The sequence below is a fragment of the Agelaius tricolor genome, unplaced genomic scaffold, assembly GCF_023055355.1.
Source record: "Agelaius tricolor isolate 1412-34295 unplaced genomic scaffold, bAgeTri1.0.p SCAF_1, whole genome shotgun sequence".
NCBI classification, from domain to species: domain Eukaryota; kingdom Metazoa; phylum Chordata; class Aves; order Passeriformes; family Icteridae; genus Agelaius; species Agelaius tricolor.
In genome coordinates, this window is record NW_027269261.1 from 89,019,539 (window position 1) to 89,163,717 (window position 144,179).

At 40.5% G+C, this 144,179-nt stretch overlaps 2 protein-coding genes across 2 annotated transcripts; both read left to right on the forward strand.

Annotated features, from left to right (window-relative positions):
- Nucleotides 1-14,040: 14,040 nt before the first annotated feature.
- LRRC1 (leucine rich repeat containing 1) lies at nucleotides 14,041-83,591 on the forward strand. Its single transcript, XM_071442676.1, has 14 exons — nucleotides 14,041-14,560; nucleotides 29,744-29,861; nucleotides 44,042-44,120; nucleotides 47,256-47,345; nucleotides 61,044-61,100; nucleotides 62,704-62,767; nucleotides 63,517-63,591; nucleotides 65,324-65,468; nucleotides 68,125-68,243; nucleotides 69,231-69,314; nucleotides 77,572-77,687; nucleotides 78,639-78,811; nucleotides 80,332-80,468; nucleotides 82,306-83,591. The coding sequence occupies exons 1-14, from the start codon at nucleotides 14,402-14,404 to the stop codon at nucleotides 82,462-82,464; spliced, it is 1,575 nt and encodes a 524-aa protein (XP_071298777.1). The 5' UTR covers nucleotides 14,041-14,401; the 3' UTR covers nucleotides 82,465-83,591.
- Nucleotides 83,592-91,480: 7,889 nt separating this feature from the next.
- Nucleotides 91,481-113,395, forward strand: LOC139603234 (protein scribble homolog). The gene is made up of 7 exons (XM_071454283.1): nucleotides 91,481-91,489; nucleotides 91,763-91,966; nucleotides 94,111-94,347; nucleotides 96,126-96,215; nucleotides 96,885-96,962; nucleotides 98,679-98,774; nucleotides 111,799-113,395. The coding sequence occupies exons 1-7, from the start codon at nucleotides 91,481-91,483 to the stop codon at nucleotides 111,949-111,951; spliced, it is 867 nt and encodes a 288-aa protein (XP_071310384.1). The 3' UTR covers nucleotides 111,952-113,395.
- Nucleotides 113,396-144,179: the final 30,784 nt, after the last annotated feature.

Consider the following 144,179-nt stretch of genomic DNA (forward strand, 5'->3'; position numbering starts at 1 on the left):
AAGCCTAACTAGAGAGGTTTAGGCTTAAGAATGGTTCAGGATTATCAAAATTGACCTGAAGCCCTCTGAGAAATGGTCCAGGCTGTGCTTGGCTGCAAGAGCACTGGCAAAGTGGGAGAGAGTTGTCTTGCTGGGGAGTTTCAGGGCTAAACCTCTCTTTTGCTGTTCACAGTTCTGGGTCAGTTTCTGACATAGTGGTATAAGCCTAAAGCACCTCACTGTCTAAGTGGTTTAAGCTTGGACTGGAAGTGTGGCCTGAGTCTAAAAACGTGCAACTGATGAAAAGTATATAGAATTGGTGCTTCTCCCATGGAATTGGGAACTGAAGTAGTTCAGAGAGCAGATTCAGCTACTGATGGTGGCTGGATTGGATTCCAGTTGCATCAGCTTGCATGAACTGTCTATAATGTGCCTGCATGAGCATTAGTGCTGGCTGGCACAGCAGAGAGCAGGGGAGAAGAGGACAAGGCTATAGTATCACAGGCTTAAATTGCAATGACATTTTGTGCTGGAGTGAGCTGAGCAGCAGGTTACATCTGTCCAGGTGGAGAGACTTAATTGGTACAACTACAATCAGCCTAGACCAGAAAAAAGAATTGGGAGCAGAAGGTGGAGACTGCACCATGCACTCCATGTTGAAATGGATTGATGGAGGGTGGGAGGAGGTCTGGGGTGCTCTTTTCCTCTCTGTTTTTAAGCACTTGGCTTTGCTGGTTCAGAGGTATGAATTGTATGAAGCACTACCTGAAAAATCTTCTGGGGCATGTAGATACAGTCCAGAGTGACATTTGTTCAATGAGCAAGGTAAGGGTTTTTCTTCTTGCTGGCCTTACCCAGCTCATCCTGGAAACTCAGCACAGTTTTGCAATTGTGAGCTGTGACATTCAGTTCCAAATGAAATTCAGTTCCTAATGTTGGGTGAGATGTTTCTTATAGCAGACAGTGATATTATTCATGTTATACAGGCTATTCCCCAGGGGAATGCATGGCCTGCAAATGTGCAAAAGCTCTAGTGGCCCATTTTCTACTTTACTTTTTTCATATTTTCATTCTGCTTCTTCTGTGTTCTGTACAAGGCACAATATTCTTGTCCTAGAATGTGATATTGTTGACTCATGTGTTGCTGCACTTTCATGGCAGGAAAGCATGAATTTGATCTATTATTATTATTTTAGTTCTTCTCCTACTCTGTGTATTTAGAATTTAGATTAATTACTACAACTGGTCTTTAAATATTATTGTAGTATAGGAACTAGGTGTAAATATTCAAATTTCTACTTCTAAGGCTAAATTACTAAAAGCATGGTGTACAACACTTGCTGTACAGATTGGTTCCAAAGGGACTGGCTAGGTGCTGAGGGTTTCTAAAACTCCCAGCCATGTTTACTCTCTCTTGGTAAATAAGAGACCTAGAGACCAAACTAGAAACATGATGGGATTTGGAAGCTTGCATTTTATTAAATTGTTTTTACTATTTTGTTTGGTTTTTTTCAATGTAAATATCAGTATGAGCCTTATGATGACAGGGAAGCAGAGAAAGAAAGGGTGAAACAATCTGTTTTTGGTATTGCTGAGTTATTTGAGCTTGCCTCAGTTTGTTACAACCATGAGCCCTGTAATTAAATAGAATTCATTCCAGCACAGAGGATTTCTGTAAAAAGCCTTTGCTCCACACACACCTACTTGAGGTCTCTGTGAAGGGCAGAAGTTTGGCATAACTGGTGAGGTTCTACCCCAGACATAAATCCTTGATGAAAATCCCAGTTATAATATTCAGCCACTGGATGTCCTCATTTTCAAAGGTCTGCAAAGGTTGATCAGCTGGAAAGCCACGTGTTGTTGACAGTTTGCAAAGCATTGCATAAAAATATTCTTGCATAAAAATATTCTGTGTGTATTGGGTGTTGCTAAACTCCAAGCTTACCACCCATGTAGTAATGGAATCAGTTTCACTTATCAAGATAATTGAACTACTACTGGATACAGAACGTGTATTCTCAAATCTCTCTTTCTTTTCTTTTCTTTTCTGTTATTTTCTTGGGTTTTTGGGGGCTTTTTTAATGATTTAACAGTAATTTATGTAACACTTTGCTTTGCAGGACTTGCATTCCTAAACACTGAGAAGTAGACTACATTTCTTCCTTTTTCCAGTGCTACCTTTGCTGGAATTTACTGCAGTTTTTACTGTGGCTTTGGACAGCAGCTTTGTTTTTTAAAGTTCTTGTGAATTCTCTAGGGCACATCCCACTGCTTGCAGGAGTCCTGATTGTCTGATCCCACAAAGGCTTTGCCAGGGTTAGGTAATCACATTGTGCATGTAGCTACACCTGCCCGCAGAGCTTAACTTTGCTTCCTCTCAGAATCATAGAATGGTTTGGATTGGAAGCAACATCAAAGATCATCTAGTTCCACTGCCCCTGCCATGGGGAGGGGCACCTTTCACTCCACCAGGTTGCTCAGAGCCCCATCCAACCTGGCCTGCTTTCTCCTGCAGCTCATGAGCCTTCATCACCCATCTTTCCTTGGCTGCAGGCATTTCTCAGCCCAAACTTCCCCTGCAGCTAAAGCTCTCATCCAGCCTCCTCATTCTTGCAGCTCTAACAGCATCATCCTCATTGCCAAACATTCCTGTCTTCTGATTATGATTTTGCATTGCATGTCAGACATCCTCCAACAACTTATAAAAATCTGAGCTGGCAGAAAGATTGACAATGGCCTCTCTGTAATGCGTGTGGGCTTCTTGTTTGTTCATGAAATGTGGAAAATGCATTCATGAAAATCTGTATTGCTGATGTTTTCAGTTTGAAATTGCAAAGAAAAAAGGTGTACTTCTCTTAGCTTTCTGCCTTTTATTTCTTTAATTTAAGCTGTTCTTAAACCACAGTCTACCAAGTCAGCAGCTTGTACTTGCTAACATTTGTTTGAAATTGTGAAAGCAGGTTTTACTGTGAGTGGAAGACAAACTCAGAAAAAAAAATTGAGGCTAGGCTTCTTTCCTTCATTAGGGAAACTCACCTTCTGGTATTAATGGATACACTTACACTAGATACCTACCTACCCTTCATGTACCAGTTTTGTTCTTACCAGGCTGGTGCCTAAGGCACATCTCCAGCAGGAGTCAGCCTCTGTAGCTGCTGAAGTCTCTCCTAAGATGACTGATGCCAGGTATGCATTTATTTATCTCCTCACTCAGTAGTTCAGCACCAAGTGAGTGCTTCAGAAAAAGAGATGAACATGTTATGTTTCCACACACTGTTCTGCAGGACTGGTAGATGCTCATGGAAAGTTGCTCACCCCCTTTGCATTCTTTCATGCAGACTGTGGAAAGGGAGTCATGCCCAGAACTGCTCAGGTGAGCAGAAACCTGGGGTGCTCCTGATAGGAGTCTCAGTCCTGGAATTTGCTCCAGCTAAGTAACTGTGGTGATTTCTGGACTCTGGAACAAGAGTTCATGAATTTCTTTCAAAATTCATGTGAAACATTCAGAAGATGGAAGACAGAGAAGAAAACACCATGGGCAGATCTGGATGACACAATTCTTGTCACAATTCTGTTACCTTAATCCCAACTATGTGCTTATGTTTCCATAATGGGGAAAAGAGCCAAGGGTGCTAGGAGCAGATGGCTCTGCAGACACAGTGAGGAGCAAAGAGCAGCTTCTGAAGGAGATGGGTGTTGCAGGGCTTCTCCTATCCCAGAGCTGCCAGCAGCTGAGTTGCCAGGAAATGGTTGACTGGAAATGAGCTCTCTCTACTCTTGGAGGCTAACTTGGCTGTGGGAGTGAATCTGAAGTCATTTCCCTGCCCTAGAAATTGTGATACTCTGAAATTTGCTCATGTTAGGCTACATGATTGTCTCTCAGAAAACACAGCTTCTAAACTGCTTAGGAACTGGTGATAGCCTGCAGACTGCTCAGCCTTCTCCCTCTAGGTGAAGACTTACTGATCCCTTTTTGTCATTCTGAAGGGCATTGTGGGCCATGCGAGCAGTGGTGGCAAAAACAGGTGAAGAAGAAATGGGATTAGAGGCCAACACCTCTGTACTGAGGTTGGACACTTCTGCTTTTCCCTCTGGGGCTCATGGTCATCCTTGGAGAGCTGAAGCCTGCTGTGATTTTGCAGGGATCTACCTACTCTTTCCTCTTGTGGCTTTTGAAGAGTTCTTTGGAAAATGGTGGGTGCTGCTTTTAGGGATTGTAAAACCAGAGATTTAACTTGGAGTGATGAAAAGAGATTAAAGGTTTTGCAAGCAGCAAACCCTAGATTTATAGCAAACACAGAGGATTTTGCTTCCTCAGGACAAAAGCCCTGATGCAGCTCCAAATCAATAATTGATCTATTTCCATACAGATACGTCTGCACTCATTCAGGCTAGGAAACCTTATTCCTGGGTGCAAATTTTCCTTTTAAGCAGCTTGTACTCAGGCTGCCTACATATGTATCTGTTCATCAAGTGGGCAACACTTAGTCCCTTCTACAAATGAGCCAGGGACATTTTTTTTCTACAGGAAGCCAAGAGTAGGACTGACAAACCAGATGGAAGCTGCTGAACTGTTACACAGCTTGTTAGGGAAGTGCAGAGCCCTTTAAAGCTGAGGCTGCAGCCAGGATTTTGTAGCCCATGCAAACTACTTACTTGGGGGATTGCTGCCTCTTGAGAAATGGCAGCAATCCCCAAAGTAAGTAGTTTGCATGGGCTACAAATCTGCCTCAAAATAAGCAGCATAGATGCAGCCAGTAAGGCTGAACTCCAAATAAACCCTTTTTATTTCAGCTGTAATATGGGATGACACAAACATAGTGTGACTCTCCCCTGTTTGGTGCTCTGTATCCCAGATCCCTGACTGTGCAACCACTCCAAGCTGTGGGTCACACATCTATAGACCTTCTATAGATAAAAATTCCTGCTGTGTTAACAAGAGATCTGTGAGGAATTTTGGTTTTGCTTCAGCTGGTTAATGAACCAGTGTTTTGCTCCAGCTGGATGCTTAATGCAGCACCTGGACAGCCCAGGCAACACGATGCAGTCCATGGAGGATTTGTGGGATTTTTAGCTGCTAAATACTAGGCTTGTTACATGCACATGCTGCTGGGCCTTTGTGAACTGTTTTTTTTTTTTTTTTTCCCAAAGGAATCTTGGACAAGTTTCATGATTGTGGCACCAAAAGGCCCATTGGTGGCAGGAGGCTGAGCTTGCTGCTTTCTGGTAAAAAGGCTCTTTTTTTTTTTTGTCCAAAGCAAATGGTCACAGCAGCAAAACCACTGTGCATCTTTTCAAGATACACATAGTGTATTGTCTGCTAAGTGTATTCTTAGAACCAGATGATCATTTCAGCTGAAACTTTGTTAAAATACCTGAATCTGAGCCAGACATGTAAGGCAGAAGACATTGTCCTGACAGCTGGAGTTTGGGGAGGTTGCAAGCAAGTAGAAACTAGATCTTACAGAAGGAAGTACTGGGCTAGTTAATGATGGAGATTATAATCTCTGTGCATTGCTCCTGATGACAGAAGGACAAAAGGTGCCCTTCTGCTTCCTAGGGAGGTTTCCAGATTAAAGAAAGGGCCTTTGTTTTTGGTGAGGGGGATTTTGGCTGAGGAAAGTTAGCAGGTAAGCCAAGATAGGAAACCTGCAGCAGCTTGGCATTGTGTTGAGGTAGAAGCTGCCTATTTGGTGCTGAGTGTATCTCCAGGAGCTAGAAAGGGCAACATGCTTTTGGTTTTGGCTTTATTTATAACTGTTGTGTACTCTCAACTTCCCTCTTTTCAATTTCCAGCCCTGAGATCAATTAAAAATACAGCATAAAGCTTCCCACCTTCCAGAAAATAAATGATGTGATCTCATGGTGGGTCCTGTAGGAGATGCACAGGGTTGGAGATTGAAAAGAATCAAGGAAAAACTGCATCATACAGCTATATCTGTATTAGGCCCAACATCTTTATCCTGGGATCGGATTCCTGCTGAGATTTTGCTTGAGAGCAGCTTGTCCTTCCTGCTGGGAAGAGACACAGGGTGAGCCACAAGATGACCATGGCTGTGCTGGGAAAGTTGGAGGAAAAGCAACATACAGGAAAGGGGGCCCTGGGTGTGCTCTGTTTCTTTGGGGTAGCCCATGACCTAGCAGCACTTCTATCTGGAGACAACCCCATCTGTACAGCTTTTAAACCTGAGAGCACTGATGTATCTGGACAGCCTAAACCAAGGAAGCCCATGGTAGGGAGTGGGAGATGAGAAGTCGAGTCCCTGCCACAAGCAAGGAGCCTGGCGCCATGCACAGCAAAATGGTATGGACAGCTAGGCTGCAGAATTACAGCCAAAATTACAAGCTGCTGCTTGCCAACTGTGTGGCTGAAGGAGCATGCCAGAGCAGACTGGGTTTCCCTCTCACCCCTGTCTGGCCTCCTGTCAGCCTACGCCTCTGTGCAGTGCCTGGACAAGCACTAAAAACTGGAAATAGAAATACAGAATTAAAAACTGGAATCAAATGTCCAGGCCCAGGGTCTGTGTTTCTGTGATGGTTGGAAAACTGGTGGGCATTTCACAATTAAAGCTGAGCAGTATCCACAGTGGGTGGAGGTGCTTCCATGCCAGGATTCCCACAATGGGCAAAACAAGATGTATATGTATATAGCACCTCTGGTGTCAGCTGGAAGAAGCCTATTTCTTGAAGCCCCATGCCCTTTTCTGGTCCGCATATTTTCAAGTAATCTCATTTCACATTTGCAGTCATCTCAGATCTTCTCACAATCAAATTGATTTCAATATTTTCTTCCAACGTAAAACAGTCTTAACTGAGCACATGGTACCTTGGAAAACCTCTTCTCTCCTAAAATGACCAAGGAGAGGCAGAGTAGTTCTCTGTGGCGGGATGTACAGTGATCATCTAGCTGAGCTTCTGGGCTGGTGGAAGTTCCTTGCAGTGAGGAGTTTGCTGAAGGGTCACACTCCAGCCCACTTTGCTTTCCATTTACTCCTGTTTGCCGCAGAGCTTTGGAGGTGCGTGCATGGACTTCCGAGTTCACCGCTGTATCTCTGTTTGCCAAGTGTTTACTTGACCTAAATTCTTTTGAAAACCATCATTTGTGACAACTTAGCACAGGCTCTACAGAACTGGGTAGCTGATTAATAAGCCCTGTGAACTGGACTCACAAGCTCTGACATTTTATCAACAGTACAAGCAGGGTTTTTCTAAAATTTTATTTATTTTTAGTGCTACTGATTTCTTAACCTATATATTTTTTCTAACTGTAAGATTGACCTGTTGTATATATGTCCTAAATTGTTAGTTCACCTTTCAGTCCTCAGCATAACATCTCTCCAGAAAGGGATTTAATTCTGAAAACAGTTGTGATTCTTACTGAATAGCTACATCATACCAGGTAACTCACTGGATTCGGATGTCTGCTTTTAATGCTAGTTGTTACTGGGATATGATTAAAGGCAGAAATATATTTTACCTGGTGCAGTGGCTTACTATACTTTTTTCCTTTTGGTATTCCAAATAATTACTATTATATTTTATTTGTCCTTGGTCTAATTCCTTAAATAAGCAACTTTCACAGTTCAGTTCCTCTTTCTCTGAGGAGAAGTGTCAGAAATTTCTTCATTCATTTTCCTGAAGATAAATAACACTTTTATAACATGACATTTTATAACTTGAATTTTACCACAGATTATTATTTTTTTATTTATTGAAGAACAGCTTTCCAATTAACATGCATTTATATGAGCCAATATAGGAAATTAGTGAAGGGTAGACTTAACATTAAACTTGCATTTCTGAATGCTAAATATGGAATTGTGTGTATGCAATTGTTGATAATACCCCATTTGAATTGGGCATTGAATTCCCTTCCAGCTGAGAGGAAGAAAGTAAGAAAGCACATATAAAAAAGCCAAAGTTAAAAAAAAATTACAAGCCAGTCAAAATACTCTTCATTGCTGTAAAATTTACATTAGCCCTGGTACTACCTGCTTCTTCCTCCTCTCCATAAAACATGCTCCAGGTCCATCAATGAGTCCACCGAATGAGGGGCTGTAAGAATGCTCCTGATGTGGGTTCTTGACATGCCAAGTGGTGTTCCTTGTCGCCACCCTTGCACTGGTGGGAGCCACCAGCTCAGCTTCCCTCAGAGAGATGTGACCTCCTGACCCTCGCAATGCTGGAAGCCCATGGGAAGCCAGGGGTTTCTCATCATTCGGCCGTAGAGGTCATGAAATGATGATGAGATTTAATGCCTACCCAAATCCTCAGGCTGGGCCGATGGGCAGCAGGGTCACTGACCTACCTTGTGCTTGTATCTGCCTTTTCTCCTTCATGCCAAATCCAGCAGTGTGGTTGTTTCTGCTGGCCATAGGAAATTGAGCACCAAACTACATCCAGTCAAGGATTATTTAGTTACATCATGGTGTTGATATTAAAAAATAAACATGGATCTGAATGCATGTTGCTACTTGCTGTCTTCATGGTGGTTGGAGGAGCAAAATTTGCTGTGCAAAGTTGTATAGAACCAGCTGAAAACAGCAAAAAACTGAAAAAAATGGTTGGGACCCAGAATCTACCCATCTGTTGCCACAGCCAGCCCAGCAGCTGGGAGGGGAAAAAAAAAGAAGGAAAAAGGCAATCCTGGCTGCCAGACTGTCTTTTCCTTATTTGCATGAGCACATCTATTTGTTCTTCTGGCCAAAGAAGATGAGGGATGTCAGCCCTTGAAAGTTGGTGTGAAATATGAAACTACTGGATACAATGCAACCGCATATGACTGGCCACTCCTTAAAAACCAAACTGAAGCAAGAGGGATTAAATCAAAGTAATACCTCATGTGATTACAGCTCAAATAAAAGCTGACGTTAACGTGAGTGATTTGTTTGGTGGTGGGGGTGGAGAATTGAGGAGATGCTACAACTTCTGCTCACAGTGATTGCTATTTATAACACTGTAAAACCACAGTGAACGTGTTAAATGCGCTGCCACGAGCGCGTGCCGCTTCAGCTTGGTATTATGGCTATAATAATTCATTGTGGCTCTTAGCCCTGCCTTTGTACTAGTAATACATTATGTGATCCTGTATCAGTTATTCTAGGCATACAAAAACCTTGTAGATGTGGTGGTACCTGTGATGATTAAACCATAATTTGTAACTGTAGCTGTGTAATAGGTGTGGGAATGCTTTACAGTCACATCTACCTGCTGTTTTTACAGCCCTCCTCTAAACAATTTACATAGAAACGAAGAACAAATGACACCAGAGTCCTCAGCCAGCAAAACTGAGCAAAGAGAAGTATGTCAGTGCTAATTACCTCCAGCACCCTGCTGGGGCTGCCTTCAGCAGCTCTGCAGGCTGTGATACAGTGGGTTCAGTAGTATTCCTGTTTAATTTGCTCAGAGATGCTGGGGAACTAATCTTCCAGCAGAAATCCAGTGCTAGCTAAATTACTTTCCCCCAAAACTTGTCCTGTTAGCTATAGTACTTGGGTCTTTCTGTTTTTATACTCTTCTTGTTTTGCCCTGGATTCTCTGTGCCATGTAACCATATCTCTTTATAGCAAGGCTTAGAAATCTGGGGGAAGGAAGAGGTCCTGAATGCAGAAAGAGACTTCAGGAACTTGGCCTGCTTTATTTTTATTTTATCTGTATGGAGGTTTTTTTGGGGTTGGGGTTTGGTTTTTTTTTTTTGCATTTTTTTAGTTATTCATTGTACTTTTCCTAGCGCTAAGTGGATTTTGAACTGAGCTTTATGAATTACTTAAACTACGCTGATGCAAAATCTATTTCTATCCATTCTTTATGTTTTCTTTATATCCAACAATGCACATTACTATTAAATTCTGATTATTTTGAGTATTACTGCTTTCCCTGTAGCAGTACTAACCTCCTCTGCACTCACTCAAGCCCATGGATATCCTTGCTCTAGGCCTTCTTGTAAGAATCTCAACCTGAAACTTGGCATTCTTTGCTTGAATTGCCTTTTGACAAGCCAGAAAGCAATTCTGTCTGAGCTGTGCTGGGAGAGCAACAGCATGACCTTGCTCTTGCTTCTTTCAAATCATAACTTCCAGGAACACTCCTGAGATCAGTCCAGCCTTATCTGTATTTCACATTTCATTGTCTGAGTTCTTTGTAAGTCACAGAAACCTAATTTTTTGTTCAGGATCACTCAGGATGATGGTATCTAGTAAGAGAAATTGAGATTTTCAGCACTGAAGCTCTTGGCTATATGCCCAGACCAGGCTGGAGTGACTGAAGGATGGCTCTTTGTTTGATGGACTTAAGACATTAATTTTTTTGGTCATGACCAGTCTCCCAGGTTTCAACTATGAAGTGACTGTGTGTATAACTGGTACCCCTGGTGTCATTCCCAACAGAGAGCCCTGGAAGCACTGAACTGTTCAGCAGAGTGATCTCTTGCACTCAACACAGTTCTGCTGGCAATGCCATGCAGGAGAGTTTGCTCACCTCCTGCTGTGTATGTCCTGCAAATAACCAGCTGCAAACTTTGTTAATGAGCACCGTAACACCATTTAATGGGGGCAACAGGGACTGTCACAAACCCTGATGGGGGCTCCCTGATCACAGTGTGAATAGCATCTGTTCCCCTCTGAATCAGAGCTGGTAGAAGTCTGACCTTGTCTGCATGAGACTGAAGAAAGCAGTCGGCTGGGAAAGAAGCACAAAGCTGCTCCCCACACTCATTTACTCCTCCTGCAGAAGAGGTGCTGGCTCTACCTCTCTTATCAAATGGCAGCTGGAACCAGGTAATCCTCCTGCAGGACTGTGAGACCAGCACAACTTAATTCCTTCTGCATGTGAGCCACACCTTGGCTTGCTGTGGAAATGTGTAATGCAGCAGGACTGCTTCTATCAGAGAGGGCAACACTGCTCTGAACCCCCGGGGGGCACAGTGCCCCAAGTAATAAGGTTGTCAGGTATGTGTTAGTATGAATCCTGGCAACTTGCTGTCCTCCTTTCTCACAACTTGCATGCCTGGCTATAGCTTCTAGTTACTGTATTGTATCACAATTCTCTCATCTCACTCTTTTTTCAAGACCTCTCCCACCAAAACTTGTCCCCATATGAGATGTCTTCTTCATTTAGGGAAGGTTTTTTATTGCTGCTATTTCCTAGTGCAGAAGAACCACAGATACCAGTAACTTATTACACTGACCAAAGCTGAACAAGTTTGCTTGCTTGAGAGGTTGCTTTCTACAGTGAGAATACTATTTTCCCAAGAATGATTTGCCTTTTGACTTCCTCAGTGACTATTTCCACACCATAGCTTCAGGCTATACTTTCACCTCTGCAGCGGGCCAGGGGCACTAGCACTGATTTATTGTCCTAAGCTTCCAAGGATTTTATCAAAATTCTATGACACTAGCTGTCCAACGTAGAGAAAGGAAAGATCTTTATCCTTGTATTGAGTGTCAGCTGGTGAAGGCAGATCTCATAAATAAGTATTAAGCTTTCTTGCAATCACTCTGTCCCCTGGACTCCCTGAGACTCATGAGAAGTGTGCAAATTTTGACTCATTATTCATTAAAGTATACAGACTCACCCGATTGTCAGTCACCCTCCTGTTACTGCCTAGACTTGTCACAGTGAGGCCTAGTCATGAGACACATGACAGCATCTGCAGAAGTGACATCTCATGTCAGATTTTGTGTCCATGTCATGGAAGAAAGGTTTAAGCTGTTTACAAGCATCTGAGACAATCAGTGTAGTGCTGGGATCTGAAGTCCTCTTTGTCTGGAGGGCATGCTGGGCATTTCTCCCAAATGGCACAGAGGACGGTGGGACAGAGAGCAGCATAAGATGGTGAGAGAACCTTTCCACTGAGGCCACTGCTAGAGCTCTTGCCTGTTGTCATATTCAGCTGTGGGACAGTGTGGATGCTTCCAGACAAGCAGAAGATGGACACAAGGTCCTGAGGTGCCTCTGACCAGTCTGTTTTTTAGAGTTGGAGTTCAGGAGGCAATGTGTTCATCCTTCTGTTCAGCAATTAAGCAAGTCATGTTGTTCTCCAGTTTCAAACGCTTTGATTTATCCCATTCCCGTGGTGTAGTCCTTTGTAGTACTGCATGTCCTAGGTAAACTGGGGGTAGTCAGCAGTAGCCCTCCCTTGTTCATGTGCCCTACTGCATGGCTCCTCTGTAGTGTCACTTCTTCAGAGAGTTCCCTAGGAACAGAGGCCCTGAGGTTGCTGAATTTAGGCAAAGCAATCTTGGCAGCAAATCTGCTGTTGGTCACAGAGGCTTGTGAACAGTTGGAGCCTTATATCTGCCTCAGTATTTGTTCAGTTGATCTCTGCTGAGCCTCCACATTCCCTGCATCTGGTTCAATACCTTCAGTGTCAAATCTTGGGTTGAAGCTGCCATGAGAAGATTGATTTTCTGAACCTAGCTCCTCTGCCTGGAATCAGGGAGGACCAGTCTCACCAGCAGCTGCAAGAAGTGCATCTGAAGTGCCTGGCTGGCCCTGGCTGCGACCCACTAATTGTGACAGAGATGGTCCTCATCTCCACATCTGAAATCTGCTGGGCAGCTTCCTGCATCCCTGTCTTTGCCAAGCTCTGCCAGAGCACAACAGGTTGGTTTGATTTATCCTGTTGAAGTTATCTAATCTCCTGCTGCGGGGCTGGGAAGGTTCAGGAGTGCTGGTGTGTGCCTGCCCTGTTTCTGAGCACATGTGAACGCATTTGTGAATGCTCTTTTGTAATTACTGAATATATTCATGGAAGGAAGAAACAATTGGTTCTGACAGCTATTTTTTAAAGATATTTATAAGAAAAAGATAACATTTTTAAAGTTTCTTGTTTTGTAGGTCTGCAAAGAGTAACAGTATGTAAGTACCTAAGATGTTTTTAAAACCAAAAAATAGGCAGATCACTCCAATTCCCACAGAAATTTAACAAGTGCAGCTTGTAGGATTTATTAGCTGATTTAAGAAGAACCTAACAGTAAATACATTACAACTTTGTAAGATTAAGTATTGTTGGTACCATGCAGGGATTGAAGAACAGAGACAATTACAATAAACTCCCTCTTCCCTAATCCTGTATCTGCACCCAATTATAATTATGCAAGAAATTAGCAATATTTCAAGAACAGCGCTGATGTTAACTCCCTCTTTTCAAAAGTATTTTGTGTTGCTGTGTAGATTACAAAATTGCTATTACGCAACCAGAAAGACGAGATCCTTTAAGGCTGTTTTGCCATCAGAGCTCAGGAGCACCTCGCCCCACTCACAGGGCTGTGGAGTGGGACTGCCGGAGCCCAGAGCCGGCGGACGCGGGCAGAGGACTGCCGGAGTATTTGCCTTTGTTAACCCTTGTGACATAACGATTGCCCTTTTGAAAGTGGATTAAAAACCCCGTAATTCAGAAAGCCTTGAGGATAGCATATATTTCTGCCTTTTCTTTTTTAATGTTAGACCAATGCAATTTGAGAGGGAAAACATTACTCACGGCCAGGTACCTAGAGTGCGTTTCATACATATTATTGTGCTACTTTCCAGACAGAGTTCTAACAATTTAAAAGAAATTGTGAGCGTGGTCTGCGCACTCTCCCGCTCGGTGTTCCCGGGCGCTTCAGGTAGGGATCGGCATGTCCCAGAGTGGGTAGAATGAGCGTCCCGAACCGCTCCCCGCCACTCCCGGGGATTGCGGACGCCGCCGTTCCGACAGCAGCAGCCGCCGCCCGCCGCGCGGGGCGCTGGCCGAGCCCGCCCGGGGCGGCTGCGGGCCCGGCGGCTGCTGGGGGAGCGGCGCCCCGCCAGTCCCCGGGGCGGAGGGTTGCGGTGCGAGCCCCGCTGCCGGGCAGCACGCTACGCTTCCAGCCGGGAGAAGCTTCCAGCCGGCGCTGCTTTTCTTTCCCTTGGCAGAAAGTTGTGCGGCCGCCCGCCCCCGGCTGCCCGGGGCGAGGCGGCGCCGGGGCGGGAGCGGGGGGGTGTGCGAGCGGCGGGCCGGGTCCGGGCCCGGGGCGGGGCAGGGCGGCAGGGCCCGGCCCCGCTGATGTCAGCCGGGACGGGGGAGGAGAGGAGGGGGAGCGGGAGCGGCCGCCCGTGTTCCGGGTCAGGCGCGGGAATGCGCGGCGGCGGCCGGCAGCGCTGCGCTCGGCGCCCCGCGATGTCTCTGCGGAGAGGGCAGCGGCCCGCCGAGAGGCACTAGGGGGACGCCCCCGGTTCCGCCCCGCTCCGGCTCCCGCCCATTGTTCTCCCGGGGCCGCCGCGCTCGCCCGGGGCTGCTTCCCGCCGGTGGCGGCGGCGCGCTGGATGCGGCTTGCGGCCGCTGGCTCGCCGGGACCCGCGCTGCGCGGCGGCGGAGCGGGCAGCAGCTCCCGCGGCCGGCGGCGAGGAGGGGGCGGCGGTGAGCGGCGGCGCCCGCCCCGCGGCCCCCGGCGGCGGGGCGATGTTCCACTGCATCCCCCTGTGGCGGTGCAACCGCCATGTGGAGTCCATCGACAAGCGGCACTGCTCGCTGGCCGCCGTGCCCGAGGAGATCTACCGCTACAGCCGCAGCCTGGAGGAGCTCCTGCTGGACGCCAACCAGCTCCGCGAGCTGCCCAAGGTGAGCGGGAGTGGGAGCGGGGACCCAGGTGAGCTGCCCGGCAGGTGCCCGCCGAGCTCCCGGTCCAGCGCCCGCCCCGAGGCGGCGGTGAGGGGCTCCTGGGGCCGTGGGTCTGTGGTAGCAGCCCTCGGAGTTAAAGGAAGAGCCGGAGTTTCAGGGTAGCGTTTCCCCGGAGTTTGACGGGAAATGAGCTTTCATGAGCAAAACCTGGAGGTCCGCGCCTTGCAGCAGGACAGGTCCTGTTGGAGGGCAGGGGGGTTGGTGCCGGAGTCGCAGGACATGAGTGAATATTGTGATTAACATGCACGTCATCGGAATTACGAGACCTTGGAGGATATTCAGCCCTCCCCTTTTTTCCCCTTTCGGTAGATACTATCTGCTCCGTACATGGGAAAACCAAAACCCTCCAGCAGATAACCGCGTTCCCGTTTCTGCTTTCTACTCCTGGTAACTTCGTTGTGCAAAACACGAGAGACGAATAAGCCTTTTCTGTATCTCGATCTAAGTCCCGCGCAGTTGTCAGTGTTTTGCTTCTCACTTGAAGCTTGTACTCAGAGTTTTATGCATACTGTATTTTTGGTGTTATTGTCAAAGAGGAATTCACGTTAAATTCAACATGATTTTGAGACCTTGAAGTGGTACCTACCAGTGTCCCTCTCCGGGTGGCACTTGCAGATTTTGCCGGAGGGACTCCATGAGAGTGGCTCCAGCGAGGCACTGCGGCTCCACAGATGCGGAGGGAGTGGGAGGCATGCTCCACCTCTGACTTGAGGACCCCCGAGCTTTTTCCCCCTTGTTTGTTCCTTAAACTTTGGACAACTCAGAAACCTTTGTGAGTTGTGGTTGGTAGAGTTTGACACGGGAAGTGTTACCTGGAACCTACGTCTTAAAGCTATGTGGACTCTTACTAACTTGGAATCCAAGAAACTGAACTCACTAGCCAGAAAATTTTTCAAAAGCACCTTTGTTTGTACCTGAATCAAAGTTGCTCTGTTCATACCCAGACTTAAACAGCCTTACTTTTTCCTTTTTGAAATTCAGTGCACTCACATACACTCTCTTTTTTCAACTCTATATAGTAAGAGTAATCGTGGTGGCTAGGTTTTCCTTCAGACACTAGTAAAAATAGTCAGTTGGACTGATGTGTTAAATTTGGCTTTTTCTTTTGAAAAACCTAGGCACAAGTTTGCATCTTGTTGTGACTGAACTCTTTATCCTTCTGAAGTAGAGCAAAACTGGTTTGCATAGCCTGTGTGTGGGTGCTATTTTTACTTCCAGCAGTTTTTGCTGGCTTTGTGCACAGACCAAACTCAGGAGTCCCTTTGTACAAGATCTTTCTTATTAGTGTTGGCTTTCAGGCTGGTACACATCATGTTACAGGGATATTTAATGTGTGTGTGACTAAAATCCCATTGACACCCATGGCTCTTGGATTTTTAAAAAAAGTAATAAATTCACCACTGACTGGTTGCTGTGTACAAATGTAAAGGATGATGTCTGTTCATGGTATTACATGGTACTAATTTCTGTAAATAGAGTGCAGCTATTTACTGTTTCTCTTCTATTCCTTGAACCATAATATATGAAATAGCCTTTTTTTGCCCTGTGAGGCTTAAATAGACCACTTTTTCCCATTAGTTGCATGTGACTATGCATTACATCCCATACCTGTAAGAAATAGCTGAGGGGGTTAAAAAACTCCAAAAATCAGCCCAGGCTCCTTGGCATTGTGGTGGAATCAAGCAGAAGTTGAAGTTAGAAGGTTTTTTTTTTTTTTTTTTTTTTTTTAATGTGCATGGATCATGTTACAGGAGTGCCTGAATATACTGTAGGAATATGTTTGTGGGTTTTTAGCTGGACTAGGAGGAATCTGAAGAAATACAACCACAGAAACATACTTGTATCTGTCCTAAGTACTTTGTGCCTTGTCAGCAATGCAGGGAGGCATTTTTATTGGGGCTTCCTGCACAAACCTATGAACTTTCCTTGTCAGTTCCTTATTAATGATTTCTGATAAATGGAATAACAGCACCATCACCTCATGTAAGTGTTGACTCTGCAGAATTCTGAGGTACAAAAATAGAGCTGCAGTCCTGAATCTGAAACTAATGTATTGAGGGTAAAACTGATGGGAAGAGCCCTGTTCAACTTTTCTACCAGCAGATAGTTCTGAAAGTTCTCCTCTTGGAATCTGGTTGAGGAGAATCATGGAAGATCTCTTAGTGGAAGGTATCTACAGCATACAGTACTCATTGCTGTTGTATTTAAAGGGTAGTGTCAATGCAAAGTACAGATTCAGAATTGGTAATCAGTGCAAAAAGCTGGGGTAGACCATACCTCTGGTAGAGAAAACATGGGGGAAATCATCAGAGTGTGTAATTAACAAACTGTTGGGTCAGCATAGATAAAAGTGGTTGTTACATCCTTAATTTAGTGTAATTCATTATATTAGTTTGACTTTACCTCCATTAAGTTTCTTTTCTACATACATAAAGGCAGTAATACAAAATCAAGCTAGATTTTGGCTGAGTTGAGGCCTAAACAAGTCAGGAGAATTATGTAACTCTCAGTGGCTGGTTAGTTAGGTGTTCTTCAGTGCTTGATGAAGTCCTGAAGTTCACAGTGATCTGTGCCAATTCCTGGTGAATCACCTGTGGGCTGTGCTGATGCCATAATATAATCCTTCAACACTGATAAGGTGTTTGTGCTGCTGAGATGGTTGTGATGCCCCTTAGGAAATTGCTGCTGTAAAGCCTCACCTTGGCAGAGTGAAGAAGAAACTCCCTGTAAACTCTGTCACTTGCAGCAGAAGTTGCCATGGATGGAGGAGGAGACCCCAACTCTGCTGCTCAGCTCTTCATTGTGCACATAGGTAGTTCAGATTCACTTCCCCAGTGTGGGCAGCTGTGGTCTGAAAGGTCTTCTACAGCAGGCAGGAGGTCTTGTAAAGCTTCTCTGAAATCAAGTAGATACTGGTGAGTTCTTTTACCAACTTTGCCATGGCTACAAGACTGACAGTGATGATGGCTTTATTTCTAGACATCCACTTTACATCCACTTGTATTTTGTTTTTCATCCCTTCAAATGTACAGCTTTCTGAGGGAGATAAATATCAGCAAGTGGCATGATGAAATATGTGGATCTGCTGCATTTCTCTCAAGCTGATGAGGCAATTTGTGTTGGATGCACATGCTTCCCTCCTCCCCCCCACTTCTCTCTGCTCCCATTTCTATCAAGTAGCTATAAAAGGTGTCCTTGGTTGGTTTGATCCAATACACCATTAAAAGAATATACTCTAATACATCCTAAAATCTCCATTTTTGAGATACAGAAGTCGTCTTAGGCTTTGTTTAATTTGTAGGCTTTCCTAGCATACTTAAAACCTCTCTTATTCTAGAATAAGCTAGTAGAACATGGCGTGTGTTAGGGTGTTAATGAAAAAACCCAACAGAAGAAATACACATAAGAATCCTATCAAAATATGGAAGACAACTTAGAGAATTGCTGTAGCATCTTGAAGGAAAATGACTAGCAGGACTCAGCACTATTGCTGAATTGTGTGTTATGAGAGTCATGTGAAATATCCTCAGGAGAAACAAGGAATACACTTGAATCATGTTGAGGGAGTTACTTTGCTAGTTTTATTTCTGTTCTGTAAGCTGACCAAAATGCATGGTAGAATTCTTTTTTCCAAGGGGAGAGGGTAGGAAGGGTTCATCTGGAAAATACCTGAAAAAAAATGTCAGAGGAGCAGAGAAAGGTGCCCCTGTTATTTCTACTCTTCCCCATGTTTGCTTCCTTGGGCATTAATATGTGGACCAGAAAAAGAACTGTTTCTCTGACCCCCTTTTCCCTACAAATGCTTTTTTTTATCAAGTTGTATCTGTCAGCATTTTAAGAATACAAGGTAATAATTTTTGTTTGTAGAGTAACTTAAAGGTTTTTTATATAATTTTGTTGCTGCACATTTGGTTTCCATGTCAGTAAGTGAACCTTTGTCAAGGTTTCCTTAGCTGCTCTGCTGGATCCCATGATCCATTCTTTGCTCCATTCCCCAGTTACATGATGCAGAACTTGTTCTTATATTGACAGTGACCTTTTTCTGTCTTTACCACTGGTGTCTCAGACTTCTCACCCTGAATGTTCATACTTTCCCACCCTCCCCCATCCTTCATGTTCCAGGATCTTTCTTATTTCTTCCAACCCAAAGAGCTCTGTCTACCGTCTGTTGCTGATGCTTTGCTTCCTCTCCCATCGCTTCTGTGCTGGGTTCTTGACTGCCCTTGCAAACATCTCTTTCCTTTGTACTCTGCTCTTTCCCCTTCCTGCCTGCTGCCTCCCAGGTTCCCTCCTCTGCTCTTACCCTTCTTGCAGGATAAGCCAGCCTGGTGGGATGTGCTGGAGGAGCAAGCTGTATACTATTAAGCTGCTGGTGGTTTTCCACAATAATGAAGTCTCTCTGAAGCCTTTCTCAGCAGATGTGGCTGTTTTCCCACAGAACAGCAATTTCTAGCTGTCAGCATGCTTCTCGCCACTTCTGTTTTACAAGACAAATTAAAGAGCTGCACCCTTTGGTCTGAAAAGGATGGGCTATGTATAGAGTTGGTGGTGAAGTGTAGCTCACAACTTGCTTAAATAATTCCTTCTCCTGTGTTGGATCCCATGTGCCTTCTGTTGATTATTTTGTGTATCTGATTTTATTGGAGAAAAAAAAGTGGTTGCCAGTGTGCATAGAGCGATTTAAAAATGTGGTTTGTGTGGTTTTCTTTTCTAAACCCATAGCATTTTTGTTTTCCTTGGGAGTGAAAACTTGATGAATTTTTCAACTCGGGCTGTAATGTGCAGTATATCATTTGCTGCACGTCAAAAACTATTCTTCACTGAAGAGTAGGCTTTCTGGCAAATTGCTTTGATAGAAGAAAATAACACATTCTGCATGATGCGTTTCAATAGCTTTTCTAATGAAAAGCATCAGATAAAAGTAAAATGCTTTCAATTCTATAGATCAGTCTGTAGTTGATGAAATGGTGTTTTCTATTCCAGTACATTAGAATTTAAGGGCAAATACATCCTGTCAACTTAATTTCTCTGTGATTCAAATTTGCAGTACAAAACTGAATCCCTGCATATTTCTTTCTCCAGTGATAGAAAAAAAAAATCTTAGGAACCCTTGAATGCAGTATTATATTTTGGCCTTTGTATTAAATCACAGCGTTCTTTGCATTGGTGGGTGGTGGAAATAGCTTATAACACTTGTTTTGCTGCTGTTTTGTATTGCTGCTGCTCAGTTCTTTAACTCAAAGAATAAAGACCACTTTCCCATGATACTTCTAGCAGATGTTGTTTATGGAAAAACTCCAGTGGCAGAAAAAATTTCAAAATTTTTTTCTATGCACTTAGTTTAGCCTAAGAGTGTGAGGAAGTTTTTTTTTTTCCTTTGGGGAATGATTTTTCTGTAGTGTTTGTAAACCTAATGTAGTGCAGCACCGAATCATTTCACATCTCTGAGCTTACAAATTATATCTGTCATCTGTGATTTTTCTTCTTGGTGTTATATACTAAAGCTTCTCTGTAGAGTTACTAGATAGATGTGAGACCCTTTTCCCAAGAGACCTGTTTAAACCCTGGCCTCTTCCTGTGCCCCAGTTTCTTTGTTAGAGATGCTGCTGGTCTGCTCTACTTGACATTCAGCACTGTCGGTATCTCTATTATGTGTGCTGTTGAAATCCAGGGTGCTGTTATCTTACTAAAATCATGTGAAAGCTCCTTAAGAAACAGTCCCACTGTTCTTCCCATACCATACCTTTGTCTCAGGAACAAACCTGTTCTGAACTGAGTTTCACTGTTCTACCGTTGTTTCTGTCATTATGCAACCATAAGCCTGAAAGACACTTGTTTGGTCAGTGGCCAGTAATCTGTGGAAAGACATGATTATCGTACTGTACCTCTCTTTAAATTTGTGTTTATAGCTGCTTAAGTTGTACATATATAGGAACTTTATTTCCTTTTATTGAATGCACAGATCTCCTTGAGTTCGGAGACGTGGTGGGATGTCTCATGTGGCTGGAGTGCTACAGTGAATAAACACAGGCTCTTTAAGGACAGGCCAGGAAAGCAAGGATGGGGAGTTGCCCTTTGGATGAGAGAGTAGCAGGGATTTGTGAAGTTTTTCTTTGGGATGGATGATGGGCCAGCTGAGAGCAGGTTGGGATTAGTGTATGACATTGTTTTGGGTGTCTCCTGATCAGGATGAAGTAGTAGATGATGCCTTCTTCACATACCTGGAAGAAGTCTCATGTTTGCAGGCTTAGGCCCTCATGTGGGTCTTGAATGACATGACAGCTGGAAGGACGACACATCAGGACATAAGCAATCCAGGAGTTTTCTGAAGTGCTTTGATGGCTTCCTAACACAGCTGCTCAAGGATTTAATGGACAGAGGTGATCTGTTGGACCTCATACTTAAAAAGAAAAGGCAGGTTGAGATGTGAAGATCAGGGTTGTAGTAGCTGTACTGACCTTGGTCACCTTGGCTGTAGTGACCATGAGATGGTGGAGTTCTGGGTTCTGAGAGGAAGGAAACAGAACAATAAGCAGCATCTTGAGAAAACAAACTTTGGTATGTTTAGGATTCTCCTTGGAAGAAGTTGGTAAAAATGATGTTTATGCTACCATTCAGCAGGACAGGGAGAGGCTGGAGAAATGGGCAGAGAGGAATCTCATGAAGTTCAGTCAAGAGAAATACACCTGCACCTGGAGAGAAATAACCCAGTTCTCCAGTACAGGCTGAGGGCCGACCATCTGGAAAACAGTTTTCCAGTAAAAGGCCATGGGTAACCTGGTGGGCAAGTTGTCTGTCAGCCAGCAATGCTCCTTCATGACAAAGAGAGCCAACAATATCCTGGGCTGTGCAACACAAAGCATTGCCAGCAGGTGATCCCTGTCCTCTGGCTAGCATTGGGGAAACAGACCTGGAGTGCTTTGTCTAGTGCTGGGTATCCCAAATGAAGAGACTGGACATACACTGTAGAGACCACAAAGACTATTAAGGGCTTGGAGCATCTCTCAGGAGAGAAGGCTAAAGGAGCCAGAAGAGTTAAGCCTTGAGAAGAAAAAGGCTCATGGTTGTACATAAATACATGTTAATCAGCATGAAACCTTGCTTGGGGTGCCCCGTGACCTTACAAGAGGCAGTGGGCAAGGGCTGAAACACAGGGAACTGTCTGAAATATGAAAATACTGTCTGAAATATGAAAATACTTTTTACTGTGAGGATGGTCAAACACTGGCATGGGTTTTCCAGAGAGGTTGTGCAGTCTCTGTTCATGAAGATGCTGTAAACCTGACTGAACATAGTCCGAAGTGACCTTCTCTAGGTGGTCCATGATTTGAGCAGGGGGTGCACGAGGTGATTTCTAGAGCCCCTTCCAACCTCACCTGTTTTATGATTCTATAGAGGGCATATCAAAGATTTTGCCCATCTTTAACTTGGGTGGTTTTAATGATAATAATGATTTAATTGTTGTGGTTTTCAAGGTTTATTCACCCTCAAATGTTTAATTGTTTTACTTTCTACATTGATAATGTCATGGTGTTTTTGCACATCTTGCTGTAAATCCTTAAAGAAGTACCACTGTATGATTTCAACAACCATGTATTTACAGTTAGGGTCAGAGAGAGAGCTGTGCCACTGGGTGAAGCTGAAGCAGACTGTGCACACACAGTAAAAGTAGTTTTATTGAAAGTTTGAGATTTTTTCAGTATGACAATGCTATTTAAAATACTTGCTAAGAGCACTGGTATCTTGAGACTATGTTACCTTTTGTAACCAGTTGTCATTATTGTCAATTAGTACTATCATGCAGTATATGCTTGAATTATTAAAATCCATAATAGTTTGTAGAGAAGCAACATTGGATCCTTATATTAACATACCTCTAAACATAGAGCTCTGTGTTGAAGGCTACAAAGAAGTTTATTGCCAGTTAAGTATGTCTAGGTTTTCTCCTCCTGCTTTCCAGATTTCTCTGTTGTATTCCTTCACACTTGAAGAAATACTTTACCTTTTGACATCAAATGAAAGACCACAGTCTGATGGGAGGAAAGTCATTGTCTTCCCTGTTAGTGTCCCTGCAATTGTTCAGAAGATTTTTGAAGTGTGCTTGGTTTGAAATATTTTCTAATGGCAGTTTTTTGTAGTAACAACTCAGCTCTACTGATTTTTGACCTGAGTTGAAAGTAATTAAATACTTTCAATACGTTTCAATACCTTTAACTTTTTTTTGTAAGGTGTGTACTGTTGTAGTAAACTGGTAGCATTCCCTTCTCTTTGTGATGTACATAGATGAGACAGGGTTTGTGGGCAGAGATTATACATCTGTACCTCTAAAATAAGTTTTGTGATTATATATGAGTTATTTTTCTAATTATATTTGTTGGTCAAAAATAAAGACATTACCTCCTGCCAACAGTCTTGTATACTAGAAAAATGCATGCTAGAAATTCATTAGAGAGATTAATGTGGGCTTTAGTTGTTTTTTTTTTCCTCCAAATGGCAAATGCATTTAACTGCAATGAATCTGTATTTCATTGTTGTAGATGTTTTCTGGCCTCTCTTAAAGGCAGAGGTAGTCCCTCTCACCACTGTTCTCTTACAAACACCTCTAGCATGGAGTGCTCTTTTACCTTTGTTGCTTCTGCTTAATTGATATAAAAGATAAAGTAAATCCTTGTCTGCCAGGAACAGGGGGAGACAACCTGGTCAGTGCATTGCTTGGTAGGGCAGCATTTTGATTCAGTGCTGCAGTGTATTGGTTTTTGAGAGTGGACAGTCCCCTATTTGTCTTCTTTTAAAGGGAATGGTAACAACTGAGAGTAGGACCTGCAATTGGCCCATCCTTGTCAGTGGTTCAGAAAATGGCAGATGCTTGAAAATGGGGTGTCAGAAGTGTAGCAGGTCGATGCTGAATATCAGCTTCAGTGAGACATTGGTATCATTTTTGCTCTGTCTTCTCTAGGCCTTCCCCCACAGCCTGGCTTACCTTTCTCTTGGGCTTTCAAGTACCCATTGGAGGGAGAGGCAGCAGTTGCAGCATCTGGTTCTGTTTAGGATATGTGCCCATGAACTGTGCTATTTCATTAATATTTTTTTCTTGTTGTGAAATCTAGTAATTTTATTAATGTTTTGTATGAGCTCCTGCTTTTATGTCCACCTCCGTGATGTTTTTCACTAATATTCATGATCACAAAGTTGGTAGTAGAATGTTGCAAGACCAAAGGATAGCTTGAATATATTCTGCATACATGGTTGGGTGTGTGAAACAATCTTTCATCATGCCAAGTATATATAACAGTTCTGGCTTTGCTCATGGCACAAGTGAAGACAGAATTAGAGACCTCAGCTGCATGGAGTGGTTGTCCATTTGCCAGCCTGCCACAGAACAGGCAGGCAGAGGTCTGTGTGCTGCTGTCCATCACCAGCTGCTGCTGCATCTCCTCCTCATGGCTCCAGAGGAAGTCCATCAGCTGCTGCATTGATGCAGTCATCAATTGCATGATGACCCTGCTGTGCTGCACTGTGAGTTCATCCCTGCCCTCAGAAATTGTTTCTGTATCTAAGGGAGTATTTTATTTGAAAATTAAAGGGTGTTGTGCCCAAAGGATCACATGGGATCCATGTTTGTGAAACCCTGTTGCCTTTGCCAGCTGTCCTTGCTCACAGGTGAGAGGAGACAGAGTGACTTGAGGAGTCCTGATGTTGCTAGCAGGCTTTGTGGGAGATGCCAAACTGAGAATGACCATGCTAGGCTTTACTGGAGTCTCTTTTCACACTTCATGAATCCAGAGTAGGATTCAGCTTCCTCAGCATTTTATTGTGCAGCTAGTTTGGATGTGCTTCTACAGGAAAGGTGTCTGTTTTCTGTGCTCTTGCTGGTTTTCCTCTGCGCCTCCCCCCCGTGCTACTGGCAGAAGTCTCTGGGTTGGATTTTAAGACAATGATGTACAGGATTGTATCCTAGAAAGAGTTTTTTGCTCACAGGTTAGTTGTGGATTTTGACTGAGGGTGATGTCTTGAGGCTGGAGTGGAGTGCAGGGTATATTACAGCTTGCTGAGCGCTCCTGACTGGGATGTCCACTGGCTGACTGGAATAGAAGTGATATTTGAAATCCCACCAGCTGGTGAGTGTTGGGCACTGAGTGGCCTATCTCCTTGGAAGCCTTAGCACTGAGTGACCCCTATTGATAGTCTGTCAAAGGCCTTTCTGTTGATGCCTTGGACAGAAGTGGAGTGGAGAAGAATAAGGAAAAGCTCACCCTTCTCTCTTTGCCTTTGCCCTTCAGGCAGATTGGGAATGTGTGTGTATGCTTGTGCCAGAGCCTGGTTATTAAACCCATTCTGAGGAAGTTGAATGCTTGGAATCACTGGTGCTGCTTCACTATGGGATTTAATCCTTGTTTTCCTCATGGTGTCCTGAGCACCAAGCAGTGTGTTCACCTAAAGTGGGTTGGGCTTCTGTTGAATTGCACTAAATAGCATGATATTCTTACAGGCTTCCTCTGCTGCCCCTGAAGCCAAGCAACAGTGCAGACAAAACAGTAACTCCTAGGGGCTAAAAGCAAGGGGCTAGGGACCTTGTTGGGGAGCAGCTATGTTGCAAGGTTATTTCATGGATTTGATTGATGCCTTATCTCTTGTTCACTGCTTTGCTTACCAAAATTACCTCTTCTACTTGTGTTTGCCTGAAGAAAGACCTCAGAAAAAGATCTTTCTGAAGCACTATAAAAAGTGTGGGGAAGGATTTGCTGTAATTTCCCTTATCCGAGGACTGAAGGAGCACACATAGCTGGTGATTGGAAGTAAACAAATGAAATGGTGTCCCCATTGATTTTTGTTTACAATGCAGGAGAAGAAAATGGAGCCTGAAGTAAGATTTAAAACAAGGATGCATTTAGGAGTTAAACTGTGTTTAAATTGCTATGTACCACTTCTTAATTCTAAAGCACAGATAGCCTTTAGTTGGTCATTTGTAGGTTTGGGAAATGGGTGAAATAAATACAGACATACTTACGAAACAGCACCTAATAACATACTCTTGTCTTAGAGCTTACTTAATTCATTTAAATATAATTCATTTTAATATAATAATGTAGTTGCCTGAAGAAGCCTTAAAAGCTGAGGCAGCATGTGTATGTGGAAAATCCATATTGGCATCTGAGGGAGATCTGACATAAGAGCAAATGCTTACAAATTCTTAATCTTGTCAGCAACAGCTCAAGTGCTTGCAAAAAAAAATCCTGAAGCAAAAAACCACCAAACCCTCATCTTATCTGGTGTGTGTGTAACCATGAAGCAAGTTAATTTGCAATTTTCTTTCTCCTTTACATCTCATTCTAATTTCTACTGCTTATGCTAGCCCATTGTGAGAATTACGTGGTGGATTCTGCCTAAAGAGAATTTTTAATTCTCTTTGCTGCTAGTTGTGGTCACAATAGGTAGTAGTAGCCTTTTTATGGAAATGTTGAGCTTAACACAGTAAGCATTTAGTTATGCTACCTGTGCCAGGTGGGTTTGGAGTGTGACATGTCTCTAGACTGCAAAGGCTCTAGCAGCTCAGATGATGCTGAAATGTTGCTCTGCCCCTTAAACAGCATTAGCTGCAAATACATCTTTGTTCCCTCCTATGCGTTTTACTTCAACTGTTTATTGTTTTCATGTATGTCCATTTATGTTTTTTTTTTATTCCCATCAGCTAAGATGCTGAATTTTCAGGGAAAATTCTCAGGCATGAGTATTTTTTCTTTCAGCAGACCCATTGAAAGAAATGCAGAGATATGTTGTCTTGTCCACTTGCATGGAAGAAAATATCCTACTAGTTTGGCTTAATTCTCTTAACTTTTTTTTTTTTCCTAGAATTGAGTACCAGTTGTAGTGTATTCTTAAAAAAAAGGTATAAAAAATGAGGGCTGTGGGATCACACTGTCTGTTTATACTTTTCAGTGAGTCATGCACTTATCTGTTACTTTTTTTTCTTCTGTTGGCTGACATCGACCCAATTTTGTCAGAATGAAGTTTTTTTTAAATATGTGTCTGGGTGAGAGAGTCTTGGTTAGTTTTCCAGTGAGAGAAGGGATCTGTTCAAGATGTATATTCTTATAAAATCCATATAATAGAAACCTCTATAAATTCTTTGATAGGAAAAGCTTCAGTTGAGGGTCAGGAACTGGTACTAAATAGCAAGTTGTAGGCTCCTTCAGTGCTTATGCTCGTGGCATTATTTTTCTCATTGAGGCACTATTAATTAGGCTGGCTAAACTAAGCAGCATTAGAAGTGTTGCCAAGATACTCATAGAGGCATTGGGTCTGCAATCAAAACCAGCTATTAGAGCGTGCTGGGTGGATATGCTGCTCTGGCCAACAGTCCCATTGCACTTTGGATCATGTTAGAGCTTATCAAATAGAGGCAGAACTGTGCTAGAAACATCAAATTAGGAACACGTTTCTTGTTGGCATGTATTTTAAAAATCTCAGATGTTTATACACATACGTATATATACATACATATATATATGTTTATGTTTGTTGAACTCTATTGAGTAAGCTTTTAATTCTCTTCGTTCTCTGGTTTCCCTTTATTCCCTTTGTGGCCTTTTTGAAAGGTAAAACATATATGGCTAAAAGGAATTGCTTGCCTCTCCAGCAGCGCTTCAGAGCACTAATGATGTGTCTTAGAGAAAGGAAGAACACTTAATGAAATGGGAGTAGGATGCACTAAACATGCAAGAGTGATTGAGTCCTGTAGTTTAAAGGAAAAAAAACAAACCAGAAGTTCAAAGAAATGCCATTCGTGTAACTGCAGTTTGATTTTATCTAGGAAATGGTGTCATTCATTAAAAATTGTTATGCAGATGGAAAATAAACCTTCCAGTTAATTTTTCTTTTAAGTAGTAGTCAGCTGAAGGAAAAGGAATATCTTTAAATATTGTGTAATATTGCTTGTTGCACACGTGCTCTGCACATTTAATAAATATGAACTGCATTGACACGTGGTACTGTGGGTGCCCTCAAACCTTCCTGTGGATATCCAGCTCTTTGGATGACTGCTCTGTCTTTTAACCATGTTCCTGCTGTCTTTGCTCACTTGCCATTGAATATCTGTCAGGGACAACTGTTGCACAGATAAGATTTGTAGGAGAACATCAATATTTATAACTTTCATACAGTTTAGCAGCTAGACACTGCTTTGAGAAACACATTTTGGCAAGTATTTACTTTGGAGTGTTAGGACAGATTGGGATCTCTTCTGCAGAGTGTACTCCTGCTATGTTTTCACAAAAGTGTCTTTAAGTGCTTTTCTAAGCTTCTGATGGATTCTTGGTTTAGGCATATTAATAAATATTTAGAGAAAGGGCTACATTTGTTTTAAGGTAAGAATGGTAATGATATGAAAATGCAGTTATGGATCTTTTGAGGACAATGAAGGATTAAAAAGCAAAAAGCATTTGTGACTATTTTAATTGGAACATAAGTTTTTAGGGAGCTAGAAATATGGAATTACAGAGAATTTTACCTTCCTTTTAAAATTTCAACTGTATTATAAAACACTTAATATGGGGGAGGGTGGAGGAGTGCCATTCTGACTCAAAAATGCCTTTGAAATTCCACATTCAAATCTGTTGCATCTTTTACTGTCGAGTGTTTATAAACTTTTTAAAGCTCTATCCTTCTTATCCCCTAAAAGGAACCATGTTTTTGAGGGAAAACACATTTGTTTCAGATGTGGTTTATTTTTCTGTGACACAGTGTGTACTGAAAGATTGATGCAGAAGTGCAAAACTTGCACTTAACCTGATTTATGATCTTGACCACTCAAAATAAGATTGAAAACCTGTATTGTAATACAGATTGATGAAACTACTTTTGCCTTGTGTCCTAGTCAGATGCCTTACTGTCCCTTTTTATGTCAATCTAAGTAATATCTGAGTGACATTTAGAGCACATACTCCATCACTTAAATAAAAAAAAAACCTCAAGAAGAGTTGCTAATTTCCTAGAAGGGATTGTAGGTGATGAAATGTAAGTGGGTATCCCAAATTCACACTATCTTCCAGCTACCCCAAGGTTGGCAAAACCATGGGGGTCCAGGCATGTACACATGCTGTGAGGGTGAGATGCACATGTTTGACTGCTGGGTCAAACTCCCTGTGCACTCCAGGGGCACAAAACTCACTCAAAATTGGAGGAGTCTGTTCAGTTTTGATCAAGGTGACTTGTGTGTGAAGTCATTTCATTCTGCACAAATCCTCACCCCATGAAAGGCCTGCCTGGAAGAAAGGAAAGTAAGAGCTCCACAACCTTCTTAGCAATGCCTACATCTCGATATGTTTTAAATGATCCTTTTTCCGTCACCAGCTGCTCCCAGTGCCTGGGGTTGACCTGACTTTCAGCTTGGCCTGTTTGATGGTTATTTTGTCTTGTGTGCTGCCAGACCCCCTGAGCCCACAGCTGGGGTCAGGCAATGATAGCACTCTGCACTGTGTGCCGAGTTCTCACATGGACAGGGCTGGGCTGGGTTTTTCCTCAAGCAAAGGAGACCTGAAATGCTGCCCAAGTTTCATTAGTCCTTCTGAAACTGGGCCATAGAACAGAGGGTGTTTGAGGCTGGAAGGAAAGCCTGCCTGGGGGAGGCTGGTTCTGTAACCTAGTTGGTTTTGGTGTTCACTGCTGAAGAAGACCTTGTCAGCCCCTCTTCATCACTTTTCTGGATCTTGTTCTTTAGAAGTCTCCCTCTGCATTAACTTCCTAATGAGCCCTGGTGTGTAATTAGGATGCTTTTAATTACTCTGCTTGGTAGCCTTGCCCCATTAATGACTTTAAGCTGGCACTCTGGATTTTGCTGGTGTCTATCTGCAATGATCTTTAACAGCAAGCTTTATGGATTATTTTTTTTTTTAACATGCATTTTCATTTTATATAGAATACAGGTTATAGTTTGTCTGCATGTGAAAATGAAAACAAAATGTTTGTTCTGGTTCAGATGTGAAGGAGATCTGCATAACTAATGCCATGCAATAGCTTTGATTAGCTCACATTTTGAAAGTGATTCTAGTTACTCCTCATCATTTATCATGCCTATATGTGAGTTATGTGAATATTTTCTGAAATGCAATTTTTTCTTTCTTTCAGCCTTTCTTCCAGCTTGTGAAGTTACGGAAACTTGGACTTAGTGATAATGAAATCCAACGGCTCCCTCCAGAAATAGCAAATTTCATGCAGCTGGTGGAACTTGATTTGTCTCGAAATGGTAAGCTCCAAGGTTAATTTGTTTGATTCTATACTGTCCTATGACATGGTCTAGAAAACTGTGTTAGTAGGGTTTTTCTGTCTCAGAAATTGTTATCTATGTCCTACAGAACACTTTCTTGTCTAATTCATGGATTTACCTCTAGTTCTAGAGGGAAGGAGGGAAAGAGGAGAAGGGAGTTTGTGGTATAAATACAGTAATAAAATAGTGCTTGGCTGTAGTTCTGTGTTTCTGAGAGCCTGTTTTATTTTTCAATTTAAAAAATGCTTCATGTGGTAGTTTCATATGTCTATCTGTCACAATGTTGACTTCATTTCCCAAGCTCTCTGAAATGCCTGGCATTTAGAGATGGAAAAAAACAGAAAAAAGAAGACGTTGAAAAAAAATAAAGCTGCTTTCTGTCCTAAAAAAAGGACTGCCTGTGGGTTAGAAGTCCAGTTCTTTATCTCTGCTTTGGTCTTTACCTGGGATTAGCAAGAGGCAGGGTGCTGGTATTTCTAGTTGTACTTTTGGAAGAAGAATCAGGCTGTTTGTCATCTGCAAAGATAAATGCAGAAAAGAATGCTAGGAGATCCTACCTTTTAAAATGTGTTGTTGGAGACAACACATTTTAAACAACCTTTTAAAATGTGTTGTTGGAAACAACATGGGTTGCAATGCTTGCTGTGTATATTGTCCTGCATTGTGATGGAGTGAAAACATCTTTTTTTTTTCTGTGGCCTGGTGAACTTACTAGTTCTACAAGAAGTTCAGGGGCTGGTGGGTCACCTTTAAGCAGTCTTTTGACCCAGTGATCTGAAACCAGTGAATCTGTGTTACCAAATTAGAGCAACTGTCAGCTATTTTTGCTTCCTTACATGCAGTGGATGTGCTCAAAATGCTCTCTCAGCTGTGATGGAAGGGGTGGGAGCGATCAAGGTTGTGTAACCTTGTAAATAAATGAGGGTTGTAATTGAATATTCAAGAAAATAAACAGTGTAACGGGGAGCCTTTTTTCCTTTATGGTTTAACTTCACATCGACTCTTTGTGACTGAAGAATATTGTTGGTACTTCACCTTTCTATGGCGTATTTCCTTTATTTGTTTTGGTGCTTTAAAGTCTATCTCTATCTGATAATATAATTGATGAAGCGTGATGAGTCTCCAGGCAATTGCTGAAAAAATTTCTGTGAACCATATAATTTTATGCACATTTGGAAAACCTTTTAAGAGAAGAAAACTGGAAAAAAACCCCAGAGACGGAAGAGACAGATTAGTTAAAACATTTTAGAAATATATGAACATTAGTTGATGTGGTATTTGGCTACTGAGTTTGGCTGAGTTGGGTGCTGTCAGTGACAGACCTCATACAAAAAGAAACCCTCTGTTGGCTTAGTAATTCTCTTTGCAAATGAATAACTATTTGGAAAAGAGCTGGTGGATCAGAGCCATGTGAACTCTTGTCAGCCTGGCTTGGAAGTTGGCTGGAGAACTGAGCTGTAACAAGAGCAGATGGTGTGAATGTTTATGGCTGGGTAGATGCGTGTGTCATTAGAAGTTACTGCACAGGGAAGTATTTTTTCCAGTAATGGGTTGAACTAATGCAGGTGGCAGGGAGCAGTTCCTTTCCTATATCCAAGGTTCAGTGTTAATTACCCATTTTATTGCATTGCTTTCTTTTCTCTGTGGTTCATTGCAGAAGGTGACTGATACCATTTCCCTCTGCTTAATTATGTCACAGTTACTGCATGACTTGACTCTTCAAATTAAAAATGCACCGTGCAATGTGGTGCAGGGGGGCCGTGGTGGAAAATAACTAGTCTTACTTTCCACTGTTTGGCCATTTTTATGATTGTCTCATGGTTCTCCAAATCAAAAGGCATGACACACCATCTGGGATGCTGCAGGGGGAATTCTCACAAAAGGTTTTTGAGCTTTACAGTACTTTAATTTATTAGCTTTGTATTTTGAATCCACCTCCCAGTATGTCTCATTCTAAACCTGCCACAGGTTTGTCCTGTTCAGTTGTTTGCACTCCAAAAGGTTTTCTTTTTCTGACTGCCCAAAATTACTTAGAAAAAAAAAAATAGGAACTCTTCATGTCCCTTTCAGGCAGAGGAAAAACAGCTCTGCTTTTCAAAATGCAGTATGCTGCATGAATAGGAGAGTGTGATGGTGACATCTGAGCTTGGGAAATAAGAGATCATTGTTCTGTGTTTTTTGTTGTTCTAGTTGTCTGGTTTGGTGCACTAATTGCCTTCAGTTCTGGCCATTCTGTTTCCTTAAGAGCTTAAAAATGCAGATATAAATTCATTTAATGTTCTCTGCATGGGAATAGCTTTTTCTATTTTAACCTCTCATCACAGAAGGAGAAAAGGCTTTTGAATAAACTGAGTACTTCCATTTCTGCCATAATAAAATGATAACATGTCTTCCTTTCTCCTACTTTATAATCCTTTGGCCAACATATGAACATATGGCTTCCCATTTGAAGCCACGTGAGATGATGGGTGTGTTATAGGGATGGACTTGGGTGCCCTTCCAAGCTGTGGTGGCCAGTTGTGCTTGGAGCAGCTGTGAGGTGCTGCATCTAGAGGAGGGATCAGTCTCTGCTGATCTCTGCAGGTAGCTCTGTGTATGTGTGCCATACAGCATTATGTGCCATGTAGGTAGCAAAACTCTGACATGTGTCTCTCTTAAATTCTCAGGTGTTCTAAAATGCCCAAGACATATTAGTATATATGTTAAAAATGTGCTACAATAATAAATTCTTTAAGCAGTTTCTTGGTTAATGAGTGAATCTAGAACTACAAACATCCTTCAAAGAGATAAAACTAAAAAGTCCTGAGCAGATGTAAATTTGATGCTCCCTGTGTATGTGAGAGAAGTCTGGGGAAGGTAAGGATAGCCTCAGTGGTGCATAAGGAAAAGGATTTGGGAAGGCTAGCAGTCATATATTCTTAAATTTTTCCTGGAGTATTTGCATGTTGATGCTATTTCTCATGTCCTGGAAGGCCCATGTATTCATGCAGATTTTCCTAGGAAGCATCCCTACTGTGCTTTTCTAGTCTGGCTGAGGCTGTTATTTGTGCTAAGGTTGAAAGGATGAATCAAGGACTGGAATATAAGAGGGCAGAGAAGCTGTGCTAAGAAAACAGCGTAATGATGGTGAACACTTTGAAGGTTATTTGGCAATCCAGTTTATCTCTGCTTCTTGGTATCAAGTTGTTCAAAAAGCTCATGTGCTCATTCTAAGGCTAAAGAAAACAGACTCAGTAGGACTTCAACAGTACATGCCTGAGCTTTTGACTTGCTGGCAAAGCATGTCTGAAACTCAAGAGTGTTCCCTGAGGAATCTTCTGAGATAGAAACTCACCTGCTGTGTGTCTGAAGCTACTGCTGGTTCCCTCACACTCCCTGGGGTTGATTAAATCTTTTCCTGGATTCTTATACCACAGGTCAATTCTGTGAAGACACTGGGTCACTGAAGCATTCTTGCTTGATGACCCTGAAGTTTGGGTAGGGCTCAGGTGCTTTGCATGGAGCTCCAGTGCGAGTGTTTGCTCTGCATGAGGGAGGGGAGCACTGCTCTAAGCACAGTCACAAGTGCCTGTGTGCTATTTTGCTCCCCGCAGAACTCAGACATTTCTCTCAGGTAAGTCCTGAAAGACCCTGTGATTTATAAAGTGCAGTCTCCAAAGACAGAAACATGGGCTCGAATGTCTGCAGTTCTTTCCTGGTGCCTCGACTGGATCTTCATTTAGCTTTCCTTTCTTCGAAAGGCATGCCCTGTGTTTCAGATCCCTGGGAGCTGTAACAGGTTGCTACCCGTGCTGCTTATCCCCCAGAGATTTCCTTCAGTGACTCCATCCCCCCCTTTTCTTCTTGCACAACCCCTGGAGGCCAGATTCTTAAAGCTTAGGGCCCTGCTATCCCGGGTTCATTAAAATGTTGATGGCTTTTCTTGTTCTGTAGCTTCTTCTAGACAGGAGGGGCAATGCCTAAAGTTTCTGCAGTTAATTTAATGCATGCTGATATTCAGGATTATGTATACTATGCATGTATGCTGTGTTCTTGCAGAGGTGGTGCAATCCTTTTTAGTATCCCTCTTCTCCAAGAAGAGGGATATTGTTTGCCTTTGATAAATAATAAATCCTCCAAGCTCCACTCATGTGTTTTTGTCATGATACTGCATGTTCCTTAAAATGCCCTGAAGGTGTTAATTTAACTGTTGTATTCTTACTTGAAAGAAATTTCTATCCTGCACACGCTTTCTCTTAACAGGTGTGCTGTGGAACCCAGGTCTTTTGTTCTTGATGTCATACACCTTTCATCAGCAGCCATTGACAGATTGTCAGCAGCTTGTTTCATTCAGCTCTTTTAGCATAAAAAGAAAATCACTGTGAGCTAGGATAGTAGGAATTAGGCACTGGAGTGGCTTTCCTATCCTTCCCAGCTTCAGCAGTGCCATTTGAACCGTCCTGCTGTCCACCCCTTTCTCTGGTGCAGGCTGACCCTGTTTCTTTTGTAGGAGAGGAGCTTCTTGCGCTGCTGTGTCTGCCTGTGAGTTGATGTCTATTTGTGATCAAAGCCTGGCAGGCTTTTCTGCTGCTCCTCTTGCTTCCATTGAATGTGTATACCAAGGACTTGGTCATGCTAGCCCATAGCATTGGTAGTTGCTCTGTGCTAGCAGTTTTGCACTGGCTGTCTGTAGTGACTTTCCAGCTGGCAGCAGGTAAGGGGACTCAGATGGTGTGGTCTTCTGTGGAACTGGTCTGTACCCTTGCAGTTTGGTGTTATGTCCAAGCCCCAAGACTCAAAACCATGGAAGAGATGCAAGTGTGAGTGCAGTGGGAGAATGAAATTGTTTTTTATCTGATTGGTAGATAGGTTATTCCTGTTCTGTTTGCTGATTCAGCTCTTGGTGGAGCTGAGATCCATTACTTTGTGAATTGAGAAGTGATGGGTTTTGCTGTGGCACCTACTGAGGAAGTCTGTGTGTGGGGACATCTTGTTAAGCTATATTTGGCTCTGCATGATGCTTGATACCAAACTCTCAACATGGTTCTTTACTATGATAACCAATAAGAATAATACTGTTTGTTTAATGTGTACAGTTCATATTTTATACCTACCACAGAGATGAATTCTGGCTACATGATATATTAGTTGCTACCCATTTTTATAGTTTCTGATTAAACTGAACTTACAACTGTATTGATAGCGTGCTTGTTCTGGACACAAGTCTTGCAACATGAGGATATTCTCATTTCAAAATCCTCTCTCCTCATAGCTGCCATATGCTGTCATTTACATGACAATAATTATAGATTTAACCAAAGATAAATCTGCTAGTTTAGGATTACCATAACAGTAGAGATGGTTCCTCACAAGCATGTCAATAATCACTACATTGTGTGAGGAAAGACTACATTGCTCCTATGCAAGGTCTGTGCAGGGTCCAAGACTTTGGAAGTCAGTCTCTAGAAGATCAGTATCCCAAGTGCTCCATGAGCCTTATTCTTAAGTTTTCCTTGCTTCCACAATGGATTTAGAAACTTATATTTGTTCTTTTTAGTCACTTTACAACCTGATTGAAAGTCTCTTTAGAGATCTTGGTCATCCTCATGACACCACATGCATTGTGTGGTAGATAAATTTTATTCAACAAGTAATTAGAAGGCCAGGTGAGTGGACCTTGCTGAAGGGTGGTGTAGAATCTTTGCTTTGCTGTCTGAGACTCAGCTCACTTGTTTGAATCAGTGCCTGCACATCAGTGCTTTCCCTTCTTAATTCAGCCACCTGCTCTCCAAGGTATGCCTGTCATCAACTGCAGGATCCTTCTGTCCACAAAGTGAGTAAGTGTTCCTCTTTTCTTCTCCCCCACTGAAAACAAGATAACCAATGTTTTTTCAACCTAGATATTCTGATGAAGGAAAGGCTTGAACACTTGCTTTGGTTCAGCCTGGGCTGGTGGTCCAGCTATTTTACAGTGAAGAGATAGTAGGGAGAAGAGAAGTAGGGAGAAGCACTTTTGAGTCTTCTGATCTTGTCCCACAGCCTCACATGGACCCTGCTCTCTTGCCTGGAAGCTGCTGCTGTTGCTTTGTGCTCTTGCCTGGAGTCTGGCTGTGCACCTCTGCTGCGTTTCCACAGCATCTGAGCAGAGACTTCCTCCAGGAAATTCTCTTCTTCTCTGCCTGCCACCAGCTGCCTTAACATGAATGTGCTGATACAGGTCTGGTGGCAAATAGCAAAACCTAGGATGCTGAGAAATAGATGGGAATTGATGCTTTCTTTCTCAGTGGACAAGGAAAAAACCCCAAGCCAGCAATCTGTGCTGTGGAAGGCAGTGTAGTTGACATATGCATCTATTTTGTTAACATATGCAACTCCTGGATGTTGCTTGTTTGCCTTCTGAACTGATTTGTGTCCAAGTGAGTGCTTACAGACAAACAAGATTTGCTCTCCTACTCCTGTATGGACATGTCTTATCTGATACAAGAAAGCATCCTGTGAATGCAGTTGCTGCAACCCTGGTGTGTACACCTGAAAGTGATGGAACACCCCACCAGAGACTGTTGTGTTTTGTATGGTGGTAGAGTAACCTAAGTCTGCATATAGTAACTGCATATAGTCTGAATAGTAACTGGTGTTTGGTTTTGCAGGGATTTTGGGGATTTTTTTGTGCTAACGAAAGTAAAGCAGACTTGGAGATAAGAGAATTTTTTGCTTTTTTAGATGGTTGCTTGCTAACAATTGTGTTGCATGTTTGAGTTTTGATGTTTGGGTTGGGGTTTTTTTGACACATCTGATTTCTTGTGATGTACCTTTTCTTTGCATTATCTCCTGTTTCTCCCTTGAGGTGAGTTTAAAATTTGTGCTTAAAAACATCATCACTTTAATGTCTTATACATGAGGTTTAGGGATCGATGTACAAAGGAGCATATTAGGGAAGAAAGAAACATCTACTGCAAATTACTTTTGGACTCTGGAGCTCTGCACAGTGCCTCAGACATGTAAGAAATTCTTACTTACTTTGAAGAAGTGATGTAAAATGAATCTGATTTGTGAATCTGTGTCACTAAAATTAATTTCATGTCAGTAGGTTGGAGGAAGATGAGAGCTTTATATGCAGCAGGAGAAGTAAGGTGAGGAGAGAAATTACTGGACCATGTCCTTGCACAGGGCTTCTCATCAAGGAGAGGGAAGAAGCAGCAAGTGCTGACTGTGATTGAGAAAGAGAAGATAAATGAAATCTCATGATAGAATAATTTAATTAGAGAAGTCTAGAAGATGTTATTTTTAAATGGATTGCAGAAAAGTGGATTTTTCCATCGTGGCATGTTCTGCCAGATTTAAGTGTTCTTTCTGATGAGACTTTGCTAATGCATTTATGTGTGCATCTAGCAATAGTGCCTTCATACAAAGCCAAAGGAAAGCTGTGGAGAGGAGCAGGCCAAGTTGGAGGCAGAAACCTTAGGCCTGCCTCAAGTGTCAGCTGGAGTGTTAAACATCAGACAGTAGATATAGGAGTGACATAAAATAAAAACTTAATTTTCTGAATAATCTAGATTAGAGATGCTAAAATGGTAATCTGCAGTCAAGTTGTTAGTGCTTGTATTCACAGATTTGCTTGGGTTTCAGTTTCTATTTTATTGAGAATGTAAGATGACATGACAATGAAGTTAATGAAGAATTAGTCTGGAATAAATTTCTCTCATCCACAGCTTCATAGGTACAATACTAGTTTTCACATTTCTTACCCTCATTTCTCAGACTAAAAGTATTTAATTCCTGTTATCCTTGAGGTCCAAGGTGGAAATTCTTATAAAAATATCTCCATTAGCTCCTCTGTTTTAACTCTTGACTGGCATATATAAGTAAAAAGGTAGAATACATAAATTTGTTGTCAAATTGGGCTCTTGCACTTAATTCACCTGGAACTATTTTTTTCCTTGTGATCTGGTCTTCCAGCTCTTCCCTCTCTCTCCCCCCCTTCTTTTTTCCTCCTGTTTCAAATTTACAGCTCCTGATCTCTGTTCCTGTTGCTTGCTGCAGCTGAGAAGGATAGTCTGTTGAATTACAACATGCTATCTGTTCAAAAATCCAGCTTGTTCTTATGTCCCTGCACAGTTTTCTTTCAAGTAACATGTCCAATATAAATGTATGTGTGAAATGCTGTTTTGTGAGGACTTTGTCCCTGGTGCTTCTGGTGTTTTGGAAAGGGATGTTTCCAGAAGCAGTGAGGAGGACAAATGAGACATGTCTCTTCAGTTTCTTGTTAATTATTCAGTAAGGGGTTTACTTGAGAAAATGCAACCTGAACCTCTTGGTGAATTTTCCTTAAAGCTTTAAAGACAGGTCTTGAAAGAGCTTTATCTCTTGTGTGTTGTATATCCTCAGCTTCAGAGCCTGAAGAGGAAAATGTTACAAACCTGTTAAAAGAACCACTTAATCTCAATAGACTTTGCAAGAACCACATTCCTGTCACATTGTGCCCCAAAACTTGTAGCACTTCATTGCAAGAGGCTGATTACTTCTGACTTCAGAGCTACTAGCAGAGCCTCCTGGTTTTAAAAAAAGGGAAACCTGTCTGATCAATGAGACTGTCATGATATCAATATGGAAGTGGGGGGAGAAGATGAGTAACCTTCCTCCATCCCTTCCCCCTGCAGGATCAGACCCTTGGGAGCTGCATTTGGCTGCTTTTGGGAGGGTAGAGAGAAGTGGTGGGGACATTTGTGTCACAGCAGCCTGCTCAGCTGGGCTTTCCAGCTGGAGAGCCCTTCAAAAAAGACAAACAATGCTTGCAGCACAAATTCCCACTTGAAAGGTATTTGACAAAGTGAGCAGTTTCCTTCCATGTTTAATAGAGGGAGGAGAGGTGGAGAGCAGGGCTGGAAAACGGAGCTTTTCCAAGAGCAGGCTTCTCAGGGATCCTTCTGAGAAGGTGGGTGGCACAGAGGAGCCCCCCTGGAAGTGACAAGAGAACCTTTAGGCTCCTAAAGCATTTGAGCATTGTGGTGCTTAATGCTTCGATGGACCTTTGGTGTGTGTGTGTGGGTGCATGTGTAAATACCATAGTTGATAATGTATATTATATATGTGAAAAGAGGGGGGATGAGAAATAATCTGTGTATTGAATTGGGTGGATGAGACCTGGTTTGCTGCTGGTTATCTCTCCTGAGGGGTAATGCTGCATGGATTCACAGTCTTTGAGTCTAGAATGGGCTTCTTTGGGTATAAATTTGGTGTAAACTAATGAGCTGTTAAATTACATTTATGAATTACTACTAGTTGCTAAGCAGTTAAAGGTGTTTTATGTAGAAGTTCTGTATATACCTCTTGGTGCACTTTCCACTATGACCAGGTAAATCAGATCTGTTCAGCTGATTCTGGCTAATCAGATCTGTTCAGCTGATTCTGACTGGGGTGTATGCAGTGTGCCAGCTCCAGTGCTCCTAACACACAGTGCTCTGTGTTGCCTTCATAGCTGGAAAATATGACTGCATCCAGTAGTTGCTCCCTGAAGGACTCTTGAGCGTGGTAAACTCTCCCTGAGGAATGTGGGGCATCTCTCATATCTGAGAATTCAGCAAAGTTCTTGCAAAAATATTTTTTGACCTCTACTCTTTTACTCGAGAGTCACTGTTTGAGTAGCTCTGGTCTGGCAGCCCTGTCACAGCCCAGGACTTCCCTGGCCATTGGTGTTGTGATATTGATTAGGTGTTGGAAATTATGTTCAGTACTGCAGGATGTATAAAGGATGCTGGCTGTACTGTGGCCTTTGTGTAGATGGAATATTACCAGTTCTTGAAATTTAACATAGAATGCTGGAAAAATGTGCCATACAAAAATTTTATCAGTTTAAAAATAACCCTCCCGGCCATTAGAGGAAGAAAAGTGGGGAAATGTGGATTGAGTGATGTAACTTGTAAAAATCTTCCAAAAAAAAGGGGGGGGGAGGAAAGGATTATCATCAGTCAGAAGGATTTTTTGAAGTAATTTCCTTATCTAGGCAGTACAGAATTCCCTAGTGTCAAACTTACTTCTAAAGTTACTTGTACAGGGCTTGCTAAATTGTTAGCAAATTCTTGTGCAAACTGTGACAATAAACATATAAACATCTGAAGAGGTGCTTTGAATGGAGAGGGGGACACATGCCCTCTTGTATACATGACTGCTGAGTCTGATTTTGATCCACTGCTGCTGCCACAACTTCATTTCTGCTGTCAGTGTATCTGTACTGTCACATGTCACAGGGCTTATGTTTGGTTTATGGCTTTATTATTAGCAGTGCTGCACAATCTGCATACCAGGACATCTGGGGCAGCGTGTAAATGCAAAGCATTCATCAGAGTGTAGCATTAGAAGAATCCTAGATATTTAAGTAGGATTTGAGCTGGTTATCCAGCAGTGGCAAGAAAAGTATTCAACCTTACTGTTGCTAATACTGGCAGGTACGTACATGTTAATGTCTGTAACAAAATCGAGTACTCAGCGCTAATGGTGAAAGTTTCTTAATTCATCAAGTGACACAAGGACTTCTTTATGTATTTTAATATCCTCTGCTGCATTCCAATTGATTATGTCAGTGGTTTTATTATGGACCGTTATCTTCTCTGCTACAATGATCACTCACTCATTTTGTCATATAGTAAAATGTGCCTCTTCTTTTCTCTTCCAAATTCATTTATTCAATGCAGTGTTACACTAATCTTCACACGTAGTGATAAAGTATCTTAACTTGTGTTTTGCTTGAGAAATCTTTTTAAGATGCTTGGCAATGAAAATGAGTTACATTTCAACCTTTTTGAATTCAGTAAATGTATAATGATCCTTTCTTCAGAGAACTGCACTGAATTTTTGTCCATCCTTTTGTCCAGATAGGCAGAAGAGAGAAATGAATAGTGAAAAAGAATCAAGTGAGGGGGATGCACTTTACAAAATCCGAGAATGGGTAATATTGGAAAGGATCACAGTGGGTCATTGATCCAACCTCCCTGCTCAAGCAGGATTGTCCTGGATCACAGGATTGCATAGGATTGTGTCCAGCTGATTCTTGAGTATCTCTAGGGGAGAATATTCCACAACCTCTCTGGGCAACCTGTTTCAGTGCTTGGCCACCTGCACAGTAAAGATGCTTTTCCTTATAGTCAGATGGAACTTCCTGTGCATCAGTTTCCATCTGTTGCCTTTTGTCCTATTGCTTGGCACCACCAAGAAGAGCCTGGAAACATCCTCTTGACACCCTCCCTTCAGATACTGATAGACATTGATGAGTTCCCCTCTCAGTTGTCTCTTCTTGAGGTGAACAGGCCCAGGTCCCTCAACCTTTCTTTGTAAGAGAGGTGCTCCTGTCCCTTAATCACCTTTTGGAGCTGTTTCAGGAGCTCCCTGTCTCACACTGGGGAGCCCAGAATGTGACACAGCTCTCCAGGTGTGGACTCACAGCTCACCGAGTTCTCGGTCCACCTCACTGTCCATTCATTCAGTCTGCACTGACTGGGTTTGCCTACAAGGTTATTGTGGAAGACAATGTCAAAAGCCTTGCTAAAGCCCAAAGAGACAATATCCATTGCTCTCCCCTCATCCATCCAGATAATTGTTTCATTGTGGAAGGCAATTAATTTCATCAGGTGTGAATCCATGCTGACTATTCCTGATCACCTTCTTATCATCTATTTGAAGGGACTGAGGTAAAGCTGGCAGGCCAGCAGTTCCCTTCTTGCTTTTTTTGTTGACTGGGCTGACATTTGCTTTTGTCCAATTCTCAGACACTTCTCTTCATCTCCATGACCTTTCAGAGATGATCATGAGTGGCCTGGCCATGGTGTCCACCAGCTCCCTCAGCATGCGTGAGCGTGCACCAACAGGGCCCTTGGACTTGGGGAAGTCAGGTCTGCCTAGGTGTTCTCTAACCCAATGCCTCTTGTCCACGGAAAATTCTTCCTTCCAACATTGCTTTACCCATGTCTCCTGGGTCAGAGATTATGTGAGAGAAACCCACAAAAATGAAATTTCTCTTGTTTTCGCCGTGTCTGTTTGGATTTCTTATTGAAGACTTTTGCTTATGTAGTGACTTCATAGTCTGGGAAAGCACATTTTATTTCCAGAACAGATTCAGTAATTTGCAAATACACCAGACTATAAGCAGTACCTATACTGTGTTTTTGCAAATGGTATCTTACATATATTGGAGTAATTTTTTTCCTTAGCGTTGGCTTTTACAGGTAGTATCCAAGACTGTTACAACAGCAAAAGCATGTCAAAATAGTTTTGTTGAGAACGCATATTTTCTGGGTTTTGTAGTACATCATACAGAAGAGAAACTATTTGCAGTATGGCAGTGAAACTATATTTTGGTGGAGGAAATTAGTAGCATGATTAGTTTTAGAAACTTCTGCACTGAGGATTTATCTTCTGCTTTATATGTTGTGTTTTTATGTGTATATATTTTTTCCCCAAACAAATTAGGATAGTTATTTTTACTTTAGCTTTACTTTTTGTCATTTGCTTGTTGGTTTGTTTTTAATCAGTGAGAATGATTGTCATGCTAAAGCATGTTTTTCTGTGTGAAAGGGTTGTGTGTGTACATAAATGCATTGTAAAGTTTGTGGATGCTGGCTTGGTTGCAAAGAAATAAGTAATTCTCCGTCCTCAGAAGGCTTGAAATAGAGATGCCCCTTCCAGAACATTTCCAGCTAGTTCCCAGGGAAGAATAGCATGAAGACTAGATAGTGGATGACATTTTTAACTTGCTATTGGTTAGCCAAGTTCAGTGTCTGTATTTGTTGCTGCTGTTATGCAAGATAAAAGTTCTAGTGTCTATTTAACTAGATTTAGATAAGATTTTAGGAAAAAAATAACTGCTGTGGGGGTGATGAGGCTCTGGAACAGGTTGCCCAGAGAAGCTGTGGATGCCCCATTACTGGAAGTCTTCAAGGCCAGGTTGGATGGGGCTTTGAGCAACTGGGTCTAGTGGATAGATGTTCCTGCCTGTGGCAGGGGGGTGGGACTAGGTGATGCTTTTGGTGCTTTCCAACTCAAACCATTCTGTGATTTTGTTCTGAGTTGGGAAGCATTCAAAATAGATGGTTTTGGTGAGATTACCTTGCAAGAGATGAACCTGGTGAGCAGATACTTTCCTCTTTTCTGTGCTTCTTTCTCCATCACACCTCTTTTGGGGAGAAAATCTGAACAAAATTAATGGGTATTCAATTCTGAGTTAGTCAAGTAGGTAGGAAAAGAACTAATTTCCATATTTTTTTCAATGTATTTAGCTCATACATGGCTGGTGAGGTCAGTGGAAATAGCCAAAATCTTTGAAACAGAAGTCCAACCTTTACTTAAAATTTTACTATTTTAAAATTACTTTCAAAATTATTCATAAAGATTAATTTTGACATTCAAGGAAACATAATTATTTGTTTAATTTTTGCTGGATCTCAGGGACAGTAAACAGGTACTTAATCAGAAGACTCACAGCCTATTTGTGGATATTCAGTTTGCTGTAAGAGTGCCAGAAGACAATTTTATTTCTAAGACGTACTTGACTTGAGCATATATATGTGCTGTATTGAAGTTCCTTGAAAAAAATCCACCTGTTTTCATGTACAAATATCTCTGTTTACTTCCTGGCAATCTGAAATGGTGTAGTTATGGTAGTACTTATTTGCAGCCTGTCAGTGTAAATACAATTTTTGAATTACTTGGCTATGGTGTAAGGGAGGTTGTTTCTGCTTCATGAGTGTAAATTACACGTGGAGGACTTGCACATTCTCTTCTTCCTTCCACTGTTTTCCTTTCCCGTGTTCTTTCTTCTACTACAGAATGTGGGCATGTATTGATCAATTCACCAGAGGTTCAGATTATAATTGGCTCTCTAGGGCAGCCCTAGCATATTGGTTGTCTGATTCTTTTGATGGGCAGTGTCTGATAAAGATCAGTCCAAGGACAGGTGAGTAGTAGGAAGATGAACATGGAGCAGGAGGGGGAAACGGGGTGTGAAAGGCACCAAATGGGTCTGCTTCTATAGTTCTGTACTTGGACAGGAAGCAGTCTTGCATGTTGAAATGTCTTGAAAGATACCAAGATAACACCTTGCAGTAGTGAGTTACTTACTGACATTAAGCAATAATTTCAATGCAGATGCCATGCAGTTACTGACAATTTTTTCCTTTTTTTTTCTTTTGCAGATATTCCTGAAATACCAGAAAGCATCTCATTCTGCAGGGCACTACAGGTAGCAGATTTCAGTGGCAATCCACTGACTAGGTAACTTCACCTTCTTCTTGGTATATGACATACCAGAATCGCAGTCCTGCTGTAACAATTATGATTTTACATAAGCCCTTAAAAATTGTGACCCAGAGCGTTTGCCTCTGGCAGGGACTGCAGCAAAAGTTCAGACTTCAAAAGTGATGTGCATCCTTCTTTGGGTAGGGATGAAATTTGTTAGCCAGCCAGAAAAATCTGATTTGGTAAATCTGATTGTCTATAAAATGATTTTCATTCCTTTTCTTAACTGCATAGCAAAACCATGTTCATACATGGGAAAGATACAGCAATGGTTAGAGTGAATGAATTGGCACAAACCCAGGTGCCTGACGATTTGGAATAGGCTGTAGATCAGCTGCTGCCGATAATGGCTTTTACTAATGATTAAAGCTTGGACTAGCATTTCATCACCCTGCTGTCAATTGGGACACAGTGACATGCAGTAACATGAGGCAGAAATGTGCTGTGTTTGTCAGTGGCTGCTGAGTCTGCTGCCAGCCTCTGTTCTGAGCAGCTGAGATTTGGAGGTTATGCACACTTCTAGTATGGAAGAGGAGTTTTGTTTACATTTCTCTGTTCAATTTGCTAAAGAATTTGGAATTTATCTAGTAAAGTGAGGGTGGAACTGGCAAAGAGGAGGTGATTTGCTAGTTAAAGCCTTTGAATAATATTTGGAGAACTATTTCTTGAAGCAGCTGTTGCCACAGAGCTCCTTTGTGATGCTGAGCAAGTCACATAAGGCAGAGTGTTCACAGTGGGTGCTCACTGACCTGCTTTGCTTTGTACTGAGATACTTGCAGGGCTGGCTGGCTGGGCTGCTGCAGTGCTAACAAACAGGAGTCTGTAAGAGCTTAAGCCGCTCCAGTGGTTTTGCAAGACTGCTTCTCCCACATGTACAGCTCAGATTCTTCAGAAGTGTGCTTTGAATATTGCCCATAGTGCCTCCTAAGTTCTCTGAAAGTCACATCGCTGAGCATTAAAGGGACACTTGTGATCTTAATCCCCCTGGCTCTGTAGCCTGTTTATTTAGTGAGGATAATAATACCACAAAAATCTGGCAAAGCAAACTGAGGCTGAACTGATGTTTAGATACACAAGTGGTGAGGGTCACTGAGCAGCTTTTTTCCAGGCATCAGTTGGAGTGTATAAAGCTCAGATCTGTGTCCCGTGGTATTGAAATCACAAGTGTCAGTAATAGTGGTCTAGTTACCCTTCTTCATTCATTCTGTGTGCTAAGGCCTGAGGCCTGAGTAATGTGTTTCCTTAAACAATACCTGTAATGCACAGTTACAGCTTTGTGGAATTCACAAAAGAGTTTTTCAGTGATGTTGAAATAGATCTCATAACTCTGTGTTGATAATTTAAGGGAATTCTAAAAATTCTTGATAAAGTGGCTCCAAAGCATGTGCATGTCCTGCAAACCATCACTCCAAGCAGTCTAAGTTAGAAAGCACAGATTCCAGGAACTGTTTACATATGGTTGCCAGGTATTTCTGTGATGAGATCCAGAATTTCAGTTTTACCTATATAATAGCATGTAAGTTTTTACACTGATTTGCCCAGGCAAAATGGAAAAGTCAAATAGTTATTTTTGTGTAATATTCTGGAACATTTTTTTAGCCATTGATTCTTGTCCTTATTTCCTTTAAGCTTAAAAGCCAGCTGGAGATCTTTGCAATCAATGTCCTACCACTAATACAGTATGTTGCCTCATTGTCAAACTTAAATCTCTGATGAAACTGAGCCTTAAAGATGGCTGGCAGACCATTTTTCCAGCTGTTTTCAGATTATTTCTGGTTTATATATTATTTATATCAGTAAAAAGCAGATGCATTTATTTATATTTATGCACATGTACAGATTTATTTTAGATATGGAAGTCCACTGCCTGCTGTAGAGAGAATAGAATAGTTCTAGTTGGAAGGCACCTACAGTAATTATTGAGTCCAACTATCTGTTAACATCAGGGTGAGCAAAAGACAATCAAACTATTTATCTCTACTCTTAAACCTGTTAAGAGTCTAAATGGTAATGAGTGGTCCCAGTGGAGCTTTTGAAGCTCCATTTTGAAGATACTGAGCATCTTCTGTTAATAAGGTCCAGAATATGAAGCAGTGCAGTACAGAATTGATCACATGAAAACTCCCTTTCACCCCACACTTTGGCTTTTGCCTTTTTCCTTCTCCCCATCCCCCTTGTGCAGAGTTGTATTTTCCTATTAATGTGTCTCCATTTCAGGTTGCCTGCAGGTCATATACCATGTGCCTTGAGCTGGGTGATGGGGAGAGCAGGAGCCAAACCAGATGCTACAGCTTGATCTTAGGTTGCATGCTCTGGGGGCTGAGCAGAAGTTGAGTGGCTGGGCCAGGGGCTTCTGCTTCTTTACTTAATTGGCCCCCTTAGCTCATCCTGTCTCTTGGGCAGCTGCAAACTGAGTTTCTTGGTATGGCCAGTGAGCAGCAAGGGCACGGGAGCCCCTCAGTGTGAGGGAATGGAGAGCCACGCCTTGCAGAGCACCAGCTGGGTGATGGACCTAAAGGCTTTGGGAACTCTGGAAGTGTTCTGCATGTGACTGCATTTTATAGTGTAAGAAGAGGGGGTTAACATGCTGTTGTGCTGTGAACCAGTAAATGTGAAATGCTATAACAGCAGAACATTGTCTTCACAGTGAACAGCATGTTTCTTCAAAAAAGCAGCAATTGAAGAGCAGCCCAGCAGCTAATACAAAATGGCCATGCTATTAGCCTGTATGTAACTGGAGCCTGAATAAGGATAAAATTTAATCATTTTGCCATTTGTTTATACAGGAAAATAATAGTAAAAAAGTTTGTGTTATTTTTTAATGTATTTGATTTTATTTTTCAATTTTGTGAAAATGCTTAAAATGTTCTCAAGCCCTATAGAATTTTGAAGTTGCAAATTGGGTGCAGGGAAGAGAGTGGTATATCACCTGTTCTTTGACACAGAATAAACTTTAAAGTTCCTAAATCACGGGTGCTTTTTTATGATCTTTAGAATTTTCATGCTAGAATCTGGGCTTTCCTCCCTCTGTGTTTATTTGCTAAATAAAGTCTGACTCACATGAAAGAGAGTACTTCTGGAAGGCCTTGATTTGAATTAATATCTCCACAGGTTGCCTGAAAGCTTTCCTGAATTGCAGAATCTGACATGTCTTTCAGTAAATGACATCTCTCTGCAAGCACTACCTGAAAACATTGGGAAGTAAGTTCTTTGCACCTTTTTTTTTCTTTATTGTTGCACTTCTTGTATAAATGACTCACATAATTGTATTTAATACACCTATAAAATCATTTACAGGTCTACCCTTATTTTTTCTATTCTTTCAAGTTGGAGGGATCTCTTTAAAAAAACGCTAAAAATGGCATTTTCACTTGACATTAGCAGGTTAATGCAGAACTTGTAGTGTGTGTGTACAGTTAAACTCTGTTCTTTAGGATTTAAAATAACTTGGACTGTTAGGTGCAAAATTAATTCGGTGTTTTGTCATGCTCATCTGACCTTTTGCTTTCCTAAGTAGACCATTGATCCATTATTGTGAACATGTCAGATGGCTTGCAGCTTAGCTCAAAACCAGGCAATTGCTGGCACAAGAACAGATGGGTAAAGGCTGGCTGTGATCAGGATGGAAATTTAGAAACTTCCTAACTAGCTATGGGAGCAGTCTGGTTTTGAAAAAAACTTCAGTGGGAGCTGTGGAGATGAAAATTCATGGAACAGCTTTTAAGATGAAATTTTATACGTTTTTAAGTTGTTTGTTCACTCTGAAAAGTAGATCAGCGTTGCAAGGAGAGACTTTGAAAGTGGATACAAGTGGAAAGTGAAGTGAGCAATGTTTATGTCCCTCCTTTTGACTGAAATAAGCATCCACACTGGCAGATGGGAAATCTCTTTCCCCTTAGTGGAGAGAAGGGTGTCTTTTCCAATTTGAGGGAGAAGTAGTAGTTCCATGTCTCCTCACTTAAATATTTGAGAATGACTGTGCTGATTCAGCCCAAAGGCTCATCTGGGCCAGCTTCCTTCTGCCGTGTCCCTCAGTAGATGCCTGGTGAGGGTTTGGAAGAACAACGTGTGTGTGTGTGATGACTCTTTTTTCCATCCCCTGACTGTTTCTGATTCAGAGAATTTCCTGAGCTTTGGTTTGTCTATTTGATAGCCCATAATGAATCTGTTTTGTGTACTTAGCCAGTTTCTTCTTGAGCATATGTAGACATCTTTAGTGTTCTCTCCTGGCAAATAGCTGCACACAACTATTACCCGTTTTACTGGTTTGTTGTTAGTTCAGTGAAATCCAGATGTTTCTGGAAAGAGAGGAGTCCTGCAGAAAGGACCTTAATCATAAGAGCTCCTGCAATGTAGTCAAGTTCAGACTGGCATTACTTCAGCCACTTCCCATGGGTATGAAAGCTCCCAGCTGGCATCACACCAGCTGCAACAGAAGTGGAAAATCTCTTTTGAAACCTCCCACAAGCACTAACAGGTACAGATAGTGTGAGCCCAGTGATTAGGGCAGAGTCTTACCTAAAAATTGCATGGGCCATGTTGTGATATTCATACTGTGATATATTGTGGTATTCTTCCTTCACTGTAAGAGTTCACATAACTTTTCATGCAGCTTATTCAGCACTGGCAGCTAAGAAAAGGCCTGTTCAAGCTTTGCATGTACCAAAAATCAAGGCAAAAAATTTGGGATCCCACCTGATTCTGAAAATAAATACAACAAAAAGGACAAGCACAATTTCCAAAAGCATGCTGTGGACTGCTGCTTTGCAGACAGTAGCTGCAGGAAGGTTGTTGGCTTCCCTGACACCTCACTGGCTGTGGTGACTCTGGCTTCTTGATTGTTCTGCCTCTCATTTGGTGGTGTCACTGGTGATAGTCTCTGTTTAGAGCAGATGACTGGAAACAGGTACAGTTAAAATGGGGATACCAAAACTTGTAGTGATGTTGGTATGTGGAGCTGTGCAAGAAAGAAAGGTAAAAATTTGCCTCATACTGATCCTAAGCAGTTTTAACGTGAGGTCTCACAGAACAGAGCAATGCAACCCATCCTCTTTTAAAATCAGTATCTGATCCTTGATATAGAAACTTAAATTCTGGCGTCCTCACTTGTGCCAGGAAGAGCCACAAGCTTGTCCTGGTGCTCTTGGTGAGTTCTCGTGGAGGGATAGGTTATTCAAGTCTGACAGGTGCTTTGATCTGGGAAGTATTCCCACATTAGCTGTTTAGAATATGAATATTGTATTTTTACAAAAACACTTTAATCTCATTAGTTGAAACTTTTATTATCAGGTTTATATTTAAAAAAGCAGAAACAGATGTGTGGGGCTGTTGTTTTTGCCTTATCAGGTATTCAAAATAGGTGGGAATATGGTGGGAAGTCGAGAGGAAGCTTGGACTGAAAATGCATCATTTTGAACTCAGGAGAATGATAATGTTGCATGAGGGAAACTCATGGGGTGTCCACTCAAAATGTAACTGTTCCTGAAGTCTATTGAGGAATGTCCAACAGAGAGTTCCTATCTGATTCCAACTCAAAATTACTGGGAGGTCTTGTAGTGAAGTGGAACTGCAGCCTAAACTCCTTATGGATCACTTGAGAATGAATTTTACTGAGTTTTTAGCATTAGATCTATAAGTAAGAATTTTTTTCAGTCTGGCTACCAACAAGTGCAACTGTCCTATTTTAGTTGGCAAAACTTTCATCATTTACTGGAAGTGAATTTGATGGTGCTGCCAATCACCTTGTATTTGGTAAAAGCAGTGGAATGCTCTGTGGCTTTTCCAAAGGTAAAACCCACAAATTTGTACTTGTTGTTCCTTCCTTTGTTATTTTTCATCTGCTGGGACTCCATTCCCCCAATGCTAGGAGTTGAAAGGTAGTGCTAATTTTGTTTTTCTGGCTGAGCAGCCTAAGTAAGTCTGTAAAAGGTGTTTGGATATGTTTGCAAATGCCTTATTGGAGTTTCAGTATGCTTTGGATAATAATGCATGTTGTTATTTGATGGAATAGGCTGGACCAATGAGATCTGCCAAATAGTGAGCAAATATATACTGGTAGTTATTCTACTATAGTTGGACTTGTTTGGGGAAAGATTTGAAGTCTCTGTGCTTGCTTCAGGTCTTCTGGCCACTAGAGTATGTGGAAACTTGGAGAAATGCATCCTAATTACTTACAGTTTTATGGTGCTGTCTAGGAAACTGCCTAGAACAGCCAGTGAAATCTCTAACTCATCTTCATGTAGTACAGAGATCAGTATGTACTTAGTGTCTCTCTCTCTCTTTTAAGTTACCTACTTATAATCTTGTGGTGATGGAAATTTGCCCTTAAATGGGGAAAGCAGCAAAAGCAATGGCAAGTCTTTTACAAACAGCAGTACTTTAATGTTAGTAAGTTCTTACTAATGGCAGATAATAGACCTGAATTACCTTCCTGGGAGCCCTTACTGGAAGTGTGTCTTCCTTGTGAATTCACATCTCCAGTCTGTTTTTCCCATGGTCTGATATATGAGTGCCAGAGTTCAGCTTCACTGTCCCAGGCCAGTGTGTGTACTTGTTCAAACTGCTGATGTGTAGAGTTCCATCAGTACTTTTACTGTGCTGTTAAGCATTCTTCTGCACAGATCTTTTATCTATTTCTTTTCCTTTGTATTGCCAAAAGGAGTATTTTTAAGTACTTACAACTGGACGTTCAAAGAACATGGGCAAGGCTTTCCTTGAACCCTTTGTCTTTCCTCTTGCTTATGCATAGCCATGCTCCAAATATGTTGGCTTTTTTAACTCTGTGTGACCACTTCAGTCTGCTTTCCTGGTGCTGTTACATGTGCTGTTTTTTTTCTTTCTGGGTTAAACCTACTTCTTTTAAGCTCATGTATTGTTTCAGGGCTTTCTAGAAAGATGTGTGATGAACACAGGACTGGATAACAGACTAGATATCCTAATATTACCAGTGCTGCTTTTTGTGTTTCTCTGTGATTTGTGTTCTCTTAACTCATGGTTTGGTTCCTATTTGGAGTAAAGCAGTGAATGCTATTGCATGGGAGATACTTAAGCTGATAATTAGGTGGGTGCAGTTTGGAGCAGGACTTGTCCTGTTGGCTAGTTGAACCATTTGGAGAGACAAGTTACACCATTTAAGCTGTGAGTAGGAGTGTCTTTTACAGCCTTTCTCAGACTAATGAGAGCAAGTCTAATTTCCTTGCCTATTCTGCAGGGCCATCTGTGTCTAGAGCTGCCCAACAAACAGGCATAACCTGTTCCTCCCAGTGTGGGTAACATTTAGGAATTTCCCCTTGCTTCTAGGATTATTTTTCTTCAATACTTCCTTATTCACATAGCAGCCAAAACACAGGGCATGACTTTTTCCTGAAATTGAAAATCAGAGTATTTGTACATAAGGATATTTGAATAAATTGGGATGTCTGTGAGGCTTCCTAGACCATGTCTTATAATAATAGTATGAATATTCCAGCACCTTTCTTGTCCATATGTGTTTATTCTGTAGTGTTGGCTTCAGGCCACTGTAATATTGGCTTTTTCCCAGTAAAGATTGATGATTTTAGAGATCTGCATAGTGGTCTTCCTGCTTAATGTCTAGAAAGAGACGAGAGATTGTGTCAGCTTTGTGTGTTTGTTATTTATTTGTGGTTCTTAGGCTTGAATAAGATCCAGGTACCTTCTTTGGAAAGCCTTTTATGTGTCTGCAATGTTTAATTTAGCATTGGACTCTCAGAACAGTACTTCATGAGGAATTGGCCTTAGCTGAAAAAAACAGTCATTTCAGCATGAAATGCACATCTGAAAAAGACAGTTATCTGTCACGTTCTCTAAGGGTGCCAAAATCAACTAAATTCTTAAACAGCTGAAGCAAGGGGCAGAGCTTCACTAGTGTATTTTAAATTATGATTGAAGACCTGCTGCCCATTGGCACACCAGACACCTAACTCATATCCAGTTTTTAGCTTTCAGCATTTTTTCAGCATGGGAAAGATAAAGATTACCAGATGACTTTTTTTTTTTTTTTTGATGTTAAGCTTTAAAGTAAAAGATTATTCATGACTGGCAGGTAGGGTATTTTGAAATTTCTGTACATGGCAGATGAAAAAATCTTTCCTCTGCTATACACAATTTTTATTCTTCCCCTAAAAATGCACAGATGGTCTCCTACTTGGACATGATTTCAAAATCCTGAGGATTCAACAAAAGATCACAGAAATATAATGATTTGTAGTATCCCCATCATTCACAGTTTCCCCCTCCCCCTCCACTCCCTTTTTTTAAGGACAATTGCACAATCTGTGATGCAAGAAAGTAGCATAGCTTTATTTTAGCTTCAGAAACTTTTGATGTGGGGAGGGGTGAATTTTTTTAGATGTGAAGGATATTCTGATGCTGATGACTGATGAGTCTGGTTTACCCCCAAGCTGCAAGCAGGCTGAATGGATCTGTGGAACGTTACTACTGAAAGGGAATTACCAGGTAAGCAGAGATATTTTCCTCTTAACATTTGCAGCTAGCAGGTAGAATGCTGAAATAGGCGTTTCATTGTGAAAGTGAACACAATGAAAAGAATAGAACAAATGTTGGTGTGCTTTAGGAGCATTGTTTTGCAGAAAGGTTTGTTACAGGCATGCTTTTCAACAGTCATGGAACCACAAGTACCCAGAGATTTCGTCACTGGGGGTGATGGTTTTGCATATATATGTTTAATTCTAGAGGTTTCAAAGTTTTCAGCAGCTTCTGAAACAGAATCTCTAATGTTGATCATGAAAGAAGTAGCTGGAGAATAAAAGATCTTAAAAGGCAAGGGCGATCTGCTCAGTACAGATGGTCCAGACACAGATCAGAATGGCATACTAATCCTTAGAATGGATTCTTGGGCCAGTCCATGCCTGTGTTTTTCTTAGTGTAGCCTGGATGTTTCAAGTGTAGATTATGCACCTGGTAGCATCACACAGAATGGAAAACGTTCTTAAAATTGCGTGGAACAAGACAATTTAATTCTCTTTTCAGGTTTAGCATAATAATGTCTCATTAGCACAGAGTCTTACATGATAGGACAGAAGTAATGTAGAAGGTACTGAATACAAATACGTAGAAGGAGGACTATATGTAGGTGGTCTGGCTAGGCTGATATAAATAGTATTAAGAACTCCTACTGTGGCTTAACTGAATTTAGCATGGCAAGAAATATTTACAGAGTTTGAGTAGGTAGAGCATTCAGTGTTAATCACAGCTGGTTGGTAAATGACAAAACTGAATGTTAAGAACTTGGAAGTTTATTTCAGGAACACTAGCAATGTAATAGTGAATGCAGTGCCATCTGGCCTTCAAATAAGAGATGTTGCATCCTTATGTTGCACAAGAAAAAGATATTTAACATATCTTTAGCAGTATTTTTAAAAAGTAAAATAATGCCATTTTTATTGAAATCATTGAAGATTGATGTTGCATGAGTGGACGATATTTTAAAAACAAAAATTTTGTTGTAATAGTGGGCTTAGCCTTCTCAATCCATTTCAGTAGTCTTGATAAGCAAGTAAGACCAATTTAGATTATCTCTGTAGCACATTTAAAGAATTCCTTGGCCATAAAATGTAGAACTTTATTTTTAAAATTTGAATGTGACTTGTACTACTGGCCATCTATTGAGGCTTTCCCTCAGTCAGTGGCTGATAACAATTTTTATCCAGTTTTTACTTATGGAAGATGTGTAGCTTTTTATGAGCCAATTAATGGTATTGACAATTCAATTTAAGTAACTGACTATGCAAATGCACTTTTCTCTGACTTTCAGTCAGAGAGTCCTTGCCGTTAAAATCCAGGATGACAAAATTGTCAACTTCACTTCTTTGGTCCCTATTTAAAATCAGTCTTTGGAAGGAATATTTCCCCACCCTAATTTGTGTCCAATTCTCCCAGCTCTGTAGAAATTACAAATGTTAAGAACATAATCCTTAATTTCAGATATTGTTACAAGAATTACTGCTAGGCTGCTGTTCTGCTTATCAAGCTCTAAAGTAGACTGCTATGGCAAGTCTCATGCCTTTCCCCTGATATAATGCTTTTATACATTTAAACTTGAGAGTAAAGAATAATGTTTAATTTAGATACAAGTTACGTGAAGTTGCTTTGCCCCCAAAAAGGAGGAGGAAGAAAGCTTTCAAAGATATTTCTGGAAGAATGGTCTTTAATAATACTGGTGAGACAAAATTAACAATTTCATCAAAACCAAATTTAGTTACTTTGCTTTCTAGTTGTTTTTCCAGCTTCTCTTGTATTCTGACATAGCACCACAGAACTATGTGTGTGTGAAGATCAGTTTGTTTTGAAATAAGGAAGTGCCCTCAATTAGGAAATTAACACTTCCTGTAATTTCTAAGTCATCTAAGAATTTCTGGCATTCAGTACCTAAGAATTTGCATAGATCACTCTCCCCTATTGCATGATGTGGACAGAAGGTCTCTTTTTCAGTTCTGTCAGATTAGCTCTACAAAAGTTCATCTATGCTCTTTTTTATCATTCACATTGTAAAACAAGTTCCTATGAGCAAAAAGTAACCAAGGCAGGACTATTCTACTATTTGTAGGTTGCCATATAATGGATATGAATTCTTATGTGGCCGATACTGCTTCTGTTGCATTGGAAATGTCATTGCACCAAAAACCCACAGGAGGTGGTTGTTCAGGCGCAGGGAAGATAGGTTGCTGGCAGGCATAGTAACTGGGTGAAGTAATGCAGACTCAGGAAAGAACTGAAGTGGTAATTAACTGTGAAAATGGATACATGCTACAGGAGCTCTTGAGACAATCCAACTTTAAGCACCTAATTTGGTAGAGTGGTTTGGGTTGGTTGGAAGGGACCTTCCGAGATCATCTAATCCACCCCTTCTGTTGTGGGCAGGAACACCTCTCAGTAGATATGGTTGCTCAAAGCCCTGTTCTATCTGATTTTGGCTTCTAGGGAGGAGGCATCTGCAGCTTCTCAGAGTGTCCTGTTACAGTCCTGTCACTGCCCTCATTGTAAAAAATTGCTTCTCCAGACTGAAAAGTGCAAACTCTCCCAGCCTGTTCTCACAGGATAGGTGCTCCAGCTCTCTCATCATTTTTGTGGCCCTCCTCTGGATCTGCTCCAGCAAGACTCTGCCTTTCCTGTGCTGGGGCCCCCAGAGCTGGATGCAGTGCTCCAGGTGGGGTCTCAGCGGGGCAGAATAGAATCACTTCCTTCAACCTGCTGGCCACACTGTTTTTTATGCAGACCAGGATGATGTGGTTGATGTAGCCTTGGGAGTTTGGACATTTGGTCTTTGCAGGGTCTGTGCACAGTTGAGGAAGTAGTCAAGAAAGGAGAAGAGAAAGAGGGTTTTTTTGGGAGTGATTTGTAACAGGAGCCTATCCCAAAGGTATATGCTGTACCTTCAAATACTAAGAGTCTGAGTAAGTGGTATTTTGAGAGCTAGCTAGTTATTAACTCTGTCATTTTCCTGGAGAATAAAAGCTGCTAAACACCAGGCTCTCAGTGCATTGTTGATCTGCAGCTGGAAGCCTTGTGGGATAGGAGCAGCTTACTAGGATCCTGTCACATGAGTCTGTAGTCATCTAAGTAGCCCCAGCTGTGTCCTGGGGCAGGGTCATACATGTTACTGGTAGTTTTATTTGGCCAGTGGCAATGGGCTGGAATATATTTAAATATGGCTGGTTTAATGCATTTTTATGCCATTGACAGAGTACCACAGTTACCTTATATCTTGGAAGACCGTTGAATAGACAGAGACACCATATTCTTTTTCTGCACAAAAAAAAAAAAAGGACAGTAAATTGCGTAGTTTAGAGTCCTTTCCTTCCCAGTGTACTGTCATGATGGATGTTTCAGTGTATGTGCTGTATACCCAGGTAGGGTATCTTCAGATGCTGGCCCAGTGAACTGAAATCATTTGGACCTGGTGCATTGGTCAAAATGTGGACCAAAATCTCCCATTTCTGTGTGCTGCATCCTTGGGCTGTGGTTTGTAGTCATTGCTGCTGCATAAAGAGTGTAATACCAGACCATATTCAGAATCTATACTGTTGTGTTCTCACCTCACCTATCATTATTGTGCAGGACCTTATTTTATTCTGTAAAAATATGGGGGCTATGCCTATTCTCCTATCTTCCCCTTATTTTTGCAGTTTTACAAATGTGAGGAAAAATTACTTTTGGGATTTTATATTCCCCCAACCAGCTGAAGCTTGCTGGAAGGGGTGTATATAGGGCCATGGATTTCTGCAGGTGCTTTAAATCTTCATCTCTTCCAGCTTCCTTATTTCCCAAAGCCTGTACTTCTGTTGTGCTGGCTCAGGTGTGTGCTGCTTTTGACATAAGGTGAAAAAGTGTAGCTTTTATTAATCAAGAGAAGGGCTTTGTTCAGTTTTTATTGACTGAGCATCTTCAGCTTTTAAATCAATTCTTTTTTGTCATCTATCCTGTTTTCTCCTAGCTTTTCCAACATTTCTCTTTCCATTTCCATAATTTTAGCATTTTTTTCTTCCCACAAGGAAATAGCATATGTCTTATCATGCTTCCCAGTGCCTCTCTCAGAAACCTTTGCTGGTCTCTGCCAAGGGCTTGGAGCTCCCAGTCTTTTTGCAGGGACTGTGATAGAAATGGGGTGTGTGTATTGTGCTGTCTGTTGTTACTTTTAAGGCTGACTTTGTCCCCATGGATAGAGGAATGTGCTGCAACTGTCCCTCAAGGTTAAAGTTCTAGAATAAACTCATAGCAGTTTTGTATTTTATAACTTTAGAAAATAAAGTACATTTAATGTCTGCTGTACGCTGAAAATGTAATTTCATCCAGAGTAACTACAGAACAGCTGTCTTTTTTTTCTCCTGGTTTTTTTTGGTTTTTTTTTTTTTTTTTTTTAAACTTCAGTGATGTTTTTAAACCTATTGCAGTAAATCTCTGTTGTTTAGAGAGTCATCTGTCAGTGAAAAGGTTGTTTTGTGGAACATGGTGGTGCTGATAATCCCGTTGTAATCAGTCCAAACAGACTTGCTTTGGAAGAAAAAGAGCAACAGGCTTTGTTTCTGGTTTTAGTGGATGATTCTAGTCTATTTTTTGTTTTAGAGTAGACTGTTGCAGTTGATGAAGGAATATTTGTGGTATTCCGTGTCTGTAGATTGTGTTGAATTGCACATTTCTCTTTCAAATCCTGACTGGAATGATCAGGAAAGACACTTCCAGCATTTTTGCCTACTTTGTTGCTATTAGTTTTGTTCTCAGTAATTGATTTCACATTCTCTTCATTCCTCTAGCTCACACAATGAATACCAATATCTACACTTACTGTAGGTAGATTGCTGAACAATTATTTCTGGTTTATACTGAAACTGACATTTTTAGCCATGTTGTACCTTTAAATTCAACTTGGTTCTGGCCTTACACTGGAAGTTATAAGGAATGCTGAGATGGAAAACTTGTAATTATTTCAGTTACCTTCATCCTCTGCTTGGTTTGTCTGTTCCCTTGTGCTCAGTAATTTCACACATGTGCTCAGTGTTTGAGGTCTGTGTGGTAGCTTTTATAGTGAGAATTATTACAATATTAATGCTTTTTTCAACTGTGGTGAAATAATTCCTTCTGATAGTGGTTTTTTTGTATGTTTGTTTTTTGTTGGTTTTTTTTTCCTCTTTTTGCTGTTGTTGTTTTGGGGTTTTTTTCTCCTTTAGAAGATAAATTACATTTGCTTGTACATTTTCTGTTGGATTTTTTTGGGGGGGGGGGAGTAAGGACTGTTCATTGGAAAGCAGCCTGCAATGCTCTGTGGTGCGTTTGCATTTCTAAATGCAGTTGGTGAACAGCTGCTGATGGATCTCTCTTTAGTCTGAGTAAATTAGATTGCTATTGCCTTTGTGTTTTATGGTAACTTCCCATGACTGATATTTCTCTACGAGATAGAGATTAGAATTAGGGGAAGATTCCAAAATTAATAAGGTATGGCTTGCTTTAGTTCTTCTCAGGGACTTTAGAAATACTGGACTGGCAGTGCAGCTGTAAAATTAAGGACGTAGGGAAAAAATAAATTATTTCATTTAGTATATTGTGAAAAATAATTATTTGTAGCTGAGAAGAGGAAAGATTGCACTTTCTGGAGAGAGTGTTACTAAATCAGAAAAGTTATTTGAAAAATAACAAGTCTTGTCGACTTTTTCTTGCAAAAGACTTAAAATTGTGTTTCTTAACAGAACGTAAAATCAGAAAAATATTAGTACATACACAATTTGTTGAGACCCCATTGGTAAGTGTAAGGATGAGCTATACCTCTGCTTTCTTACATATTAGAGGTTAGTGCTTCAGTACATCAGCCTGTCTTTTATATGGTGCTGTTTTATACAGTAGCTGTCACATTTTAGGTTGCAGCACAGAGGTTTGCTGGGAGCCGTTTCTGTAACTAGTCACGATATAAGAATAATAAGTGGGAAATTTCCTTTCATTTTCTGATCTCTTTATGAAGTGGATCCATCTTAAACATGGTATTTCACTCTAATGATGCAGCTTTGCTGGTTTAAACTTCATAGACTTAGGTCTCTATGTTGGTGGGAAGCCTAATTTTGCTTATTGGGGTCTGCTTATATTCCAAGGACTCAAGACCTTGGAAGTAGTGGAAAGGATAAAGGAGTGTGGGGCAGTATCATTTCTTTTGTTCAAGGGGTGGAGTTAGGGTTGTGAACATGCTCTGGGTGAGAGTAGCTGTAGAATAAATAAAACATTTCTCCCTCAGAAAGCTGTGTCCTTAGAGATGAAAACATAATCTGGCAGGCTGCTGACTCCCACAAGAAGAGAACCTTGGCTGGGACTGTGGTGGGCCACAGTCACTCTGCAGAGATGCTCACAAAGTACTCACAGGGGCACAGCTGCCAGGGAGTGCTCGCAGTGCTGCAGCACAGCTGCCTTCCTTGCACCTTCTTGGCAGCTGTGCTGGCCCAGGTGTTTAAGGGGATTTATTCTGTTTTGGAATTGAGGATCTGTGCTACTCTCCTTGCAGGAGGATCAGTTTCTTGATCTGATTCACTGGCCTGCCACAGTCTAATGATATGATGCAGCTGGTTAACATGGTGGTTCCTGAATTCTTGCTGTTGAATATGCTTTTCTGACAAAGATTTCTTTCTGTTCAGCCACAGCCAAAGGGGTGTCTGAGGTAAAAAAAGAAATTAAGAGATTGCACCATTTTACTCATCAACACTTCAGCATGATGGGGAGGGAGATAAGTAGATGCAGGGTGATGTGTAAACACAAGATTACAAGGCAGCTTGGAGGTGTGCACATCCCTTTTGTATTCTCTTGCTGAAAATGAATCATGGACCTCACCTAATAGAAGCTTGAAGAGAAAGTGGAACATTCAAAAGAAGGTGGTAAGAGGTTTCTAGAAAACCTGTAAACACAAATGTAATGGCAGTCTGTGGGTGGCAGTGCCAGCAACACCAGACCCGTATTCCTTTTGGAGAGAAGGGTTCTCATCATCCCTTGCCTCTCCCACTTGTTTGGATTCCTTGAGGATGCTGAATGCCCTGTCCCATCTTAACTTGTGTTTTATAGTGTTAAAATTTTTATGTGTGAATATTCTCTCTGTTGGAGTGATGGCTTGCTTATTTCTGTCAATGATTTTGAGTGGCAGTAGCAGAATTATTCTCACTTATCTTTTAATTGAATTTGTAATAGACTTCTACTAAAGTATCTTTGTCTGTATGGTATATTTAAACTGTACTTCTGGAGGGGTACAGAACCCAGTGAGTAAAATGTGCTTATTTTAAAAGCTGGAAAGGGCTGCTTAGACTGTAATCAAAGCTCCCATGAGATTTCATTCACTATTTTTTTGAATGCAGTATGAAATAGGTGCATGAGATAAGGATTTGTTTTTCAGACACCATCAAAAGTCAATCCATGAAAAATCTTCTTTCCCTTTTAACTAATCATTAAATCAATTCTGTTGCTTTTATTTGCTTAGATAACTGTACTGAAGTTGCAATGTGAAGATTTCTTTTTTTTTTTTTTTGAGGTTTAAGCTTTATTATCAGCTGTTTTTTTACTGGAGCTAACTAATTATTCTGTAATTTGGTAAGCTGGTATTGTTTGAGATGAGAAAATATTTCAGTTTTATGTAGTCTTAATGCATGGACTTGTTTGGCTTTTTTTCCCTAAAATGTACAATTTAGAATTACATCTATTTCAAATTTAGTGAAATTCTTGTTTTTTATCTAGATTTATTCAAGGCCTACCACATTGTCCCCCTTCCCTGCACACCAGGACAGAACATATTTCTGTTGTTGCAAACTTATTTGCAGTTACCATATCTGATTTTCATTTTTCCCTGGGATGGCGGAGGATTAGAGCAGATTATAGTGTTGGGATAATGTCTGACTCCTCGTGTTCCATTTAGTCATAAATAAACCCCTGAGAAATCTGAATGTTGCTATGGTGATGCTAGTAAAAGCCTGGGATCTGGAGTAAGCGAGCTGCTTAGCAGCATAATGTCACTTAGAATAATGAGCACGCTGTCATTAGGGCTTACCTGGGGCTCTCTACCTTTGGTAGCCCATGCCACATTCTGAAAGCCAGCAAGTAAAAGCAGTTCACATATAATATAGCATACTCTGTTTAGTAGCTTGCAGCTACAAGCCTTTTAACAAATGGAAATCTGTATTTTGTCTGTTTACTTTCTAGCTTTAATGTGTTGAAGTATCACAGAGAAACAAGCAAAAACTTATTCTTTCTATTCTGCCTTTCACAAGATGATCTGGTGTAATTAACAACAAAAAATCAGTTTATAGCAACTTGTTTTAAACTGTGTGAATGCACATTTTTCTTCATAGAATATGGAATATAAAAAGTAAACTGGTATTAAAATGTGATTTTTTTTTCTTTTAGTCTTTATAACCTGGCTTCACTGGAACTGAGAGAAAATTTGCTGACGTATTTACCTGAGTAAGTCACATTGCATGTGTTTCATTGTATTAACATAAAATGTTCTTATTCTTAAAATCTGCTAACATATGAAACAGAATCACAGCTAGAAAAAAATGTTCAAAGCCAATTGACAACATGGGATACAGCCTTCTTTTAGCAACATCTGCTTACATCCATTACTTCTAGTGTACTTGATTAGTAGCAGGAACCTGCAGTCTGCATGTGTTGTCTTTGTTCTATAAAAAAGTATTCTGTATGACATACAGCATCACCAAACATGTCCTGCATGCATTGGACAAGCCCATCTGCAGTGGGAGTGGTGGTTTGGGTTGTTCTCATGGTGAAATTTTGTAACTGTGAAAGTAGAGCAGTAAGACCTCCGAGATTTTTACTCTAGACCTTTATAACATTTAAATAAGTGTTTGTATTCAGGGCTGAGTAGCCAAAAGCTTCTGAAATCTGGAGGTGAAACCCTTGGTAGCAAACTAGGCCTACTGATATCTGAAGTCTCACTTCAACCACTGTGATTTTTGGAGAAAAAGTTATCTAGATGTTTCTGTACTGTCTGTATTGTGGCAGAGAAATTGGTGATCTTTTGTTAGACTAATATGGTATCTTATACTTTGGGGATCCTTTTTGTCTGCCTGGGAGTAGCCTCTTCTTTCTCTAGTGAAGGAGTTTCCTTCCTTCCTTCATTCACTATCTGGTTGCTTCTTGCAAGAGTTTTGGTGACTCCTGTTCTGCTTGTCTAGGTAATCTAATTATACTGTAAAGGATACTGTAACTTTTTAAAATCAGAATCTCTTCCCCAGTTGCTTTGGGGCAATTTTTTCCTATCAATCTACCCAAGTGCCTTAGTTGTGGCTCTTCATAGCAGTGAGCCCCAAGACACTTTAATGTCAGTGGTCAGAAGATAGGAATTGCTAGCTGAGTTTGGCCATGCAGTGTCAGTATGAAGCTGTCAAAAATGTTGACAGTTTTATTGCTCCATGAAAATCCTGACTGTCAGTAACGTAGCTGACAATTCTCTCTGGTTTTCGTGCTACTGCAGCTTTGGGGAAAGTAAGCAAGAGCTCTATGAGCCTGATTTGAGGGGTGGCCCTCTCTTGTCTGTTGCTTTGAACTTCTTTTACATCCTTTTGTGCTTCCCTCTGTTTGCAGTCTCAAAAGCAGAAGTATTTCAGAAATTGATGGATCATGTTGAGATGATCAATGATGGATAGTGAGTCTTGAGTCACATGTGATCACTATGGGGAATTTTTATCCAGTTGCAAACCGTAAAAAAAAACCAAACTCCCCTAAAAGTGAATCTAACTAACTGTACTAAAGTATGTGGCATTTGCTACCCTGGGGACTTACTGTTAAAATTAAAAAAAAAAAAAAAAAAAGATTGTCTATACTAAGTTTTAAGTTTCAAGGTCATACAGTTACACTGACAAACCAAATTACTTTTTTCAGTAAGATAGTACTGCAAACAGTCTGTGCCTGGTAAAATAACTGTGTGCCTACAGTACATTGTAATTTGAAATGCAAGTTTCAGTAAAATAAGCTTATTCAAATACATGGGGTTTCTGTTGCTTTAGTCTAATGTGGTTTTGTTTTGATTTATCTCATCTCACAGATCACTTGCCCAGCTGCAGCGACTAGAAGAACTTGATTTAGGAAACAATGAACTTTATCATTTGGTAAGAGAACATACCACTGAAACTGCACATTGGTCTTGTTTTATGCATAATTTAGATTAAATAGGTTGTAGGATGTCCAAAACTGATGAAAGAAAAATGTGTGGAGGGAGAGTCTTTTTATAGGTACAGATGAATTTTGACAGTGTGCTGGTGCCTTCATATCTGTTTAGTCTTCTTTAGTACAGTATCACTTTACTGAAAAAACCTCAGCTGATCTCTAGAAAATGAGAGTGCAGCACAGTTTTTTTATGGAAATAAGAAGGAGTGGAGGGACACAAAATCTTGTCTGTGCTTTTAGTTACAATGACCACATGGACTTGTGTCAGGAGCTGGATGGGCTAAGCACAGATGGAAGTTAAATTTCCAGGGTGAGAGTTGGCATTCTTTGGGAAGGGGCTGAGGCAAAACTGTTGAGGGTCGAGAGGTCCTACCTTGTTGCAGATTGATCTACCAAAAATATATCTGTCATCTCCTAAAGGTGATTCAGGTAAATGTTGGATGGATTTTCAGTAGGTCAAGGGTGTGCAGGCAATTTATTAGTGCATGCCAGGAAAGACTGGTAGATTATTAAGCTGTAGCAATTAATTTGTATGATGGAGTTCCCAAATACAGTTCCCTGGCTACTTCTAACCAAGGTACCTCTAAACAGTGCAGTAAGAATTGGTTTACTTAGACTGTAATTGTGGGATGGCAATTTTTTTTACTTGAAGCTCCTATGCTACTTAACTTTACTGCTTTTTATGTTATAGCCAGAAACAATTGGTGCACTTTTCAATCTTAAAGACCTTTGGTTGGATGGAAACCAATTAGCTGAAATACCTCAGGTAAAAATGAGCTCTGCTGCTACTGTTTTCAAGATGTTCTTGAAAGAAAACATTTTCATTCATTCCTACAGGGAAGTGCTTTAAAATGGAATATTTTCTCAGTCTACTTTGCCTGGGTTTGGTTTTGGGTGTGTAAGTGATTTCTTTTGAAAAATTCCTTTGCAAGGGATTGGCCATGATACTGTATGTTGTCAGAAATTTTCTTTTAAGCATTTTGACAAAGGAATTGTTTCCTAATAGGCATGTTGTTCAGTTTGTAGGATGACACATCCTCTGTTTTAGTTCTTGCCCTAAGATCAGGAAGCCATTAGTTGTCTGAGCTAACCCTCACCTTGTATATCTGTCTGAATTGCAGTTTTAAAAGTTTTTGAGTATTTTTTGAGTTTTTGAGTATATTTTTGAGATTTTTTTTTAAATTTTTTGTAGTCATCTTCATCCATTTAAGCATGGTGTTTAGAAGAAGTACAATAATGGAACTGCTGCCATAAATAGAAATTTTGATTTATGCAGGCAAATCCCCCATTTGATATCAGTTACAGGATAAGGGAACTTAGCATTTAAAGCTTATAGCACTCTAAATTCTTATAATATGTGAGATGGTTCCTCTTCCCTCTTTTTCCCTTATAGCCAAGTCAAAACCTGTTTTCTTCTGTTCCTCTTCCAGTTTGCTGTTACTTGCTGCATGGATCTCATTGTCAACTGTGTGTCTTGTAAATCAGTTACAGTTTAGTGGGCTTAGTTGACTTTGTTTTTGTTGGCTTGGCCTAGTAAGTAGAGATGATCACTCAAAAAGGTGAAGTGTGACTTTAGCAGCCATTTTTATTGAAACTGGCCATTATTGTGTATTTTGTCCAAAGTTGAAAGGATGAACTTGTAGGATAGGATAAAGGGTATGTGTTTAATGAAAGATCCTCTTGAGGGGCAGACAGTTCAAAAGTAAAAGAATTGATCTTGTAAATTAGGATCAAGGCCATTGCTGTATGAAAACTTAATATATGTAAAAGTAAAAGGCACTTCTTCCTCAGCCTTTTCTCTGAAAGGTGATTTGGATGACTAAAATGAGATCTGTCCTCAGGTGTGTATAGGGATGTCTGTGTGTGGAATGGGGGGGTGCTCTGATAGCTAACAGACAAAGGTATTTCTCTGTCTAATGGTTGGATTGCCATGATAAAAACTTAAGTAGTCATTAATAATAGTAGGTGATAGCAGTTCAAATATAATTGCTAGAGCAACACCCTCAATTCTTATTTCTGCATTTGTTGTAGTTGGGAGATGTGCAGATATGAAATCCCTAGATGTCATGGCATGTTGCTGTAGCAGCCAAGAGAGACTAATCTTAATTTGCCTAGGGTTGATTGGGAGGGGTAGGCTTTAATTAGGTGGTGGTTGACAATCTGCCATTCTGAAAAAAACAACTCTGCAGTCTTTAGTTGAGGAAAACTCCAGGTTTGGCTGGTGCTTGCCTGGGTGTGCTCAGCATAGCTTGCCTGACTACTGAAGCCAGTTTAATATTTAAAATCAGAAAGTGTGACTGAATCACTTGGTTAGCTTATCATATGTAAAGTGTAAATATTTACTTTTTTTCTGCATTTAGAGGTCATACAAAGAATGGTCAATTAAGAGGCATACAGATAATTGTTTTTCTTTGTGGAATTTCATTGTGATGGTACATTTTTCAAAGTGCTTTCTTACGTGTTTGGGCATGACTTAAATTTTTTTCCTTGTATCGCAGGAAGTAGGAAACCTGAAAAACCTGCTTTGTCTGGATGTTTCTGAAAATAAATTGGAATGCCTTCCTGAAGAAATTAGTGGTCTGACTTCTTTAACAGACTTGCTTGTTTCTCAGAATTTACTTCAGGTCTTACCTGATGGCATTGGTGAGTCCAAAGTGAATGCTATCACACAGAACCATTTAACCCACTGTAACTGGAAGTCATTTGGGTTTTTAAAGTCTTTATGTGCAAGAGATGAGCTTGTCTTGTGTTGGTTATTATTCCTTTTGCTGAGTAACAAATGCATAGCTCTATTAATGCTGCATTTTAATTGTCTGCATAATGATTCCCTTATAATCCTCTTTCAGTCTTAACTTGATACCTCCCAACAACATAAATGTTAATATGTCCCTTCAATTCCCATTGTATCCATTTCACCGTCAGAACTCTTTAACACTGTAAAATTTTAGCTTGTAACATGCTGTGGGTCAAGTGATAAGACTGACTGAAAGTATCACTACAAAAAATACAGAATTTTGAATGGTGATGTGTATTTATCTTCAGCTAGATAATGTGATTAATCCTCCACTGAACCTAGTGGAAGACTCTTTGCCTTGCAGTGCATTAATCCTTGCCTTGAGGATTCAAACTACAACCTTTCTGTCTGACCCCTTAGATTGGTTCAGTAATTGAAGAGTGTTTCCTGAAGCATTACCAGTGCCTTTTTTAAGGTGTATGTTTTTTACCCATGCAGTAGCTGTCACAAGTAGACGAACAAGCATTTTTTTTCCTCTACTCATCAGCTGTTTTTCTGGAAAGTTCCACGTTGTAGGAGTATGCCTTCTCCTTGAGAGGACTTTTTTTTTTAAAGACCCCCCCCAAAGTAAAGATGTAGGGGTAAGAGGACTCGTGAATATGGTTTAAAACTATTTAACATTCAGAAAAGAGTGGTCAGACCTTCCCCCTTCCTATATATTCTGTATAAGACTAAGAAAAGTTTCTCTAGAAGTTGACTTGTGGGAGTGGGCTGGCAATTGTGGGTCCTACAGCTGCCTAATATGTGTTTGACAGGGAGTTGTAGCAGCCCTCTCTGCTGACCTTTGCTGGCCAGTACAGGTCAGCAGAGAGTTGTTGTACATCAGAAATGGAGGTCAGTGCCAGTTGTTGTACATCACAAATGGAGCTATAGCTTCTGGAAGTCAGCAGCCCATGCACCTGGCTGGACAGAGCTTGTTGGCAGAGGAGAACTGTGCTGGTCTCTGTGGAAGCTCCTGGGCATTGCCCAGCTGATCACTGGATCTGTGGTGGGACTGGTGGATCTGCAGAGCTCTTGAAGCAGGGCTCTCACCAGCACCAGTGGCTCAGGTCAGCTGTGCCTGTGTCTCCTCAATCCCCAGAGCTGTGATGGAGCTCCAGCACCCCCAGGCAGCCTGTGCCAGTGCTGCACCACCTCCCACTGAGGAAGCTGCTCCTGGGGCCCAGATGGGATCACCCACGCTGTGATTTGCAGCCATTGCTGCCTCACCTGCCCCTGCAGAGGAGAGTTTGGCTCTGTCGTGCCCGTAACTGCCCTGCAAGGGGTTCTGGGCAGCTCCCAGATGCCTCCTAGGCTGTCTCTTGGTGGGAGTCAACAAAGCCAGCTCCTTCAGCCTCAGCTCACATGTGCTCTGGCCATCCTGATAGCTTCCTACTGGATCCCCATCACTTGAACAGGGAAGTTGAGGTGGAAGACAGGACATCACATGAAACTGAGAATGGTGTGGTTTCACTAAATGCAGGTTGATAGGATACAGAAACTTCCATTCATCTGTTGGCTATAATTCTAATGTAGTCTAGTTGGTGTTTGTTTCTGGTGAGAGCTCACTGCTGTTTGGTATTCAGCCTGGTGCTCACCATAAATATCCATGTCCTTTCCAGCAGGGCTCTTGTATAGCTGTATATTTCACTTCCCAGCCTGTGCTGGTGCACAGGTTTATTCTGTCTGGGTGCAGAGCTCTGCACTTCTCTGTGCTAAACCTCAGGTTTCTGTTTAGGTTGCTATCTTTCTGTGTCAGACATCCCTTCATGATTTAGCATCATCAGTGAATTTGATACTCCAGACTATTACAGCTGTTTTGGACCACACAGGGATGGCAGTGAGGTATCAGCACCTAGTGTTATCTCCTGAATTCTCTATTATGGGCTCTGCCTGAGTCAGCTTTTGCACCAAAGACCATTCTGATACAAAGGAGTAGAACAAATTTAGTTTTCTGCCCTGAAATAGTATTTTGTTCTTCATGAGAAAATCACCTTCAGAGAGGTTTGATTTCTCATCTAAAGAATAAACTTGGGTTTCCTGTCTGACTAATTAGGTTCTCTGTTAGGACAATGATACCTTGATCCTGTTTGGGTTTGGGCTGTCACTTCAGTGCAAGATGGTCTCACTGTGGCTGATTAGGTGTAGGTGATCTTCTGAACATTCCTTTAATTAATGAACACGTATAATTGAGGAACAAACAGATAATTTTCACTTGTTTATAGGCATTTGGGTAGACACATCCTTGGTATTTACATGGGATATCATTCAGATTGTAACTTCATTACAATTTATTATGCTTAAATGTTGGCTATGAATATTTATATTGAGTATGAATTCAGTGGTATTAAAACTTGGAGAAATAGTGCAAGTAGTAAGTGAAGCAGCACTTGGGTTATTTTATTTTACCTAAAAGAACCCTGTTGTTTTAGAAGATTTCTGGAAGTTTTGCAGCAGTAAAAATGTACATATTTAAAGGTATTGGAGGATACTTGACTAAAAATCCGTGTTGTTCTTTCTGTCCAGGAAAATTGCGGAGGCTGTCCATTTTGAAGGTTGATCAGAACAAACTGATCCAACTAACTGATTCTATTGGAGACTGTGAAAGCCTTACTGAACTAGTTCTCACAGAAAACCAACTGCAGGTATGCATGGTCATGGCTGCTCAAATGGCAGGTGGTAATAAGAGCTGCTGTTAAGTGCTGAATCACTTAGCTCATTAGGTTACTCACCCTTGCTACTGCTAAGCAGTGCATTTGCTTTAAATGCATCCTATTTCTTACCTGTTAAATGAATGTGGAGATCACATGTGTGTAGTAACAATCCACCCTTCAAATGTTTAAGCAATTACATATTCACTCCTGAGTCTTTCATGACCAGTGAGAGAATTGGAGCATGTGGAGTGCAAGTATCAGTTACTGAGTTGTGGTTTTGATGGGGGGTTTGTGTTGTATTGCATTATTGCCAGTTTTTGCTGTGCATTATCTGGATCAGTCTTGCTGGAACTGAATAGAAGCCCTGAGCACTGCAGAACTTGTACTGCTCCTTGCTCTGCTGATCTGCTCTAGACAGGTGTTAAATATGATATGTGGTCAATTAAAATCTCAAAATTCCTTCTGTTAGGTGTTTCCTTCCATTATTTTGAAACTTCACGTGACAGTGACACTTGGAGAGTAGCTGTCTTTAAATAAACTAGGTTTGAGCATTTCTTAAGTTCAGCTGGTACTTGGTTGAGTTAGAAGCTTAAGACTGTTAAGAAGATGCCTCTCCAACAGTCAATTCATAGCACCTGAGTTAGGAGATAGCTAACTGAGAAGCAAATTTGGGAGTGTAAAGTTGGATAATACATCCTATGTACATGCATTCTGTACACAGCTGTTGTGTGTCTATTATTGTAGTGCTGAGATAATTAATGAGTGAATTTGGGTTAGAAACTGACATTCCTAGGCACTTGCTCTGCAGTATAAACCTTTGGATCTTCTTTGGAAAGTCTGGCAGTAATGAGGATTAACTACACTGCAATTTTGAAAGTGGATTGACTGTTAATTAATTTTAAAAGTGAGTTAAGTGGTTTTTCCTGACTCTGTTTATTTATGAATTTTTTGTATATTATTTTGTTTTTGTTGGCACAGTCATTGCCGAAGAGCATTGGAAAACTAAAGAAGCTGAACAATTTGAATGCTGATAGAAACAAATTAACATCTTTGCCCAAAGAGGTAAGTTTTGTGCAGATGACATTGTAGAAACAGAAAACTCTTGATTTCAAATGCCTATGAGAAGTAGCAGGCAACTTTGGTCCAGTGGGTATTCTTTCCAAACTGATCACAACCAGCAACTTGTCCACTAGATCTGAACTGTAGTGATTTGGTGGCTTGGAAGTCCAAAATGTCTTTGCAGTTGAACAGAAAGGCTTGGATCTAATTAGCTTGTAACTAACTTGGGTCTAATTAACTTTTAACTGGTAATTCCCAGTGTGGATGTCAGGTCCTGCACTATATGAAGACTTGGAGTTCTGGTACGGTGATTGCAACACCAATATGTCTCTTCTGTATCTGGTATGAAACTACTGCCACACTCTTCCTTACCTCACTCCTGTGACCAATATCAAAGGGAATGTTTCATACTCTGAAAAGTGGCTCAGTGACTGTCTTGACCGTCTTTTTGGTGTTGGAGATCTCTGGACTACTTTTGCCCTTAAATATAGGGACCTGACATGACCAAGATACCTCAAATTTTACAGCATGAGCACTAGGACTTCTTGTCTGTTGTAACAGAATGGAATGAAATGAGGCTAGAGTTTGTGTTGTGAAACTAAATATAATGAAGGCTTTACAAGTTTAGTTCAGGAGTAAATTGTGGAAAGAATCTGGGAAAGCATGCTCCTGTGATAGGAGCATGGAGCTGTGAGTTGGTTCTGTTTGTACTATTTTTTCCTCTGTAATTTTTATCCAAGTAGTTCTCCCTTTAAATTTTGCTATCTAGCATGTGGCTCTGAGCTTTTGTTCTCCACTTTCAGTCACTTAAGGAGAAGGAGGGTTATGTACTCAGGTGACAGCCAATGGATGGAAATTGAGAGGAGTATCAGCTGTGGCTCACTTCCTTATGGAGCTTGGACAGCTCAAGAAGGACGTGTGAGAAGGAAGTGAAGTGACAAGGAGATGGGTGAGAGCTGATTGTCTGAAGAAAAGGGATCATCAAGCAGGGGCAGAGGATGCTGCTGTGGCACTGGCAGCAATAATTCCGGTGTCCTGGGTCTGAGCTGCTCAGGCCAGTCACCTAACTGAGGGAAAGTGAGAAGTGAGACATGTGAGTACTGCAGCTTTTCTAGCAGAACAGTGTCTTCCCTGCTGTAGTGCTTCTGGTTCTGAATAAAGAATTGTGACAGGGCTTACCCAGACAGGTTGCACGATGGCTAGCAAGAGACAGGACCCTGGGAAGACTACTAGGATTGGTATGTGATAGCAGTTTTCATCATAAGATATGCTGAGTTGGAAGGAACCCATCAGGAGTCCACCTCCTGGCCCTGCACATGACACCCCAAGAGTCATCCCATGTGCCTGAGAGCATTGTCCAAACACTTTCTGAACTCTCAGGCTGTGCTGTGACCACTGCCCTGGGGAGCTGTTCCAGTGCCCAACCACCCTGGGTGAAGAACCGTCCTGTAATATCCAGCCTACACCTCCCTTGGCACAACTTCAGGGCATTCCCTCAGTTCCTGTCACTTTTCACCACAGAGAAGAGATCAGTGCCTGCCCCTCCTCTTCCTCCATGAGGAAGCTGTAACTGCAGTGAGGTCTCCCCTCAGTCACCTCCTCTCCAGGCTGAACAGACCCAGTGACCTCAGTCGCTCCTCATACAGCTTCCCCTCAAGGCCCTTCATCATCTTTGTTGCCCTCTTTTGGAAGCTCTCTAATAGCTTAATATCTTTCTGATCTTGTGTTCATTTAGCAGAAGACTTCTTTGCTAAAATACCTGTACTTGAGACTTGTGCAGTTTTATGTCCACTCCACCTTTGAGCAGAATTGTTCTGAGTTTTGCATGGAAAGTTTTACTGGTACAGTTTATTTCCAGATTGGCCATTAATAGCTTGTGTAGTGTATAAGCACTTTTCTCAGTTAATGGAGTATGTGGTATTGGAGGTGGTGTGTAAGGGCAGTCAGTGTGGCTTGGAAGGAGCAGGGACAGGAGCGGGCAAGGGGAGAGGGCTCAGCTGCAGAAGCAGGTGAAGCAGGGTGAATATGGAGTGTGTCTGTTTGGGGGTATAGTGGGATCAGGGCTCAGTGCAGAACAATAGAGGCATTAATACTGAGCAAGATACTGAAGGCTTGGAACCAGCAATGTTTTTCAGAAGGGGAATGTGTTGCTCAGTTGGTGAAGGAGCTGGGAGATATCCAAGGGTGAAGTGAAAAATGAGAAAGTGTCTAGAGAACATCAGTGCACATGAGAGAGGGAGGGGGACACCTGCACAGAAGTGGAATGGAGATAGAGATGAGCCTGTGTTTGGAAAAGGTGAGTAATGAGAAAATGGAAGGTAGTGTCTGGAGTCAGGTGAGCTTTGGGGCGTTGTGGAAGTCCAGGAAATAAAAATGAGAGAGGGTGGTTCCCAAGGGAGCTTGGCAGGGAAACAGAGGAAGCAGAGCTCTTTGGCTCCCTATCAATGATTTTGAAATAGAATTTTTGTATTTCCTTTAAAGGTGTTCACACAAATATATCTGTCTCATTAGAACAAATGCCTTGAAATTACTTGTAAAGATTTTATGCTTTGCTCTGCCAATATTTCATTTTTTATTATTTAATTTTAAAGGAAGTGAGCCCTTCTTTAACTGTGGGGCCATCTCACTCTTGATCAGCGCATTTGAATTCCAAGCTGGTAATGTTACAAATAGAAAGAATAAATAACTCAAGTTCAAGCTTCTGACAGAAGTAATTTTAAACACCTCTGCCTGCTCTGTGTTGTTTAAGATGTTTCCTGAGACAGTATGGCCAAGACTGGGGTCTCAGACCTCTGCACATCAAAATTAGTACTTGTACAAAATCAATACTTGTGAGTCCCAACTCACAGAAGCAGAGTTGGATGCAGAAACAGAGTAAACACTGGAGATATTTTTCCTCAGTATCTTTTCCTTTATGTGTTTTTCTTACCTCTTCCATTCTTTCTCTGCCTTACAGAGTGCTAGAGCAGCTGTGCATATGTGGTCTTCATCCCAATAAAAACTGGATGTGGGAGAGGCTGTTACTGGTTTCTATTGGAGAGGGGTAGAGACAGAGTTTGTAATGTGTGTAGAAAAAAGTGGAATTCAGCTGGAGAGAAGAGTACATGTACCCAATATTGTATCTGCTTGGTGTTGCCAGAATTAGTCCTGTAGCAAAGACCACTTTTATAGGTGGGATGGTGAAAATTATGTACCTGCTGAGATAATCTCTGAGTTTTAGATGTACTGTGGTGTTGTGTGGTTTTTTTTGGGGGGAAGGGGGTAGAAGGATGTTGATTTGAGTTTGTTTTGTTAACAGTTTAAGAGAATTTGATTTTGAGTCACTGTGTTAAACCATTACATGGCAAGATGGCTTCAAGGCACACTTGTAAAACCATTCTTTATCTTTTGGTGTAAAATGTCTTGACTTGGGATTATTGAGGAGTTTGTATGCAAATACACCTTCAAAGTTTCCTGGTTCAAAGGTTCTTCTGTATTGTATGGTGATAAAGGTAAAACCTGGAAGAATTGAATGTGTGACCAAGGCTTGAGTCACTGACAGATTTCATCTACAGCCTCTCGTTCTGCAGCTTAGTGCCTCTCTGACTGAAGTGGTAAAACAGACTTCAGCAAGAACTGAGAATGTCTAAACCTGTTCATAGTTAGAAATGTTTTTCCCCTTAAACTTGAAAGACCTGCCTGGTGACTCTTTGGTATTGAAATTTCACCCTGGCACAGGAATGCTGATGAAACTGCTGTGTTGATTTTGGCACTTGCATAAATAACCTCCTTGGAATGTTTTCCAGTTTATATGCTTTTGTTAATGAGTCTTTACACCCAGCAGAGATCTGGTAACGTGTCCTTCCTGGCTCTGAGGTATATTGTGAGAATTATTACTCCATTAGGTAAAACTACAGGGGATTTTTTGGCAATAACTGTGCTTTTAAAATTTTTTTAAAATTAATAGGGGCCACTTTGTTTTTTCTGATTTTAACTTTTGATGTCCTGTCTCTTTCTTCATTTGTGTCGAAGTATGTGTGTCTCAGAGGTAAAAAAAAGAGGGTACTAAGGAAAAGTGCAGGAAAATTTAAACTTGTCTTGAGTCAGAGGCCTGAGAAGCTGTCTTGGTGAGCTCCTCTCCTACTATTCACCAGTAGTGCAGGAGGTGTTGAAGTGAGTTTGCTGAAGATTTTTGTAGCCTATTTAAAGTTAATAATAACAACAACAGAATAATAGTAATAATTTGGTCAGTTTTTTCCACCCTTAAATGTATTCTGTGCTTGCAGTTAAAGAATTAGTATACTTTATGTGGAGCAAAGGAAAATTCTGACTTTATTTACTTTGAACCCAAACAAAATGTTGGATATGACATGCTGGAAAATATTTTACAACACAAGAGGAACTGTGTTTAAATTACCACTACATTTATCAGACTTGTATAAGTCTGTGAGAGTTTTTGGTGCTGACAGCTGTTTTGAGAGTTGAATAAGAGAGATGTGTCACTGGACTTTTAGCTATTCACATGACAACTGAAGACTGATCATTACAGTATTTGTCATAATGTATTTTTTTTCCATTGTTTATAGCTGTGTGGGAGATGCTAACTGGTAAAGGACAGCAGAATTGATTCAGAGCTTTTGAGTAGTGAAGAGATCTACTTTAGAGTCATTAGAAACACCAGCACAGAAACATTCTTTTAAGGCTTGCAGTTTGTGGAGGACTATCTAAGATGGACTAGTACTGGATGTATGAATGGCAAAAAGCAGGAGGGTGAAGTGCTAAATGCTGGTCATGATGAGAACATAGGGGGAGTTTTAGCAACTGAGCTGATGTCCTATGTTTGTCCAACCCTTACTGTTTCTCCAGAATGAGGAAGCTGTTAGAAAGATGAGCCTCAGACTGAGACAGAAGAAAAGAGCAATAAGATCATCCATTACAGGGTTTCAAGGGTTGAAGTTTTGTGTGGAATCCAGAGGTCTCCTAGTGACAATCATCCTCTCAATCAAGCCCACCTGAATGCATATATGCAGTTTTGTTCTGTCTTCATAGTACCAAAGATCTTAAAACTAGTACTTCATAGTAATGACCATTTACTGCCTGACTGAACCGTGGGCTTTGTTTTTGTGGCTTTCCTTTATCTAGGCTCACTGTTCTTTGGAGTTGGTGTGATGTGACAAGTCAATAACCCTTAAACTAAAGTTGCTAAAATGAACTAAGTCTCAGGAGTACGACTTAGGCATGCACAACTCATGTGAGATGTTTTCTTGATGTCCTGCTCACTACAGAAGAGTGTGAGGACTTCTTTAAGCCTCCAGTCCTTGGAACAGTTACTCATGTGCCTAGAACTAAGCACATGCTTGTCCCCATTAAGTGAAGTCTGTGCTGGAAATGCAGTGTGTGCTTAACTGGTGAATGGGCTTGTGGCCTCAGCTGTGTCCTTGGTGCAGATGTGGTGGTCTGGCACAGTTTGTTGTGAGCATGTGACCCTTGGAAAGCATGGCTCTTCCTCAGTTAGCCACTCTGAGCCAAACCAGTGATGTTCTGGTACCGTGTAACTTCCTGGTGGCCCCAACAGTGTTTTCCTTTCCGCATGCCATATAGTGTGTGCACTTTGCCTCCGTGGTATGGCTTCATGTTTAGGTTTTCAAACATTGGACCTGGTGTCTTTCTGTACTGCTGGATGGGTGCCATCTTTGTTTGAAATGACAAAGATTTTAGTTGATTTTTAACTGTCAGCTTGTCTTTTTTTCCTTTGTGGTATCTCATTTAATGCTGCCCATTAAATGTTGTCTGCATTTTCTAAAAACAGTTTCGTTAAAAAAAATTCAGTGTCTCTTTTTTATCTACCCTACTACCCTATTAAAATAAAAGGTCTTCACTACCTTTGAATGAAACAAAACCTTTGAACAGCAGCCTGTTGACTGATAGAGAGCAAAGTTAAATTAACTGAAGTTTAAATGATTTATGAGTTACAACCCTCTTTGGCAGTAGAAGAATGTATGTTCTGTCTCCATTTGTTGGCATGCTCTTGTCCAGTATGGATAAAGAAAAATAAATTGAACATCTCTTGTATTTTCTTAATTGTTAGCCGCTTGGAAAATTATGGGTCAGGTAAATTGATAACCCTGTAAGTATTCTTCAGTCCATGGTTCTCCTATTCCTTTCATTAAGCTGCTTTAAATGCATGATGACTCAGGCTGTCCCAATTCCACTGCTGCATTTTTCCATTGTCAAAATTAAAGAAATTTTGGTCTCATCAGGGCTGCATGGCTTTACTTTGTTTGTTTGGCTAACCTGTTTGGATCTCCATGCTCCAAGACTGAGTAACACAAACTTCATTCATGAAAAAGGACACTTTGTGTACACTGAGGGCATCACTTGCCAGCTCATTAACATTCCCTAATTGTATTTCTTGCTTTTCACAGCTCCTCATGTTAGCAACACCAATTAGACACTTAGTGTGTGTATATATTGTTTTAAATATCACACTGTGTTCTGTGAACGTGTGAAGGCACATTATTTAAGAATTTATACACACTTTAAAGTGAATAGTGGAATTCTTGAACCAAGAAATGTTTGCTTACTATTTGAGTGCTGGTTTCTAAGGGCTTTGATTCACAAGCTAAAATGGCTTGCAAGGTTCATGCTTCTGTTGTGCACACAGGGCTGGGAAAACTGATAATCTTGTGAAATAGCTGCATCTTAGAAGTGCAGTGATTTAAGGGAAATAGCACAGATTTTGTTTTGTCAAGAATGTAGCACTTGAACTTTCTGCTGTAAATGGCTTGTGAATCAGAAGCCTTGAGCAGCTGATTGCTGTTTTCTTTTGTTAAAAAGCATTTATGATACAGAGGAAGGTGAGTGGAATGTAAATGCTCCATTTGTTTTATTTTGTGAGTCACAGTTGCATCCTTTAAAAGTGGCTTTTTCCTTAGTAAATCGTGTATGTTAAATCAACACTATTTTTCCTTTGACTAGTTAAAATATTTTGTGCTGTTTGTCTTTAATCTCAGTCTTGGGTTTGGACTGAATTGTGGGTTTTGCAAAGACACAACTGACAGTTAACAAGAACACAATCATTTCATCTTAGTTTTGGGGACTCCTGGCCAAGGCATAGTTACATATTGGCTATAGTGTGAGAGGAGAACCTTCTTAGATGTATGTCAGTATAGATGTCCTCTCATTTTTGAACTGAGGTTTTCCACTATGTTTAGCTTGGACTCTAACTCACTAATTAGATTCTAAGTCCGCTTAACTTGAAAGCTTGAAATGGCATTGGGATATTTTGCCTCTATTACTTGGAGCGAGAAAAGAAAAATTTTTTTCCCCTTCTTCTGGTGAGTTTTGGAACTGGCAAACAAACAACAATGCTTTTTGAAACTCTGTATGATAAGCAAACAAAGGTAAGTTTCCTTTGTTAATAGGAACAAAGAGTTACTTGAAGCAGCTTTTGAGTTGCTACAACTAATAATCTTCCTGTTTATAGAAGTTCCCTCTGGAACATAAAGTTGGAATGAGTTTTTTTTTAAATCAGTTGTGGGGAGTTTGTCTTTCTGAAAGCAGCTACCTTTGGTGCAAGATGTAGGTTTTTAAAGGTAAAACTGAAAAATGCTGTCTTTGCACTCAAAGAATGCAAATGGTTATAATTGGATAAATTGATAGAGACAGACGATATTAGATTAAAGAAGGCCAGTTCATGTGGGAATTGTGTTGAAATGAGGTGCTTCTAATGAATCAGGGCATCAAAGATTTTACTCAGTGTTCTGCTTCTAGTGAGCTCTTCATTAATCTTTGTGGACTCAACAAATTTTGGGAGTTGGTTGGTATATTTAGCATTTTGTCTTGCTTCAAGGCCCATTGCACTTGCTTGGATAAAAAGTTGCCATGAGGAAAGAATGAATTAATATGTAAAACCTAGAGGTAGAAAACGTTAAGTGTATGTTTTTTTGTGAATGTTGGGCACAGAATAGCTTCTGTGGACACTGGTTTCTTCTGGGTGTGGAAGGCTCTGAAAGGTAGCTAGAATGTGACCTATATGTAAAGTTATCCATTATTTGCAGATACAGATGTTCAAGACAGTGCTCCTACAGACTTGCTTTAGGTCAGACTTCTTGGAAGCTGACACTTGTTTGCAGTCTGTACCTCTGGGGCAGTGTCTGGCAGGCACTGTAGCTTGAATGTGCTGTGACACACTCTGTGACCCGCACTGCATGCCTTTGTTACACTGTGGTACTGCAACAAAACCAGACTTGCTTTTTTTTTCCCCTCTTCTCAAATGTAGGTTGGGGGCTGCTGCAGTCTTAACGTCTTTTCTGTACGTGACAACAGATTATCTCGAATTCCCTCTGAAATTTCACAGGCCACTGAACTTCATGTCCTGGATGTTGCTGGAAACAGGCAAGAGATTTTTTTATATTCATGTTCTTTTGCTGTATTTACTTAATTCTTTCTGATAGCAAAAGATACTATGTCTAAGAAGAGAGTAATAAAAAACCAGTTATGACATTCATGTCAGTGTTACTGCTGAAATTGTCAAAGCAGTCTTCCCCCTGGGCCAAAAGTAACATAAATTGTGTGTTGTCATGAGTGTGATTTTTGGATTACTTTGACCCTGAGGAAGAAATTGGATTTTTTAAAAAAACCCTCTGCATTCATATATTTCTGTATTAAAACGGAGAATCTAGGCAATGGATAGAGCTTCAGGTGAAACTACCAAGCTGTAATGTCAAGTGGCACCAATATTGAGTGTTGTATCTTCATGATACAGTGTGACTAACAAGGAAGGCCACTTTGACCTTGGAGCTTCTCACAAATCTTCAAACATCAACATACAAACATAAGTGGATTAAAGCATAAACCAGCAAATTAGTTCAGCTTCTTAGGAGGAAGTTAAATAAAAAAGCAACCCCAAAACAGAAGAAAAGCAAATGGTATCTCATCTGTGCAGTATAATTGTCTCACAGGCCCTTACGTATTTCTGTTCTAGCCACTGTTCACATGTAAAGCTCCTGATGGGAAGCAGCTGTCTGCCTTCCAGGGCACTTTACTGCAGTAGAGAAAGCTCAGCATAGTTTTACCTGGTTTTCAGCTTCAGAGGATTATAAAGTTATAATAAAGTAATAAAGTTAAGCTGCAGGTTTGTTGGTTTTTGTTGTTTTTTTTTTTTTTTTTTAAGAAATGGAGTAGTTGGAATTGATGACTACTGCAATGGCAATGCCTTCTATTACAGGCATTAATTTCAATCCTGTTTGTTCCAACTCAATGATGTATACTTGAGTTAACTTCATGACCATCTATTCAGACTCTCAGGCATTGCCCTGACTTTTTTACTTTCCTTTTTTGAACTAGGCTGACGTATCTTCCCATTTCACTGACTACGTTAAGGCTGAAGGCTTTGTGGCTATCTGATAACCAGTCCCAACCTCTGCTGACATTTCAGACTGACACAGACTCTGAAACAGGAGAAAAGATTTTAACATGTGTTTTACTTCCTCAGATGCCTTCTGAGTCTGGTTGCCAAGGTGAGTGCCTAGAACCAGCTTTTCATTATGTACAGAATTATTACTTCTTTGTTTACTGAGTTGTCCCATAAAGGTTTGTAAAATGTGCATAAGCTCTAGTGTGCAAAGTAGTGAAGTTCTGGTTGAATTTTCAATATTAAACCTTTTTTTTCTATTATCCTATGAGTCTTCAGAAGACTTCAAAACTTGGCACTGAGTGTTATTGAAAATACAATGACAGCTACAATAAATAAAATACAGATCTGGAAGAAAAAGAATTACTCATATCACTATTTTGAGGCTTGCCAAGTGGGCCCAGTAGTGGTGTCCATATTTGTGTACATTGATTATACATCTTATATACATATATATATGGAAGAATGGTGGCTTTCCATCTTCAATTTCTTTACCAGCAAAACAAATTGCATAGCAAATAGTAAACAGTGGACTTTCTACTTTTTAGCAAGCTACTTTTCTTTCAAGCAGAGGTGCCGTACAGTAGCTTTATTATATTCATTAACAAGTGTAGAATTGCAGTAAAAGTTGCTTTTACCTTCTGTGATGAAACTTACCTCTGGGTCAGGTGGAGCCATAAACTGTTTTGTTGGCTGTGTTGCTGCTCCAGTAACTTCTGAATGTTTTTCTCCTCAAGCTTTTAGAGCTGTATGAGAACATTCAAGGGGATTCATCTGAGCTAATATTTAAATTTCTGCTGTAATGACTGGAGAGTGATTTACCCCATCCAAGAATGGACTTTTAAAAGAAAATCATGTGGATTCTTCTCCACTGAGTACAAAGGGGCCTGAGGAGAAAAAATCAGCTGTGGGTATCTGTATTGTAGGTACCCAGGCTTAATTCCAATGTTTCAGTCATATATGGCTGGAGCAAATAGAAACCATTAAAACAGTAGGAGTGTAGAAATGTCTCTGTTTTCAGCTCCTGGATTTTAATAGTTAAGAATTAAAATAAATGTATGAATTAACCCCATTGGAATTAGTGAGGATTAAGCTAGTTCAAGAAGAGTAACAGAGGTTGACTTGACTTTCTTTAAAGACGTCACTACTAAAATTAGATTTCCTCCTCTCCAGATGAATCTCATGACTTCAAGGGTAGAAAGCATGGAATTTAGATTGTTGGATGTGTTTGCCTAGCAATACTGAAAGGATGAGGTTAGTAAAAGCAATGATCCTATGTTATGGAATGCTATTTAGGGAACTGGCTAATGTCAGCTGGCAGCCATGTTCCACAAGAAAAGCATTATAGTGGCAAGTATATTAAATAATATAGCCAGTACTCTAAAACTCTGAACCGGTCCAAGTACAGAAATTCCTAATTTATACAAAACCATTTAGTGTATGTACTTGATAACAGAAAACTAATGCAAGTTCTGTTTTCTTCCAAAAACAGTAGAAATAGCCACTTGTAAGTATTGTACGAGTGATTGTGCAGATGTTGCAATTATGAACAGTAAAGCATGTTGATTGTGTGACTTCACATGCATGTTGCTGTGAATCTTGAGTTGCATTTTCCTGTTCTAACAGATAACCTACCACGATGTGGTGCATTGGAGAGTTTGGTGAATGAGATGTCAGATGAAACGTGGAATGAGCGGGCGGTGAACAGAGTCAGTGCAATTCGTTTCTTAGAAGATGAAAAAGATGAAGAGGAAAATGAAATGGTATGTTTTCCAACCTTTGGATACCTCCAGATACTGTGACATTAATGCAGAAGTATAAAAAGTCTGTGAGCATTCTTGCTGTAAATATTTCAGCTTGGACTGCATGCTTTGTGTGTACATTTGGAAAAGAAACTGTTCATGTTGGCTGCTGAAGCTTTTTATGTTGACTTTGAATGCCTTTGTTTTTTCTGCTTTGAATATAACTTTCATATTCTGATGCAGGATAGTCTTCTGTTTTGCTTTGTTTTTCTCTGTCTGCTCAGGATGTTTTGTTTCCAGAAAGAAGATAGGATCTTTCTCTGCATCTGTGAAGCTTTACTGCCTGAAAGTATATAGGGTCTAATTTAGGATTCCAGCACTCCGGCATATGTCTCCATTAAGTTTGCTATTGTTTGTCTCTCTAATTTCTATTTCCAATCTCTTTTGTGCTCTCTCTCATTCTTTTTTTCTTTTTTTTTTTTAACTCCACCATTTGCATTGAACCAACCATAGTGTCCATAAACAGCAGGAATGTTGCTCATTAGTTTCCCACTTAAACAAAGGATGTGGGAACATCTGTCACTGTACTTATAAGACCTCTCCATTAAGTTAGGCTCTGCATATCCTGAAGATCAAAACACAACACGATCTGTAGTTTTACTAGCTTTTAGTAACAATTAAAACTCCTTGTCAAGATTAACACTGCTTCAGTCACATTTTCAGCGTGCTCTGATGCTCTGAAATGTTGCTGGTGGTCCTTGCTAGATCTCAGCTTGAGATCCTTCAGGGCACTGTCTGGATTGTTTTAGTTTAAAAAGTCATTACAAAACCTCTTACTTTAGTTTGGAAATGAGCAAGTAAGGTAGTTGCTTACTCCAAAGCAGCAGAAACAAAGTGTCTCTTAGCAGGCTTGATTCACTGACTGATAGGGAGTTCAGAATAATGCTGCTTAACAGCTCTGCCAACCTGAGAATGTCCATAGAGTAGTGAGGGCTCAGCTGTTGAGGATAAGTGCTTGATTTGCCTGATTTGAAGCAAGAACCTTCCTATTAGAAAAGTTAATGATCTTACTGAGGAGAAGGAAGGGCAAATTTCCAAAGCAGTCTTGACCAAAGCACCCACATGTGGGGGTCATCAGTTCTGCTGTTCTGCTGTTCTCCGTACAGTTTACATGCATGCCACTAAAAAGTAATTGCATGTATACATGTATTATACCTATATTGTATTTGTGGTGTTCTGTTGTCTCCAGCCTGGGTGCTAACTGGAGTTTTGTGAATCTTGTTTTCCTTGTAAAGGTTTCAGCACAATGATAGACATTCTTCTGTCTAAGGAGGGAGAGAAATGCTCCTCCCTCTCAAGGTGCTTGTTCTCAATTAACTAAAGAACTAGACTGTGTGGTGGGGCTGAAAGGCAAATGGAGCTCCACACAAACACTGTTTAAAACTGTAAAGAGATCTTGTGGGATTCTTTCAAAATCAGATGAATGTTTGAAGTGTGATCTTAAATCACTTGTATGGTTTTGCGGAAAAAAAAAAGTCCCCAAGTATAGTTATGAAAGAAATCTTCACTTCATAACTTTTAATTGTACTTCACATAACTGGCTTTCAGATTAGTATTCCAAAAGAGGACAAAATTTGCTCTTAGAGACTTCTTAAAACCTCTTTCCCTGTCTTCATAAACAAGTAGCTTTTAAAGTAATGCTCAGCACAGAACATTGTAGTTTGAAAAGGAAAAGGGGGAAAAAGGGAAAAAAAATTGATACTTACTATTTGGTATGTGAATGCTGAAGCCTTTTAAGTGTGTGTTGTTTTTGCAGAGGGACAAAGGCAAAACCACTTATTGCACTGTTTATTTTTAGAGAACACTTCTAAGGCGAGCCACTCCACACCCTGGAGAATTAAAGAACATGAAAAAGACAGTGGAGAATTTACGGAATGATATGAATGCTGCTAAAGGACTGGATTCAAACAAAAACGAGGTCAATAATGCCATTGACAGAGTGACCACTTCTGTGTAGAGTTCCATCTCCAGGTTTTACCTCCTGTGTCTTCCCCTGCTGTTGAAATGTTCCTGTCGTCTCCTGGGACCTCACTGAGCCCCTTTCTGTTTTTAACCAGAACCTGATTCATCGTCTCCATACACACGAAAAGTGCAGCCCGCTGGAAGAAAGTGCCTTATTTCATCCAGGCAGTAAACCAATAATTTCCAAATCAATATTGTAATTTTAATAGTCCTAGGCTTTTTTAAGTTTAATACACTACTGTATGCAGAATACAATATTTTTGTCTTAAACACAGGGGAAATAATGCTTTTCTTTTCCAGAGTGCTGGGATATCTTCTTCCCAGTGGCTGGATGTGCTGGTGAGAAATATAGTTTTGTGGGAAATCAATACACTTTTTTTATTTTTTTGGCAGCTCAGATGGTGTAAATTTTAAATTTTTGTATAGGACTTTCATAACAAGATGATGTATTTCATTTTTAAGAGAAAATTTATCTTGAGCGGTACATATTTTAGTATTTGTGGAAGAGAACAAGTTTCATGGACAACTGTATTCATTTGTTTGTACCACCCATTGTGCCTTATTGTGTTTGGTATGTCATATTAGTCTTAAATATAGCAATTCTTGAGGAAAGTGAGTAGATTTGGTCTCCTGCTTTAGATATGTTTTTCTTTTTGGACAATAATTTGTCGGGAATTTTACAGCACAGAACTTATGTTTATATTATGGGATCTTAGGATGTGAAGCACAAATGTTAGTTTTGTTGTAAACAGAATTAAGATGAAATGACCAAACTGCTATTGTTTATTACATAATGCACTCACACTTTAACTTAGTTGTAATGAAACATCTTGGTTTGGATGCCTTGTTGCATTGCAGTCACTAGAAGTTCATGCTTCCATTGTTTTTTTTTTAAATGTGCCATCTGTAAAATAACTTGAAAAACAGCACGATAGACTTTCAGAAGCACAGTATGGAATTAGTTTTATGTATTACACAAGAAAGCATGATTCTTTAAAGTGCTTTGGTGGTTTTATAAAAATTTATAAAACCATAATAAAAACATCTTTAAAAGCTTCAGTAGATGTGATGTATCATTAAAACAGCAATTAAAGTATCTCTGCATTAATGCTGTCATTGTAACTGTGTTGCACTTCAATTGCCCAATGCTGATTTCAAGGTCTTACTAAATCTGTGGGTTTTGATTTGTTTATAAAGGTAAGTATTAACTGAGTTTAATTCAGTAAATAACAATTTTGCAAAAGCCTGATAAAGACTGATGTTGATGTCTCTGGGTTCTGTTCATTTCTCTTCCCCAAGATTCCTCATTTAAGCTTCAAGACATGGTTTTGCAGGGGGATGCTGGAGGTTTGTAGGTGTTAGGTCAGTTCAGTGGTAGTGCAGTTTTATTCTTCTCAAGGGAGAGTTCTCCTGCTTATTCTTGGTAGGCTGCTGTTAAAATAAAACCAAAAATAAAGTCAGGTTTTGGTACAGCTGACTCCAGCCTTGGGTAGAATTTTCTTTTTAAAGTACTTACTGGAATCAACACAACAGAAGTTTAAAAGTGTAGTAAACCCTGTACCAAAGAAAGCAGCAACGAACCCATTTGAGATGAAAGGAAGTTCCTAAAAAAGACAGTTCCTAAAAAAAGCCAAAGGCAGCAAGACTCTGTGATGCCAGTTTCTCATTTGGAGGCTGTGGCTTGTTTTGTTTTTAGCATCTGCTCCATCAGCAAGATGAATGTGTAAGCCTTGCCTGACCTGCCACCAGATGAAAATAATGAATTGCCCTTGTGCACCTACTGCAGTCAGAGCAAGATGTAAATCCTGTTGCAGCTCTGCGACATGTTGTGCTGTGTTGTTTGCTTTTGGTACATTCCAGCAGGCTCATGGAGGCTGCTGCAGCCCACAAACTCACCACAAGGCAAGCACTACTTGCTGCATCCACTTGGGCATAAAGTAACCGGTCAGCAGTCAGTATTTTTTACTTTGGTGATTTTTTTTTTTTTTTTAATAGTGGAAGGAATATTTGTTGTGGTTTCTCTGGCTTCAGATAAACGAGTGAGTGATCCAGACTGGTTGCCTTCATTTGGAACAGTTTCATGCTCCTGCACCCAAGGATGGCTGGTATTGTTTCCTTATGGTCATCTCAGCCAAAGATGGGTGCTGTGATGGGTGTATTGCATATTGAAGGTGTTTGCTTCATGAGAGATTAGAGGAGCTGAAGTCCATCATCAGACCAGCCAGCTGCTTATGAGTGTTGGCATTCCTTGCTTTTCACTGCCATCTTTCTTCACTTTGTTAACCTGTGTAGTGGAAATTTGGATTTTTGTTATGTTTTTTCAGTCAGTATCTGGGGAGAGATAAAGGAGGAGGTGTATTTGTCAGGTTTCTACAGTAATGCTGTGTAGCACTGTATCTCATTAATGTCCTTCCTTTATGCTTTTTGGTGAGGCAGTTTGAGATTCTGCTCTGTGCAGGTAGTTCAGCAGTGTGTACAAGGCTGTGTAGTGTTTGAGTCTGGCAGTAAGTGTAATTTCCAGGGTGCACCTTGAGGTATGTCAACAGCCAGTGGTGGTATGGAATAAGAGCAGATGAAGTGTTGTTTTTCAGGGCTGACAAGGTGCTTGGATTCTTGCTGTGCAAACAGAGACAAGTGGTTGCCCTTTCTCTCCTCCTAATGCTGTTTCAGAGTGACTTGCCTGTCATTCTATTTGATCAAACCTCCATCAGTCTAGACCTCAGGAGTCCCTGTCATCTCTTGAGTGATCCATGTGTGTGCCATTTTATAGAGTGGTTGAAGTACCCTTCTCCACTGGGTAATAACATTTCCAGTGCTGATAACATTTCAGGCAGTTTTAACTCTGTTTTATAGCCAGAAAAAGTTGATGACACATGTTGTGATGAAGCAATGTCTGTCCTTGAAAGCTTGAGCCCTCTCTTCCTAGTTTCTGGGGTTTTTCTCTTGCTGATGCTTTGAGGAGCCTGAGTAGTGAATATGATTCTAACTCCTTTCTCTATAAACTTTTCCTTCTTTACTTTGTCTTTTGAGAGGTGGGTTTAATGGCAAGAGGCTACAAAATTTGCATGCTGTTTTATTAGCTATAAACAGGTAACCAGGGTGAATCAACTGACCACAGTGGTGGAGTGGATTTAATATTAACCTGCCAGTTACTGCATACAAGTTCTCTATATTCAAAGTCACAATTCCTAGTCTTAAAAGAATAATAAGAAAAAAAGCACTCTGGTGCTACTGTAGTTAGTGTAGCAATGGATTTTTCCATCCCCTGTGTGTTGCTCCAGGCTTTTCCCACAACTTCCCACGAGTTTATGAGTTGAGATTATTTTTCTGGCTTAAGTTCCATATTTTTGATAATCAGTGTATTGTAGGAGAGTGTGTACTGGAAACTTGTGTAACACTGCTCTTTCCAGCAAGTGACTTGTTTGTGTCCTGCTTGGCCTGCTTCTGGTCTAGCACTGATGCTTTACCAGGGCTGGCTGAGCAGCTTTTTGCTGATCAGCTGTTTAACAGGTTTCACTACTTGGAGCTCATAATTTCAGTTTTTAAGAGAGAGTAGTGATGCCAGGAATTTATTTTATTAAAAGTGCATTTTTTAGTATATTGGTTTATACTATCCAGGTTTGCTGTAAATGTCTGCCTGCCACTGAGACAGAAGCGCACTGTTTATCAGAAATGTCTAGACCTTTTGTTAATGGAAAATTCACCACCATTCTTTGCCTTGACTCCAGAAAATAAAATTACTTTAGTTTTTCCATTGACTTGATAAGAGTGTTTCCCATCTTCAGTTTCTGACAAACACACAAATGGGTTTTTGTGCTTGGATTGCTGTCAGGAAATGTGACAAAAGCTGGTCTTGAGTATCAGTAATTGTTTTGGGTGTTCCCTTTCTCCTGAAGCAATTGTGAAATTTTGTGAAATTTTCAGTGGGACGGTGCCTCTGTCTTTTATTGTGAAGTCAGGGCTATAATCATTGTTCCACCAGCTGAATGAAGAATGTGATTTTTTATTTTTTTCCAAAGTGGGTAGCACATGCTTGGTTTGAGCTGCCTCTATGAGTTGCTTTGCAGGAGCCATCCTGTCTCCTCTTCTGGTGGGTGTTGGAGAGGCTGTTTGTTTCATTCCCTGTTGTGCAGTTCTTGTGGCAGTGCTCTGGTCAGTCATGGCTTCTGCCAGAGCAGAGGGCTTGGAGGAAGGAGCTCAATGAGCGTAGCTGTGAGCTAACTTCAGGTTCGAGGGTTCACGGCAGTGTGGTTTTGAGTTTGTAACCTGTTCAGGGTGTTTGCCTCTAAACACTGTTGTTACTAGCCCGTTAACTCTGAGATCTTAACAAGTAGTTTATCTTTTCTCAGGAGAAGACCTCTCCTGAAAATACGGTATCACTACTGTCCATGGAGAGAACTGTGTGGCTCCTCAGTGATGTTTCAGAGAAGGGTTTTAGCAAACCTTCCTCAGCATTAAAACCAGGAAGTGGACACCTGATGTGCAGTAACCTTTGACACTGTTTCTCTGATGTGCTCATCTGTAGCTGGGAATGTTTTCTTGGCTGAAATCTCTGGTGTGCAGCTGGTGCTAACAGCCAAACACAAAATGTTAGCAACGCGCACTGTGGAAGACCACTGCTGACTGCAGTAACTTTCCTCGACATCCACAGATGCACACAGAGCTTGGAAATACCACTAAAGCATCAGCAGCTTGCATTTCAGTTTGTAAGCATCCCCAGTATAAGGCAGAGAAAGTTTTAGTTGGACACAAAACTAATTAAATGCTTCAAAGTTCCTGTCTTCTTTTTCTCCTGAAGCAAACTCGGGCAAGTTGTGGCGATGTGCTTGTGATGGAAACAGTCTATGCTGTGTGTGATGCTATGATCACTCTCAGTAAGTTGCCAGTTTTTCATTCAGTTGCAAAATAAATGGGCTGCTTTAAATCATTCTGAAGTTGCTTATAGGAGATAGGATTGTCCCATACTTCTGGGACATGAAACATTATAATCATGACTACATCCTTATAAACATGAGTGAATTTCTTTATAGTTTATTAATGGCATGCTCCTGGATTTCCACTAAGCAACTTAAAACCAAATCCAAATGAACTAACAAAAAGGTTTGTTTCACTATTACTGATGACTTTTCTTCATTAATAAAGGGAGAAAACTTCAAGTCTGAAGAGTATTTGCATAGTGGATGTTTTTAGGATAACCTACAGCAATCTTTAAAATTGTATTTTCAGAAAATTAAAAAAATCTTATCTTGATAGTTAAGACTTAAGTATCTGAGTTTGAAATTAAATTGTGTATTTACTGCTAGCAAAGTGTATAAGGCTTGCTTCTATAATCAGTTTAGGCAGCTTTTATACTGCCTCTCCTCCAGTGGAAGCATATTCAAGGATGCCTTTGTTTCAGCAGTGTTTTTGTTTAGCTTTGTTTCTTGTGAGTTACACAAAGCTTTCTTAGAAACAGCCTTTTGTACTTTAAAAAGGGAATGAATCTGAAATAGTTTTTGATTAGTAGAATATGTAATGTATAGTTGTACTTTGAAGCAGGAAAGTGTTTATGTTCTAGGAAATGCATCCTTAAAACCATTTTCTCTCCCATAATTGTGCTGTTTAAGCAAATCATCTTTTAAATAGAAAAATAGGTGAGAATGTGTGTTTGGGGTTTTGAGTTGAATTGTAGTAGCAGGTGTATGGCCATTGAAATGGATTCTACTTGCCAGTGGAGACCAGGCTGTGGCTGTAAGCAGGGTGTTGCACTGTCACTGTGATTTCAGAGACAAAGGAGGCTTTCATATCTTGGCTTTTATTGTTAGGCTATTTTGGATTCTCTTTCATTTATCAGAATGTTTTAGGGTGATACATAGCATTTGCACACCTTTGTTTTCTGGAGGAAATTTATACTCTAGGGGATCTATTAGTGAGATCTTATCAGAATAGACACCTTGTGCTTTATGAGAACAATTTCTGCTCTTAACTACAGGGGTATGATACACAGCAGTAGTTATGTTATAGAGAGACTGCCTTTGAAAAGATGAAAAACATGTTGAAAGGAGGTAAAAATGTCACTTGACTTCTGGTGAAATACTGAAGCAAAATAGTCTGTTACCAATCAGTTAGACTCATTAACAGTGAAGGGAGAAGAAAAATGTGTTTCCATGGAACATAATAACTGCTAGGCTGATAAATATTTTCTCCCTCCAAACACTTCTGGTTTTACAAAACAAGCAGTGTTACACCACCCACATACCCATGAAGCTTAAAGCCCTAAATACAGAATTTGCCTTCTTTTTTTCATTCCAGTTACTGTTAACAAAGTGTAAATCTATGTGCATCTCACTTTGTGTTTGTTGCTAATGACTGAAACCAATAATATTTTAATTTTTTTTGGTCTTAGCTTCCCCACATATGAAACACAAGAAAGAACTTCCAAACTCTACCTGTGTAGTAAGAAAACCAATTATAATCTGTAAAATTCTGTAAGGAGAACTGATTTTTCTTTCTTCATAGTAGGATATTTGCCTGTAGCCTCCTGTCTCAAAGCATGGCCCTGTAGTATTTAATAAAATGAGAATGAGCTAATAAATTACTGGGAGTTTTTAAAGAGAGCTTCATTTTTGGAGTACAAATCTGCTATCTATTACCTGAACGACATTGAAGGATAATGGAAACTTGTTGCCCATCTAAATCAGTTTTCATTAATACATTAAAATAAAGAATCAGTTTCATTTTTGGCAGGGAAAACAAAATCCAGTAAAAAAATCAGACTGAGAGGTTGAATTCACTATCTTAATTCCAGCCCTCTCAGTTTTCTTTCATCAAAAAGTACCAAGTTTTAAAAAAACAATTGGGGATTAAGATTTGTTTGCAAAACAATATTAGCCTGCACTCACAGCAGTAATATTCATTGGCTTGGTTACTCTATTTTACTTTGTGGAAGTATAATTCATGTGTTTTGCATATAGCAGGTACATGCAAATGTAGACTAAAGGGCATTTCTAATTGTTCCATTCCATCTTTTACTATTGATGCAACCAAATCATGAAACTGCTTTCATAGAGATAATGATATCCACAGTACTATGCAGAGCTGGTGAAAATTCTTTGCCAGAATTTTTCTGTTGTTTCTATTTTCCTTGTAGCACTGAAGATCAATAATATTAAAGACTAAATTTTGTTGGGGTACAGGCATTAAACAGGTACTTAAATTTCCTTACCAGCTGTATGTCAGCATGAGGAAAAGCCTCCTGCCACAGGAGAAGGCAGACAGGGAGCAGGAGTGCCCTTAGCTCTGTGTTCCCAGCTGAACTGCAGGGGGCACAGGGATGTAAAATCTACTGATGTTCATCACCTTTGCATACAGAAGGCTGCCACTGCAGCTGAGTCTATGCCTGAAATGATGAAGGGATTGTCAGCATAAGCTTAATTTGAAATCTGTCTGTTACTTTGAGAGAATAGTCTTTTACTGGTTTTACAGAATTTGGCAGGCTGAGTTTGAGAAGATGTTTAGGATTAGGGATCAGGGTTGAACAAGGATGAGATGTTTTCTTGGAAGAAGTGAAATGCTTCACTGTACCTATGTTTATTTTTAGAGTGAAATTGCTTTATGACTGCCTAATGAGCTTAAAAGTTGACAAGGATTTAAGCTGTGTCTTGAAATACCCTGAACATTGAGAGATGGCACATTAGCTAGTCTGAAATACAACTGTCCAAGCCACTAGCAAACAATTTCACTGAGTATACTGTTTATCTGATTAGAATTGCTATCCCCCTAGTTAATATTCACAAAAAGCAAGATTTCTGTTTTCTTGTCCCAGACGAGTGTGAAAAAATATCAGGAGATATCCTGCCTTGCATTTTGAATTGTCAGGAGGAAAGGGAGACACTGCTGTGTTGTGATTGTTTTGCTGCTTTCCCATTGATCAACTAAATTGACAATCAGCTCCACTGTCCTGAGCAATGTGGTTTAGAATAACCAGAAATATGGGCTATTTACCAGCAAATAGCAATATCACTGAGTGTCAGTGCAGTTCAAAATGTGGTGTAACAGCAAATTTCCTGCAGGAAAAGGCCAATCATGCCTTCCTTTTACAATACAAATAATCCTCTGATGAGGTTATCATCTCTTCAAGACTCACAGAAAGGTCTAGGCTGTTTTCCAATTACATGCTGGGATACTGTCCATTTCCATTTCCTAGTGTTTTCAGCCATCCTAAAACTGAAAGCAAATGAAGAATCCCAAGGGGACCACCTTCTTTGGCAGCTGAAGATGAATCAGTGTGTCCAGCATGAACAGTCTTGTCCTATTTCCTTGTCTTTTTCCACCTTAGATCTAATAGAGATGGTGACATCTGGGTTGCTCGTAGCAGCAGCATTTCTGTGTGTGTGTGTGAATGTAACCATTCTGCATTTAAAAAGGAAAACAAAAACTTAAAGAACTGTTAAATCTGAATCAAATACCTGTTAAAACATGAAAATCACCATGTGCTTCTGATTGCCCACCACAAACTTGCCGAAAATTGTTTGTGTTTGTTTTCTCCATTGATATACCTTATTTGTTTGGCATCAGGCTGCTTTTTGCCACTGGATTTGTACTACTGTAAGAAAATGCAGAAATGAAATTTAAAGAAAGCTTCAAAGAAAGATAAAGGTTACTTTGAAAAATTGCCTCTAAAATTCAGCATGTAAGCAACCTTGACACAACTTGTCATGTATAAACTTCTGAGCAAGAAAGGTGGAGTATTTTGGATGCAAATAAATTATGGACATTTTGGGATAACTGAACTATAATCACTTTGTAAATCAGCAATCCTTAAAAGATCAGTCAAGTGTTGTGGTTTCTATTGGTACCATTCAACAAATGAAACATTTTATTTAATGGATAATGAAGAGAGGAGTGACTTGATAGTTTTTTTAACTCAGGTCATGAGATGAGATGGTCACTAAAGGTCTGAGTACTCTTGTTTGTTTTCTCAGTAGTACACTTTATTGAAGACTGTTGTCCATCATTAATTCTTCTTTATGATGCTGAAGGTAGGCTTGGTCCCATGCTCCTATAAGTCTTTAAAGGCTTCCACTATTTTCAGCAGCCTCTACTTGCTCTTTGTATCACCAGTAACACCCATTAACTGGCAAAGTGCCTCTGTGGGACTGAAGGTACTACTAAAGGTAAAAAAGGGACATGCAGGATTTGCAAGAATCAAAAATACCTTGCAGAACTTACCAGGAGCTTCTGCACTTACATACCTCAACTGCTTTCTTAAAATCTATTCATTGCCTTTTTTTAAAATGTCTTCTTTCCCTTAGGACTCTATTAAGTGGCTTCCCAAGTCTCCTAAACTGCACAGTGGCCATAACTGGAGCTCCCAGAGCTCTCGCTGGGCCTCATTGAAAGGGAGGGAAGGTTTTCCTGGTGGTAACCTGTACAAATTCAGCTCTGCCAATGGGAAATGGAGAGAAGGGAGGATCAGTCCTGAGCAAGAAGCAGAGGAACTCGAGGATCCTGATGATGTAAGTAGTCTTGAAATTGGGAGAGACAATGTGCATCTGTGAAGAGGCTGCAGCTGCTCACACTGCTGTGCAGCAGAGCACATTGGGTTTGTGGGACCTGCACTGCTTATACTCTCATGTCCTTGCTTGTGCAGAGGGTACAGAACTATGTTCAATGTTTTATTCCTTCACTTTGCTTGCAATTAATTCATCCAACCCTCAAGAGTACAGTTTGACCTGCAGGTTAAGATGGGTAACCTGAGCAGTGATGAGACATGTTTTGTACTTTCCTCCTGCTTGCATCCCCAGTCACCAAGCTCCCTCCATCTCTTTCAGGTAAGTGGGTTGCTGGCAGCACTTGGGGCTCAGCATCTCCCTAGGTCTGGATGCTAGAAAAGTGAGGTTGCAGTGCTCCTCCACTGCATGTTGATTTTGGGTGCTGCTCTTCCAGGATGCTGATGTCTGCGAGCCCCTGCCTGCTGTAATTTCTCCAGCCTGTGCCTGCCAGGTGCCTGTCTGTAACCTGTGCTGCAGCCTGCCTGGGAAAAGGAGGTGGTGATTGCACTCTTGCAGCCTTTCCCTTTCAGGGCATTGCTTGCCATTCTTCCTGATGTTAACTGGGAGATGAGGCAGGAGTGGGGGCTCCTGCTCCTCTTCCAGGACCTCTGCTTCCTTCCTAGCCCCTGTGAGTGCTGCTGGTGTGCCCCCTCCTCCAGCCTGCACTCCTGGCTCTTGCTCATGGCCTTCTTCCCTGGCACTCACAGCCCTGCAGACGTGTCCAGGTTAGTCAGCCTGGCACTGTAAAGAGAAATCTCTCTCAAGAGAAGAAAGGTAATGAATGCTTTATGCGAGTCAAAGCTAAGCAAATTCCCTTTTAAGTGAAAATGGGAAGCAATCATGCCTTTTATGCTTTCCCTGGGGTTGGCAATGCTTTTTTCCATCCTAACCAAAAAGAGATTGTGGGAAAGTGCCAATATAGATTGGAAAAATAAACTGTCCAGTGGGGTTCTGCACAGCTGTTCAAGGTAATACCACTGCTTTTTATTTTGGTATTAAACTTCCAGGCTTAGAAAAACACTTCTGGGGTTTATTTTTGGAGGTGTTGATGTATGTTTGCTGCATCGTTTTACTGCCAACAGAAGATAGAAGGATTTGGGCAATATGAAGATCTGATTTGATGTGAACCCATCAAATTAGGGAGCAAAAATCAACTAAATATAAGTAAAGCCTTGCTAAAATGTGAACAGAATTTGAGCATTGTGTCTGAATTTAATTTAACCCCTTGCCTGAAATAACTGATAGCTGGAAAACATCACTACATTTTGCAGTCAAAATTGTCTGAAGCTTTAATTGTTGGTGGATGTATTTTAATTGTGTATTTCTCTCTTCAAGCCCTTGTGGTTTAGCTAGGCATTGGGTGACATTGTGAGCTCCTCACTGCATCTCAGAGTAGGTTAACCCTAGGGCCAGGCTTCAGAGTAGACTTTAGTATGCATCACCTTTGAGGTTCCATTTCCAGAGGACTCCTAAATCATTGAAGTTTGCAGGTCTCCACTCACTGCCATTTGCAACTGAAGTCAACCCAATGACTGAAACAAAGTCTTGGATACATAGATGCAAGGTAGGGCTTGCCTTCCCTCTCACATGTATGCTCCCAAGAATGGAATGTGAGTTTTGAGGAACTCAAAGAAACATTTTATTTTCTGTATGGAAATATCTTTCCTTTGCCTTGTGTGTGTGGTTCCTTCCCCCAGAACAGTGGATTCAGTGCTACAGAGCTGCCAGAGGCTGCCCAAAATGGTCTTGTTCTCATGCTCTGCCATTTTCACAGGCCATTGCAGGATTTGTGCACATATGGATATGTGTGTGTTACCTGTACTTGTGTGTACCAGGGAATCTAGTGAAAGGATGTACAAAATCCCAGTCCTCTCCCTGTTCCCACAATTTCAACCCCAGCGTTGAAGGCAAAACATGCCCAGAGAAATAATGGTAAAAGAAATCTTTGTATGTTTGCTGTAAAGTTCCAGTTTTGTCTTCAGTGAAATAAATTCTATCATACAGCAGTGTGAGGGTGAGGAACGAGTCCATGTTAGCACGGGTGAGTTGTGTGTTTCAGATTCTCCTTGCTGTTGCTGTGTTTACCTTTTTTTATCTTTAACCCTCAGGAACCTATCTCCAAGTTTTCCGGCAGCCTTTTTGATAGCAACGAAAGCGTGCGAGATCAAAGAAATAGCAGAGCAACGCTCCAAGAAAAGCACAAGTTGGCCATGAAGGGGAAGGCTCTTCCAGGATCTAACAGCAGGGTGCAGCCACCCGTGTCAGCAGCTGGCAGCTTCCCCAGCCAGGGCGGCCGCGCCGCCGAGGAGCCGCGCACGCTGGATGTGCCGCAGCCCCCGCTGAAGGTCTGGAGCTGCTGCTGCTGCTGCTGGGGGTCTGCACGTCTCTGGGGCACTCCCTGTGTCTGTGGGGCACTCCCTGTGTCTGTGGGGCACTCCTGTGTCTGTGGGGCACTCCCTGTGTCTGTGGGGCACCCCCTGTGTCTGTGGGGCACCCCCTGTGTCTGTGGGGCACCCCCTGTGTCTGTGGGGCACCCCCTGTGTCTGTGGGGCACTCCCTGTGTCTGTGGGGCACTCCCTGTGTCTGTGGGGCACTCCTGTGTCTCCCTGTGGGGCACTCCTTGTGTCTCCCTGTGGGGCACTCCTGTAGTCCCCCTGTGGGGCACTGCCTGTGTCTCTGGGGCACTCCTTGTGTCTCTGGGGCACTCCTGTGTCTCCCTGTGGGGCACTCCTGTGTCTCCCTGTGGGGCACTCCTCTTGGGTGAGGCATTTTATAAAAGATGCAAAGAAGGGGGGACATTTGTCACGATCCGTCCTAGTGAATGGATGATGTGATGGTTCATAGGAGTGATCTCAGGGTGCAAAAAACCGGCACGGTACAAGGGGGTTTGCAGTGATAATCAAAACAAATGCACCTTTATTGAATGACCACAGCAAAATGCAATAGAGGGATTAAGGGAGAGAAAAAGATAGAGAGAAGAGAGAGAGGGGGGGATATAGCTACCAACATAGAGGCAAAGTCCTTTGGTCCAGTCCAGTCGAGGATCCGCCTGTTACGCTGGGGAGATCTCAAAATCTCTAGCTAACTCAGAGGTTTTTATATTGAAAATTGTGAGGGAGGGGGGGGGAACATATACAGCAAGGAATAGATGTAACAGGTAGTCTATGTTCTCAGCAGCAAACGAGAGCCATTGTTTTTGTGGTCCAGTGGTCACAACCTGCAGGCAAACATCTCTCTTTGGTCAGCTTGCCTCCCCCACACACCTCCCCCGGCTTGGGGGTTTCAGTCCCAGTCCTTGGAAGGAGGAGAGGGGCCTTTTCACATGGGAGTTTCATGTCTCAGTCCTTGATGGAGAGGCTTCTTACATCTCAGTCTGTCTGTCAAGGTGGTTGTAAAACAGGTGAGGGTCTTCTGTGGGAGACCACCCAAAACTCAGCAGAAGTCCAGCCAGGCTGAGAGGTGGGACAGCTTCCAAAGCCATTGTTGCAAAAAAAGGGCACAGTGCCCCTTCTTCTTCTCAATGTAGCATACAGCAAACACACCTGTGAAAACACTAACTTAACACTGTCCTTTCAGGTCTCAGGGCCTTTGGTGTGTGACTTTCTCCTTCAGAGCCAGAGATTCTAGACAGGGGGGTCTTCTCTTCAGTGGTGCCCCAATGACAATCGTGAGGCAGAATGAGGGAAAATTCGGACGGACTCTCACAACATTGCATGGCAGATGTCATGAGGCTTACCTTAAAGAGAGTAAGGTCATTGTAATTGCTCCCCATGGCTTAGATGGAAAAAGAATTTCCCATTTAAAAACCCCAACAAAGCCCACTTTCCTTGTAGCCATGCACCTCACTTCATGTATCCAGCATTAGTACTTTGAGGCCAAATCAGAGGTACGTGCAGGTGGGCACTGAGCTGAGTGCAGTTCATTCAGTCCATGGTTTCACAGCAATGGTGGTAAGTCTTGCATGTGCCGGTGTTGAAGTGTAGCACCATTTTTCACAGGGCTGGGCTCTTCAGGAGCATGTCTGCTGGTGTTCAGAGTGGGAGGTAGTGTTTCAATGCTCACATAATTAAGAGGCAATATTTTTGATTAATCAGGTCACTTATCCATTATAATTCTTTTCCAGGTTACCATTACTGTGTGCAGTCAAATGGGGAGCCTTGGTATTAGCATTGCTGGTGGAAAGGGCTCATCGTCATGTAAAGAAAGTGATGAGGTGCATTTCATTTTTAAAAATTTGTCTAGTGGTTGTTAGGAATAGACAGATGAGTAGTTCCTTGAGTTGTTGTGTTTTGTTGTTTGCTTTCTGAAATTGTCCTTCCTGTAACATTTCCATCTTTCTAAAGCTAACAAGGGTTAACAGAGGTCGCTTATTTCCCAGAGCAGGATCTGGCTTTACATTTTGATGGGAAACTCCAGAAGGGATGATTTGGGAGCGATACCCAAATGTAAACCAATGATTTTGCAAAGACAACCTGATGGCTGAAATATTCTCATTTTCTGCCTCAGTTTGGGGTCACTCACTCCCTTGGCAATCTACATGCCTCTCCCATCTCATTTGCTCATTCCCAGGAGCTAACTTGGTTTGAGAGAAATATTTCACACATCTTCTCACTGATTTATCTTTTAAATAAATCTTTGTTTTCCAGTCTGTTCCCCATGGCACAGTGTAAACAATTACTGACTTTTGTTCATTGTTGTATGTGTCTGCCATGGAGGCTTTTTTTTTTGTCTTGATAATGTGCTAAGTCATCTAGTTTTTAATTTTATGGAGGCAACAAAACAATAAGTCTTGAAAATTAATTACTTCCCATTTGCTTTTTATATCAGTGGGAGAACAATGGGAGAAACTGTCACTTCTGAAACCTGTGTTTTGTGTTACCAGGGGATCCTGATTGCACGGCTGCCAAAAGATGCTCCACCAGACTTGGCTGGTGTACAAGCAGGAGACAGAGTGGCTGAGGTAGATGGGTTGTTTGTCACTGTGGAGTGTGTTCTCTTGTTGTTGTCTTTTAATCAAACCACTTAGAGTTGAGGAACTTGACATCCATATCTAGGCCGGCCTTAGCTTTTTAGATGCTTGCCATTATGAAGAAATTATAATAACATTAAATTGTTGTATTCCTTCTTATTGTGTTCTAGTTGTCAGATCTTTATGTTCAAAGTGCTTAACAAAATATTTTAAATGAATGATATACAAAGGAAAATAATGGTCTTAAGTGGTTATGTAAGTATAAATTAAGTATTTGATCCAAGAAGCTTTCTTGTGAGTGGTATTAGATTTACTAGATGAGTTCATTACAGTTGCAACAAAGAAATATAAGCTAGATGAGCTTGTTTCCCCAAGGTAATTTTTGGTGGGAAGAGAACAGCTCAAAATAAGTCCCCTGATGGAGGCTTGCAGTGCCAGGGGATAAATGTGCCCCTCGGGCTGCTCCACCTCAAGCCTCATCTTTCCTAGCACAAGCCACATTCTTGAGCTTCAGAATTTCCCAAGAACAATGGGGAAAAATGGCCACATACAATTTTGTGTTACATACTTTTGATGTACTCTTTGGTTTCTACCTGCTGAGAATGGTGGAGTAGGAAGAGAACCTCTACAGAATTACTTTGAAGTGTAACTGTCCCATATCTCTTTCAGCTCTTGTTCTCTTAAACTGTCATTTATACTTGGTTATATTAATAGTTTTTGCTCCAGCATGGTCCATGTTGAATTAAGGTGGGATAGAGCAAGCAATATTATCTGTCTGTTAAATTGTCAGGAATAATGATACAATCTGTATTAGCCAAAGACTTTAATGATAAATTAATCTAATAATTTTGTAAAATTATGCTATAGAGTTATTAATAGAAGGTGGTGTTCCATAATAGTAAATATTGTAATAGTTTGACAGTTCTTAAAAGGTCAGCTGTAGATAAAAATCTGTATAATTTTGCATTTTTTCTTTAATGAAAGGTATTGTAACAAATGGGAGAGAATGTAAATAATTATCTACATATCTCACATTATCAGATGATTAGGGAAAAAACCACAGGAATTTTAGTTACTGTACCTTTACTTTCTGAGCAGAGCTTCTGATCAATTTAGTATCTTAAAAATCAACCCCATTGCTCAGGTTCCTCCATGAGGCTATCATTAAATATTTATTTTGGGGACTATTTGGAATATACTAGGTGTTAATGTCTGTTCACTTAATCAATAGTGAAATAAGTGAAAAAGAAGAAATTTCCCTTCCATCCTGTTCTGCCCTGCTGTTATTGTACAAATAGTTAGAATTTCTCCATCTCCCACAAGATGGCAGAATCATTCATCTGTTTAAAGAATATAGAAAACAACTCTCTGCTTTTTTTGTGTGTGTGTGTGACAAGAAGGAATTAATGGGGTGTGCTATAGAAATACTGCTGTTTTTACACAGGACTAATCTGTGTACAAATAACAAGCATTTTTCTCTGCACACTGTGTTACAACTTCTTATTCTTGAACTGGTAATTTCAATAGTTCAAATATAAAATTCACCAAAAATGGGAAACAGCAGGAATTGCAATTTTATTTGCTTTTGTTGTACAACCACATGTAGCAATAGGGCCAGGTGTTTGTATACTAACTTGAGAGGGAGGGAGCTCCTCTTCTTAAACAGCATTCAGAATAAAAATATGTTCCTGGTGTTTTCTTTTAAAGGCAACCTTTGTTTCAGAGCCTGCTGCCCTTAATGCTGCTCCCTCTGAAGCTTCCCCCAAGGGCAGCCCCTCCCCGACAGTCAACCATGTCATAACAGTAAGTAGGATGCCCCCAGCAAATAACAAATCTCTCTTACCTAAGAAATTTGTGTTGTCTTAATGTTTGTGTTGTCTTTATATTAATGGTAGTAAAGACTGGCACAGAGCTCAACACATGTCAAAGATCAGAGACCCTAGCAAGGATTTAGGTGGCTGTCACTGCAGCTGGCACATGGCTTCTGGAGGAGCTCAGCTCCTGGGCGAGCCCCCAGCTTCTGAAGCACTCTGGTGTGGGGACTCCAGGGTGGCGTCCATTCCCCCCAGTTTGAGTCATCGTTCTGCTGTCTGGACTCTGTCTCCAGCTAATGCAAGGAGCAGCATTTCCAGGGTCCCTCTTTTAGGAGGGAGAGGGTGAACTGCTACTTGGAGGTGGTGACCATTTTCCTCTTCTGACTGGAGGAGGAACTTGTGTCACAGGCTAAGACATGCCTGTATTTTAGGTGACTGGTGAGAGAAAGCTTACTGCCCATGTCACAGAAGGCAACAGCTGGGCCTGCAGAAATCCACTTTTTTGAACTTCTCTAGCAAGTTCAACTCTCTGAAGACCTGCCCTTATCTTGGTCATCTATGGGCACCACTGATGAAACTATGGCTTCACTAGGAAGATAGAATAAGATCAAGGTATCTGAATAATTAAGGTCAAAAAGCATCTTACTTGTGTGGAGCTTGAAGTACCAGGAAGCAACAACTGTTTCTCCTACAGCAAATGCCAGAGGAATGCTTTGTTTGATTCCTCTTCTTTCACTCTTTGTTTAAATCTTTCTCCTTGAATACCATTCACAACCCAGCTAATCACAAAAAATGAAAGTATGTATATTATATAAAAGACTATAATCAAAGACCATATCAGTTTTTGTAAACCATTTAGATAAGTAAAGTGATTTGTTAGTTGACTGAAAAAGTGAGCACATGGATCATTCAACTGTTTTCTCTGGTTTCCTGTGTGAGTCATTGTCACTGTCAAACTGTGTTTGACATGTTGAGCTACAGCTTTTGTCCATGAAATAGACTAAGAAAGGCTTTCCCTTCTATTAGTTGCTTAAAGAAACTTATTTTGAGGCCTCTGGCCTCCAACATCATCTTGTAGATCATCATTTAGGCCAGTTTTATTTTCCAGCTTAAAACACTTTCATCAATTTTCATCAGTTTTACCTGGTAGCTATTTCTTAGTCTTTATCAGCATTGCAGGAAGCATGAGGCTTCCTGTTAGAGGAGTCACTGTTGGAAGGGTTTATTCACACATTGGCAGTGGCCTGGATCTGTTGCAGTTGTCTCTGACTTGTAGTATTTTCATCCAAAACAGAGAAATTACTGTATTTTTATGTTGTATGCCTCCCTTTAAAGTTCTTCAGGTGTAATGGGGGGAGGAGGCAGATTAGACTGAGATACTTAGAGCAGAGTACTCAGAGGGAGTAAACTGGCAAAATATGTTCTGAGTGTCAAAAGTGCAAGTTCTTTTGTGAAGAAACATTTGTATTTCTGGTTTTGTTTCTTTTTTGAAATCAAAATATTTGTGCTGTAGCAAATTATACATTTTATTGCCTGTAACCTGGAGCAGCATTCATCAATTTTAGGGATTATGGGCTTGTGGGGAGTATCCTGCTGACTTGGGACTGTTCAATTTCTCATCTGTTCTCACTTTGAAGTCCCTCTTATTTCTCAGTAACTGAAGGAAATCCTATTATCTGAAAAATGTTTGGAGCCTGGCTTCTCATGGAGGACTTGCTTTGCATGTTCAGATAAGCAGGTGGCAGTAGGACCTTAATGCAGAATCTTCTTCTGTGCTAGGAATATAGGAAGGTTCATTTCCTTTGTGTTTCTGATCAGGTTTCAATAGAAGATGGTTGTGTCTACATCAGGGGAGGGAAGGATCGAAGCATAATGGCAGAGAAACCAGAGACTCCTATTAGTATTCTGCAAAAACTGAATATGTGCCAGATGGTGTCATCCTTCTTCTCCCTCTCTTCCATGTCATCATCCTGCCTTCCAGCAGATACTGTCTTCATCTGTTTATTTAATTTTAATAAACATCCTCTTTGCATATGCTCTCTGTGATAATATTTGTCTCATTCTTGTAGCCACAGCCCAGCCCATCTCTGAGCCAGCTGCTCTGGCATTACAGCAGGCAGTGCTGCTGCCAGGTTCAGGTTTCCTCTCTGTTTTCCCAGACCAGGCTTGGTTGCTCTAACTGCTTCTAAAAGGCTCATGTAATTGTTAACTCATCCAGCCAAACTCAATTTCAAACCCTTTGTGTCAGCTTTGGGATTTCATGACAGTGTGAATGACCAGTAATTAATTGGACAAACTAAATGTTCTTTCACAGTGAGTCATTGTTTTGCAAAGGAAAAATGAGAATCTTCCTTGGTTTTAATTATAATTGAGTATTTTGCTGACATGTAGATAGAGGGCTCAGAACTTTAATTACAAGTAGATAGTTTTTACGTACAGTATTTTATAGACTTGCCTCAGTTATGCTAATCACACCGCAAAATTATGAAAATGCATTTTACTTTTTTTAATATATATATATAAATACAAATATTTGAATTGAAACTAAACAAAAAAAAAATCAGGGATATAAACAAATGCCCATACTGACTTTAACAGAAGGAACTTTAACTTGGATTCTGGAGTCTTCATTTCCAGTTTTGTTATTGTTTCATATCCATCCTCTCAAACTTAGAACTAACTCTTCACAATCTTTCTCCATTATAAATATTTTCATTCAACCTCTGACTGAAATTCCCAGAGGATTTTGTCTGACTGAATGGAGAGTGTTGACAGGTTTCAGCATTTTCTATAATTTCATAATATGCATCATCATGCCATCTTTGACTCATTTTTGGGGCTATTAACATAATAAGGATATCAGGTAGATTGTAATTAATATCAAGTATTCAAGATATTTCAATCTAGTATTTAACTTAAATTGTTAGCATATTATTTGATTTAATTTTATGCCATTGCCCTGGGAATTTTCTCAATTATATTTTTTCATTTAGTTCACCAGGGGTACAAGTGTCACTGATCCTGGCATTTTCAAGGGAGGTTAAAGTAAGAATTACCAATTAAAAGTGATTGTGTGGATAAATAAATAAATAAATAAATAAAAGGTGAAGCTTACAGAACTGAAAAAAATCTGAAGAGCTTCTTTAGAAGGCTAAAAAAGCCAATTTTTTTGGCTGCTCTGTTAAAAATCCAGAGATACCAAATGTTCCTAAATCTGCTGAGAAAACAGACAAGTGTACCGGAACCTGTAACATGTATCAAAATGAAATCCTCTTGTGCCTGCAGAAGGTGCATAAGCAGGTACACCATCTCCCACAGCATGCAGGTCTTCTGCCTTTGTCTCATATTGTTCACGTCCAAGTTGTGAGAAATCTTACATGGATGAGAATCCCAGCAGATCTACCTGCTTCATTTCCAGCTGATAGACTTTCCAAGAAAAAAAACCTTGATCCACTTACATTAGTTAAAAATCTTCAAAATCTAATTATCAAGCTTTCTTTATTCATCTGAACATGTTCTAAACATATCAGAAAACTGAAATCATACAGCATAAAATAAAACTTTTGTTTCTTTAATCATTGTCTTACTTTGTTGAATTTTAAAAGCAAAGCTAGTGGAGTACTCAGGTCAGAGAAGCAGTATAAAAGGAGACAACAAAAGTGAGATTCAGAATGTCCTTATCATGAACAAAGCCAGCTTTCTTCTTAAGCTTGTTTCAAACAGGAAAGACCTTGCTCACATCACATACAGTGTTTGACTAACCTATAGCACCATAAGATCTACTATTTCAAGTTTCTTATGAGGAACTGTTTTATCCCTTCTCCAAAACATTTTCATGACTCTTTTAATCTTACCAGGTAAGGGTGTTTGTGTTTTTATGTTATTCTTTTTTCTATTCTGACAAGCTAAGTTTGTTTAAGAAGTCAGGAATCTAACTCTCCCCTGCCTTGCATCTGGTGCAGGTTTACATGTGTTTCTGAAGAAGCCTGTGAGCCTTGTTGGGTGAGGGAACCTTAGTCATGCTGTGAGCTCTAGTGGAGTGTGAGCACCCATGTGCCATGGGATTGCCTCCTCCATTTCATCTCCTAGTTTGCTTCTGCTTTTATCTAAGCAACTGAGTATTTCTGAGTCATGATGAAAGATGGAACATAAAAGGTGTGTGTTGTAGACACCGTGTTTGTATCCATAGTGTCGTGGTTAGGAACTTATTTTGTGAATTTGAAATTAAGTTCCTGCTCCCAACAAATGCTTCTGTTTGCACAGTGTATCTTTTTCCTCTCTTCCTTTTAAGTAGTTTTCTCACACACTCAGTCAAAACTGACTCATTTCAAACTTTAAGTTCTTGGATTTTGCAAAGCTTGTAATTAACAATGCTACATAGGAAAAATCTTTTAAAAAGACAGAACATTAATTGATCTTTTCAAGTTACCATATTAAAATATGTCCAAGTTAGAGAAAATCTACAAAGCGAGCACATCATGTGGTAGACAATATGAGCACTACAGACAATATAAGCAAAAACATACAAAAGACAGACTCAAGCAAGGCACCTTGAACTGTGCTGTAGGATAGCAGATTATTTGAGAATAAAAGAGGGTAAGTATTTAAAGAACTACACAAATAATAAACAATGTCCTCCCTGGTGAAAAGCATCCTCGTGAACTCTGGGAGTGATGCAGGGGAAGAGACTGCACTGAGTTCCTGCAGGCTTCCAACAGCCACTGCCTTCCACAGGGGTGATGAGTTTTCTTCAAAAAAATCAAAGGATTGGCAACTTGGACTTGCTTATGGGGGCAGTGCCTTTTAAGTCTCCTGATGTGGTCAGAGCAATGCATTTTCTTTGATGTTTTCATGGTGTCAGGCCATAAATGATTACACACTTACATGAAGGCACTTACATAAAAATCTGTAAGTCAGGTTCCAGTGTCAGGGAAGTCACTATCCAGTGGCACATTAGAAGATGAAAGAAATGGACCAAGGACAATTTTTCATACGCAATTTGAATCATATAAAAGCCTTTTGTGCTTGACAGCATTGCAGATATGACATGATGAGAATTGATCTTCCATTTTTGTTTGACACAGCTCCATTTTCTTGCCTTGTGCATTGCCCTTGGGAGGCGCTTGGCAGAGAGCAAGAACAGAAAAGAGCTTTGCTCTAAATGTGACATGACCAAATGTTGTATACACTGCATGCTGGGAGACAGATGAAACATGCAAGATGTTCTCTTGCTATTCCAAGAAGTAGAGAAAATACTCAGTTTTAAAACTGGGCTATAAAATACATCACACAGAGGAAATTTCCATAGACTCATAGAGTGGTTTGGGTCAGAATGTACCTTTAAAGGCCATCTTGTACCCTAGTTGTAGTGACCAGGGACATCTTCCACTAGAACAGGTTGCTCAGAGCCCTGTCCAACCTGTTCTTGAATATTTCCAGGAATGGGGAATCCACATGTGTCTGAGCAACCTGTTCCAGTGTTTTACTGCCTGTCTGGTTCATTGACTTCCAGGAAATCATACTGAGCTGAATTAGATTTTGAAATTAATCACTGTGCACAGTGTGGGAACAGCAACAGGGAAGAGAGATGGGCTGGTGGGGCAGCCCCTGCTCAGGCCCTCACCAGGCTGCTGCACACAAAACTGAGGCAGCACTTGCAGAAGCATGGTGCCAAATGCCAAGTGCTTGAGAGTGCTGCGGCTGCTCCAAGGGCAAGGATGGACTGAATTATGTGGTGCCCTCTCCCAGCCCCAAGCAACAAAGGTGTTGTCATGAGCTGGTTGCTCCCTGAGTGCAGCAGCACAGGTCACACACATTTCCTTGTGCAGAGGTCTTCTGTAGCCAGGTGTAATGAGGTGCTTCATCCATGCTTTGCATCTCACCAAAGATTTATCTTCCCCAGAGTGTAGGAGAGGTTTATACCTCTCTCTCCATCCGACTACACAATTTCTGGGGTTTGGCCAGAGGTCAAACACAGCAGTAAAACAGCAGTAAAATAACATTGTAAAGTGCTGGGAAAAAGGGATGCAGCCAGGGATTTCTACAACCAGGAGAGCTGAGGGTGCACCATAAAACACAAGCTTATTGAAACGTCCCTGATACGCTATGAAAAAGGAGCTGTGTTGAGCGCCTGGACGGGGTTTCCAGGCTCCTGTGTTTCCATACCCACAGCTGGCCATCAGCTGGTTTGTGTCCCCTTGGCCCTGCCCCAGCTGTGCCCTGGCTGCTGTGCCCGCTCCCGCCCAGAGGTGGGGTTGCTTGTGAGTAATTGACTCCCAGGGAGATAACTGGATCTCTTTCTCTCTCTTTGACTTGTATTTCCTTGTTTCTTTTCGGGTAGAAGGTTGTTTTTTTTTTTCTATTGCTGCTGACATCAGTTAAGAACACCATCAGATGCTGCTTTGTTGTGAACTGTGCAGCTCAGATCTGCCCTTTCTCTGCTGTTCTGTTGGATGCATTTTTGCAACCGCTTTTAAAAATTTTTATTTAAAAGTCCAGCTGTGAAATATTTTTTAGGCATGAGTAAATGCCCTACTTTACTAAATTATATTTAGACAGTTTCTTTTGTGAATACAGTCACTATCAAATGTGATCTTTTGCATCTAGCAAAGGACTGTTTTCATTGTTTAGTGAGAAGTCTAAATTTCCTGTTCAGGTCTAAAAAACTACTTCCACCCCAAGCGATGACAAATCAGGTAAAACTAAGTATGAAATCATAACATTATTCATTCCTGCACATGCTGTCAACTGTGTTGATAATTTTGTTTTCCCCAGTTAAGGGTACCATCCTTAGCACTGGAGTCACTGCAGATCAGCTGTAAAGTCAAATTTTAAAAATATGCATTATTTAAATACAAATTTCAATATGAGCAGAGCTAGGCAGACATTCCTATTACAGGTATTTTCTAGTTGGGGAATATTTTCTTTTAAAATTTACCTGTTTGAACTAGGTAAAGTTGAAAGTATGTCTGGTTTTCTTGCTAAAAAAGGTCAATCCAAATTCTTTGTTCTTGCCCTTATTCCATCAAACTTTGGCCTTTCATGTGTCATTTCACCTTCTGATTTGTAGCCTCTGTCCCCAGCAGCTGGCCTTGCTGCCAGCTGTGATTTGCCCTGTCACTGCCGGCTGTGCCTTTGATGAGAAGCTTGGGCTGTAGCTGTGACTGTTGCCTTGAGAACTTCCCTCTCTGGCTAATGCTGGAGTATGGATCTGTGGCCTGGGAGGGGCCAGGGGAAGGGAAAGGCTTATAAAAGAAAAACAAGATGATGGGGTTTGTTCTGTTCAGTTTTAGTTTAGAAAAAATTATAAAAAGACATAATGAACCATCTTTTATGGACTGTTCTGCAATGTTTTGGACAGACATTTTGGCTAGAAGTAGGCAAGGAAAGCATATGTGTGCATCTGGAAGTTAAAAATTATTGGATGTTAACCTGTTGGCAAGACATCACATTTATCATGCTTTATTTTAAAAACTGCTTTCAAGCATCATAGCTAGTTGTGGGATTGTTCCTATCCTGAATTTTTGCAGCCAACACTGCAGCTGAATTGCCCCATGTTGTTTAGATGGCTTTATTTTGCTTCTTCCTGCAGAGGACCAGGCGTGCACAGGCGGCCCCCTGTCTGTGCTCCAGCTGAAGGACTCTGAGTTTCAATGTAGGATGTTAATCCTATTAAATGAGAGTGTCTGAAATAATTTGATTTTTAGTTATGTGTGATTCAAACAAAATTGGATTTTTTTTAGTGTAGAAAGTCTTAGTGGTTATGTTAGAAAAGTGACACAAACAAGGTGATGGAAGAAGTTTCCACAGAGAGCTCACTGGTTTTGCTACAGGACATGTCCATTTTGAAGTTTACTTTTTAGGTACTGAAAATGTAATTTTGGGGAAAAATGGAAAAATAGTAACTTGTTTCAAGTAATTAATGATGCATTTTTCTGAAAAAGTATTCTATGTATTTTGACAATTTGAGATTGAATAGTAGTTCCAATATTATTTAAATAATGATATTTAAAGCATGATGATGGAAAGTGAGTAGAAGGACTTTGCAATTTCAACAGAAGAATTTTAAACAAGTTCAAACACTGCTGAGTAACCACCAGTGGAGAAAACAATGGAATAACAGGAAATCTTGATAGTTTGTCCTCCTACACTGGCATAGATTTTTTTCTGCAGAATTATCTACAGAAGATGGAAGTTTCACACCTTCCCACATGCCTTATACAAGCAACTCAGGTGCCTGTACTGGAAGGGTTTTCCATTGCCATCCTAAATGTCTCTGTGTTGCCCTGTCTGTAATGGGCAGTGGAAATAGTTTGCTTCCTCTTTGCTGTGCCATTTTTTCACATAGGAAATCTGTTCTGTCTTCCCTGAATCATGCTGCCCAGGAAATGTACATTCAAATACAAATAGTAAAGAAAAGTCCAAGAGCAAATTTAATAGGGTAATGCTGAGGTCAGTGAAAATAAGCAGGGAAATAAGAAAGCGAAGGTAAAATCCCTCTGGGACTCTGGGAAGAGAAGCACTGGGTTTGAGAAAAGGATATAACAAAATATAATGCAAGTTTAGAGTGGTTCAGTTTTGTTAGTTTCATTTGTTTGTGGTTTGTTTTGTTGTTGTTGTTGTGGTTATTTTGTTTTGTTTTAACAAAACTGAAAGAGTAAAGGAAGCTGATAAAGCTGATATTGTGATATTCCTGGAGCTTGGGTGAATGTGAAGGCAGTGATAGAGTCCTGGGCTCTTAGGGGATGGTTAGGTGCAGATGGTTAGGCCACTGTGGTTAGAAATGTGATGTGTGCTGCTTACATCCATTTTGAGTTGGTTTTGCTTTATAGAGGAGCTTGATTTGATACCTCTGCTGCAAGGAGAGAGGGACTAGAGGCCTGAGCCTCTTTTCACTGAATTAGACCTTGTACAAATGCATGCTCTGTTACTTAGTTGCATTTGGAATTGCATAACTGGCACCATCCTCAGCTGAGAGTTGTTTTTTCATTGGTCCCTATGATTCAGATTTGAGGAAATGGGCTCCTCAGCATCCCATCAGGGAGAGAGGCACAGAGGAGGATGCCTGGCTGCAGGACAAGGAGCAGCCATGGTTTAGGGACAGTAGTGGCACAGGTTCACAGGGGGTTTCAGAGGGACAGTGGGCAGGGGGGTGTGCAGAAAGCAGAGGGGCAGAGATGCAGCTGCACGGGGACCAGGACATTTGATTTGTTAGAAAGACTCACCAGACTGTCTCCAAATCAGCAAGAGTCAGTGTCTGTGTGAGCTTTCACCTGCCTGGAGAGGGCACAGAGGGGCTGCTGTAGATCACACCTGAGCCCACTCTTCTCTTGGGAGTGCAGGTTTGCAGCCTCTGCAGCACTTCAGGGCTGAGACACTGCTCAGCCTCTGCTGTACAAAACTGGTTGTTCATTTAGTGCTGCTTCCTCTTTACCTGCAGCAACATGAAACACTAGATGTAAGACTTCCCCAACACCATGTGTTTTGTGGAGCAGTTAACACAATCACCTCAGAAATGTTGAAGGAGCACTTTTCATCAATTAAATTGATTTTATAATTTTCAGACCTAGTTCCATCATAATATTTGAAAGACAGTATGCAAGCAGTCATGAAATGTTTGAATAAAATCTCTTTTAGAGAATTAGTTTCAGTTCTTTGGAAACTGGGTAGTAGGAACCATGCTGAAAAAGAGTACTTAAAAAACTGACATTCAAAATGGCTAGGTCTTTTCTTCAAAATGACAAATAGGTACAGGTGACTCTGCATTGCTAATGAGAGACATGTCAGTCATGGGGAGGTGTGCACATATCTATTTTTGAGCAGCACGGTACACAAAGAAAGGTCTTCCCTGAGCTTTGAACTGACAGCTCAATGAAATGCAAAGCATGGTCCTGGATATGACTGTGGGTAACTGGGAGCACAGACCTCTGCAGTAGTTCTTGAGCTGTCAGAATTTCATTATGGACCCAGCAAACCACGTGTATGTATAGATGTGCATTTGCTGCATTGCAAAGCAGCTGGCTGCTGGCTGTTGTTAAGCAAGAAGCATATTTCAGCAAAGATCAGAACTATCCAGAGCAAGGAAAGCTTATAAATTATGTCATATGTGCATGACAAAAGCACATCTTTCCAGGACTTGTAGCTTTGCCAGTGCTTAGGATCTATATAGGTTATTTAAAGCTTCTGGAAAGGTGCCCTTCTTAGTTTAAACAGAAGAAGGGGGGGGGGGGGGAAAGGTACATAATTGGGTGCTCAGTACACCAGGATATACACTAGATTTATACATGGTTTTAAAATCAGCTTGCACCTATCAGGGGTGAGATTCAGCTCTGGACTGACAGCTGCAGTTTGGTGTCTGTGTGTAGTGTGCTGTGAGCTGAGGGGAGTTGGACCTAATGTCAGAGGAGCCTGGGGAATAATTCATTTCATTTCAATGCAGAAACCTCCTGGCTGAATGTGCAACACCACAAGGCATCAATATGCTGGTGTCATTTCCTAAATCAAATAATGTACAGACAGGAAATAATAGATAAACAATTGAATTGTGTGATGTCAACATTAAATGTTCTCATGAAGAGAAGCAGCTGATAAGTCAGAAGATCTAACTTTCCTGCAAATTTTCATACTGCTAGTAAGATGGCCACTTTATTTATTAAACATTCATTCTCTTACCTGTTTGTTAGAGATATTGCCTCACCCTTATATGTTTTCATTACATGTTAAACCTTTTTTGGAAAGCAGTAAAAAGGAGGATGATTTTGTGCACCAGAGTGAAATTTGTAATAATCGATTCATTGATAAAAACAATTACTGATACATTATATGACTATATGACAATTACTGCTACATTATATGACTGACACTGGGTTTTTTTTTTCCTCAGTTACAGCATTTAAATTAATTTTAAAACATTGCAATATGATTCTCAAAGAATACAAAGTTCTTGTCCAAAAAAAAATATGAATCAAATCCATGTATGCATATTTTACTGACAAATTTAAGCATTTATGTTTTCTCTTAATGTTTCCCTTAAATATGTTTAGTCAGTAAAGAAGCTGAAATATGCAATTTTTTAAAGATCAAGAATTGATTTGATTTATGGCTCTTAATTAATCCTTTATTGCTTTCAGGGGGATGAATTGAATGAATGATGAAATTAAATTAATTTTGTATATTTACTTGTCTTTATTTTTAAAAAAGTATCTTAATCTTTTTTTCACCTAGAGGAGGTTTTTTAAAAGATTAGCTAATGAGAGGAAAAGGCAATTTATCCTAATTTTGCTTTATCAGTGGCTTTTTGACATAAAACAAAAAATGAAAGGCAGACCAAGGGCAATCATCCTTTATTGGAAGTGGTAAAAAACAGAGAAAAAGGATAAGCAAAAGTCTGAGGTACTTAATGATTTCTTTGCCTCAGTCTTTAATAGCAAGACCAGTTGTTCTCTGGGTGCCAGTCCCCTAACCTGTAACACAAGGATAGGGAGTAGAATTAAAGCCCCTTAATCCAAGGGAAATATCCAACACCTGCTAGACAACACAAGTTAGACACACACAGAGCTCTGTGGAGAATCCAGCCAGGGGTACTGAGAGAGCTGGTGAAGTGCTCACCAAGCCCCTTTCACCATCTCCTGGCAGTCCTGGCTAACTGGGCAGGTCCCAGCTGACTGGAGGTTGGCAAATGAGATTCCCATCTAGAAGAGGGGCTGGAGGGAGCATCCAGGAAACTTCAACTTAACTGACCTAATCTTCTATGACAAAGTGACCCACTTAGATTTTGTCTACCTAGAATTTAGTAAAGGCTTTGCCTTAATTTCCCAGAGCATTCTCCTGGAGAACCTGGAGCTGATGGTTTGGACAGGGACACTGTTGCTGGGTTAAAACTGGCTGGATGGCCAGGCCCAGAGGATGGTGATGAATGGTGCTACATTCAGCTGGTGGCTGGTCACTGATGGTGTTTCCCAGGACTCAGTACTGGGCCAGTCCTCTTTAGTATCTTTATCAATGATCTGGATGAGAGCACTGAGTGCACCATCAGCCAGTTTGCTGGTGACACCAGGCTTGGTGGGAGTGTTGACCTGCTGGAGGGCAGGAAGGCTCTGCAGAGGGATTTGGACAGGCTGGATTGATGGTCCAAGCCAGTTGTGTGAGTTCAATGAGGCCAAGTGTCAGGTTCTGCCCTTCAGTCACAACAGCCCCATGCAGAGCTACAGGCTGGATGCAGAGTGGAAAAGGACCTGGGAGTGCTGGACTTCAGCTGGCTGATCATGAGCCAGTGTGAGCCCAGGTGGCCAGGAAGGGCAATGGCATCCTGGCCTGTATCAGCAGGAGCAGGGCAGGGATTGTCCCCCTGTACTCAGCACTGCTGGGGCCACACCTCAAATCCTGTGTGCAGTTCTGGGCCCCTCACTGTGAGCAAGACATTGAGGGGCTGGAGTGAGTCCAGGGAAGGGCAGTGGAGCTGGTGGAGGGTCTGGAGCACAAGGGCCGTGAGGAGCAGCTGAGGGAGCTGGGGGTGTTTATCCTGGAGAAGAAGAAGCTCAGAGGAGACGTGAGCTTCTTCTTCTGTCTACCATTGCCTGAAAGGAGATTGTAAAAAGGTGGGGTTTGGTCTCTTCTGCCATGTAACAAGTGACAGGGCAAGAGGAAATGCTCTGAAGTTGTGCCAGGGTAGGTTTATACAGGATATTAGAAAAAAAGTCTCTACAGAAAGGGTGTTCAAGCATCAGAACACATTGCCCAGGGAAGTGGCTGAGTCACCACCCCTGGACATGTAATTGTGGCACTTAGGGACATGGTTTAGTGGTGGACTTGGCAGTGCTGGGTTAGTAGTTGGACTTGATGATGTTAAATGTCTTTTCCAACCTAAACAATTCTATGATTCTCTATGCTGTTGGACCTCTCACATATTGTTTTCTCATCACTTGTTTCCCCTGTCCCTTTAAAATATTCCTATTAAACGCATCCCTGCTCTTGATCTGATTCTTTTCTCTGAAATCTTTCCCATCTTGCTGAAGATACCTCGGATAATCCTCACACGCCCGTCCACTTCTGATGAAGATGCCGACCAGCTGCCCCCCGACCCTGAGGACTTTGAGCCCGAGGAGCCTGACAGCACAGAAGGCCATGCCTATTCAGACTGTCTGAGCAGTGCTTTCTATCCTCCCTAATAAAGTACTTTTCTGGCAGGAGTTCATGGGTGGTTTTCTTTCCCGTTGTTTGATGACATTTAATGTAGTACTTGAACCGCTATGCCTTATTTATAGTGAAAACCATGACATGGAGGATGGATTTGGGAGGAGAACCCTGCTTGTATTTCTTTGCCTTGAACTTCCTTCAGCAAGAACTTATGAACCTGGAATGCACTGGGTCAAGTTTTGTGAATGTCACCACGTGTTTCAGTAGCCACTTGTAAAGGTACCCTGCAGCACCTAAATGTAATGGAGAAAAATGCAAGTGATTTTTATTCAGAAGGTACTTTACCCATTTGGAAACACACTGAAAACAATTGTATAGTTGGATGGGATTTTTAAAATCTTGTGTCCATGATTTGTCTAAACAGCTCATCCTTCTATCTCTCCCCAGGTTCCTTTGATTTGTCCCTTTTAATGTCATTTTCTATGAGGATTTAAAAAAAAAATATGTCTTTAAATAGTCCTGTTTTTTTTTTTTTTTTTACCCACTGAGAAATGTTATCTGTGTTGGAATTCTGTATCTCATTCTATTGTAATAAAGAACAGTTTCTCCAGTTATATCAGTAATGTGAATGTATATCAGATTTGAAAAGGACCTGTAAGTTGTATTTCATTAGATCCACATGCAGGAGGCACCTTATGCAACTATGTACCTGATATGAAGTGAGAAGCAATTTCTTATGCATGAGGAACTGCCTGAAACTTCTTTTTTTTCCCCTGACTTGCATATAAGCAGAACACTTAATTTGCCTTACTGCAGTATGCCTGTGTTTCATGTATAGATATGTATGTGAGGAAAGCATTTAAGAGCAAATTGTTCTGTACAACACTTTTCAATCCTTTAATTCTCTTCACTGCTATTCAGTGCATTGGTTTCTAATGCATTTTAAGCTGTTTAAGGGAACTGTTTGGGACTGTTCTTTTTTGGGGGTTCCATGGTGCTGCCTTAACTCAGAGGTGGGGTCTGGCCCTGCTAGACTTGAATGCGATGACTTTCTTTTCATGTACATTAAGTGTGCATTTATGGTTTTTATGATGTTTATACAGTTTATTTTCCTGTAAATGTAATATAACACAACCTGACCTGGTAAATGCTCATATTTTATTCACATTCTTGAGAAAGATTTCTCAGATGACCATTCATAACTTCAATGAATGCTGGTAGCTGGCTTTTACAGAATTAGAAAGTTTCCAGGAGGGTATGGCTGTCACAAAGAGAACAATATCTCCTACTAACAAAAGGGATATTTTATTTTGAAGAGATGGATTTGTGCTAGCAGTATGATATCAAGTCAATGGCATCCAGTTAGGTTTTTTATTATCTTGTACATCTGCATTTTAATTGATGATAGCAATAGGAATATTAAGCTAACTTCATTCATTTGCAAAATGAACATTATCTTAGAATCTCCTATGACTGTAATATTAAAGACTGTATAATGTGCGTAAGCATAGGCTTAAATGATATTGATAAATGAAATGTTATTTAAAATATTTGTTTCCCATCTCTTTTCTTCCTCCAAAATATACAGGGTTCTTCCACTATGACCTAATGTTTGATCAATGCACGTTGTAAAAATATCAAACTCAGAACCCACAAATGCTTTGGCCCTCTAGCTAGTAATGCACAATTTACTATACTTTATTGTGTCTCACTAGACTGCAAAAAAACCCACAAACCCTCAGCTGTTATAAATCAGCCTTAGATTGCAGAACAAGTTGTAGTCAAAAGCTAGTAAAAATAAGAGTTCTGTTGAGAACTTGGTATTTTCTTCCTTTTTACCTCCCATGCAGAAGTGTTTGTTTTAGATTTTCCATTAGATCTTGGAAATCAAAACAGTTGCTATCAAAATTACAAGCTTTTAACCAAATGCTGTCGCCATTCAGGTAAGTTTTAAACACTGAGATTTTTATCTGTCCTTCTTCACTGATTTTCAAAGCAAATTTCATACTGCAGTGTTGAAAATTTTCCTGTGAGTATAAACTTATGGTGGTAACATTTTGTAGAGCTGCATGTCTCTGTGGACATGCAGCTCTACAAAATATATCAATCAAAGCCTATGCTTATTCAAGCTTTCATTAAAAACAACCAAAAAACAGTGGCAGTTAATTATGTTTTGCTTTTGCTCTGCCAAAGAGGGGCAGAGGTAAAGGTCAGAAGCTGGTGTCCTTATCAGCACTGAGTAAAGTCTCTTGAGGTTTGGCTGTTTGATAAGAATGGGCAGAGACAGAAGGTGGAGAGGCTCAATGGGAGTTGGTCTTTAATGACAGCTCATATCCTGTGTCCTCATTTCCTGCTGGCCTGGGAGGTCACTAGAAAAAGTTACTGCCTGGCTATGGACTAGTTGTTTTCTGTGGGGAATGGGCTCCTCCTCATTCTCAGCTGCCACATCATTTAAAGATAGCTATGAAGGTATATAATGATTTAGTAGTGTTTTTCATTAGCCTAATCTCATTATTTTTGCATCCATCGTTGTGGGGGAAGGCATGGCAGTACCAATCAATATGGGAGGGAAGATTTTTCTTTGTGCAGCTAATCTATTGATGTATATTTTTCAGCCCAGGATAATTTGGTTTGCTGGGATTTAGCAGTAATATTTAGGGACATCATGTATATAGCTGAAACAATGGATATCTGACAGAAGTCTGTTGTTCCATTCCTGTCTGTACTCCTGGAGGACAGTAGATGTAGGACCTGCCAGCACAAGGATAGTCCACTTTAAAACAATTAACTTAAAAGACCTGCAAAGAGAGGAATGCAAGTACAGGATTGCCATTCCAATCCTGGAAGAATGCTTCCTAGGATTGCCATGTCAGAAAAGGACCTGAGCTCTTGGAATCAATTTACTGTAATGTTGAAATAATCTTCCTTGTTTTCATCCTCAATCATAAGCAAACTTATCTCTTTGGAGAATATTTGTCAAGGAGCCTTCAGCTCCCTGTCCATGACATGTAGGACTCTGCTTCCTCACACACAAGGCAGGGACTTGTGGTGCCTGTGCTGTTTTCCTTTTCCACACCTGCTGTCTCCTGCTCTGTGAGTGTTTGCAGAGCCAGCAGGGTGGACCAGGGAGTGACAGCAGCAGCTGTTGGGTTCTGTGGCAGGAATGTGGACCCATCTCTCCTAAGGATCAGCTTCCCACCCTTGGCTCCTGGCTGCCTGGAAGGTAAGCCTGCTTCTTATGCTGTCTCTGTAGCCCTGTCATGCTCTTGGTTTCTGCAGGGATCCTGCCATGGAATACCAGCTCGAAATGCTGCTGGGGTTCTGTGATTCCAGGCGTGTGCATGTGACCTTGGATGCATGTGACCTTGGATGCATGTGACCTGGGCTGGCACAGGGAATGCTTGCTGGTGGGGCAGGATGGGGCTGAGAAAAGGGTGAGCACCAGAAATAACCTGGGAAGCTCAGCTTCTGCTGGACTGGCACTTAGAGAGGCACTGCTGAGTTTGGTGCTTGTTGTTACTTTCAACTCTTTGATTGAAGTGTGGGACAGAAATGCTCTCCACCTTAGAAATCACTGTGAGAGTAATTTCTGTATTAATCTTAGGGTTTTTAACTGGTAAATGTGACTTAAGTAGATGGTTTTCAACCGAGTATGGTCTCATTGACCACATCAGGGGCAGAATTCATACTTCTGTTGAATTTTTATGATGTGTCTGATGCTGATTAAATAAAAGCTACAGGCTTAGGAGAGCAGAAGTGCAGATGTGTGATGTGTGGTGCAGCCACTGGCTGGCAGCCCTGGGCTACTGCTGAGCCAGGCTGAAAATGAAAATGTGCAAATTTAAAGAAGTGCAGGAGCCACAAGAGTGAAAACGCAGCTGAGTGTGACACACAAACTTCATGATTGCATCACAAGCATTCACTTGCTTCCTTCTCCAGGAACAGCAGATCAAATGAGCACAGAAAACACATCTGTTTAAGTGCCTTATTTACAAAATAGTGTTATTTGGGATATTCAGCACTTGGATCTTACAAGAAAGCCCACAGCCCTCTCCTCCATCAGCTTCTTCTCTTGGCCTCTTGTTGTTTCTCTTCTCATGCTCTGAGAAGAGAAACAGGTGTCAAGAGATGAATAACTGTAATAAAAAGAAGCAATTGGAAATAGCACAGTAATTTAGGCAATGTCTAGAACATGCTTTTTACTTAGCACCTGTTTGCCCTGTTTCCCCTTGTGAAATAAAACAGGAAATATACAGTTACTAACAGTGTCTCAGGAAGTTCTTGGAGTAGAATAACCATTATTTCTCTGTAGGAATAAGAAATGTACTCTCATTATTGTATAAAACCATGGTCTTTCCTCAGGTTTGGTGAGGAAATGCCATGCTGAGCAAGGTGTGGTGGATAATAAGGTGATGTCAGCTTTTCTATGCTATCTCTAGGGTCCTTATATAATAGCATTCAGGCTACAGAAGAGCTCTGCATCCACTGTTTCCTGGGCTCCTTGATTTTAGTGTGAGGGCATGAAGTTTGGTGTCATATTCCTTGTATTCATAGCCTTTTTTTCATGTTCCCATCTCCAATGCAGTTTGCTCCAAGTGCCTTGCAGTTGCACGGGCAGCGGCATGATGCATCCAGAATATGAATTTCCATTCATGAGAAGTGGAGATTCTCAAGTGAATGCTTTAGATGGTGTTACAAGAATGTTAATGGGAAACCTACTTGTGAAATGACATACTCTCATCACTATCTTATGTTAAAATTATTGAGTATAGTTCACACCATAATTAATTCCTTGTGCCTTTCTGTAGCGATTGTTTTCGATATCAAAGGGTGTGCTGACACATGAAAACAGTATTGGACCATGCAAGTAAAGACTATAAACATATTTGAATATTAAGTTCTTGGGTAGTTAGGATGAGTGCTAAGTTACATGCTACATAAACACCAGATAAAAATCTGCCATTGCTTGCCTGTATACCTCTCAAGTCCTGCATTGCTGGTTTCTTGCACCACTGAGAGCTGCTCTCTTACCAACATGGATATCTGTTCCCCAGCCCAAGGAGGAGGTGCCTCCCCTGGAAGATGCTGTTTGCAAGCCTGCTGACATCCAGGGTGTCCCAGCTACCAGAGGGACAGGGCTGGGAGGGCGCCGAGCCACGCAGCTGAACGTGCCCACCTGAGGTGCTCCTGTCCTAGTCTGTCAGTTAAAACCATTGCAAATGGACTTCATTGCAAATGAAGAATTAGGGGACTGGAGGGGCTTCAGGTTCTTCACCTGCACTGCAGGAATGGTCAGTATTGTAAGCAGCAGTGTAGTGCAAGCTGCTGTTTGGAGCCCACTGAAGACCTCCTTTGAGGTCTTTAAGTGGTGCAAAGCCATTATGAAGTCCCTTGCCACAGGGATAAGTCTCAGCCTCACAAAGAGATTATGGAGGTATGAACTTCTTTTTACTGTTTGCCTTCCCACTGAGGAGTGGAGAACTGCAGCTTTCCTCTGGGTATTATGTCACTTACTCTTGCTCCTTTTGTCCCAGCAGTTCCAGGAGACACAGTGGGGTGTATTTTTGCTTCATGACATCAAGCTCATATTTATTCCCTCTGCTGCAGCAGCCCGTACAGATTTGACTGGTTCTTTGCATTTGCCTTGCCATATTTACTCTTCTGATGGCTCTCTTATACTTCTAAAAACACAGGTAAAGAAGGCTAAAGAAGGCTAAAGAAAACAGTTGTCACTGAAGTAACTTTTTGTTTGTTCTGAACAATGTTTCAGAACAGGAGCAGTCTTTGGTTTTATCAGGTTTTCATATATAAGGTATAAAGACTGTTGGGAGATGACTGGCTACCTTTTCTTCCTATTCAAGACTCTAAAGATCATGTGAGTATAGCATCTCTAAAAAAAACATGCAGAAAGGAATGTGCCTAGTTAGGGCTCTTGAAAAACTGTAGATGGAAAATTGTTCAATATTCATTTATTCATTTATCCTATCTGCTTATGTATCTATTTTATGAGAGTCTTCTTTTACCAATGTGTTGACAGGAAGAGGTGGAAAGGATGTGTGTTTACTGGGGATTTAGTGAGATGCTTAAACAGCCAGCTTTAGAGCATGTCTAATGAACCACAGATTACCAGAGAGCACATTCTTTAACAGTAGGAAACATTTTCTGTGTTACTCTGTGTCTTCATGCTTCCCCTTCCCTTGCTGGCACACGCAGAGCCAGGCTTGTGTGTGAATCACACCTTAGACAACGTGAGCCCTGTTGATGTGGCAGCAGAAGGGTGTGTTGTAAACCTTGGCATCCTCAGCAGAGCTGCTGAGAGGTTCCTCCAGCCCTGCAGTTTCTAATATTGGCCTCCTGACTTTGTCACTGTGAACCAGAGCCAGGTTATTCTTCAACAGTCAAGTAACAAACTCCACAACCACCCTCGTGCGGCTGTCGGCTCCATGCTACTTGTTCACTGGTCACTTCTCCACAGTGCCTGATGGAAGTTTAGCATTTCAAAAGTGCAAGATGTCACTCTGATATTAGGATAGGAGAGTACTCTCTGCTTGAGGGAATGTGGGGATAGCTCAGTCCCAAACACTCAACAGGGAAAGATCAATAGTTATGGTGAAACACTGTTTTAAAGTCCTTTTCTGTATGCTTTTGTCTTGGCATAGCACGTGTGAATTATATTCATTACTTTGCTTGCTTAATAATCTCTGTGAACTCAAGTTAGTGCTATTGAGACATAACTATTAATTTTCATGGACTTTTTTGGTATGAGCTTTTGGGATAGAGAGGAAAAAGGAGAGAGTGAATGGGAAACCAAAATCCATCCTGAACAATCTGCTGTGATACCAACCCAATGTTTATTGTTATCAGAGGCAGCTGTCTGCCCCCTCTCCACACTTCTATTTGTGGATTTTTGATGGCTATAAATGGAAACACATGCTGACCAGAAATCACCACGGTGCTCCTGATACTTTTCTGTCCTGACTCCAAAAGTACAGGGATATCTAACATGTAGTCAGGTTGAATCACTTCTGCTCAGGATATTAGGTGGTTTTTATTCCTCTGGGAAATGGAGTTAGGAAAACATGAAAGAAAAGCCTCAGGAAGAGAAGCTTTAGAGGAAAAGCAAATGGTAAGATATATTAAGAAATGTTGATTTTTAAATTTTTTAAGTACTATGGATTATTTATTTTTCTGCTTATTTTAAAAAATAAGCAGGAAAATAAATGTTCCATAGTACTTTATAGGAGTATTTCCTGGCTTCCTTTAACCACTGACCTTGAAGATTAAAACTTCATTCATGTATATTAAATTAATTATGACAGTGCATTTCTGTGGAAATTATGTAAATTTGTGAATTCATTTTGAGTGCATGTGAAATGCCAAAACTGAAATCTGGTTAAACTTTGTTATCATAACCCAAACTGATAGCTAATATCATTGATTTTCTTGTATTTTTCTTAAGGGACTATATCCTTGCACATAATGTTCCATAACTTTAGATTGGTAAATGGCAGAAGAAATTATTTGTGTCTGGAATTAATCTGAAGCTTACTGAAAAAAGGTGTGACCAAAACAAATTATTAAAAGAAAGTGAAAACAGTCAAAACACAGCTTATGCCTAATTAGCTGAGGCTTGCAATGCAATTTGTAATTTGCCTTGCATTAATGAGTTTTTTCCTTGATATCACAAAAAGGGTAGTTTATTCTTGGCTTTGCAAAGCTGTGAAGAAAAGTGGTCATCACTCTTGCTAAGAAACAAATTAGCACTGAATTTTTTAGCACTTAAATGGTGGTATTGCATTGATTTGGTTTCTTAGTGGGCCAACTTTTACTCCTGTTTAATCACAATGTTGGCCTCTGCCAGCCTCAGTTAAATTAGTTTTGGCAAGCTTGTGTATTAGTTAACAGTTTTCAATACCACTTCACCAAGGCAAGTGCATTAGGAAATAAGGAAATAAGGCAGGAAATAAGGAAAGCACTAAAACTGAAAGTAATGACCTGGTCTAATAGTACCTTTTCTTTAAAAAACCACGATTTATCTAAAGAGTAGTATCTGAAAGAGCATTGCTAAAGCTTCATTGCTTAAATTCTAATGGGAATATTATTTATTGTTTTAATTGTTCATTTTCTCATTAATCAATGAATTAATTCTTTAGACAGTGACCTAATTTTCAATTTGTGGTTGATATATAAAACATAAGGAAAACATCAAAATTAAAAACAAGTATAAAATCCACTTGATCTTTAAGGAATGTTTTGGAGGAAACCTTTGACATTTTGTTCTAGCTCATGCAAAGAGAAAATGCATAGCAATGTAATCAGCCTGTATGGTTATCTAATTGCAGACCATATCCTCATGCACAAAGAATTGAGCAGCCAACCTTAAGTAAGGCTTTTCCAGAATGCAGAGTGCTTCATTTGGAACACTAATGATCTGCTGTTGACCTTCTTTGTGTGCATCATTTACTAATTTTAAGAAGAGCAAACTGGAGCAAGCAGGGCCCCCGCTGCTGGGAGCCATGCTAACGCCCATGTCAGGTCACACACTGTTCAGTGATTTCCAAACTAAATCCTCCCAACACGTTGAGCTGAGAGTGTCCCTGAGCAGTGGCAGGTCACGCTCCTGTGGGTGCTCAGTGAGGGGATAGAGCTGCCTTGGCTCAGGGGGTTTCACAGCACTCTGTTGACAGTGGGGGAATGCCTCTGCTTTCGTCCCAGCCCCAGCCTCCTCTACATCCCACCTCAAACTGCCTCTGCCTGTTTAGTCTTAATGCCTTTCTTTCTGTTTGCTAGATTGATTTCCCTTTGCCCCCACATTTTTTCCCTAGTTTTGCATCTCCAGGATTTTTGCTGATTCTGCCCTTTACTCTTAGTTACATGCTAGTCAGGTCAACTGACTGCACTGGAGCAGTGTCAATCTGTGGTACAGATACTATTTGTACATGCTGTTGTGGATGTCTGTTCATATATTTAACTTCAGTAGAGCAAATACACACACTGTTTCATGCTCTGCTTCCACCTCCTGTGCTGCCTTTTTGCACTTCACCTCAGTTGTAAATTCTCAGTTTTGCCACACTGGTGTCCTGGTAAGTCTGCTTGTATTCCTGAATCATGAACAGCCTTGCATGTGTAAGAGGTTGTTTTCAAGGACATGATAGCTTTCCCAAATTCCCTGTGTTTCCAAGCTTCCTTCTACAGTATCCCACTTACCATCTCCTGGATAGGCTGAAGTCAGCTTTCCTAAAGCCAGCGTGTGTGTTTTGGTACTTGTCTTCCTCGGTTTCCCACAAGGTCTTAGGCCTCACTATTTCACAGTCACTACAGCCCAGTCTGCCACTGAGTGTACACATCCACAGCCACTTCTTCCTTGTTTATGAATAACAGATGCAGCTGGGTATGACACTGCTTGGTCCATCCTGTGCCTGCATCAAGAAGCAGTCCTTGATGCCCTGCAGAAATTGTCTGCATTGCTTGTGCCATGCCACTTGGTTCTCTGCAGGTGTCACAAAAGCTTAAGTCTCATGTGAAAAAACCCAAACAAACAGGGTGTGCAGTCCAGGTACTTCCTTGAGTTGTTGTGAGGAGCACTCTCCACTTCCTCACCCCTTCCATACTGTCTGTAGCCCAGTCCCACTGAGATGCCACCCTCACTGACCTCTCCTCTGATCCTGACCCACGTGCACTCACCCAGCCCTGTTGTTCAACCTGTACTAATGTTCTCCACGTTTTAGCTGTTGCTTCACACAGAGATTGTCTTCTTTTCCCTGCCTTTCTGAAAAGCCTGTGTCCCTTGCAGCACTATAGCCATGTGAGCTATCCCACCACATCTGTTATTTCTGTAATGTTGTAGTTCTATGACCTATATGTATTTATATATGTAAAAGCAATCTTGGGTTTGTATGCCTTGTTACAAATATTTTCTAGCTATTTTCAAAAGAACAAAGTCTATGTCATCCTGATTGTAGCATGTCAGTCAATCAGAGACCAGTTCATGCTCAGAGTCTAACATAGAAGACAGCATCACAGACAGTTTTATGAAGTGGTATTGTACCTTTACATTCACTGCTTATTGTGCACGAGATAAATACTATAATATTCTCTACCACAGGCTATTTCACGTAATATTTGTGAAATTTGTTGTTAAAGAATTCTTGTCCTTGCTTCCTGGAGGAAGACTTGGCAGCCAGAATCCTGAAGAGAGTCTTTGTGTAGAGCTGACTGTGAGAATGGAAGATAATGGAGGGCCCATTTTGTGAAGGGAAAATAGAATGACTCACTATAAAATAGATTGGACTAAGTAGATGGGCATACGTGCCCTTTTCAGAGCTTTGATAGCTCAGAAGGACCCAATAATTCCAAAGTTTCCCTACTGAAAAAACAGCTCACGTCAAAATAGTCTGTTTTCATTCTAAAGTCCTCATCCCTTAATGCATATTGCCTTATTTGAATTTATTTTAATTATATTTCACACATGTCTCTTTCCTTTTTGTCCTGTTCTCTCCCCATGAAAAACAACACATAAACTATTGCATTTAAAATAATGTTTACATTGGTATATTTAATGGGGAACATTTAATCTTTGTACTTTAGTTTGGATTTTAAAGGTTTTTCTTTACTTTGTTCTTACATGGAGTAGCAATAAAGAACAGTTCTATAGAGAAAATAGATCAACCAAATGGATATGTGAATCAGAAAGGATGCCATGCACTCCTTAAAAGGTTAGGTTTTGAATGATAGAGTTGCAGGACTTCATTCAGAGAATTAGCTTTGCTTTTCACTAACTGTGGATACAGCTTTACAGAGCAGGGCAATTTGGATCAAGCCCGCCCAAGTGAAGCAATGGTTCATCTTCTTACTCTGGTAGCACCATCAGAAGTCCTGTCAATATCAGGCCTTCTCCATGGCAAGTGTGGGAAGTAGAGATTCCTTGAAGAAGGCAGCCTGTTTCCTGAAGTGTGCCACCTCAGGGAGCCCAGGCAGAATGAGGATGATGATTAATGAGGTGATGGCAGGTCCTGCTTGCAGGTTTTGTTGTTGATTTAACGACGTGTAAACCAGGTGAGAAGCGAGTATGAGATGGGAAGGGTTGTTTGAAAAGCAGCAGATAAGGGAGCTGGGTGGAGGCTGGTGGGATTGGCAGGGCAGGAAGCACTGGGTACAGCCGTGCCTCCATGGAAAAAAACCCTTCTGTCAGGTCACCCTCAGTGCCACGAGGGCTGGGGTCAGGGATGGCAGCACTGCTGCTGGGCTCCTGGGGTCAGGGATGGCAGCACTGCTCCTGGGGGGTCAGGGATGGCAGCACTGCTCCTGGGGGGTCAGGGATGGCAGCACTGCTCCTGGGGTCAGGGATGGCAGCACTGCTGCTGGGGGGTCAGGGATGGCAGCACTGCTCCTGGGGTCAGGGATGGCAGCACTGCTGCTGGGGTCAGGGATGGCAGCACTGCTGCTGGGGTCAGGGATGGCAGCACTGCTCCTGGGGTCAGGGATGGCAGCACTGCTCCTGGGGGGTCAGGGATGGCAGCACTGCTGCTGGGCTGCTGGGGTCACTTCTTTTCCAGGAGCAGGGCCCCCTCCATGGGCAGTCTCTGGCACACTCCCTGGGTGTGCAGCAGGTGGGTGTGTGCTGTGGCCAGAGGTGTGCTAAGGCTCTGTGGGTCGCCACAAGGAGGAAGGAGGAGCTGAGGGAAGAGCAAGTGTTTGTCCCAGCTGGACAATGGGATCTTCTTTGGCACAGCAGAAATCTCTGTGGCTGAGGAACAAAGGGTAGTTTGATAATTCGGTGCTGAAGTTCAAGTATCATGCTCATTTCATGACATAAAATTAAATAAACAGAAAAGTCAGAGAAGGCTTTATATGAGTATATATTTAATTTATTCTTTTTTATCTAAGAGGAAGGTTTTAGTTCATGCTGTGGAGGGTGTGTGTGACCTCCTCTGGGAGATTTTGTGGTGTAGCTGAAAATGTGGTGGGTGAGTTGACACACTTAAGATATTTTGTGCTACTTTGTCCTGAATTACAGCAGCTCTGGCAAAGAGGGTTGCTTCAGAAGGCAACTTTCAAATAACCCAGAACTTTGTAGATCAGGACTGAGGCTTTGCAGTTGCTACAGCAATAAGATCCTAACCTGGTGGCAATTGCATCTTGCTGTACAGGTGTAGGAAAGTGACCAAGGCAGAGCTCTAGCCAGAGCAGCATTTCCTCTTGCACACCTAGAGCTGCATTCCTGCCTGTGTGGAGGCATGGATTACTTCAGCAAGCAATCACCCAGAAGGAGGAGGAGGAGGAGGGAGTAAATTGGAGCCTGCACGTAGCAGCATATTTTTAGCACTGTTGATGTGACATTAAACAGGACAAAAGAAAGTGGGAAGCACCGAATCTTGGTCTGCCCTTCTTTCTAATCCTGTCACGGGAGCATAAATGCCATGAGGCAGAAGCTGCTTTTTCTTTAGGCTGATGCCAGTCTTAGAGAGGCACTGCTGGAGCATTTGAGGCAGGCTTTGGTTGTATCAGTGGGAAAAGAGCTATCTGGGGAAGGTGTCATCGGTGCATTTTTGGTTGGAGGTTATGTGAAACAATACCATACAATATCACACAGGGGTTCAGAAGAGGAGTGCAGCAGATTCCTGTAGGGTCTTGAATGTTGTGGTAAAAGAGGCTTTTCATGAGCAAGTAGCAATTGCCTATTTTAATGTTTGGGGTGAGAAAAGATAGGAACCCCCAGTGCCCCTGTAACAGTTGCATCAGTTGCTGCCACAAAGTCATGCAGGGCAATTCAAGTGATAGAATTTTGGGTGAGGCATCAAGAAAATGCCTCATAGAAAATGCCTCACAGTGTTAGTATGGAGAGACAGCCCATGTTGATTAATTAAAGCAGTTCTGGGAAACAGTTCTAGACATGAAACTCTCTAGAAATCAGTTAAATTTTTTTCTGTGGTATTTTTTTGAGACTTCTCTGAGTGTTACTCAAGTATAACCTGAGAGTTATAATGAGTGAGAAACCATTTCCAGAAATAAGTTTGGCTATGGAGACTGTTATTTAGAAAAAAACAATTTTTTCTAAAGATATTCCTCAGGAATGTCTGAGTTATGGGTGATACTTGTGAAGATGTTCACTGCTGCTGCTCACACTGAAATTCAGAATGAATTCTAGGAAAAGCTCCTTCATTAGAAGTGTAGTGCAGCACTGGAACAACCAGGGAATTTTTGGACTATCCACTCTGGGAAGTTTTCAGGACTTAACCATATGAAATCATGGCCTTGCTTTGGCAGTAGTCTGAAGTTGAATCCATATGTTGGAGTGGATGATTTTTGGAGGTCCCTTCCAAACACTTCTTTAATTTAATTTTGAACTACACTACGACATTTGTCATGAAACATGCTTATAGCTTTTCCCATCTGCAAATCTCCTCACACATTTAGTATGGATACACAATGAGACTGTGGTTGTCATTAAGGCATCCTTATTCCAACATTTTAAGCCTAATGTTTTCAATTCACTGTTCTTTGAATTCTGAAAGCACTCAATAATAGAGTGGCAACATTAAATCTTTTGCTTTTCTATGAATTCCTGAAAATAGAGATTTTTGTGGTTTAATCCCAGGCAGCAATTAAGTACCACACCACAACCAATCAAGTTGCACCCTCCTTCCCCTTTCCCACCCCACGTTGTGGAGGAGAATAAAAAAACTGTAAAACTTGTGGGTTGATATAAAACCAGTTTTTATCTGTTTAATAAGTTTTATCTGTTTAACAAGTTTAGTAATTGAAACAAAATGCAACAGTAATGGTAATTATAATGACAATAATGAAACAGAGAAATAGAGAGGAATAAAAGATAACAAAGCTTTTATGCACAATACAATTGCTCATGACCTGCTGACCGATGCCCAGCCTGTACCTGACCAGCAATCAGCTCCTCCTGACCAGCAATCAGCTCCTCCCAGTTCATGTACTGGGCATGGTGTTCCATGCTATGGCTCATAGCTTTGAGCCATATCATGGTCAGCTCTCGTGTACCTGCTCCCTGGCAAAGCAAGGGAAACTGAAAAGTTCTTGATTTAGAGTAAACACTAGTTAGGAAAAACTGAAACATCAGTGTGTTACTAAGACCTGTATCCCTGCTGAAACCAGGAAAAACTACTTGACAATGTACAGAATACAGAGAGTGGAGTAGTTAATGAAAGGGATAAAGAAGGCAGATGTTAATGAAGCTGGGCTTGGAGGACAACATGCATGTGGTGTCCCACATTGCTCCCCAAGGGGAGGGGGCACCCAGGATTCACAGGTGCCTGTGGTCAAAAAGGAACGACAAAAGTCAGAGGGGCTGCAAAAATTTGCAAAGTTTTATTAGTAAATTATACACATGGCAGGGCAACTGGAGTGTTAGTCCCTTATGATATAAACACACTGCAGTGGATTTTGAGTAAGGAGTAGGGTGAAAGAGGAGGGAGAGAATAAAGAGAGGGAGAAAGAAGAAAGAAAGATCACCAGTCCTGGCTCTAGCATCAATCCTGCTGATGGGGTGCCCGGGGTCCTGGATCACATGTGTGCCTAGGTTTTGTGGGGTTATGTTTTTATTGGTACTTTTTGCCTGTTCTGGAGCTAAGTGTCTCACTTTCTGTGAAAATGAGTTGCCATATGCAATTCATTCTTCTAGATCCTTCTGGAAACAGGTTGGAGGACATTGGGGGTCTTTGGTGGTCTTGCTCCCCCTCTGCTGGGTTGGCCTTTTGTTGGCAGCCCATTCCTGCTTCTAGACCTCATCCCAGCACTTGTGCTGTGCCGTGTTTGCTTATCTCCAGAAACCAGAACAAGGATGTTTATCCCAGAAAAGTGCTGCCCTACCTCAGTATGGCCCGCTTCTCCAGTCACAATAAGTGAGACATCAAGCCTCCCTCAAGTGATGGTTGCTTATTTCATCTCTCCTTGAGAAGAAGATTCCACTGGATGAGGAGAAGCTGGAGTAGGATAGCCTGTATTTCACTTTTTAAGCATGTGGTCTGCTGCACTGAGGTTAGCAAAGGCAGGCTGAAGAAACACAAGCTGTGTGTGGAATGAGTTTGTGCCCCAGACGGATGATGAGGCACGGGTGAGTCCCTGCCATTTCCTGACAGGATGGAAAATGGAGCAATGCCTGCTGGTCCTTAGTTTCTAGGACCACCCCAAACCTTTCCTTCCTGTTGCTGCTCCTTTAGAGGGAAGCCCTACCCTAACCCCTAAGTTCTCTGTGCCAAGGGAGCAGAGCTTCAACTCTTGATTGAACATGAACGTCCTGCAGGAAACCTCTCTCCATTTAATACTTCATTTTTTAGAGTTAACTGTTACCTTTTTTGGATAGAATTGATGGTGATCTGTACTACATATTGCAAAATAATTTCTGATGGAAATTTTGCTATATTAGTACCTTTCTGGTAACAAAGATCCATTCTTGAGGAAAAGGAACAAAAGCAAATTTGCTAAATGTTGGTGAAAAATTAATTTTGCTCAACCACTTTTAATTTGTTCAGGGTTCTCAAAAGTAGAAAGTAACTGGTTGAAACTTTTCCTATCTTGAATTGTACACAAATGAATGTATTCATACCCCAGAACTGACAGAAATCCCTAAAGCAATTTAACATTTTTCTCTATGAGACAAAAAGTGAATCATTGCCATTCTCTCTTTGCTGTATCATGTTTCTTGTTCTTGAAGAACATTTGGAAACCAAACATGGGAAAATTATAGTGTTTTATAAATGTTATGTTTTTAAATGATGTGAAATGAACCAACAGGATTTGCTTTAAACATTTAAAACTGAAGATTCAGGGAAGAGCCATCAAAAATTGTTCCCCTGTTGAATAGATTTAAAATTGTTTTTATAGAAACTCCATGCATCTCATAAAATGTTACTGACAGTACATTTATCACCATTTTACTCCTTGAAAATACACCTGTTGGTGATGATAAAAAGAATGTTTGAAAAACATCATTAGATTTTTCAGCCTCAAGCAAGAATTAAATAGTTTAATAGACTTTTTTAGTAAATACACTTTGAAATACATCCAGATCAAACCCAAAATCTCAACTGAGTTAAGTGATAATCAAAGAGTAATTCTTAGCAAAGCTCCTGAGCCAAAACTCAGTTCTTTCAGTCTGAGACAACAAAAGCAAAATGCAAAGTATCTGTATTTGAAATTCCAGCAGAGGAAAGGGCATGATTTGTCTTTCTCTCTACTCTCTACTGTTCTTTAATAGATCATTTTTTCACTAATGTGATGGAACAGATCTCAGTTAAAAATACATCAGCTTTCCTTATAGCAATCTTATTAACAGTCTTTAGGTGAATTGACTCTGATATTTACATATTTTAAAAAAATCCAAAGAAAATGTCAGTTTCTTGGGGTTTTTTGTTTTGTTTTTTTTTTTTTTTTGGGAGAGAAGTAGCCAAATCTAAGAAGAAAGACTTCCTTTTTTTCATTTCATTTTATTCTTAATAACAATATATTCTAGTTTACAGTGTCTTTTTCTGAGAAATAAAGTGCATGTGCTGAAGGATTATAATGATAAATGATTCATGTAATGGTTTTCAGCTCCTTCCCAGTTTCTAAGTCTTAGAAGAAGAAGTCAGGGCTGTGCACCTCCAACCTTGCCAATGACTTGTGGTGAAACAGTGCTGCATCGTGTGATGGATTGCCTGGGGTTTTCAGAGCCTCCAGAGCACTTTAAAGTTTGGGAAATAGGATTATCAGGGCAAATTGAATTTTCACTTTGTTTTATTTGCTTTGTTTTATTCATAAGTGTTATGATAAAAAACAATGTCAATAACAGGATTACAGGCTATTTCTTTGTTCTCCAGTGGTGATTTTGCTTAGGAATCACCATGACCAGCTGCATCAGGATACAAGGGGATCTGAAAGAGAGTAGTTACCCTCAGTGGTATTGTAAGTAAAATGTGGTAAAATAAAACCTAATATTTCATCCTTCTGTTTCCAATTGAATATTTTTTGGATTTTTTCAGAATGTGCTTCTTGACATATGTAGAAAATCTAAGTCAAATGGTTGAGATGTCCAAAGAAATGGAAAGTTGTAATTTCACCCTTCCACATAATGACAATCACAGGGATGTGTCCAGAAAATGGTTCTGCATACTGCAAAGTGCTCTCAGAAATTATCCCCTGGCAGCAAGTGTGTGGGTAACACTCTCCAAATTACTAGGAACAAGTCAAACCAGTTTCTTTTCTTAAAATCAGCTAAATTGTAGATATTAGTAATTTTTAAGAAGTGTTAATGGTCAGACTGCATGACTTCCAGGAGCACTGCCTCTATGAAGTGCTCAAGTACTGCAGATGTGAGTGTCATGTAAAAGTATGGAAATAATTTTCATGATGCTCTGGGCAGTGTATGTCTTGGGAGGGGTGTGAGATGGAGACTGGGCTTTGCAGAAGTAGGATATGCTTTGACACATGCTGATTTTCAGAATATCCTCTGGTGTAGCAATATTACAGATTCCTCAAAATTCAGATCTTATTTGAAATGTTGACCCCAGTATTCTGAAGGAATCTCTTTGCTGTTCCTATGTTGGAGTTTCTTGATAGGAAACTCTATTAAGAACACAAGTACTTATATACTGTTATATTTACTGCGTATAGTAGATTTCCTGTAAAACATTATTTGTCTATGAAATGGTATATTAGAATTTTCTAATTAATGTTCTTTTGTTCTATTTGATAACTATTTCTCATGCAAGATCTTACAGGTTTAGATGTTCCTTCATTAATGCAGGAGACAGTTGCCCTCTTTCAGATTTCTTAAGCAAGAACAATTTGTTCCAAGAATAGAATTCTATTTGAAAGAATGGCTTTTGTATAAAACATAAATAGTTACAGTAGTTATCTCACTGAGCTGTCTCAGGGTGGCAGTGATTTGGTTTGATAGTTGTTTGTCTTCCTTTGTGATTGTCTTATATTGTAGCTACTCTCTTTTTGATGTCAGTGAGAGGGTACAATTCTAAATGATATCCAGCAGCTTACATATGCAGTCCAAGAATTTATCAAATTTTCATCACATGTAAATGATTTAGAGGGCTAGTCATGGATATAAAATATATATAAAATAAATTTGTTTATATAAAACCAGATAGCCACTTTCAATCAATGTGTGAGTGAGCAGATGATGATTTTCAAGTAAATCTGTTGTTACTTACATGTCTATGTCTTGCAAATAGACTGCATTTTATGTAAAGTGATGATGATCTGTAGCATGTCTGAAACACTGCCCTGCAGTAGAACAAATGCCAAACAATGAAGAGCAATGTTTTTGTATTTGCAGGTGTGGGACAGAATTTGCAGCATAAAGTGTGAAGGGAGTTGATAAGCTGTTTTGTAAAACCAGCTTTCACTTTTGAAGCAGAATGCAAAGGTATTTTTAGCATTATTGGGTGTTTCTGAGTTCAGTGCACCAGCTTTTCCTCTCAAAAGAAAAGACCAGAACTTGTTCAGAGTGTGACTGTGCCTGCTCTGAGAGAATCAGGCCATTCTGGGAAGTATCCCAGCCAAATATTCTTTTTTTTAATCTGGGAAGTGGAGGAAATTGTGAGAGGGATTTTAGTACTGCAGCTTGGTGAACATAAAAGGAATCAGATAATATTTGAATTCCAAATGATTGTTTTGGAAACCAGTGGAGAATTGAAATCATTGCATAAATATTAATGATATTTGCATCATCATTAGCATTACTAATATTGTGATTTTCTGTGATGTATGTTGCAATTTCACCCATGAATCATCTACATCAGGGCCTTTTAGCTCAAGGTTAGGAGTTGCCAATGACTACTTATCTGCAGAGCACTTATATACTAAATTCTTCATATGAGTTCTTTGTAAATGTCTTTCTAGTTAAGATGTTTGCTTTAAGCTGCTATTCAATATGTAGAAAAGGCATGAATTCAAGTGATCTTGAAGCAATCTTCAGAAGACTATGACCAACTTATTTCTTCTCATCTGATCCTAAATAAACATCTCAAACTGTTATATTCTTGAATTCAACAAATAGTTCTCTAATTAAATGTGTGTAATTAAAAATATGTAGATTTCATGAACAGAAAGTTATTTCCATAATTTAAAATATTTTTGTGCTAGAAAATGAGGCATGTTTTAAAGCAGTTTTAATGAAGTTTTAAAACCATAATGATATAATTAGTTTAAAATGTTTTCTGTGCTGTTACTTTCATTTCAGAGGAACGAACATATCTGACAGAAAAATAATCAGAAAGTACATTTATGTCTATTAGCTGTGTGCTGAAATCAGTTATTTAGAATTCCACTGAAGTGACTGGCTAGGTATTATGTGGAATGGCAAATACTCAAGCTGTTTGGGACCGTTAACCTACACAAGAAATTGAAAGACATTTTTTGACTTCTAAAATAGACACAGGTCAATGAATTATATCTCAGTGAAGTTTATTTGCACCAACCAGTTACTTTTCAAATTTGTTTTATTATGTTATCCCTCCTAATTTCACATTTTTGGCTGTTATTGAGGTGTGTCATCCCTGCTGTCCTCCTCCAGCTGAGCAGCAACACTCCCCTGTCAGGAATGCCTCTGGTGCTGGCTTTTGTAATGTGGATTTTCCTGGGCACTGCTGCTGCCTGTCAGGAGATGTGGTCTGTGGCACCTGAGTAATAAACCCCAGTCTGGATTTGGGTGTGAGATGAGCATCCAGGTGGATGTTGAGCTGAGCCAAGGCAGTGACAGCTCTGGATAAGCAGCAGTGGTAGCCTGGGTACCTAAGGATGCTTTATCCCCCTATTTAGGCACATGTGAGTTTACAGGTGTGGAAGAGGGATGAGCACTGAATGGAGGAGGAGTAGGGGTTGAAAAGTTGAATCTGAGAGAAGCATAAGTGCTATTTTGAGTTGCTAAATTGGTTTTGGTGGGGAGCTTCAGCACTTCATTGTTTCCTGAAGCAATGGGACTTAACAAAAGCATTTTACTCTTTGCTGCTTATGTCAGTAAAATCAGTGCTGCAGGGAAAAATACTGGTGAAGTAAGAAGTGGGGTGAATCTAGGGGGCTCTTTGCATTCACTGCTGCTGTGGCAAAATGTGGCATGCACCACAAACCTTTTTAGTACTACACACCATAGACATGGTTGTAATACACACATTAGACAAGACTTGAGAGGGAAGCTGGTAATAAGACAGGAGAGGCAGGGAGTCCTAAAAATTATTAAAAGAAGGTGGAAAAAAAAGTAATAAAAGTAATTCTCCCTGAAATGGGAGAAATGAAAGAAAAGGGAAGAAAGATAATTACTTTTGAAAAATGAAGTAAAAAAAGCCTACAAGATGGTGGGAGTGAAAATTAAATAGATATGTGTGAATTAAAGAAGTTCAAGAAATGTGGGAATAGAGATGGAGAATGATAAATAGGGGATGTGTTTGGCTGAATTTTCAGCAAGCTTATCTTTTAATAATTGATGTGTGACTAGCTTTATTTTATTTGTCAATGTAATAATTCCATCCTTTGTACCTACTATTAAGTTTCCTCACACTTTTGGTAAATAACTGTGTAGAATTCACAGATTACTTGGGAGAATACCTGTAAACATCTTCTAAGTTATGGCTCAACAGCAGCAACTCCCTCTGCTAATGTGTTTATAGCAACCCTTTGTATTTGTAAAGTGATTCTCCCAACATCTGTTAATTCCCCACTAGACACTTAGAAGCCTCTTCCATGAAAAATGTTAGTTGTGTTTTTTCACATATTGTATGTATTTCACATATTACAGGATAAAAGATTTCAGTAAGGATACTAAAACCTTGTTGCATTTTTCTTGCTGGCTTCATCAGCACAGTTTTCCACACACCAATGTGGGTTGATGCTGATAGTTGGGAAGAAAAAAACCTCTTTTCCTTCTGTACAAACACGTTTTGCCATTGATTTCCATACCTGAGCCCTGCTGAACTGTTAACAAGATTTCCCTCCTTTCCCTCCAGCACGTCATATAAAGCACTCGACTGCACTTGTTCTTAACCAATTGTTTTTGTGCTGATCTATAGAAATAGATGTAAATAGGTATACAGAAGATTTTATATCCTGCAACTGCTGTATAAGTAGAAGAGATATATTTCTACTCAGAAAGCTGGGAGTGATACTTTGCATCATATCTTAAAGTGAGAATGCTTCAGCTCTTTTCTTGATTTATTTTGCTATTACTATTTCGGTGGTTAATATCTCTCCAGCATTGCAGACAATCCTCCTTTGCTGCTACTCTTTCAGTGACATGGTTGCCTTCTCAGTCGACAGCACTAGGCAATGTGTCACATCTTTGGTTGACCTCTTGTTCTCCTGTATTTTCTGAAGTGTTTACAGGGTTTGTGGCGCTCCTGCTCACTGCACTCCAGGCATGTGAGGCAGCTCGCAGGCTGTGCTCCAGCCTGGCAGGAGCTTTGGGCATGAGAACAAGAATTGTCCTTTTACAGCTTTGCAGTGCTCTGCAGTCCCATGGTTGGTTCTTTATTTGAGTCTACAGATAACCTTGTATTTTTTCAGCATTAGAAAGCCTGAAGTAATATCAGATAACATAAATTAGATTGTGCGTTGCCCTTGTTGTTTGTGGGCTCTTACAAGATTCTATTTGGGTTCCTTTATTTTCATTTTGGTTGTCTCCTGTCACTTGCAGGAGCAACAGACTGACTGCTATTAATTTCTGACATATTATTTATTTTTTTGGCATCTGGTTGGCACCTGTTTCTCTCTGATAAATACTTAGGGCTACAACTTTGTGCGGATCTGTGCACACACTTCATTAGCAGCACGCCTCCACTGATTTTGTTTGGATTGCTTCTGTGATTTACTATCCATAGGGACTGGAGTTTGCAGTTGAAAAATTTGATAACTCCATGAAAATTATTGTTGTAAGCACTGTGTGTCTGGCTGCTAATGCTGAGATGAATGTAAGCACTGACTGTGTGTCCCTTTAGGAAAAGCACTTGCACTGTTAATTGCCAGTGCACAGCTTCATGTGGCTCCTTTTCTGCAAATGCAGCCAGCTTAGATTATATACCATTTTGATTTGATTGAAAAAAACAGTAACAAGGCCTCAGACACTACAGATTTTTTTTAAAGTTTACCACCACAGAATGCAGGTTTATTCAGACAGCTGGCTTGCATCCTGATATAGTCCCTCTTCCTGCCTGTTATTATGGGCTCTCTGTACAGGCTTGGCTGCAATAAACATAGGTAAAATTTGGGGGGAACCCATGAAACACACACAAACCTTTTTTTAAAAAGGATTTTTTGAAAAATTCTTGAAAACACTTGTATCTATTTCCTGGTCTTAGCAGCATTTAATAGTCCTAGTGTGTGTGTGTGTGCGTGTGTATGTCTATTTCTACACAGTTTTGAAATAACTGATGTACATTGATTGTACTGGAAAATAACAGTAATTAATTTTTCTCTGAACCATAATGGGATGAAGGGAATGGTAGTTACTTAGTGCAAAAAAAAAAATTATTCCTGTGTTTATTTGGATTTTTCATTTTTTTTTCTGTTGAGTGGATTTGAAAGTGCTCAGAAGAAATTGAATTACCATAATATGACAGTTTTTTTTCCCTAACATAATTCTTTCAGTCACGAGGGAGATGTATTTAATATAAGGGATATGTGTCTCCTTCAGCCTGGCATAAGAGTTCATATTTGGTAATGCATAGCAGCAGTGATTGCTGAAATACAGTAGTTAGCCTGATGGCTAATTTAAAAGTAGAAGGAAAATGAGATGTTTGGATAGAAGGAAAAAGAATGTCATATGTAAAATACTTTTTATCATAAACATGTCAGAGCTTATTTTGTGTTGCAATGATAGCTCACTACTGAGTTCCAAAATATTATTGGGAAATCCCCATGTGTCTGATTCTTCAGAAAACAGGGTTTAAGAAGAGGGTTTTGAACCATAGTTTGGTGTTTCACTGTCATAAAAAATAAGGGACAAGAGACAATGTAGTAAAAAGAAACATTACAAAAAGCAACCTTTTCTCTTACTGTTTGTGTTCTCCCCAAAAAAGATGGAGGTAAAAATTCAATTAGCAGAATTAGTCACAGGCTAAGATTTGAGTTCCCCAGAAAAACACTCTGCAGTCAAGTTCTGCTGCTATTTTTAGCAATTTTTCAACTTTGCTTGAAAGGATGGAAGATGAGACCACTGCTGGTGACTCACGTTGATGACAGAATGGATAATATCAAGTAAATGTTTGGCTCCAACACTAACTCTCCTCACCAGTAAATATCTTGACTGAAATAATGTGTCAGGAATGGAGGATTGGACAAAGCACAAATGTTTTGAAGTAATATTGGGAAAGCAGATAAGGTGATGGCTTGCATTTTTTGTTTGGGTGCTTCCTGGTGTAAAACTGAGGCTTAACCTGCATTTGGTAATCCTGGAAAAAAATGGTATGAGTGAGATAGGACTATAATGCTCCTTGCTTGGCTCACTGCTGTAAGAACAGTGTTGGCAGTATGAGGTCAGAAAACAGGAATGGATGACTGAATTGGAGATCCAGTCCATCTAGCTCAGAGTCCTGTCCTCAGCTGTTACTTGAGGTTCATGTTTATGATAAAAAAGGCCTAGTGAAAAGGATAGATATTCCTGTGTCTTCCTGTTCCCCCTGAACTTAGTGTCAGTAAGTGGATCTGTACACTGTGGATGTATTTTCTTGGCTTTTGATCTGTTTTCCTTTTTAGCATCTGGAACTTCCTGATGCAGCAAGTTTCATAATAATTATGTGTTATGTGAGCTGACACTTTTGTTTGTATGATAAATTCATGTGGTGCCTCATGGCAATTTTGTTCTTATCCCAAGAATCCATGACACTGTAGTAGAAACTTAGCTTTATACAGATCTGTTTTTCTATACAATATTATAGTAGTCATAGTCTTGTTCTAAGTACCCACTAGCTCATATTTACAGGGAATCTTTTGCATGAATGGTCCAACTAATGTTGATTAGACAGGAATCATATCCCCTCTTTGAGATGTCTATAATGTACATCTGAGTGAGAAGAAAATCTGATTTTTTTTTAATATCAGCTAAAAAAAGAGACTATGATTAATCTGACACACATTAAACATTTACCTTTGAGTATAATGGACTGCACCTCAGAAGTGCCAATTCCTCTCTTTTGTATGTAGAGACAACATGGCTTAGATGTAGATTTCTGTTCTGGACACCTCTGCATTTGGTCAGATGAATATTGCTTTTGGGGATGTCATTCACTGTGGAAGAAGAAATATACATTATCCTGGGGAAAAAAAACTGCTTTATGAATCATTCACCATATAATAAGCTGGTAAAATGCATTTTACTTGCTGTCCTACCTCAGACACTCTTTGGGCAAGTGGTAGCCAGACCCTTTGGCACTAGCTGAGATGCTTTTGGAGTACAGAAGGAAATAGCAGAGGAGATTTTATACAATGAATACTCTTTAGCAGGGTTTTTTTCCTTAATGCCTGACATCATGGTTTGCCCACAATTTTTTTTTTGGTGAAATTGTTTGTGACCTCAAGAGAGCCCATTCCTTGGATGATGTGCTTCATTTAGATTGTGAAGAGGGCTCCCAAGCACAGTGTCTCTTCAAAGGTCACCCAGAACATTTTGATTAATGCTATCTTGTGTCTGTTTGGCAGCTAGCAAAAGGGAGGAAAAGAAAACAGACAAAAAAAGCAAGGCAAGGTGAAAAAACCACTTTGCTCCTTTAACTAAAGCAAGGTGGCAGGTAAATGTTATCACCACAAACACATGGTGTGCAGTGTGCTGAGGAATAAGAGACGATCCCAGGGCCAAGGGAAGAGGAGAGCTGGTCTCTGCACCTGGGAGACAGTGAGCCTCAGCTTGCAGGTGCCTTGGTGGTGTGCCTTTAATTGAGAGCTTGCCATCTTAAATCAGTTCCAAGCATTTGATCTCCCTGATGGCTGAGGAATCTGGTGCTGCAACACTGAACACTGGCACCAACACGCTGCCTGGCAATTGATGTTGCCCTTCTGATGTCAAATCCATAGAGTTTGATTCCACTAGGTCACTGGAAACTATTTTGATTTTAACCAGTTTCTAATAGGAAAATATGAGAGAAAAAATTTATTCAAAGAAACAAACAGCCCTAGACTGAGCCAACTAAGTAAGCTTCAAGAATCTCTAGCATTTACCTTACCCTGGTTATGCAGTTTCAGTAACTAACAGCAAATGATATTTAGTTCCTAGTTGTGCTTTCTGGCATTCTAGCACTAAGCTTTCCTCAAAAAAAAAAAACAAAAAAAGAACTTTGGACCTATTTCTTTATAGTTCTGGCATTCCAGCATTCATTCCCACTACAATTTCAGGTGCCAGCATGATACTTCAATGCAGATATTGTAAAGAAAGTATCAGAGTACTGTTTAAATTTTATTCAAGACCTATGCTATTAACTTTGATGTGGAAGGCAGGCTCTAAGTGTTTGAAACCTACAGAAGATTTCAATATTTTACTTGCTAGTCTTCAGAAGTAATTGAAGAGGAGAGAGTGGGTAGACCCCAGGTGGGAATCCTTTTTCTCCAACTAATTCAGTGTCTGACCTTGCTTCAATTACCTGATTTTCATTCCCTAAAATCAGTAATTTAGAAATTCTTATTTTAGCTAACAGGGCTAATCAATAGGCTGTGATTCATCTCTCCTGAATTTAGACAACTGCATTTGCATCTGAAGAGCTTGTCCAGGCTCCTGTTGCAGTCAGGAGAAGGAAGTAGGGACTTCTTGGGCATTATTCTCTGATGTAGTTTAGATGCCTGTCTTCACTCTAAGTCTAATCTATGTTTCCTTAACTGTCTGTATAGGAAATGTCCCTTTAAGTTTGTAGAAACTTTGGCTTTTCATATTATTGCAATACTATTTTTTTTCCTGTCAATTCATTTAATTCAATTTAATTGCTCAGAGTTATATTTGATGTGGAACAGAGGTATCAGCAGGCACACCAAAACTTTAGATGTGAATTTCAAGATATACACAAGTGAAAATACAGGGAAAATGTAGACTGAAATCCGGGCACAGTCCCAAGAAACAGCCATTGGCATTCCTACTCCTGTGGAAGGTGTTAGGCTATATTAAGAACCACTGTTTTTGATTGATAGCAGAAGGGATTCCAGTCTGGAAAAATATTTTCAGCATGTTAAGTATTTCAGGCATTTATTATCTTACACACTCTTTTTTCTTCATGTTTTCTGAAGCTATTTTTTCCCACAACCTCTTTTAATATCCTACTACACCCTATATGTTCTTTCTGGTACATTGGGCAGGGCTCTGCTTGTGTTTCTCTCTTGAACAATAAAGGATCAAATGGTCAGAAGAGCATTCAATTTGTACTGCTACTTATGTGAAATTAAGTACAGCAGTTTCCAAGTTGTAATAACCACAACTCTTTCCTCTTAGGGAATGTTGCCATTTAGACATCACCACTGCAGTGGGATTGATCCACAAGTCTTGTAGATTCCTTCACTGAATTGTCAAACAGAATAGTCCTGGAAGGTTACTCTCCTTGCTGTGTTTGTAAATTCAGGACAGTCTCCAATTTAGTAGTTACTAGTCAGAAAAGAAAAAACTGTGAAGGGACATCACATGTCCTGAGAGAGGGCAATCACACCCACAGAAAAAAAAATGGCTGTTGGATAAATGTAATTATCTGTATTTTCCTTGGCAATCCCTTTGTATTTTGGGAAAATAGAATTAAGAAATGTGGAGGGAAAAAAATCTGCTAATGGGATGATTTACATATACTTAATAAATGCTTTTCACCCAGTATTCATTTGTTAGAAGAAGGTGGAAATTATTTAACTTCTGTGTATTCACTGATCATCACAGATGCAGTCAGTGTATCTGCCCTCAAATAATCAATGAAAACTTCACTTAGACTGCCGAGAAATTTTCTATGCCTTTGTCATGAAAGTGCAAGACAGAAATATGTGGAAATATCCCACTTCCATTGCTTGAATTTTGCTTAATTTCAGAGTGTAAATACTCTGTTGAGTATGAATTAAAGCAGTAAAATTATGCAGGAACTCTGCAAAAATTCTTGCAAGAATTAACTGAAATTATAGCAACAGATGAACCAGTTGATTGTTCTCATCTAGCTTTCTATTTCTGTTAGAAAATCATAATGCAGAAAAATTCAGTTCTAGGGAAAAATGCCTTGCAATATAAAATCTTTACAGACAAAACAGGTTTTCTCATTTAAACAAGAGCGACTTTACAAAGGACACTCTGTCTACAAATAAAGAAGGACATTTGTAGGAAGAGAGAGGATTATTATTGGAGTGATGCATTTGTGCCTATAGACATGTAGTGACACAGACAGAAATTAAATCCATGATACTTATCAAAGGTACTGACCATGGTACCCATGGCAGGTAAACCCACTTAGTACTTGTCTGACTGAACCAGACACTCTGACTCATTGCCCCTGGTGTCAGATTAACCTAATTTCTCTTGTGCTTGCACTTATTGGACTGAAATCAGAAGTCTTTGGCAGTATTTTTTTGCAATGATTTTTTCTTAGGCTTTTTTGTCCAGAGAAAACTTAATTCTCCAGGGGAAAATTCTACATTGCCTAAAGTAAAGCAAAAATCTGTACAGTTGAACTAAGGAGACAAAGAACATCACTTGTGGACAAGGAATTGGGCTGGAGGAGAGCTGGAAAAGAGATGCTGCTCTTTTTCTCAGTCACATTGCTCACTGGATTGCTCCTCTTCAAATCAAGCTGGCTTAGCACAGGAATTGCCTGAAGTTGAGTAGTATGAAGTGGAAATAAGTATATATATAAATCTGTTAGCCTCAGTCTGCTTTAATAAGAATTTACTACCAAAAAAAAAAAAAAAAGAGTAGGTTTTACTGACACTTGACATGGAGTTATTCCAGGCTCTTTAGAAGATTCTGTACCTGCACTTGACCCCAAACATGCATGAGACCATGGAGCTGGCTGCCTTCTCTTTGTTGTGGGCCCCTCCCCTGCATTTGTAAAAAGATGGCCACATTTGCTTCATTTACAGCCCCAGAGGGGTGTCTTGGAAGGACATCCTAAGCTTTGTCTCACTTCCCACCGCCAGGCCCACTGTTCTAAAGGTACTGTAAGTCTTAAGAGAGAAGGAAACATCAGCCCTGAGACAGAGCACTCCAATATTCTGTAGATAATGTAGATTAGTCCAAGAGACAGTGCAATATTATGGCATGTAGATTATTTTCAGTCCATTTGGTCTATAACAAATCTGCTCTGTTCCTATTTATTTTCCAGATTTATACTACAATTCTTGAGCTAGAGATGACAGAAGACAAAAAAATTAAATGGCTCTTACTGACCATATTTTCAACTAGCTTACTACAGTGCAGAAAAAGGAAGAAGTCTCCTTTTCCAGGACCAGAGATGAAAAGCTTTTCCCACCCAGAATAAGGTTCAGACATAATTCAAATATCTCAGTCAAAATTCTGGAAAAGGAATTTTTAGTTCCATTCAAGTAATGGGCTTTCAAGGTTTTCATATATGAAAATTTCCCAAGCACATCCATTTCAGCTTCAATGGCTCCATTTTACAGTATATTCTGAGTATTTTGGTGCTGGTCTGTAACCATATCTCTATCACAAATGCAGAAAGCAGAAGTTATTTTGATAAGTCCTTTCATCCTATGAATTTGATCTGAGCCCCTCACAGAAGAGAGATCATTTCTGTTAAATACAAAGGGAAAGGGAAAAGAATAATAATTCTCCCCTTTTAAAAGGCATCCTGCTGGAGTGGGGCAGGGGAATGTGGGTGCCTCCAGCATCCTGGAGACCCAGTCTTTAAATAATTTCTTTAAACCAACCTAAAGATGCATCCCAGCCCCCAAATCTCATACTCTATTAATAATGTCCCTTTATTATTGGTGGCCAATAAGAAATCATAAATACTGAATATTTTTTTAATATAAAGTAGTGTAATAGAAGAGGGAATGAGCATTACCTGTTGCAAGAATGGCCTCTTGCCTGGTGGTTGGGGAATACATGGGTTTAAGTTTCTTCAGGCAGACTTTATTCAAAAAGCTGGTTTGCAAAGGAAAACCAACTGCCTGTATTACACACCCACACTTGTTTGGTAGTGTTTCCATCTCTGTATTGCCAGCCTTTTCCTAGTGTAATAGAAAGAATATTTGAAATTGAAACAACTTATAAAATCAAACAACTTATAAATAGCTTATGGAGGATATGAATTTGATGCTAAATAATATTTAGGAAGGTATTTTGAAATGGGTTCTATGCTAATGGAAAACATTGTAACAAATAAATTATAGTCATTACTATAGATTCATGATAATATAAGATAATATTTTATCTGGGAAATACGTTTTGAGACTTGCCTGTTTTCCTGTGCTACTAAAAGCCTGATTACTGAAGTTTGGCCCAGAATTTGTATTACTGTCCTGGGGGGTTGTTTCAGAGTCCTAGATGGCACTGGAAAATGTTTCCTGATCCCCAGCTGAATATATCTTCCTGCTCTGATTTTTTTTCCCCACTGGCTCTGAGATGTGGACCAGTGAAGCCACGGAGAGATACAAGGAGTGCTGGCACTTCACATCAGCTGAAGAAGAACCCCACAGTCCCTTAATACACCTTCAGATGAGTTTTACCCCTTTAATGAATTCCTCCACAGATACTTCAGATTTTTTATGCTTTCCTGAAGCTGCAGGATTCATTCTTTACTACTGCACAATTTTAGCTCTATATAAACTTTGTTCCATCATTATTGTAAAGCTTTCTCATAGGCACAGCAGTGTCAGATTTTTTTCTGTTTTGCTTACTATTATCAACATATCTAGACAGCTTTAAAGAAAAAGAAGAGACCTGCAATGGTTTCTATGATGTTGGAGTGCTGCTCTGCAGCAGAGTATTCTACAGGAATGGTGCAATATGGTATGTAGTGCTTTGTATGGAATTATGCATCAACAGATAGTATAGATGAGAGGAAGTCTGAAGCTGAACACTAGGTGATCTTTGGTTTAACCAAGACCTGTGTTAATGAACCAAGCTTTGTTTTTCTTAAGAGATTCTCTACCCCAAAGGAACAAATATCATGGTGATTTTGTGGTTAGAAAGCTATTTGCTACTTTGTCACATTCGAGGTATAGTTTAGCATTTGCCTACAAGTTGTGGGGACTGTATTAAAGAATATGGGCTCATTAGCTTTCCCTTTCCTCAGTGTCATGTCCTTGTCAATTTTAAGGCTATCTGGTTTAATTTAAAATTGTCTTTCATTGCAGTACTTACTGCACGGATCAAGGATGTTTTTGGGAATGCCTTTAGAGAATTAGGGTTTGACAAGGTGCAGTGATATTTATACACATTTATGTACATTGAAGCATGCAATGGATTCTTTTTGGAGATAACAGACAGATCCTGAGACTATTGCATTTATATTGGTTTTCTCCATCACTAGAAATGAACTTGGCTGGCTGTCATCAAAAAACTTCATTTCCATAACAGGCAAAGAAATGTAATTGCTTTTGTAGATTTGCACACCATAAGCTCAAGGGCTCTAGTGTATTTTATCACAGTTGCAGTTGACTGATGGAGATTAACCTCATGCTAATCACTGTAAATGTAAAACCTTCTGTCTCAGATGGTGCTTACTACAAAGATCACTGATGTAATTTATTCATATAAACAATAAGGGTTTTTTAGTTGTTTGGGAGCCTTTGTAAAATCTGACTAATACATGACTTCTGACCATCTATAATATTTATGGTGCACTTCAGTCATACAAGATATACTGCTGCTAAACTTGGACAGAAAACAGGAAATATCTTCCAAGTTGACAGCATTTAAACCCTTTAAAGCATAAAATTTTTGAAGTAATGATATTGTTAGCATTTTTGTAAGTGATCCTTCAAATATTTTACTCCCTGTCATGTGTCTTGCTTAATGAGATGGATATTTAAGCCAAAAAGAATAATAACAAAAAAAGATTGTTATTCTGGAGGCTCATATAAGGAGTAAGATATAATGTATATTTTACATTTAGTTCTGAATTGAACACAGTAATAATATCTAGCCTTGTTAATGCTATGGTCTTCTGTCTCATGTTTTGGGAGGATCTAGTGCAGGATTAGATGAGGTTTCCATGACAGAATATAACCCAAGTCCACCCTGTGCTTTCTTTTCTCTTTAGAGAAAGTAAGAGCAGCACATCTGACCTCATATAAGCATTTTCATTAAAGTACTCTGGAAAAAATTTGGTGACATTTCTTCACTGAAATCAATGAAAATCTAAGAGTGAAAATCTCAGAGGCCCATCTGGTCCCAGAATTTCCATCCCACTTCTACCCTTTTCAGCACTCATAATTGGTTTGGGCAGATGCAACACTACCTTGTCTCCCTTTGGTCTCAGAGAGCCATGGGCACACTGGTCAGGGTCAGTGGCTGTGACCTGAGCACCTGCTGCCACCACTGCAGGCAGTGTTCACCAGAGCCTGTGCAAGTGGGAATGAGCTAGGACTGGTCCCAAATTGCTAGAGATTTAGGGAGTAGTCTTTCCTGAAGGTGACACTTGGGCCCAGAAAAGCTGCTGTCATGCATATGAGTGTTTCTAAGAGGTGTTTTTATTTTATGAAGGCTGGAAAACAGCAGTTAGGCTAAAATGATGCTTAGAAAGTTTTTTTTCTCCTTTATTGACAGTGGAAAATGCACCGTATCTCTTGCATAAGTGTTTGCAGTGATCTTTAATAAAATCTTCACTGGGAGAAAACCTGTAAAATGATTTCAAGGTCTTCTATAGGTAATCAGACATTTCTGTTATACTGCCATTATTGTATTGCTAGATGGTGTATGTGGTACTAAAAAAATGAGGCATTTTCATAATATAAAAGCTATTAGAATATTCAGCTGCAATCACTGCCAGTCTTTTATAGTATCTACATTGGCAGAACCTTAGTTTCCTTGTAATGCTTGAAAGTTTATTACTTATTCATCAGCATCTTAAATTAGACAGCCTCAGTATCTCAGCTCTCTGTAGCAGGGCATGTTGATTAGTGTTTCTAGAAAGATTTGGCATAAGTTAGGTTGATGCTGGCAGAGAGAGGTGGGTAGCATATGTACTGCATTATCACTATATGTTTTCAGTGTTGACAGGAATAGAAGGAAGCTGACATAACACATCTTGATAAGTACTACTGCTATTATGAGTGTCACTTTTATCACCAGCCATGCAAAACATTGACCTAGGACTCTGGTTTGATGTTAAAATAACAT

Coding starts and splice junctions, on each gene's coding strand:
- LRRC1 (XM_071442676.1), top strand. CDS start 14,402: ATGTTCCACTGCATCCCCCTGTGGCGGTGCAACCGCCATGTGGAGTCC. Junction 47,346..61,043: donor CTACCTGAAAACATTGGGAA/GTAAGTTCTTTG, acceptor TTTTTCTTTTAG/TCTTTATAACCTGGCTTCAC. Junction 65,469..68,124: donor GGTCTTACCTGATGGCATTG/GTGAGTCCAAAG, acceptor CTTTCTGTCCAG/GAAAATTGCGGAGGCTGTCC.
- LOC139603234 (XM_071454283.1), top strand. Junction 94,348..96,125: donor TGCCGCAGCCCCCGCTGAAG/GTCTGGAGCTGC, acceptor ATTCTTTTCCAG/GTTACCATTACTGTGTGCAG. Junction 96,963..98,678: donor CAGGAGACAGAGTGGCTGAG/GTAGATGGGTTG, acceptor TTTCTTTTAAAG/GCAACCTTTGTTTCAGAGCC.